The following is a 120,085-nucleotide window of genomic DNA, read 5'->3' on the forward strand; positions in this document are numbered from 1 at the left end:
CCATAAACTTTAAACTAATTCTTCTTAAATAATTGTTTAGAATTATTGTTTTGATTAAACTATACCAACATATTCTCCAATAATTACAATTTAAATTAAATATTTAATTAGATTCAATGATTATGCCCAAAAAACCATGTTGACAAATACCCATAAACTCTTTAAGAAAAAACTATATATATATATAAAGACACTATTAGAATTTGAAATTGGCTCATCTCGATAGACTTGCACCAAACATGATGCTTTTTGACACCTAACACTATCAAATACTATATATATGCGTATATATGTATAATTAGATATTCTTTTGGATTAATCTTAAATTACTCTCTCCTCCATATCTAACCCATTTCATTATCTAATAAAATTAATATTTTAGGACGAAGCTATTTTGTTTTTACTTGATTAAGAATTATAATATTTGGTGTTCATGTTGAAATGCCCTTTGAATTTTATCAATTTTTTTAATACCTAAAAAAGCTTATTTCATAATTCTTGATTATGCATCTAATTGAAGAACCAATTCTCAATTAAATTAAGGAAAAATTCTATTTTTAGGTACATATTGTGATATGGCTTGATTAAAATTCAAACATTTAAAATTTAATTTATAATAATTTAGTGTTCGATAATTTAATTTTTTTTTCCATTATATTTAAATCTAACTATTTCTTTTAAACAACTTGTGATTGTCTAAATACACGTAAAATATTTAAACCCAAACAAGTTAAAATTAAATATATATATATATATATATATATATATATATGATTTAATACTTCAACAATGAAGATTAGGATGGATGAGAGAGCATGAAAAGAAATTAATTAATTACATAGTGGTTGAAGTGGACGTAGTATGATGTTCCCCTTGAAACTATTTGAAAGCAATAAAATAAATAAATAAATAATTTAAATTGTTTTATTTTAATTATAAAAATATTTTTTGCAATTTTAATAATAATAATAAAATATTGCTAAACTAATATTTGGACATTAGAATTTATTCCTTTTCCAAAAAAAAAAAAAAAAAATTCAAATACGTTCTTTCATATTAATCAACTTGATGTATTTAAAACTTTGATTTCAAACTAAGATGAGAGCGCACCTTTTTTTATTATTATTTTTAATCTAAAGTGAACTAACTTAATTAGATTCTTCTGGATATGATAATATAATCCAATATGACTAATACACATATACATACATATATATATATATATCTCTATGGAATCCACTAAAGACTTGAAAGAATGATGATTACTTTACTTACACATTTGACTCTTCAAAAGAACTTTCTGTGAGATCCGTGATTTTGTTAGGACCACTTAGGTTAGCCTACTCGTCCGTACAGTCCACATGGCAGTGTTTGGCTGGCAAGAAAAAAGAAAAGAAAAGAAATATGTAGTTTGTCTGGTTGCTTGACAGTTGACATGCCTTTTCTATTTCTTAATAAAATTTTGAGTTCATGTAAATGACAGTACTTTTATATTTTATAATATAATATATTCTAATAATTGTATATTTTATATTAACTTAAAACTTATATATTCCTCAAATTTAATTACCATAATAACAATCCATGCACTCTTTATGGATCATAATCAGTAAAAAGATGTAAAAACAATGCTTACATTACTGAGGTATTTTGAGATAAAAATGCATGTCTTACAGATTCTTATTTGGATCCATCTACCTTCAAAAGCACATATTCTCTCTCCCACAATCAATTCAGTACACAACAGATATTGTACATAATTTATTATTAAGAAATTTTCAATCACCAAACAAGGACTAAACCCCCCCCCCCCCCTCTTGCAGTGAAAAGGTGCTGAAGAATGAAAGAACAGCCAGCATTAACTTACTCAGGCATCAGAAAATCCAGTTTAAGTTTTAACTGAAAATCAACATGCTATGTTTTCCAAATTCGTATCCCAACAAAATATCGGAAAAGTAAAGACCGTTTAGACATGTATCTAAATATTTCACCTCGCATATCAATCTGGATGTGCTCGGGTAGAATTCCCACTAGCATAGTTACCGGAAAGAAACTTCTTGATATCTGTCAAATGATGTACAAAAGAAATGTCATAAGCTAGCGTAACAGTTTTATTTGGGGTAAACGAAAAGGGAGATACATATATATGTATATACCATTTTTGTATTGGTAGATGTTGCGTACACTGTAGAATAACAAAAGGGGGAGAACAGCAGATGTGGCTCTAATAAAATCAGCCACCAAATTGTATCTTTATATTCCCTTTAAAAATGATTCTACCAACCAACTATGAAGGCATGTATTTCAGCCCAGCTTGAAGCTGTATAAAGAGTCCCAGAAAGGCCCTTCCAATTAGACCTCCCTTCAACATATTCTTTCTGTTGCTTAACCAAGCCAGTAAATAATGGGACAAAAGAGACACCAAACTGACTCCCCACTCTCCTTAGGCTTGAACTAGATCCAATCACAATTCCAATATCTGCCTCAAGCAAACAAAGCAGGTCACCCACCGAGTCTCCAATATAAACAGTCAAGTTCTTTCTGTCATTACTGCACTTCTTTAAAATGTCCTCGAAAGCATGAACCTTGTCAATGGGAGATTCCATCTTCTTTATGATTTCACCCGTGGACATAGATTCTTCAAACTTCAGCTCATTCGCATGTACATTGAAACCATCTAAACCTGTTTAAAACAAGTAAATAATTACTGAAAAATCTCTAATCACCATTCAAAACCAATAAACAAGGGTATTGAATTAAAAGGCCAATAAACCCTAACATTGAGAGAATTGGCAACGATGCTAAAATACACAGCACTGTTGCTTGAACTCTCAATTTTAGCTCCACATATCAGACATTGAAATTTTGGCAATACCACATGCCTTTAGCTATCAATTCTTAAGTAGGCAAGTGATCAGCAATGGAGTACCAACCTACTTTCATGACGAAAGAAAAAATATGTGTAAAACCATTCCTCAGAAATGTGGCAAGAAAGAGAGATTACTAATAAAATATAGAATGAAATATGAATAGATGAACAATATTACTTGAGCAAACAAAAAACGGATCTATGCTGTTTGAAAAGAACATTTATCAGTTAGAGTAATTTGGCCAATCATCTCGGTGTCAAACAGTACTTCTTTGAAACTTAAAACAATATAAGTAAAATTTTTAAATTCCACAAGATCTACTCATTCTGATTAATTTGATACATGCTCTCCTGCCTTATATAGGTTGAACTTAAACTCCTTTCTACCAAAAATTACGAGCAAAAACAATTAAATAGTACCATGCAAGCCTAGAAAATCAATGATTTTGATGACTCACAAGATCAACCACAAGTCTCATGTTGCATAATGGATCACATGCGAATGGCATGAACTAACAGCTATAATCCGTATGGCGAACTAGCATTGAGACAAAGAAACAACACCGAACATGAAATTAATATTTTTAAAAATAGGCATCAGGTTAAGTTTTACAAGTAATAATTGAGCCTGCAACATCCCACAGATGGCTCGATTATGCAACTATGTGCTGCTTTGTTTTAGCAAGTCAAGATAGCATCCATGTAACTTAACATACCCTACAAAGCGTACATAGTTGCAGAGGAGACATGCCATCCCAATGGAGGTCATGCATTTAGAGTCAATTGTTAATAGTTCCAAATTTTCCCGAATTTGGGTCTAGTTTGTATCATTTTGGCTAAATGACTGAGCAGCTGGCCAGGGAGCTGCAAAATGCTTTCCCCAGTTCAAATCTGCCTGATTAATAAAAAAACAGCCTATCAACACATTCTATCAACGACAGAAATGCAGGATAATAATACAGGCTTTCATATCCCAGGAAGAAAATTGCAAGTATACCTTTCTTTTCTATCACATAAAGAAACCTGATCTGAAATGGAAAAAAAAAACCACTCCTATTTTACAACTAGATGAATCTCAAATAACGCCCTATTTTCATAAACACAAGAACTAACTTTTGCCACGACTAATGAAATTATTTTACAACTAGACAAATCTCAAATAATGCCCTATTTTATAAACACAAGAACTAAATTTTGCCACAAATAATAAAAGGTCTGAGTTAGTAACCATAACTTTTCTCATTAAACGACGCGAATTACACACTGCTTTTTGTAAACCAAAAAAGACATATTTGATGAGTTTTTAGATGCATCCCGAGGCCGTCTGAGAGATCTATGACTGAGAAAAAGGGAGTCGGTGCCCTTGGGTAAATGAACAGTAGAAGAGATGCTCAAATTCCAGGCACTAACTTCAAAGACCAAAGTTTCTAGGACCCTATCATTTGCAAGATGGAGAAGAGGCTGGCAAGCTAGAAAAGAACTATCTTTCTGTGGTAGAAGGCTCACTCGCACCAAAAGTACCTATCAAATACCCTGATCTATTTTGTCCCTTCCCTTCATCCTTGGCAAAGTCGCAAAATGGTTGGTTTCTATTAATGTTGGTTCTTATGGAGCAGATACTGACCAAAAGAGCAACCACTTTGTTGACTTGGGCAATTATCAAGGACATCTTCCTCCTCAGAACTAGGTTAATAGTAGGGATGGCAATGTGAAGGATCCTCCTCCTCCCCCTCCGTCCGCTTCCCCCTTCCTCTGATTTTAGTTTTATATGCTTGAATCAATGTAAACTATTAGGTTTAAAAAATATCAGTATTCAGCTTGGCCTACCTCGCCTGGCATTTAAAATAAACCGCACTTGGCCTATCTCAAACTTTATAAGAATATAAAAATCTTAAATAAACAACAAATATATTATGTAAAAATACGTGTAATCAAAATATCTGATATGAAAACATCTATAAATAAATATATCTACTATATTGCTACTAATTTATAGTTTCATATATTCTCAAATAAATATATATACATATCAACTTTCAGTTTGGATCAGTTAAATAGTATCAACACCCAAGCATGACCCGATCAAAAATGTTCTAATACAAAGGCCTAACCAGAATGATTTTTAAGAAAAACATTGCATTCAAACCTGAACAGGGCAGTTCAAATGCCTGTGGTTCACAGGACTACTGCAATTCCTAGGCATTAGATCTTTTCTGGGCTAGATAGGCCTCCATATCAGTACTAAATTCATGTCTTAAGAGAATCTTTGGTGGGAGGTCACTGCTAAATATCAATTGCTAGAAGAAGTTGGAGGATGTGTAGAACTGGATGAGCTAATCACACTAGGTTATGGAGGTAGATTAGTAAGAGTTTGAGCCCTGTGGCAGATCTGATTCACTTTACAGTCTCTAACAGTTGTCTTCCAAGGTTATGGGAGAGTTTTTGGTATGGTGAAAAACACCTCAAAGACCATCTCTGGACATATTCAGCCTAACAAGAAAGGCCCGAATGAATCATTTGAGTGGTTTTAGAAATTCTAACTAAGAACATTCAACTCTACTGACATCCGAATGACTGGGAGGTGGATGATCTAGTATCGTTAGCTCAATAGTCTGCTCATTAGTTCCTTGCAAACGAGAGTCACTTCCTAATCTGATCCCCTTTGAAGAATGGTGTGTCCTCACGAACTACCAAAACCTTAGCCCATAATCATGTTGCTTTTAGACTCCCTTGGAAGTAGATTTAGAAAAGTAAAGCTTCTCGCTGAATGACTATCTTGGCCCAAAGGCTCACTTGAGGAAGGGTCCTAATCATTGACAACTTGGGGAGGAGAGGAAGAATTCAGGTCAATATCTGCCCCACATCTTCATGAGAATTATCCCCCAACCATGCCCTTCTTTGGTTTCCGGAGCCTAGTGAGTTGGGGGATTCTCCCATTACGTCTTCTGAACTTTTCTCAGATAAGCTAAGGCATAGTGGTGGTTCATATGATTTGGGGTAGGAATGCACTGCAATGTGGAAAGTTCTGGAAGAAGCTCCCTATTTCTTTGGCAACTCTTTGGATCATATAGGAAAGGGAAAGTAGGAATTTTTCGGCTATTAGCACTGCTTCTGATTCAATTAGGAATATCGGTTCTAAGCCTTATCTATTCTGTCTCAAGACCATCCTCTCCTTAATGGAGATATGAGAAACTAATCGATACTTGGCTTATGTTTAAATGCTTCCTTCACATGGGTAGCATCTCTTGGTGTCTTGTTTATAACATTTTTCTTTTTCCATATAAAAACCAAAAATTTCTTTCCATTAGAGAAGCAAAACTTCCAAGAACTATAGCATACAATGTAAAAGCCTTCTATTCACCTACATGAGTTCAAGTTTTAGAAAAAGAATAAAGCAAATACATTAAATGATATTGAACTGTGTTGAATGGAAGTGTATATTAACGTGGTAAAACTCAGTTCTTTTGTTTGCAATCTTTTGTATTGCATAAATGAAAATTCTAGAGACCAATTGGATGATGAAAATATTTTCAAATTTTTATTTTTTTGAACTTACAAGTATTTTATTCACAAAAATATAAATGTCAGTTAACAATGAAAAAATGATTATGGAAATGACAATAATGTTTGAAATTTCCAAGATATTATGTTTAGTATTTTCTTAAAAAGTATTTTATTTCGTGCTTAATTATTTTACAATCACACAACTCTTACATTCTTTCATTAGTAAAAACATGTATAACACATAAATTTCGAAAATGAAAATCAAAAAGTATTTTCATGTAGTAAATGAAACCTTATATATTCAAGCAATAAAAAAACAAATGGTTGGAAACACAAGCCAAGACCCTCCCTTCTCAGTTGCATGTCTGGTCACTGAGCCAAGACTTCATTGGTTTTATAGTATCTTATGACTTCTTTCTCTATAAATCCGATAAGAAAATAGCATACCTGAAGAAAAAGCTGCTCTGATGAGATCCCCGCACCAACAATATGAAAGTACATGGAAATTTGCATTTAGATTTTCTTTCTTTACAATCTTCTGAAAGAACTCAGCACAGCCATCGTGAAGAATCAAGCGTTCCCCAGTTCGTTTAATATCTTCAAGATTTAGACCCTTGAGCACCCCAGACTCAATCACTCTAGAATTTGCTCTTCTCTCAAAGTCTGAAAGTTGCTCAAGCGCTTTGTGTAGAGCCTCATAGTTGAATTCCTTGACTGCAAAACCCGAAAATAAAACCAAACAGAACAGATTATAATGTCATCCCCATCTTCCCTGAAACACTTCAAATAAGCTGAAACAAAGAGCAGAACTATTAAAACTGCAACAAGACCGTGCAGCAGTAGTAAATTACTTTACCTTTCTCAGAAGGCATAATACTTTTTATGCACTCTTCATACTCTTCAGTATACTGCTTAGAAAGGAGAGCCCATGTATTCCTCAGCTCAGCTGATGACATACGGGAAATTTGGTTTTCAGGTTGATTCTGATCAGATTTTGGAGCTGTTACTATGGCAATCTCTGCCAAAACGGCAGAGGAATCAACAACAGTACAAGTCAAATCAAAATCAGAAAATAGCATAAGCCTGTCTTCTGCAGGGTTATGCTCTTTAGTCAAAGGAACTACAGTAGGTTGAGCAAGTGGCTGAGCATAGAAGAATTCTATTTCAAGTTTCATAGCTTGGTGATAGAGATTTTCAATGATGTCTAGTTCCTCGCCTGTCAAGGAGACACTAAGTTTATCGACCAAGTCCTCAGTTTGCCGAGCTGATGCCTAAATTCAAACAATACAATAGTTGAGCTGTAGGACTTAGAAGACCATTCATTTTCATAATTGTATTTTCCTCCAAGTCTTACAATAAGCCAAGAACAATCAGATGGACCATTTTTTTTTTTTCAAAAGAAAAAATCCCAGCTGAAAAGATGTACCTGAAAGCCTTCAGAAGAGTAATTGTTAATCCACTTCTTGTAGGGGCTATTCTCTCCATTAGAATCTAGAAATGTCTCAAACTCCTTACCCAAAAAGGCATATAACCTCATGCAAGGTGTCATGGCAGCCAAAATGTAAGCTGCAACTTTAGTCTTCTCAAATGGAGTAGCAAGTTTGCCAGGAGCTTTTACTCCTTCAACCTTCCCAGAAGCTGTTGCTAACAAAAATTCAGTATACTTCACTGTTGCAGAGTTAATGTTGTATTCTTTAGAAAGGTCCAAACCCCATTCCTACACAATCCAGACACCCATACCATGAGAAGTTAGACAGCATCCAGGAGCTAGATTCTGATTTAGACAGCAAATTTTCTTTTACTATTTGATGAAGTAGTCAACCAACCATCTCATAGAAACAACATTGTAGACTATGGTTCTACGGCAGTTGGTCCTCACTGGGTGTGATAAGAAAACACTTGAACCATCTGCATTTTAAATATCCTACGAACTGTAGGAACCTCCAAAAGTTGTAAAATGAAAAGTCGCATTGTTTCTCAAACTAACTGGAGAAGATATATTCCTACCAATAGTCGCCTATTTGTTCTCATCCTCTCAAAGTATTTCATTCACAAAATAAGTAAAATTTAAATTCCAGAAGTTTTATTCGCTCTGATTAATTTGATAAATGCTCTACTGCCTAATAGGTCAAACTCAATCTATTTGTAAGCTCTTTTCTCACCCAATAATTTCTGATACTTCTTCACAGTCCCTTACAGCTTAAACTCCTTTTTGTCAAAAGATATGAACGAAAACAATCAGATAATACCACCCAAGCCTAGACAATTAATTAATTTGATGACTCATAAGATCAACTCCCAAGTCTTGCATGTTGCATAATGGAGCAATAAGTGGCACGAACTAACAGCTACAATCAATATAGCAAATAAAGTTGAGACAAAGAAGCAATACCAAACAACTAATCAATATTTTAAATTCTGCCTTCTTTCCGTATAGGATACAGTATGGCTTCGTCATTGAGAGTCACTACTGATACACGCCAGTGTTCCACGCCTAAACAGCTAAAAGCATGTGCAAGGTTATAAAATTTCACTGAAGACCTACACACCACTCCCATTCCCAATTCTTTTTCATGATTTGTTTTCAAAATTGGAACACAAATTCACATCAAGGTATAGTATTTCAGGTTCTCCATATACTCCTTGACATTATAGATGAAACAAGAATTCACAACAGTTAAGATGGGGTTGCCCTTAACCCCTGATGCAGCCTAACAAAGTTGATGATAAATGTCTGAATACAAGCTTAATGCAACAGTAAATTTTATAAGTACCACCATTTTCAATAGGCAGCTGCATCACATCGATCTTAAATTATAGTGTTAGTTTTCTGATGAGAAAGAAAACATCATCTACAAGCTTAAGATTAAATCAAGAAGGAAAATCAATCGTCAGAAAGGAAAATAGAAGAACAACGATAAAAGAGATGCATTTAAGACATTATAATTGCAGTCTCTAGATTCCCACTCTAAGATAACAGACCCCAGCGACTGTCAAGAGCTTTGACATGTACTCCAGCCATAGAACCAGCAAAAGAGAACAAGAAAGTAGAAGAGAATAGATAGAGGGGATAAGAGAATAGAGAGAAGAAGATAAATAGAGAGGAGAGAAGAATAAGGGGGAGAAATCCTGCAAACTCACAAAGAATTGCTGAATTAGGTTAGACTTGATTCTGGTACTATTGCCTTTCCTGAAGATCAGGCTAAAATTTTCTTTTATACTTACATCAGAAAAACTAAGACAAACCCTACTTGAATTGCAAGGAAGCAAACATAACAGAATGGGAATCTAAAGAAAAACCATTTTCTAAAGCTGGGAACCATTTATTTCATTCATCCTCTGTCAAATCTAAATCACTAGACACGTCACATTCCCTTGGCTCGACACTTGCTTGGATCCCCTACTATCATTCTCATCTTTTCCCTTGTATTCTCGGATTGTGACAGCAACCTCCAATAACCTGAGAATCTCAAAATTTTATTTCCTTTTATCCTAAAACCGAATTGATGACCATAAGCACACGATGTAAATATAAATTAGTCCCTCTTCTAGTGGTGAATTCCACATGACCAATCTGTGGCATCAAAAACTCTAAACTAGTGTAAAAACCATTACCATCAGTAACCTAAAATGGTTGAACGAAGTGCACCCCTAATCCCTGCGGGTAAGTTCACAGCAAAGCCAAGACCAACCAATGGAACACCCATCAGTATCAAACTTGATAGACTTCTCTAATGGTTATTTTGAAAAGCAAACAAAAAAAATCAAGAAAGCTCCCAAAGAACTATATATGCATATGTTATAATATTTGGTGACATAATAAAATCTTTAGATGGAAGCCCATCCAAGGAAAATCTACTGTAGCCATTTGATTGCGCGCAAGTTCATAGACTTACTAGGTAAAGCGTAAATATGATTCAAGCATTAACTTTTTCTTTCCTTCACCTCAAGTTTGACAAAATTTTAGACAATGTTTGAGGCATAGAAGAAAATAAGTCCTTCTGTAATACCTGTGCTAATGAATTGTGCATTCTTAACTCATCCAACACATTCTTTCTCAATTCAGTGATTGATAGCTTTGCATCATCATCATCAGCACAGTCTTCTGCCAATTCATACCTAATTAAACAGAAAAGAATGAAATTGTAAGTTTAGCCCCCTATTTTTACATAGACCTCTCCAGTAACTTCTTGTATTTTTTACTATGTTTCTAAAAGTATAACGGACCACCTCGTACATAGTACCCAATTTTCCCAAATAATCTACTCTAATCCTCATATTGGTATTCTTGGAAAGCTGGAAGAAATAATGGAAAGAAAATAAAATAAAAATATTCCAATAGCAAGTTTAATTTAATCTGACTCGTCTTTCTATAAAAAAACGAATTTGGCCGTCCCGATTGCAAGGAAAGAAAAACTAAAAATCTGACATTCTTGATTACCAAGACAATCTTGAGCATACTTTCTTCAGTTGTTAATTTCTCAAACAATCTAGAGATCACATCCAATCATCCGGAAGTACTTGAGACATGTACATGCATTATTAATTTCTTTCCAAATTAATTAAAAATTAAAATTAAAATCAAAATCATTGAAGTTTCTCCCTTAACCACTACTACCTTTGTTGAGATGAGATGATTATAAGATTCAATCTCGATTCACCAACACGAAGAGTCTCGTATGATCTAAACTACATGACTATTTGTTGGTCAACCTCTACTTCAATCAGCACCCAGACGTGTCCGAGAAACATGTCATTCAATATGAACTTATAATTTGAAATGGACGACCAAATTCCATAAATATAGACAGAAAACTCGGAAAAGCCCCCAAAATATCATCCGTTGAACAAAACAAAGAAAATTAAGAAATTCTAAGGTGCAACACTTGCTAAGGAACCAATTCGAAACTATAATTTCAAATATATAAAAACATATATAACTCCGGGACCTGATTCAGCACCTAATTTCTTTCCACCTTCCCAGCAAGCAAGAAAAAAAGAGGCAGAAGACAACACTAAAAAGAAAAAGAAAACAAGAAGAAGAGAGAAAAGAACATAAACTCACGCTTGAGCAAAGGCCTTAAGGAAATGAACATCTTGAGCGATATAATGCCGGAAAGTCTCGATTCTGAGAGTCCCGGAAGCCAAACAGAGAGAGAAAGGAGAGTACATGGCAAAAACAGACTCTCTTCTGAACTTGATCCATAATCTTCCCGCAGTCCCTTCCTCCGTACTGGCGGTGATGGAAGATGCCGACTTAGAGGTAATCCCCGCTGCCATTGGAATCGACGCCGTGCGAGGGGGTGACAACGAGTCGATACAGCGAGATCGAAGCGAGTCGAAGCGGAGAGCGTGAATGCGAGTAGGGAAGAAGAGTGCGGTTTTGATTGGGTTCGGAGCGAAGAAGAAAGAGAAAGGGAAACGCATCAATGGAATTACAGAGAGCGAAAGTTGAGAATTTTATTTGTTGTGTATCAAATGGGAGGGAATTTCCATCCAGTGAAGTATTATGCAGGTAGATTTGTCGTTTTGTGTTTTTTTATTTGAATAAATTAATTTAAAAAAAAAATATTATTTTTATTAAAATCCAATTTTTAAAATTTAAAAAAAAAAAAACTATTTTTCACCTAAATATTTTTTATTAAAATTTTTAACGAATATACTTTAATTTATTAAGTTAACATTTTTAAATAAAGTTATAATTATTGAACTAATTAAAATCAACAAAAATGGTTAAATATTTAATAATTAGGATAAAAATAAATATTTTGATAGTAAATAAATAGAAACCCTTACTATTATTTCTCTTATTATTCATCGTAAATGTATCATTTAAATACGAACAAATTTTGAAATAATACAACTCGGCATATGCCAAATGTGAATACTCTATAAAGCCACAAATATAGCACCTAATAAAAAGACTAAATTTTAAGTGAAAAAAATACCATAGCTTTTATTTTTTCAACAAAATCATCATGTAATTAATCAACAATGTATAAATTTATATTCTTTCTTCACTGGTAGAAAAATTCAATCTTTAGTAAAAAAGATATCATGATATCTATTTTTTTAAATAAAATCATCACGTAGTAAATCAATAAAGTATGAAGTTATATTTTTTCTATACTGACAGAAAGATCTAATCTTAAGTGAAAAGATATCATGACTTCTATTTTTTTTTTTACAACAAAATCATCACGTAGTAAATTAACGAAGTATAAAGTTATGTTCCTTCTCTTTTAAATTTATCTACTACAATCTCAACTTGAATATAATCTCGACTGGACAAAAATGAAGAGTTTGACTATTACACAAAGTCTATATTATGCGTAATACCCTACATAAATTTTAATATAATTAAAATTAATGTATAAATATAATTTTTTAGTTTTTAAATTTTTATTTAATATAAAAATGAAAAAAATTAAATAGATGATGAAATTGATAACAATTTTATGAAAAAGATGTAAAAATTTAGGTTTTATGAGTGTTTTTGAAAGAAAAATCAGACACTGGGGTCAAAACGTAATTTAAAAAAATTGTACCATGTAAGACCCCCAATCAGCAGCCCCGACGAACCGGAGCGCGCCACGTGGCAAGACACGCTGACACGGTGCCACACTGGAGGCCACGTTGGCGATCCACATGCCTGCGATCGGACGGTTCAGATTTGTTCCCGCAAGCATGGGCGATCCAGATCTGTTCCCTCCTCAGACGTGATCGGATGGTCACGATTAAACGCGATGAACGGTTCAGATCCACTTCTTATTTAAACACAATCGGACGGTTCAGATCAAATCGCGATGAACAGTTCAGATTCATTTTCTATTTAAACTCGATCGAACGGTTCAGATCAAACGCGATGGACGACCTAGATTAAAAGAAGGCGGATATAAATAACCATCTTCACACCAAACCCTAACCCTAGCCACCAGACCCCCCCTCCCTCCCCCTCAAAGAAGAAAGCCAGTCGTCGGGAAGGGAGTCGACCACCGCTTGCCATCGTGCTGGAGCAGCCTCCAACTGCCAGAAGAGGTAAAATTTTCTCTATTTGATCAAAATTCAATTTTGAATATCCCCATGGCTAAATCCAAGCAAAAGGACCGGCGGATGAGCCAAAAATCGCGGGTAAAGTCTGGCAGTGCTGCTGCGAAAAAAAAAATCGCCTCCGATGAGGCCCTTCTCGATTCCTGTTTCGGTTAATTTTTCCACCATTATAATCATCATCCCTTTTTCTACAAGTTGATCGAAGTAAAATACCCAACCACGAAGGTGAGCCAGCAGAGCCGCCGCAGCACTGGAAAATCCTGCCCTCGGTAAGCTTCGACTTTTCAACTTTTTTCGGTCAATCGAGACTTCTTAACGTGTTTTCTTCCAGGGATTGATACAAAAATGACCGAAAACAGCCAACCCAAGGCAAACCGCAGCCGCGGACGACAGTGCCGTCGCCAGAGCACGGCGGAGCCGCCGTGCTGGAATTCCAAAATTAGCCAAAAAGGATTTCTAACACTGATTTTGAATTTTTTAGGATATTTTTTGGTACTTGAAGTACATTTTAATCCCCGAAAAAAATTTTAGGGAACCTAAGGACCGCCAATAGGCGCAGTCAAAAACTTAGCGTTCGGACACCAATTCAAGTAAGAATCTCTTACCTTATTCCCTGTTATGAAATTGAAGTTTAATTTTAAATAATATGGTATTTTATAACTTAAAAAATATTCGTTATTAATTACATATTACTAATGGAGACAGAACTGGTTATTTATTACTGTTTATTATGTTTAACTGATTGTCTGATTTTATAGTTTTTGAATGCATGATAATACACTGAAATTGGTATGATGATGCGATTGTGTTTCTTTGATGTATGTATTACTTATTTTGTGATTACAGTTAAATTAGAAAACTAAAAAATTAAAGGTAAATAGAAAATTATTTGATTAAGTGGATGGATGAACGACAGTCTTACTGAATATTTTGGGAGATGGTAGACAGACCGGGTACATAGAAAACTCTACTGCAAACATTGTCTCATACCGGATGGGGTATCGAGGATTGATAATTTGGCGCTCATACCGAACAGGATATGGGGACGACCCGTTTCACCCTTATACCGGACGGGGTATTAAGGGATGGTATCTTTTGGCGCTCATACCAGACGAAGTATGGGGACGACCCGTTATTTGACAATATTGAATAAAGGTTCACGCATAGTGGGGATATTCTTATGGACCCCCATGGATACTAGTAAGCTGATAAAAGAGAAAATTATCGTTCTGACTGATTGAATATAAGATTTTGATATTGTTTATGTTATTGAATTTATAAGTTGGTTTTTTAGAAATCTCGCTACGGTAAGTATGCGGCAAATAATTTTATTTATAATAAACAAATTTACTTAAATTAAAAACTCCATTAGTTATTTTTATGATTTCTACCAACCTTCATTTCTGTATCGGTGAGTAGCGTGATATTCTTACTGAGCTAGTATAGTTCATTCTTTCATTAACTATTTCATATCAAAAGAACCAAGATCCAGAGCTCGATCCACAAGAGGGTTGCGAATAAGATGCCTAGTAGTTTATTTTTCATTTATTTCTTTGATTTTTTGTTATTTCATTTAAAATGATCATTCTCGTGGTCATATTCGGTTATCCGAATTATTATGTAAGGAATGTAAAATCTAACTATTTATTTCGCTTCCGCACTAAATTTATAATTTATCTCTTTTTGAGTTCACGGATCGTAACGTTATGATTATTCTATCTATCCATAACTACATGCATTGTGCGATTGATATGTACAAGTAAACCATTATCTCAGTTATAATGAACCAAGATAAAATTTGCAATAAATTCTCATATTAAATAGTTATGCACTCTAATGCCCTTAATTAATTTTAAAATGTTTAAAATTAGTGTGTAAATATAATTTTTGAATTTTTATTTAATTTATAGAATTTAATTTTTTAATTATTAATTAATACAAAAATGAAGAAAATTAAATGGAAGATGAAATTGAAAATAATTTTGAAAAAAATAGGTAAAAATTTAGGTTATGCGAGTATTTTTAAAAGAAAATTCGAAAACTGAATGTCAAAATATAATTTTAAAAAATTGTACCACACAAGATGCCCAATCAGCAACCCCGACAAACCAGAGCACGCTGCGTGACAAGGGACGCTGATGTGGTGCTACGTGGGAGGCCACGCGGGCGATCCGGGTACCCGTGATTGGACAGTCCAGATTTGTTTCCGCGCCCACGGACGATTCAGATCCGTTTCCTCCCCATATGTGATCAGACGATCAGATTTAAATGCAATGAATGGTTCAAATCCACTTTTAATTTAAACACGATCGGACAGTTCAGATTAAATCGCAATAAACGGTCCAGATTCACTCTTTATTTAATCGTGATCAGACGGTTCAGATCAAACGTGATGAATGGTCCAGATTAAAAGGATACGGATATAAATAACCCTCTTCACACTAAACCCTAACCCTAGCCGTCAGACCCCCACCCCTCCCCCTACCGGAGTAGGAGACCCAGCCGCCGAAAAGGAAACCGACCGCTGCCGCCGCTGCGCTGGAACCACTTCCGACCCCCAAAAGACGTAAAAATTTTTCCATTTACTCGAAATTCGATTTTAAACACTCATATAGCCAAATCGAAACAAAAGGACCGACAGATTGGCTGAAAATTGCGGGCAAAGACAGTCAGTGCCACAGCAGAAAATTACGAAAATCACCTCCGATGAGGCCCTTCCTGATTCCCGTTCTGTGTAATTCTTTCACCATTGTAATCACCGTTTCCTTCTCTACAGGTTGACCGAAGTAAAACACCCAACTGCAAAGGTGAGCCGGCGAAGCCGCCGTACCGGAGAACCCCACCGCTGGTGAGTTTCGATTTTTGGATTTTTTTGGGCCAACCATGGCCCCTTAATGTGTTTTATCATAGGGATTGATACAAAATTGGCCAAATTTGGCCAAAAATAGCCGATCCAAGGCAAATCACCGCCATAGGTGGTGGTGCCATCGCCAGAACACGGCGGAGTCGCTGTGCCGAAATTTCGAAATGGGCTATTCTAACATTGATTTTAAATTTTTTGAGATATTTTTAGGTACTTAAAGTGCGTTTTAATCCCCGAAGAAAAATTTAGGGAACCCAGAGACCACTAGTAGGTGCAGTCAACAAGTTTAGCATTTCGGGCATCAATTTGAGTAAGAATCCATCACTTCATTCTCTGTTATGGAATTGAAGTTTAATTATAAATAATGTGATATTTTGTATAATTTAGAAAATATCCATAATTAATTACATGTCACTAATGGAGGTAGAACCGAAAATTATTCATTGTTGATTCTGTTGAGTTATTTTACAGTTTGAATGTATGATAATACCTGATTAATTGATCTTATAGTTTGAATGCATGTATTACTTGCTTCATGTGATTATGGTTGAATTGAGAAACTGGAAATTAAAGGAAGTCGGAAAACTGTTTGATTAAGTGAATGGATAAAACAGCAGCCTTACTGGATATCCTGAGAGATGGTGGACGGACCGGTTACATAGGGAACCCTACCGTGAACATTGCCTCATACCGAACGGGGTATCAAGCTTGGGTAATTTGGTGCTCATACCGGACGGGATATGGGGACGATCCCTTTCACCCTCATACTGGACGGAGTGTCGAAGTTTTGTAATTTGACGTTCATACCGGACGAAGTATGGGGACGACCCGTTAATTGAAAATGTTAAAGAAAAAGGGTTCACGCGTTGTGGGGACATCCCTATTGACCCCCATGGATACTAGTAAACTGATAAAAGAGAAAATTGTTGTTCCAACCGATTGCATATAAAATTATAATAGGTGCTATATCACTGTCTTTATAGGTTATTTTTTGTAAATCTCACTACAATAAGTAGACGGTAAATGATTTTATTTATGCTAAATTAAGAGCTCTATTAGTTGTTTTTATAATTTTTACCAACCTTAATTTCTGTGTCGGTGAGTAATGTGATATTCTAATTGAGTTAGTGTAGCTCATTCTTTCGTTAACCATTTCAGATAAAGAGAACCAGGATCCAGAGCCCGATCCACAAGAGGATTACGAGTAGGACGTTCAGTCGTTTACTTTTAAATTATTTTCTTAATTATTAATTGTTCTTTTAGAATAGTTATTCCCGTAAGTCATATTTGGTACTTTCAGTTATTGTGTAAGGAATGTAGACCTTAACTATTTATTTCGCTTCCGCACTAAATTTATAATTTATTTTCTTTTAAATTTATGGGGTCGTTACATACACTATGATAAGAACTCCTAATTCTTTAGCAAATATAATCATTTTACTCATTTCTTCACAAGTACCTAAAGTAGCATTCAAATAATATACTTTGATTTCAATTATGACAACACCAAATTTGAATTAGAGAAAAAAGATTTTCAGTACCCTAAATTGCTCGGCCATATCACCAAAATGATACAAAGTAGATGAAAGTCTTCTCCCTCTATTTTTACTGAAAAGAAATAAAGATATTCAATCTCAAAAGTAAAAATTTAAGATTAATTGAAATCATTAAATATTGATTATACATTCATGATCGTAATTGTGTTTACCTGATAGTAGAAGAAAATTAAAAATAGATATATAGCATAACTAATCAGTATTTATTTTTTTAATTTTCAATAACAAATACAATTATGAGTGTATATAAATTCCAGAGTATAAGTTAGTATGTAATTGGTATTTTATTTATATAGTATAAGTAGGGAATTTTTAATTTATAAAACCATCAACATGCACTCATATGTAAACATATATATTATTAACATAGGTAGCTCTGAGTTTGATGAAGGACATTCAATAAATTTCATTTTTTCCCTGACTCTTTGTGCAAACAGCACTCAATGAAGCTACCGAACTCGTCTGAGCATCCCTTATACTAATTTCTTCAAGCCTTTGTTCAAGTGTGAGATTAATACACTTAAAACTGATTGTATTAATGAGCATATCAATGACTAGGATAATTGAGTACCTGTTCAATGTTTATGGAGACAAAAATCGGCAAGCAAATGGTCCATCTTTTTCCTGAATCTTTATGCAAACAACACTCTACGAAACTACAAAATTCGTTGAAGCAACCCTCCAAAAAGCTAGGCCTCTTGCTGAAACGAATGGCATACATCAATGTCAACCAAGTTTCTGACTCGGTTCTAAGAACGAAAACCCACCCACGTAAAGCTCCAATCAAGGGACCCCAAAACTCCATATATCTCCCACATAAAGATTGTTGTCTTGACCGTAGGTCTAAGGATCTTAACCTTGATGTTTGAATTCACCCATAGGTTGGCAAGTTTCATGTCTCTATGTACAATCTTGAGGCCATGCAAGTATTTTAGACTTTCAAGAACATATGCAGCAACGTAAACTAGCTGTTGTTAAGAGAAAGAACACTTTTCACATAGAACGACGTCGAGAGAGTTGGTGTCCGTGTACTCCAAAAGTACTTCGACTTCGCTGAAAGACTTATCGTAGATTCTCTATATATAATTGTAGAAATTAAATTACCTTTTTTTTTTTATTTTGTATAAAAAAGTTGATGAGTTTAAATGAGATTTATTATTTCTTTTTCATTTATATATGTTTGTTATAAATTATAATTTGAGTGTAATCTTTATTCCATCATTCATACTTGTTTTATACATTATACATAGAGTTGGGTAAAATTTCATGTGATTTAGTAAACAACACACAAATCCAATGCTTACTTTGTGGAATTATGTGCATATGATTCCATAAAGAATAAAAAATGAGATTTTTTAATAAATGAGAAATTTAAAAAAAAAAAAAAAAGCTCGGGAATGAAAATGAACGAATGTCTATAATATCTAAGTTGAATCATATACAATTCCAAGGATTTTGTAAGTTTTTAATAAAAAATTGACATAAGAACCTTTTAAATTTCAAAAATTAAAAATACATATTAAGAAAAATAAATTCAATTATTGATGGAAACATATCAATTGGTAGAAACATTCGTAAAAGAAAGATATATTATATATGAATTACTCACATATTCTTATATATATATATATATATCTCTATACATATATATATATATATATATCTGTAATATAGAGACAAAAAAAAAACTCACATTTCATAGTAACAAAATAAAATAAATTTGAGTCTTATCAAGAAGATTGTGGGTATATATATCTTCTCTTATATTAATTTAATTTAAATAACTACGGCGCTAACTAATTCGTACCAACATTCGAAAACATGGCGTCTGCATATAAACACAGCGGAGCCGTTACAGTCTCTTCAGACTAAAGATTTCCTCTCGTTCTCCGCAAACAAATCACAGAAACTGAGAAATTGAACCCTAACCATAATGCCCCAGGACTCTGCTCCACCACGTCCCAGATTCCGCCCCTTCTTCCCTCGAACTCGTCAAACTCCTTTCAACCGTCCTCCCCTTCCACCTCCCACCACCACCGCTCCCGCCATCTCCTACTCCGACCTCTGCAAGATTCAGGTTCTTGAACACAGAAATGGCGTCACAATACACAAAGTCCAGCAAATCTCCACCTCTAAGCTCTACGCGCTCAAGACCTTCCATGCCGCCAACAATCCCAATGTTCGCCAACGGCTTTTGCGGGAGATCGAAATTCTCCACCTCACCAACTCGATGCACGTTATTCGCTGCTACGTAATCTTCAAGAAGCCTTCCGGTGACGACGAACTACTGTTTGAGTACATGGACGCCGGCTCTCTCGAAACCCTTTTACGTAAAAATGGTTCTTTCGCCGAAAACCAGCTGATTTACTTTGGTCGACAGGTTATTGAAGGTTTGAAATACTTGCATGGCCTAAAGATCGTACATAGAAACATCAAGCCAGCCAACCTGCTCGTGAATTCAAATATGGTGATCAAGATTTCAGATTTCGGATTCAGCAAGATCATCCGCCCCACCGTTTTCTCCTCCAGCTCTTCGGACGGCACCGTTTACATGAATCCCCAGCGATTTAATCCTCAAACCTGCGGTGAAGAAGACAATCTTTACGCAGAAGATATCTGGAGTTTTGGGGTGACTTTACTGGAGCTTTACGTGGGTGGGTTTCCGTTCTTGGAACCGGGTCAGAAACCCGACTGGTCGACGGTGATGTACGCCGTTTGTTACGGCGTCCCCAGCCTTTATGATTGCTCCTCCCTGTTTCGCAACTTCATCGGGTGTTGTTTGCATAAAGATTTAGGGAAAAGATGGACGGCGTCGCAGCTGCTGGTTCACCCGTGTTTGTTTCCTCCGTTGTTTTCTCGTTAAACGGCGTCGCAGCAAGATTATCCTCCTTTTAAGTGTACTAATCTCTCTCGCGCTTAACAAAGGCATGAAGAAATTCATGTAATAGCTATAGGCATTAAACGGCGTCGTAGCAAGATTATATCTTGAACAAATTGCTATGCGCATTCGTGTAAAGAGAAAATAAAGAAGGCTTCTCTACAGTTCTTGAAACAGGAAAGCTTACCCTGTTTAATTCATATATATGAGACTATTTATATATATATATATATATAATTATCCTTGTATTTTAAATATTTAATTCATGTATATGAGATTTTCCCTAATGAATTAGATATTGATAAAAAAAGAAATGATATAGAGTCATGTAGTCTATATTACTACAATGTGTATGTTAGTTCTATCCTCGGCTACAGTTCCGAATCTACTAGAACATTCTATATATATATATATATATATCTACAATAAAGAGAAAAAAAAAAGCTCACATTTCATGTAACAAAATGAAAGGCACGAAGGAAAAATTAAGTCTTATCAAAATGCATTTGAAAATAAACAAAACAGCGCTAACTAATTCATATGCACATGACCACATATATACATATATATATATATATATATCTTCTCTTATATTAATTTAGTTTAAATAACTGCCGCGCTAACTAATTCGTACCCACATTCGAGAACATGGCGACTGTATATAAACACAGCAGAGCCGTTACAGTCTCTTCAGACTAAAGATTTTCTCTCGCTCTCCGCAAACAAATCACAGAAACAGAGAAATTGAACCCTAACCATAATGCCCGAGGACCCTGCTCCATCACGTCCCAGATTCCGCCTTTCCATCCCTCAAACTCCTGAAAATTCTTACAACCTCCCTCCCCTTCCACCTCCCACCACCACCACCACCACCACTCCCGCCATCTCCTACTACGACCTCCACAAGATTCAGGTTCTTGAACGCAGAAATGGCGCCACCATCCACAAAGTCCAACAAATCTCCACCTCTCAGCTCTACGCGCTCAAGACCTTCCACGCCGCCAACAATCCCGCTGTTCGCCAACAGCTTTTGCGGGAGATCGAAATTCTCCAACTCATCAACTCGCCGCACGTTATTCGCTGCTACGTAATCTTCGAGATGCCTTCCGGTGACGACGAGCTACTTTATGAGTACATGGACGCTGGCTCTCTCGAAACCCTTTTACGTAGAAATGGTTCTTTCTCCGAAAACCTACTGGTTCACATCGCTAGACAAGTTCTTGAAGGTTTGAACTACTTGCATGGCGTCAAGATCGTACACAGAGACATCAAGGCCGCCAACCTGCTGGTGAATTCAAATATGGAGATCAAGATTTCGGATTTCGGCTTAGGCAAGATCATCCGCCCCACCGTTTACTCCTTCAACTCTTCTGACGGCACCGTTTACATGAGTCCTCAGCCTCAAACCTATGCTCAAGACGACAATCTTTACGCGGAAGATATCTGGAGCCTTGGGGTGACTTTATTGGAGCTTTACGGGGGTGGGTTTCTGTTCTTGGAACCGGGTGAGAAACCCGACTGGGCGGTATTGACGTACGCCATTTGTTTCGGCGAGCCGAGTCTTTATGATTGCTCCGGATTGTTTCGCAGCTTCATCGAGTGTTGTTTGCATAAAGATTTAGGGTTAAGATGGACGGCGTCGCAGCTGCTGGCTCACCCGTTTTTGGCTCTGTAAACATTAAACGGCGTGGCAGCAAGGTAATCCTGGTTTTAAGTGTACTAATCTCACGCTTAACAAAGGCATGAAGAAATTAGTGAACATCTTGAACGATGTAATTACTCCTTAATTCAAATAGGTTTAGTCATTCATGTAAGGAAATCCACAAATAGCTGTAGGAGTTCATGTAAAGGAGTAAAAGAAAAAAGAAATTCATTCAAGAATAATAAAAGAAGGCTTCTTTAGAGGTCTTGAAACACGAAAGCGTACCCTGTTTAATTCATGTATATGAGACTACTTATATATATATATAACTGTATGTATATATATATATATTTATAACTCTGACCATATCCCAAATAACTGTTTATTCAGCTTCTAGCTGAGATTTTTTCTCTTCCTCTCCAAGAAAATCACAGAAGCAGAGAAGAATACCCTAATCATGGTGGCCGTCGTCTCTGCTCCACCACGTCCCAAACTCCGCCTCAAATTCATCAAACTCTACTCAACCTCCCTCTGCTTCCACCTCTAGCCACATCCGCCTCCATCGTCTCCTACTCCGACCTCCACAAGATTGTTGGAGCTGAAGCAGCTCTAATACTGTTGTAGGGACTCAACTGAAAACGTTAAACTGTTTTTGGGCCTAAACGTAGATTTTATAACTTCAGGGGCAATTCTGTAACTCAGGATAAAATGATATCTATTATGTAATTTTAGGAAAAGGGGGGTGTATTCGTAATTTAGAAAAGATCTTTTCTTCTTCGGGGATACAAAACAGAGAGAGTGGGACGCGACACATTTTCTGAAAGGCAAAACTTTCGCCGCTGTTGTCGACTTGCCATTTTCTTCTCTTCTTCTTCTTCTTCTTTCTTTGCGGGCATTCTGGAGCCTTCTTCTTTTCTTCCTCAACTGCCAATCTCGAGTCTTCTTTCTCTCTCTATCTGTCTCTCTACTCGCGGACCTCTGTTTCCAACTTCTCCAGGCGAGCCTCTGTTTCCGGCTTCCCCAGATCCTTCTCCATTTTTCTATTTTTTATTTTTATTTTTCTCCTTTCCACCGCCATGCTTCACTGCCAAAGAAAATGTATTAAAGACAACAAAGATTAAAGTTCTTGGACGCGGAAATGGCGGCACCGTCCACAAAGAATGAAATTCTCCGATTCACCGACTCGCCGCATCGCCTCGCCGTACGTTGTTCGCTGCCATGGAATCTACGAGAAGCCTTCCGGCGAAGTCAAAGTACTTTTGGAGTGCATGGACGCCGGCTATCTCGACGCCCTTGTACATGAACAAGAGCTGATTCACGTTGCTTGACAGGTTCTTGAAGGTCTAAAATACTTGCATGGTCTCAAGATTGTACACAGAGACATCAAGCTCGCCAACCTGCGGGTGAACTCAAACATCGAGATCAAGATCCTCAGACCTACGGTGAAGACAATCTTTACGCGGGAGATATCTGGAGTTTTGGGGTGACTTGATTGGAGCTTTACGTAAGTGGCTTTCCGTTCTTGGAACGGGTTCAGAAACCCGAATGTCCGGCGTTTTGATGTAAGGCATTTGTTTCGGCGAGAGGCCCAGTCTTTCGGAGGGTTGCTCCGACGAGTTTCGCAGCTTCATAGAGTGTTGTTTGCACAAAGATTCGTGCATTTTCTTATTTACAGTTGTGTAAATAGATGTCATATCACATACTACATTGCTCTGTTTGAAGATAAAGGATCATAACTGGAAATCTGAAATTTTCTGCAAAATAATTTTCTGAAGAACTATATTGCTACAAACTTAATTACAAATTAGTGAAGAAATAAACTACATTTAAATAAAGGATCATAACTGCAAGAAGCAAGCCACGATTTTCACATACTGGAAAATGAAAAACTGAATCCTAAGTCTAGAAACTGCTGTTGACTTAATAAAAGATAAATATGTAGGAGTGCAGTTTCTAAAGCACAAATAAATAACAGGGGACTTTAGAGCTTCTACTGGCCTTTTTAAAAGTACAGGGTTGACATATGACACCAAATTTTAATAATATAAGAGTCAAATAATTATTTTTGACATAAATCTTATTGGCTCACCAAGTCTGTACTTTGTTTAGCCTTGTTCCCTTCTACCAGATTAATCCACAATCTTTAATAACATCAACTCTGCTAAAAGCTGCACAAGAATCAGTGGAGTAGAAAGACATCAGGCTGAAGGCAATGGGAGAAAGCTAGGATAAAGGAGCTCGATTCTCATCTATGGAGAAGAAGAGGGTTTCTCAGTTCAAGGGGAGAGATTTTAGTGGAAATAAATTCCAAAAAACATGAGAGAAACTAAAGAAGGGAGAAGCTCATTTGGAGAAGACAAATAAGACACCCGAATCCAAAGAAGAAAATTTGATCAACACAGTCACATGTATAGATGAAATTGGGTGACCAGATGAGAGACTCTTCAAGAGAGATTGATTTTCCATAAACTCCAACATCCAATAACCAGAATGAAAATATGGCTAGACTTCACTAATCAATACCCACGATCATTTTAACAATATTCTAAAACATATTTACAATGGCACTTTGCTCCTGCACAAACCAATCATTTTCTATCTGCAATGGAACTCTACAATCAGTATAACCAGATGGGTTTCTAACCCTCCATTACATCACAAGGAAACATAGTCCATCTTCCTGCTTTAACTACAACAAGGAAATGTCTACAATGACTTTGTTTGTACCAAGTCAGTGTAACCTGCATTTTTTTTTACCGTTACCTTTATCTTTCTGTTCTATAATGACGGTAAAACAGTAAAGAACAGTATAAAATTATCTCAAGTTCATAATATTTACAGGCAAACATAATTATATTGCTAAATCGAAATGCAATGCAATCAACATTTTCGTGTAACCCTCAGAACCCAGAGACAGTACTCAAATCACAGCTTACATTTGGCGAGACTAGGATCTTTCATCTCCCAACCAGTTGTCCTTCTCTTTCGGTCCGGTTGGTCCCTCTTCTCCATAGAGCTCTGTTGGAAATAGATCAAAGATGTTCTCCACTGAGAACCGAACAAACAATGGGAGAAGATTGATAATCTTATCGAGTTCAGACCTTGAGTCATAAACAATGGTTGGACCCCATTCTCTCATATACTGCAACCAGCATGGCTCAGTAACAACTCCCTCTCCTAGATATTCTGCCGCAACAATCTGGTACTTGCTGCTAGAATCCACGAAAAAATTGCTTCGAGCAGTATCATTACGAACTCCTATTCCAAGCTTTGATGACCCTTGCAAGTAATTCCCGGGATGTGGGAAACTAGCATGACCACATTTCGATGAATACACAATTGGCTTATTCCCTTGAATGAACTCCAAGCCAGATGTGTCCACCCAAACACCACCACTGTGCTGTGAAAAGTATACTTGCCAGAGCTCTCCAGTAAAGTTGCTTATGCGGAGGGTGAAGTGCTCCCAATCACATACATGCTCTCCAATCCTTGTCATTGGTATGCTCATCAGTCCAATTTTAAGTGTAGCTGGTCCATTGAAGGGACAAAATACCCACATTGCAATATCAGTAAATGTTCCTCCTAGTGCTGGTTTTACATGAACATACAGCTCTGCACTCTCTAGGTTTCCCTTCTTCAGATAATTTCTTGCATCATCATCCTCGGGCAAATCTATCCAAAACTCACCATCATTAGCCCCTCCACTAGGCAAGTTTGAGCCTCTGTAATCAATGGGTTCACCTTTTCGTTTCCCATGGCAATACAAAAGTGCTCCATTTTTGAAAAACCATTGCACTGATGACGGCATGTACTCATCATCAGGATGAAAGAAAACAGTTGGCCCATAGTGTTTGATAAGAGCATGTAATTGGTCCAAATTTGGCATTGCTTGTAGAGTGCGATCCAGATTCTTTAGACAAGCTATCTCTACATCGCTTATAGAATTCAAGTAGGTACTGCAAAAGAACGTTCCAACAGAAACTCCTCTGCACAGCATTCCTCTTTTGCAGGGCCTCATCTTCCAAACCTGAAAAGAGTTCCTGGAAGAATTTGAATCTGTGCTAAATATCACATCACAGGTCTCACAAGTTGCAGTGAGATCTTCCCGGACACATCTAACTTCATCAAGTTCAGGCTTCTCTGACTCCTTAGTGACGACAATTCCCATGGCTTTGTATCCAACTGGAGGGTTAGGCAGCCAAAAGTAACCAGAACCATCATGCGAATCTGTGCCCCATATTAAAGAATAACCAAGGGGCTTTCTTAGAGCTGGATTAGGACTGTGATCAAATTCTTGTCTGTGACAGGTAGCATCACGAGCTACAAGTACATATCCTTTCAATGGCTGATTATTGGGCTGGCAATAGTAACCAAGGCAGAAGAAGCCTTCTGGGATCTTCACAGGTTTGTAAAATGTTGCCCCTTTTGATTTTCCATGCAATAAATTGCAGCTCCAAATTTTCTTAAATTTGGTAATCTGCATCACTTCTAGTTCTCCTAGGTTTATTTTTCCAGTAGCAAAACCTTGGCCTGAGAAGATAATGGTACATCATTGTTAGCAGTTATACAATGCATTTACAGGTTGAATATGCCAAGCTACATATTACGAATATGATAACCAGACAATTAGATAGAAGTATTCAAGAAACGCAATTACGTAGTGCACTACCAGAAACCTGATGCTTACTTCTCAGATTAGGAGAACATTAAACAAAATAAATAGGAAAAAACAAAACAATCCTATCAATAAAACAACCTATAATAGCAGAAAACAAAGAATCATCATTCAATATCTTTTAGCATATCTTTTACCTTGTACATAGTTCATCCTTATTCTTTATAAAAAAACAAAAAGGTATTAGGAAATGAGAACTTCAGATTTTAACTTCTGACTTTCTCCATTTTATGCACATCCTATTGGTTGAAGCAAATTCACAAAATATTTACATATACTGGTTATTTCTCTAAGTTATACATAATAAATGCTACCTAAAAAGGCTCAATTGCAGAATAATCACTGACTTTTAACTCCTTGAATTTGGTCCTTAACTTTTCAATTTTCGCAATTATGTATTTGACCTTTACTTTTTCTCGAAACCGATTGCTCAGCTAATTTATATCTTGTATAAACAGATGTTGGACTGATGGATTAAAATGACAGATCCAAGCGAAAATTAAATTGAGAAATTTACATAATATGGGTTGCGAGTCAAAGAGAGTAAAGTTAAACAATGCATTCAGCGGGCCAAGTTAGAAACTTTTAAAACTGAGTAGGATGCTAAGTACGGCATGTTATTACATCACATGTCTAGAAATGTAGTCATTTTAACAAATAAGTGAATTGAAGGACTAACTTGGAAAAAATATATAAAAAGCATGGATTTAACTACAGCAATTAGTAGATCAGGGATCAAACCAAATTGAAAAGAGTGAAAAATCAGGAACTGATTTTTGTAATTATACCTATTAAAAGATAAACTATTGCTATGTGCCCTATGCAAGGTAAGGATAAATACTACGTGCTGAAAACAATAAGTAGTAGTCTTAAATCCATAAACAGGCCTATGCATATTTAAATTTTCTGTCTTTCAATCAACAAAATTTGTCATCAAACAAAATACCACTGAATTTATTTTTGCATCTCAAAATAAGCAACATTTTATTTATTTATTTATTAAGAGATAGAGAGAGAGAGAGAGAGAGAGAGAGAGAGAGGTAAGTAGTATGTTTGAAGAAACAACAAATATCAAAGCCAGTACAAATATCAAAGCCAGTATCCTTTTTTTAATAAAACCAAAGCCATTATCCTTGAAAGAAATGAAGATCATTTACTTAATAAGGTTTTTCAATCAAGAATCCACCATGTATTCAGCTTTCTCTTTTATTTAAGCATTCAACATGATCCATTTGAATTACCAAAAAACAAAAAATAAGAACCACTAGGATTAACTAGAGGAAAAGAGAAGGGCCATGTGCTGATACACAAAGCATATATCTCACCGATAGCATACCATTAATTTCATGATCATCAACCAGCCGCATAATTCTCTGTTTCTATTTTTTAATTAGGTAGAGACCTAAATGAAAACTGAACTAAGAAAAGAAAATTCCAGGAAGGAAAAAATAAATCCAAACCCACAAATTATATACCAAAAACATTACTTCTTCAAATAGCTCTAGCCAATCAAGTAAGAAAACCCAGAAATTTTGCTTCTGAAAGTTTACCTTGAGGCTTCTAAAACAGGAAAGCTTACCTTGAGGCCATGGTGGAATGGGAGAGGACAGAGAGAAGGGCTGTGGCTCGGGCAAGTCCAACTCAGTGTTGACTCGGCTCCAGTAGAAGCACTCACAGCCAAACATCTTCCTCAACGGATTCAAAATCCCAACAAAACCCACAAAAAATTTTCAACAATACGAGCTTTGACCCTTTTCAATTTCTCACTTGTACAACAAACAGATAAGGAAAAGCAAACCCCTCTCTCTCTCTGCACAGCAAATCCAACCAGAGAGAGAGAGAGAGGTAAGGTTTCAGTACTTAGAAGACAAAGAAGATGTTCCTCTGTCTCAAAGCTCTCCCTTGCTCATCATATACTATTCAACGGAGAGAGAGAAGGGGAGGAATTTTGTAATCAAATAAATGAAAGAGAAGAGAAAGAGAAGGGTTTTACTTTTCAAGGAAGACCCTGTTAGAGATTTTACTTTTCAACACAGACCCTGTTCTTAATTGATCTCCTTGGACATATACACACAATACATATGGATAATGATGGAACGGTTACAGGTGGAGTGAGACTGAACTTTTTCTATTTGAAGTTTGAAGACGAGAGAGAGTGAGAGAAGGGAAATGTTAAAGTTGTGCTTGGAAGAAAGAGGTTGAGTGAGAAGAGAGGAATGTGACAGAGAAGGAAGATGTTGCCATTAATTACTCTTTTTAGCTCTCTGTTTTGGTTCTTTTCTGCTTTTTTTTTCAGGCAAAAATATATATATATCTATATATATATATTTCATTATTTTATTATTTAAAACTAATCTGTTGTTGGAGTTGGTTTGGTTCTGATGGCAGGAAAGCCACCTACACTTTGTTTATTTATTTATTTTTATTTATAACTAAATAATATTTTATAAATAATTAACAATAAAAATTTTATTTAAAATTAGATACAATATTCTAAATTTTATTAATTTTATATAAAATTTATAATTTTCTAATTAAATAAATATAAATTTTTTTATTAAATAAAAGTCTTTAGTTACATATTTATTCAAACATTAAACACTTCGAAGTGTATTTAGCCAAAAAAAAGTATATACTAATATTGTTGGTAGACTATATTTATATATTTAGAAATTTAATTAAAAATATTTTTGTGTTTACTTGAGAAGGTATTTTTTAAAATTCATTCTCAAACATTGAGATTTTCAAAATCTATTCAATCAATTTGATTCCAAATATGGTAAATTATCATTTTAATCCTCTAATTTTATATTATAATTTTATAATTTAATGTTAAACATATTTTTATTTTAAACTAATTCTGTAATGACTTCAAATTATCTAAAGAAATAAATTATAACTTAAGTACAGAAGCGAAATAAATAGTTAAGGTTTACATTCTTTACATATAAACTTAAAGTCTCAAATAGTGCTATAAGAATTAATCTTTTTAAGGAAATAAACAGAAAATAAATAAAACTAGTATCCTACTCGCAACCCTCTTGTGGATCGGGCTCTGAATCCTGCTTCTCTTGATCTCAAATGGTTAAATAAGGAATAAACTACACTGACTCAGTAAGAATATCACGCTACTCACTGACACATAAACGAATGTTAATAGAAAATCAAAACAATTAATGAAGCACTTAGTTAAACAAATACATTTCTTAATAATAAAACTATTTACCATCCACTTACCGCAACGAGATTTATAAAAGTAACCTACAGAGACAACAACATAGCACTTATCATGATTTTATATGCAATTGATAATATGTACACATTATAAATCTATATTCAATAAATCAAACAATAACCTTTCCTTTTATCGGCCTACTAGTATTCATGAGGGTTTATAGGGATGTTTCTGCTACACACGAACCCTTTCCTTCAACATTCTTAATTAAAAGGTCGTCCCCATACCCCGTCCGATATGAGCATCAAACCACTAAACCTCAGTACCCCATTTAGTATGAGGGTAAAACGGGCCGTCCTCATACTCCGTCCAGTATGAGTGTCAAATTACCAAGTCTTGATACCATATTCGATATGAGACAATGTTCACGGTAGGGTTCCCTATTGTATCATGTCCATCCACCATGTTTCAATATATCTAGTAAGGCTGTCGTTTTATCCATTCACTTAATCACACAATTTTCTCATTTTTCTTTAGTCTCCATTTTTAAAATCAACCTTAATTACATAAACAAACAAACATGCATCATAGAATGCAATCATATCTCAATTTTTCAATTTAACAGTAGTCACTTAAGGCAGCAATACATGCATTCAAATCATAAAATTAATAAATCAAATACTATCATGCATTTAAACTGTAAAATAAATCAATAAAAATCAACAAAGAACATTTTTTAGTTCTACCTCCATTAGTAACCCGTAATTAATTATAGATATTTTTTAAGTTTCACGAAATACCATATTATTTAAAATTAAACTTTAATTACATAACAGAGGATAAAATGAGGGATTCTTACTCAATTTGATGCCTGAAAGGCTAAATTGTTGATTGCGTTTACTGGCAGTCCCTGAGTTCCATGAATTTTTCTTCAAAAAATTCAAACGCGCTATAAGTACCTACAAATGTCCCAAAAAATCGAAACTCACGGTGGCAGGGCTCTTCGATGCGGCGGCTCCTCCGACTCACGTTGCGGTTTGGTGTTTTGCTTTGGTCAACCTGTAGAGAAGGAAACGGTGATCACAAAGGTGAAAAAATTACACTGAACAGGAATCAGAAAGAGCCTCATCAGAGGCATTTTGTGAAATTTTTTGACGCGGTGGCGCCAGGCTTTACACGCGATTTCGGCCAATCGGTCGGTCCTTTTGCTCTAATTTGGTCATGGGGGTGTTTAAAATTGAATTTCGAGCAAATGAAGAAATTTTTACCTTTTTTAGCGGTCGGAAGTAGCTCCTCGACGCGTCTGCGGGTGGCGCCGGCTCTCCTTCCCAGCGGCTGGATCTTCTTCTTCGGCAAAGGTGGCTGGCGGTTAGGGTTAGGGTTTAGTGTGAAGGGGATTATTTATATTTGTCTCCATTTAATTTGGGTTGTTCATCGCATTTGATTTAAACCGTCCGATCGCGATTAAATAGAGAGCGAATTTGGACCGTTTATCGCGATCTAATCTGAACCATCTGATCGCGTTTAAATCTTGTCGTCCGGTCGCGTTTGGGGAGGGAATGCATCTAGGTCGTCCGTGCGTGCAAGAACGGATCTGGGCTGTTTGATCGCAGGCACACGGATTGCCCACATGGCACCGCGTCAGCGTCCACGCGACGCGTCCTAGTTCGTCAGGGCTGCTGAGCGGGCATCCTACGTGTCAAAACTTTTCTAAATATCATTTTGAACTTCAGTTTTTTATTTTTCTTTCAAAATTACCCACAGAACCCAAATTTTCACCCATTTTCCTCAAAATTATTTTTAATTTCATTCTCCATCATATTTCCTTCATTTTTACACTAAATTAAAATTTAAAAAAATTTAAAAATTATATTTATGTCATTACAAATTCCCAAACTTTGATTTTTTTAAAAAAAATCAAATTTATTTGTTTTAAATTTTATTAACAATTTTAAATAAATTTCCCAAATAAAAAATATTTATTAAAAAATTTAACCTAAAAGTAGGGTTTTAAACAATTTATAGTTATCATTTTTCCAATTATTAGTTTACCATTTATATTTATAATTATCAAATTACTTTGTACTAAATATATTGGATATTAGATATGGTATTAATGATATCCAGTTAATCCACCTTTCTCTGTCTCCTCATAATGAATATATATATATGTGTGTGTGTGTGTGTGTGTGTGTGTGTGTGTGTGTGTGTGTGTGGTGACTACCACATGCATTTTAATTATTTCACATTTTAAATGTTATTTTCACATTTTAAATAATAATTTTTACTCTATTTAACAAATGAAAATACTATAGCCATGACTACCATATAAGATATAAAACTAGACTTTACTATTAAGTTTATCAAATAAAATTATTATTTTCATTACATTATTTATTTTTTAAATAATACCAAAGTTATTATTTGAAAATTATAGGGTAATATATTCACTATATATTAAGTTATATATATAGGCAAAAAAAAAAAAAGTAAGTTATGGTGGCTTTGACCTCTTGGAAGTACACGCAGTAGTTAACGAACGTTTTATAAGGTGAGATCAACCTCTAGATATTGACTTTTATACTATAATTATTTATACATTAACTCTTGGACTTTTATTTATTATTTTCTTAAAAATACCAAAGTTATAAACTATTGCATGTCCAACATGATTGGATGAATTATTTATATAACACCCGGACCTGAAAATTTGACTCGGAGTAATTTTTTTAATTAATAATAATATATATATATAATTAAATCTTATTTTACCTTAATTTTGTGAAATTTTTGAGAAAAATAAGATTATGGATGAAATTAAAAATAATTTTAAGAAAAGTGGTGAAACTGTGAATAAATAGAGTATTTTTGAAAGAAAATTTGAAAACATTGGTAAAATCATAAAAAAAATGACCATGTGGGACGGCTCCGTCAGCAGCCACGACGAGTCAGAACGCGTCGCGTGGCGGACACACTGACATCGGCTCCACGTGGGCAATCCGCGTGCCTGGACGATCCGACGACCCAAATCGCATCTCGCGTGCACGAACGGCGCAGATGCGTTTTCTCTTCAGACGCGATCAGGTGGACGAAATTGATCGTGATTGACGGTCCAGATTCGCACACGCAATCGACCTAAACTAGTAACGATCGAACGGTTCTCCTCTCTCCACGTCGGCGCATATGAACGGCCAGGATAAGAGAGAAGATGGGTATTTAAACCTCTCTTTAGTCGGCCCTAAAAACCCAAGCCGATAACTCTAACTGGAGAAGAAGAATGAGAGTGGCCGGAGGGAAGACCAACTGCTGAAGGGATGCCATCACCGTCGCACTAGAGGAACTGCTGATGCCGAAGATGGTAAAAATTTTTCCTTTCCACTCGGAATTGAATTCCGAGCCTCCCCCACCCATGTCAGAGCAAAAAGGACACCAAAAAACATGAACAGAGCTTGGCCGAGTTGCCGCAGTCGCAACCCGAAAACCATTTTGATAACCCCCTTCTCATTTTTTGTTTCTCTCAATTTTCTAACCATCGGGTTTTTTGTCCTTTTTCTGGTACAAGTTAGCCAAATAAGAACCCTGGCTGCGAAGGAGGAACGATAGAGCTGCTGCACTCAGATACCTTCTGCCGGTATAGTTTGGGTTTTTTGCCTTTTCTGGCCAACTGAGGCCTCCTAACATATTTCTTTTGTAGGTTTATGTGCAAAATCGGACAAAATTGATCGAAAATGGTTAGATCGATGAGAACTACTGTTGTGGCGGTGGAGCCGATGCCAAAGCACAATGGTGCCACCGTGTCGAAATCCTAAAATTGGCTGAAAAATTTTAAAATGCCTATTATAGCCTTTTAGGGTATTTTTGGATATGTGATGGGTATTTTTAATTTTCGCAGGAAAAATTCAGGAAACCCGAGGATTGCTAGGAAGTGCAGTGAAAAGTACAGTATTTCAAACACCGATCTAGGGTAAGAATTCTTCACCATTTTCTCGATTACAGTAAATTGAAACTTAATAATCAATAACGTTGTATTTTGTGAAAATTAAAAAATCTTAAAATTAATTACAGGTCATTAGTGGAATCAGAACTGGTCAGTGCATATTTACCCTAGTTTATTATTCATTTTTTCCTATACTGCCTAATATGTTTATTATTATATTGTGTACTTTGAAGTACTAGTTTTAGACTGCTTTCTTGGTTATTTAGTTTACTTAACTATATTGCCTCCATCTGTTGATTTGTTCCCAATAAATGTCATAATCAAGGTTTCTTGATTTATGTATCGCCTATTTGCATGACTTAATGTTGATTTGTGAATATGAGGTATTAGTATGTAATTGATATTGATTGATGACGTGAAATATATGTACGAAAGTTTTATTGGATACCCTAGGGAAGGGTGTACGAACTTGATGTATAGGAAAAACCCTACTATAGGTATTACCTCAGTCGAATAGGGTTGAGAAGCCTTATACCGGAAAGGGTTGGGAAGTATCATTCACCCTCATACCAGACGGGGTATTGAGGTAGTGGTATATTTTGGAGCCCATTATCGAACGGAGTATGGGGAGGGCTAACTAATCAATAACTTGGATATTGGGCCAACAGGTAGGGGGGACATTTATGGACCCCCAGAGGCTGTAATGCCCGGAAAGAGAGAGAAAAAAAAAATGTGCCACGTCAGCAGCCACGTCAGCAGACCCAGTCAGCAGTCCTGGCCAACCAGGACCTGCCACGTGGCAAAACTACGTCGACCGGGGACGGGCCACGTTGGCAATCCGCGTGCGCGCGATCGGACGGCCCAGATCAATCGCGCGCACGGACGGCCCAGATTTAATCGCACGGACGACCCAGATTTAATCGCACAGACGGCCCAGATTTAATCAAAAACGGACGGTCCATATTAAATTAAAATAGACGGTTAAGATCAAAAGGCAAAAGGGTATAAATAGAACCCCCACACCAGACCACAAACCCTATCCGCCTGCCCTCGCCGGAGAAGACGAACCAGAAGCCGGCCGCCGCCACCCGCCACCGCACCGGGGAGATTTTCGACCGCCGATCGAGGTAAATTTCATACCCCAGACTCGTTTTTCCACGCTAATTTCCCCTGTGGCCAAATCGGAGCCAAAATCCCGGCCAAACGGCTGGAAAACACGGTCGAAAGCCAGCAGCGCCGCCGCGTCCCTCCTTGGTTTTTGCCTCCGATGAGGCTCTTCCCGGCCTCCGTTTGATGCAATTTTTATATCACTGTGATCACCATTCTTTTCTCTACAGGTTGACCGGAGCCGAATCACCAAAAGACGAACCTCGCCGGAGAGCCGCCGCACCCGAGAGCACCACCGCCGGTAAGCTTCGGTTTTCCATAGTTTTCTGGCCCCCCGAGGGCCGTAGGTTGGTTTATTCACAGAAACCAATGCGAGTGCGGCCGAATTCGGCCGAAAACGGCCAACCCGAGGCGAATCGCCGCCGCATGCGGCGGCGCCATCGCCGGAGCACGGCGGAGCCACCGTGCTGGAGTTGCGATATTGGCCAAAAGGGGGCCCTGGAACTAATTTGGGATTTTTTGGAACACGTGCAGGTACCAGTAGTGCGTTTCAGTTCCCCGAGAAAAATTCAGAGAAAATTGGGGATAGCTTGTAGGCGCACTGTGAAGCCGTGTTCGGACCCCTAAACGAGTAAGGACTCCTCACCCTATTTCCTATCACGGTTTTAAAGTTCAATAAATGATAACGGTATTTCATGAATCAACGAATGTGTGAAATTACTTAGGGTCGCTAATGGAGCCCGAGTCTAGTGTGTTTGTCGGTTAACTGTTATTTGGCCTGTTTTACAGTTTTAAATGCAGTATGAGGTTTGATGTTTTCATTTTATAGTTTCGTGTGCATATTGTACTGTTTTATTGATTATGGATTGAATGACTGAGATATTGATGCTGTATGTTGTCTGTTTGGCATAAATTACTGTTTTGCTTGTTTGTATGTGGATTGATGATGCTGACTGAGGGAAAAAGAGAATGATAGATTATGTAAATGGGTAATTGTATAATGTGGTCAGCCTGACTAGATATCCTGGGAGATGGTGGACGGGCCGGGTCCGTAGGGAACCCTACCGGGATTGTGGTCTCCCATACCGGACGGGGTATGGAGATCTTATGTGCTTTGGCGCCCATACCAGACGGGGTATGGGGACGGCCCGTTTCACCCTCATACCGGACGGGGTAATGAGGTCTATAGTTTTGGCGCCCATACTGGACGGGGTATGGGGACGGCCCTGGAAAAATGATTTCAAGTGTTAAGGGTTAACGGGTAGCGGGACCCCTATGGATCCCCATGGATACTAGTGGGCTGGTAAATGAGGAAAATATGTTGTATAACGATTGAATTATGAAAGGTTTGATAAGTATTATGTTATACAATTTATATATGATTTCATGATGATGATGATGTTATTGCTTTCGTACACTGTTTTATGGATTCTATCGAGGTAAGTGAGTGGTAAAGGTTTTATTATTAATAAAGGGATTTGTTGTAAATTATGCCCTATTGGTCTTTTTTGTGTTTTCTACCCACCTTTACCTCCGTGACGGTGAGATATCGTGATGTCTTTACTGGGCTAGTGTAGCTCATTCCTTATTTAATCATTTCAGATCAAGAGGACATCGTTCCCGAGCCGGTTCCGCATGAGGACGACGAAGGGGACGCCTAAGGACTCCATAGTCATATTCGTAGCTTTTACTTTCAAGTTTCTCCTTTAGGTAGTTTGATCTTTTATATTTTGTGAGCATGTTTTATGGTTTTTAGTGTAAGGGATGTTATTCAAATTTTGACTTCGCTTCCGCATTTGATATTTTTAATATACATTTCATTTTAAATTTTCGGGGCCGTTACAGAGGCACTGATAAACGGGTAAAAAGGTAAGTTACTATTTTGCTCACTTGGATATGAAATCACAATGTTATTTGAGTTATTGTCTTCATATGTCGATTTTAGAAACTAATAACAGTAAATATAGAATAAACAATTTTATGTTAAATGAATTCATCTAAACTAATAGCTCCATTAATTATTTTATAATTTTTATCTACCTTCGATTTTTCTGTATTAGTAATTAGTATGATATTCTTACTGGACTAGTGTAGTCCATCCCCCTATTTAACTATTTTAGATCAAGAAAACTAATATCTGAATCTTTAACAGCAGGAGGGTTGTGAGTAAAGGTTGCCTTCTGAACCCCATTAAAGTTGCTAGTGGAGGTTACCCCATAGGATTTTTATTGATTTGGCTTTAATCATTTATTTCATTATCATGAACGCTATAAAAGAGACATTCTCGTAACCCTATTGAGTATCCTAATTTACTGTGTAAGGAATAAAAATTCTAAATTATTATTTGCTTTCGCCATTACAATATATATTATTTTTCTTAACATTTCGGACATTTATAATTTATTTAATTAACAGTTGGACTTATTAAAAGATATATTATTGTTTATTTACTAAATATTAGACTTTTCTCTTTGAATTTATCATCTTATTTAAATCATTAATATCCAATCAATACTTTTTATTTACGAGAATTCTATCCAGCAATGTTTACTTTAACTATAATCTAATTATATCCAATGATTGAACAATCAAAAATAATTTATTTATTATATTTAGTTGATATTCAACAAAAATATCTAATAAATTATGAAGTCAACACATCTTATTAAGTATGAAGATGAATATTCCTTTCTCATTATCAAAAATCAGATATTCACAAACTTCATGTGGGGCTAATACCTTTCATTTATCTCACTATAGGGATAGTTTAGCGATAAATTCTGTAGGAATCGAACTATCTATTTGGTCACTATAGAGATTGCCATATTGAAATTTTAGGCAACTAAGAAAGTAAACATAATACATCCAAAATTTGAAATAAGCTGTAATACCCGGACTTGAAAAGCGACATGGGATAATTTTTTCTTATTAAATTATTTTATTATATTTTATTTTATTAATTTTAAAAAAAAAATTAGGGACGAGATTGAAAATAATTTTAGAAAAAATGAGTAAAATTTTGAGCTCGGATGGTTTTTTTAAAAAAAATTAGAAACAGGGGGTTAAAATGCAAAAAGAAAGAATTCGACTACATGGGACGGCCTAGTCAGCAGCTCCGACAAACTGGAGCACACCGTGTGTCAAAACATGCTAATGTCGATGCCACACAGGCGATCCGTGTGCCAGCAATCCAACGACCTAGGTTTGATCCATTGTGCGTGAACGGCCCAGATTCGTTCTCCCCTTAGGCGCGATCGGACCTGCAAGATCAATCACAATGAAAGACCCAAATCGACGCGATATGAGTATAAATACTTCGCGTCATAGGAGAACCCAAACTTTAGCCATCAGCCCCAGCCAAAGAAAAAGAACAAGCCGCCGGAGAAGAAGGCCGACCACCAACTGCTGCCGCACCGGAGCCACCACCGACCTCCAAAAAAGGTAAAATTTCTCCCTACCCACTCAGAATTCGATTTCGAGCATCCTTGTGGCCAAATCAGAGCAAAAGGGATAGTGAGTGTGTAGAGACCCAAAATCCTGGGTAAAATACATTTGAATTAATGATGCGAAAGCGTATAATAATGTTATGGTTTACATTCCTTATACATAGACTAAAATACCTAATAAGACTACGGAAATGTCCTTTTCATAGCGGTTCATAAAAAAATAAAATAAACATATGAAAATAGTAAATAAATGTTGTAGGAATGTTAACCTCCACTAACTCTTGATGGGATCCGGGGGACACCTACTCACAGCCCTCCTGCTGATTAGGATTTGGATCTTGATATTCTTGATTTGAAATGCTTAATAGGGGTGAGTTATACTAGTCCAATAAAAATATCACACTACTCACTAATATAGAAACTGAATGTTGATAAAAAAATATAAACCGACTAATGGATTAATTTAAGTAAGTTTATTTATCATAAGAAAAATCATTTATTGTACTTACAATTATGAGATTTCCAAAATCAACTTATAAATACAATAACTCAAATAGCATTATAATTTCTTATACAAGTGAGACAGAACAACAACTTTCATTTTTATCTGCTTACTGGTACCTCTGAGGGTTCATAGTGATGTCCCCCTACGCATGAACCCAATATATAAACTTATCAATTAATCGGTCATCCCCATATCCCGTCTGGTATGAGCGTTAAAAATGTCATCCATCGATACCCCGTCCGATATGAGGGTGAACCAGACCGTCTCCATACCATGTCCGGCATGAGAGTCAAAAATACCATCCATCGATATCCCATCCAGTATGAGGTAACACTCACGGTAGGTTTCTCTATGTACCTAATCCGTCTACCATCTTTCAGGATATCCAGTAAGACAACCATTTATTAATTCATATCATCAAGCAATTTTTCATTTGTATATTAATTTCACGTTTCATAATCCACCGTAAATCACATAAAACAAGCGATATATGTAATAAGGAAACACAACTAAATCATTTAACTATTTCAATATATTATCATGTATTTAAAGCTGTACAAGTAAATAATCAGTTAAACAGGATAAATAAATAACTAATCAGTTCCGGCTCCATTAGTGACCTGTAATTATTCCCAAAAAATTTTAAATTTCACAAAATACTATATTATTGATTATTAAGCATCAATTTCATAATAGAGAATAGGGTGAGGAATTCTTATCCGAATCAGTGTCCGAAACACCGTACTTTCTATTACACCTCCTGGTGGTCCCTAGATTTTTTAAATTTTTCTGCATAGATTAAACACGCTTCACGTACCTAAAACAATACTCCAAAAATTCAAAATCGGTATTAAAAATCTCTTATGGCCAATTTTGGGATTCCAGCGATAGCACCCTCGTCTGCGACGGCGATTTGCCTCGGTCTTGCCCTTTTTGGCCAGTTTAGGCCGATTTTAGCCAACTTTACACGTATCTATGTGAAAAATACGTTAGGGAGCCTCAGTTGGTAAAAAAAAATCAGAAAACTAAAACTACCGTGTGTGGGGTTTCCAAGTACGGCAGCTCCACCGACTCTTCTTCGCAGCTGGGATTCCTCCTTCGGTCAACCTTCAGAAAAGAGAACGATAAAGACAACGGTGAAAAAATCGCACAAAATGAGAACCAGAAAGGGGCTCATCGGAGTAGGTTACAAGTTTTGGGCTGCGACGGCCCCATTGGGCTTTACCCGCAGTTTTCAGCTCATCCCCCGTTCATTTTGCTCTGATATGGCCACAGGGGTGCTCGGAATCGAATTCTGAGTAGGTATGAGAACTTTTACTTTTTTTTCAGTCGGAGGTGGCTCCGGTGGGCCGACGGTCGACGGTCGGCTTCCTTCTCCAGCGTTTGATCCTTTTTTTCTGACAAGGGGAGGGGGGAGGTGGGGCAGGGGACTGGCGACTCGGGTTCGAATTCTGTGTGATACGAAATATTTATATCCATCCCGCGTTAATCTGGATTGTCCATCACGATCGATCTCCTCTATCCAATCGCACCTAAATAAGAAACGAATATGAACCATTCATCGTGTTTAATCTGGACCGTTTGATTGTACCTAAGGAAGAAACGGATCCGAACCATCCATGCGTGTGGGATCGATCTTGAGTCGTCCAATCACAGGGCATATGGATTGTCAGCGTGGCCTCCCACATGGCACCGGTGTCAGTGTACTTTCTCACGCGATGTGCTCTAGTTCATCGAGATTGCTGACTGAGCGGTACTACATTGCCGAACTTTTCTAATTATACTTTGACCTCTCTGTTTCTAATTTTTCTTTCAAAAATACCATCAGAATCTAAATTTTCACCATTTTTTCTCAAAATTATTTTCAGTCTTCTTCCTAATTTATTTTTTTCTCAAATATAACAAAAATCAAAACAAAATAAAACTTTTTAATTATTATATATATTCCATAAACTATAAAATTATATCAGGCTAATTTTTGGATCCAGGTGTTACAGAGTAAGCTGAAAATCACAGACAAAGCCCGGCTGAGCTGCCATGGCCAAAACCTAAAATTTTCTTCGATGAGCCCCTTTCGGCTTCCCGTTTCATATAATTTTTTGATCATTGAGTTCACCGTCCTTTTCTATGCATATTAGCCAAAGAACGATTCTCAGCCATGAAGGAGGACCAGCGGAATCACCACACCTGGAGACCCTCCCCCTTCCCCGTTGATAGGTTCGACTTTTGTAATTTTTTGACCAACCGAGTTCTCCTAACGTATTTTTTTATAGCAATACGTATAAAACCGATCAAAATCGGTCAAAACTGACCAAAACCAGCCAGGCCGAGGCGAACGGCGCTGTGGGCACTGAAGCATTGTGGCGCCGCCGTACCGGAATCCCAAAATTGGCCGAAAAAAGTTTTGGACAGTAATTTTAGATTTTTTTTTTCGTTGTAAATTCGTACTGAGCAATTAATGAATTCCAGCAAAATAAAAGATCTACGTGACCAAATTTTCCTGTTCAAAAGAAGATCTCTCTTCTTCTCCATTCTCAACAGGAATGCATCAACAAAAGTGCCCTTCCATATAGATCGTCGTGGCATGAACTCAAAATTTCTTCGCTTTGATTCCGCCCTACTTCAATTAAAGCTAGCTCCTACTCCTCCTCCTTCTCCTCCTTTGTCGTTGGTCCTTTTGACATAACATTCTCAGTTGCTCCTAAGACTGACTCCTTCTCTTTATTTATACACAATATCTTTAAGTAGCAGAGTGACTACTGATTTTTGCTCGTAGTTCCTCTCTCGTTAATGTATTTTTAGATATGTGATGAGTATTTTGGATTCCGTATAAAAAATTCAGGAAACCTGGTACTTGTTAGGAGGTGTGGTAGCAGCACGTCGTTTCGAAATATCGATCCGAGCAAGGATCTCTCACCCTATTCTCTGTTACGATAAATTGACACTTGATGATGTATAATTTTATGCTTTGTGATTAGAAAATCCTAAAAATAATTATAGGTCACTAGTGGAGTCAGAACTGATTAGTTCATGATTGTCTTGATTTTTTATTTATTTTCCTATATTACCCTACTTGCTTATTATTATATAGTGTTTGTTCTTAATTTATAGTTTATATGATCTTATCAATTTATCTGGTTTATTCGGTTATTTGGTTACCCAATCCGTTGTTATGTCAAACTATATCATTTGCATAAATATCATCTAATTGATCGATAAATAAAATATGAGATATTGGTATGTATTTGTTGGTTGTTTTGTTGATCGAAATCTTTATGTAAAAGACTTACTGAATACCCAGGAAAAGGCTGACAGGACCAGTACATAGGGAACCCTACTGTGAACGTTACTTCAGTTAAACGGAGCTGGGAAGTCCCTTACTAGAAAGGTTTGAGAGATATAGTTCACCCTCATACCGGACGGGGTATTGAGGCGATGAAATATTTGACGCTCACTATCGAACAGAATATGGAGACAACCGGTTAATTTTTTAAAATTAGATATCGTGTTCACGAGTAGAGGGACATCCATATGGACCCCCAGACTTACCAGTAAGTAAGTAAGAAAAGAAAGTTGTCATCACTTATTCTCTTATGTGTGAAAATAAAAAGTGGTATGGATGTAGGTCTTTATAGGTTATGTTTTTGGAAAACTCATTACGGTGAGTATCAAATAAAAGTCTTTAAGTTAAATGTATTTAATTAAAGTAAGGGTTCCATTAGTTATTTTTATGATTTTTATCAATTTTCAATTTTTCATATATGTTATTAGTGTGATATTCTTACTGGGGTGGTGTAGCTCACCCTTTCATTAACCATTTCAGATCAAAAAGACCAAGATCCAGATCCCGATCAGCAAGAGAGTTATGAGTAGTTCACTATCCAGACTCCCTTCCTAGTGAAGGTTGTCCTATAGTGCTTATTTATTCGTTCTTTTTTTATTTCTTTAATTACCGTTTAACTTTTTAAAAATGATATTTCCGTAACCATATTAGGCATTCTAAATTATTGTGTAAGGAATGTAAACCCTAAATCTATTATTTATTTATACAATACCCAGACTCGGAATTTAGTCTGAGATTAATTTTAAAATTAAAAATTATATAAAAATATAATTTTAAAATTAATAAAACTTAATTTAATATGAAATTATGGAAAAAATAGGTTGAGGACGAAATTGAAAATAATTTTGGAAAAAAAGGGTGAAAATTTGGGTTCGGAATGTATTTTTGAAAGAAAAATTAGAAAACTTGGTGTCAGAATGCAATTAAAAAAAAATTGCACCACGTAGGACCGCCCAGTCAATAGCCTTGATGAATCGGAGCGCGCTACATGGCAAGACACGCTGACTCGGCGCCACGCGAGAGGCCACACTGGCGATCCACGTGCCCCGCGATTGAACTGTCTAGAACGTTCCCGCATTCGTGGACGATCCGGATTTGTTTCCTCCTCAGACATGATTGAACAATCGTGATTAAACGTAATGAATGGTCTAAATTCATTCTTTCTTTAAACGCGATCGTACGATCGAGATCAAATCGCGATGAATGGTCTATATTTATTTTTTTTTTTAAATGCAATCGGACGGTCGAGATCAATATGATAAACGGTCCAGATAAATGTTAGACAGATATAAATATCTCGCATCACGCCGAATCCAAATCCTAGCTGTCAGCCTTCCGTCGAATAAGAAGAACTAGTCTCCAAAAAAGGGAGCCGACCCCCCCCCCCCCCCCGTCGTCGCGCCGGAGCTACTTCGACCGCTAAAAAAGGTAAAAATTCTCTTATCCGTACGAAATTTGGTTCCAAGCACTCTCATGACCAAATCGGAGCAAAAGCAGCGGGTGAGCCAAAAACTGCTGACAAAGCCCAACGGCTCCACCTTGAGCAAAACCCGCAACTGCCTCCGATGAGCCCCTTCTCATTTTTTATTTCGTGCAATTTTTTCACCGTTGTATTTACTGTTATGTTTTCTACAAGGTGATCAAAGAATAAGGCCCAGCCACAAAGGTGAACCGGCGAAGCTGCCACACCAGAAAATCCTGTCACCGGTTGGTTTCTGTTTTTTTACTTTTTTGGCCTATCGATGCCCCCAACGTATTTTCTAGCAGGGATGGGTATAAAATTGGCTAAAACCGATCAAAACTAGTCGAAAATGGTTAGGCCAACAAGAGGATTATGAATAGTTCACCACCCGAACTCTCTTCAAAAGATAGTGAATGTAATCTTAAAATGCTCAGTATATATTACCTTTTGTTTATTTCCTTAAATTTTCGTTTGTTCTTTTAGAAGAGACATTCTCGTAGCCTTATTGGGCATTTTAAATTATTGTGTAAGAAATGTAAACCTTAAACTCTATTATTTTACTTCTGCACTTAATTCATGACTTTATTTCCTTTTAAGTTCCGGGCCTTTACAGGGGCTATCCTTGAATACTCAGTATATTATCTTTTGTTTATTTTCTTAAATTTTCATTTATTCTTTTAGAATAGATATTCTTGTAATCCTATTGGGCATTCTAAATTATTCTATAATGAATGTAAACCCTAAATTCTGTTAGTTCGCTTCCGCACTTAATTCATAACTTTATTTATTTTTGAGTTCCGGGCATTTATAGTTTCCACATTTAAATTATAAATTTATTTCTTTTAAGATTTCATACCTTTACGTAAGTACATATGTACAAGTGGTAAGATAGACAATTAACGTGTAGTACCATATATGCCAACAAGTGGTTAGGAGAACATGACAAGAAATCAATAGGTAAGATATTAAGGAGGCATAATTCTTCTTTCAATTTAATGTTAATACTCACTAGATTACTCTTCTTTATAACCATTTCATTCTCAATATTTATCATTCTACTGGAGTATTTATTAACCTTTGAATAGAAGTAATTCATTACGATAAAATTTTTAACTGGACTTTTTATCGTACTTACGGTTCCCTACAAGAATAAAGTAGTTGAAAAAACCTATAAATATCATGAGTCTATTTAAATATATGTTTCATCGTTCTCGAATATATATTTTAAATGAACAAATTATCAGAATCATTAAGTCTTTGAAATTCTTTATGATTATTCATTAATGAATTAGACAGTTGTCACATATCTATGTGATATCTTTTTTGTCACCTTATTGATATCATTAAATTCATTTATTTATATAACTATAATAAAAGTGTAGTTATTTTTTGAAGAAAATATTGAAAGTCTAATATTTATAACATAAGCTACCAAATGCAAAGTAAAATAAACAAAATTTGTGATTAATATAATAATACATTAAATTTGAATTATTGAACAAAAATAAATTATTAAATTACTATCTTGAAATTCTTTTGGGAGAATTATTATTTGAAATTATGTAAGAGTAATTCTTAAGGAATGATGATCTCCAATATTTATGGCTAATGATTTTGTAGATAAAAATTTCAAATGAAATGATAATTTCTTGAAGTAATATACAAAAAAAAAAAAAAATCTAAGTTAAATAGCTTTTATATGATGATGTCTTGCTGACCAAAGAAAAAATAATTGCTTTTTTAAAAAATTTATTTGTAATTAAAACATTTCATAATTATCTTAATTTAATCAAAAATTATTTAAAAATAAATATAAATTTTTAAAAAAGTACTTTAATATGATTACTTAATTTCACCGTTGGATTAATTGAATATAAAAATACTTATATGTACAAAATTTTAACATTAATTATGCATGTATAAGTTACTATATATATATATATATATAGAAAAGCTATATTAGAAGCTTCTCAAGGACAATAGTTTAGTGTTTCTTAATGTATATATATACATGTGTGTTGCATGAACAAGTAATTAGTTAAATAATTCATTTAAAATTTTAGTTTTCAATAATATTTAACTTAGATTATATAATATTTTTATTACCAAATTGAGAATTCCGAATCGAATCCAATATATTCTAATTAATCTCTTCTTTCTATTACCGATTGTTTTGTGGTAGACATATCAGGAATATATTTTGTTAGATTTTGAATTTCCTATGTGGATTTATATGTATAAATTATTATACATAAAAAACCTATCAAACTAATTGAGTATGATTAAAAGTGATCTAATACGATCAAAGATATATTGAGTTTTAATACATATAATTTGTGGGCATATTTTTATATCTACAAAACAGGTCAAATTATGAATAAAAAAAATTGACAGATAAATTTGTCTATAAATATGCAATTATGAACTCTAAATTATACAAAAAGTTTTATATTCTAATATTTCATTATTAGAAATAGATAGAGTGATAAAATTTCAAAAAGTTACGTACAAATTTAAAAGATTTACTGTAAAATTTGTAGTTTTTTTTTTATTATGAATTCAAGTATGTTTCTACTTTAATTATAAATTCTTTTAGTTTGATACGAAAATATTAATTTTTTTATTCAGATTCATTTTAAATATATTTTATTTATTATATGTTTATCTTCATAAATACCGTAGTAGCAAAAATATAATATATTTCTCTTATCTAAAATAAAAAGAAAAAAAAAATTATTCACCTACCGTACGTGTTATGGATAAAACTTTTCATTACAACTCCTCTCATTTATTCATTTTGAAAAAATTAATTAAAAATCTTTAATGTTATCAAAACAAATTATAATATAAAATAATATTTAATCTAATTTACTAATAATAATGTAAAATAAAATTATGGATATATAACATTAAGTATTTATTAATTAAATTTATTGAGATTTTAATAATCATATATATATAAGGGGCGACATGGGTACCAAATAAATGTTGCCACATAATATATATATATATATAGATATAATATTTAAATACAAGCCAGTAAAGTCTTGCCACATTATATATATATATATATATAATATGTATATATATCGGATATGGTTGCTTTGAATATTGAAAATGTATATATATAATATGTATATATATCGGATATGGTTGCATTGAATATTGAAAATGATTGATACTTTTATAGTTCGTTGGGTCTTTTGGTTGTCACATCCCATCAAATTGAAGTCATCAACCCGGTTGGTGTCCAATCTGAAAACTCCATTTTTCTTATAAATACATAAATTAATACTCAACCAACCCATCTAAGATGTCTTCTCAAATACTGTCCTTTTGTGAGGGGTTGACATATATATATATATATATATATATATATACATACATACATACATACATACATACATGTAACATTTTTGAATAAGATATACATATATACATATATATATATATATATATGAAGTTCAAAGAAAGCCGCCCATTAATTTATAAACTTTATTTTGCCTTTAAGTGAATACCAATTTTATTAAAAATATAAACATCATCACTCTCTAAACATTTTATAGACCAATAATAATTGATGTATAATATTTAATAATAAAGTTAATAAATTAATTTATATTATATTTATGGGTATTTTTTTCAAATAATATCGTTTATGAGGGGTTGACATATATACATATAACATTTTTAATAAGATATACATATGTATACATATTTATGAAATTTAAAGAAAGCCGCCCATTAATTTATAAACTTCAATATGATTAAGACATTTTTATTTTACTTTTAAGTGAATATCAATTTTATTAAAAATATAAAAATTATCACTTTATAAATATATTATAAATTAATAATAATTTACATATAATATTTAATTAAATAAAATTAATAATTAATAATAATTTATATATAATATTTAATTTAGTAAAATTAATAATTTAATTTATGTGGTATTTATGGGTACTGTCCTCAACTAGTCCATCTATGATGTCTTCTCAAATAGTGCCCTTTAAGTGGGGTTGACATATATATATATATATATATATATATATATATAAAGTTCAAAGAAAACCGCCCATTAATTTATAAATTCAATATAACTAACACCTTATGTTGTATTGGAAGTTTAGACTTCCAATCACATTCAAGATGTAAATATAACTATTTTTATAAATATAGTATAAATTGATAATGAATTATATATAATATTTAATTTAGTGAAATTAATAACTTAAATTATTAATATATTGATAAGATTGTAGTTATTAAGTTAAATTAAATTTTTGTAAGTTATTGTATTTTTAAATAAAAAAATATAATAATTCTTTTTATTATAAAAAAAAATTGAAATATGCCCATTAATTTATAGACTTCAATCCCAAAAAATAGAAAATAAATAAAAATTATGGTGGTTGGATTTGGTTTGTTTGGAAGGTGAGAAAGTTTTGATGGGTGACAGAAATAAAATGAAATTTTGATAAACTAGTAAGCAACAAGAGAAGATGAAAGGTAAAAGTGATAATTGTAACGGTCTCGAAAATTCAAAAGGAAATGCATATAATAATTTCAGTGCATAAGCAAAATAAAAGTTAAGGTTAACATCTCTTACACGATAACTTAAAAGTACTAAACAAACATCACGGAATAAATTCTCTGAAAGAAATACGATAAATTAAAAAAATAAAAGAAACTATAAAGTATCTAACATCTATTTGCAGCATTCTTGTGGATCGGGCTCGGGAGCTAGGTCCTCCTGATATGAAATTATTAAATAAGGGGTGAGCTACACTAACTCAGTAAGGATATCATACTATATCACCGGCACAGAAGCAAAGGTAGGTAGAAAATCAAAAACAACTAATGGAGCACTAAATTTAAACCAATACATTCATTAAAAGTAAAACCATTCACCATTTTACTTACCATTGGGGAATCTGTGAAAACAACATATAAAGATAATAACATCATGCAAATCATAACTTCATGCACAATCAGTAACATAGAACATATCATAAATTCATATTCATTAATAATAACTAATTATCATCGTTTCTCGTTTCACAAGTCTGTTAGTATCAATGGGGATTCATAAGGGTGTCCCCGCTACACATGAACCATTTTCCTTAATAATCTTAATTTCAGAGCCGTCTTCATACCCCGTCCGGTATGAGCACAAAGACATTAAACCTCGATATCTCGTCCAGTACTGGACGTGGTATGGAGAATAGGTCATTTGGCGCTCATACCGGACGTGGTATGGGAATGACCCGCTTTATGGTAGGATTCCCGATGAACTCAGTCCGTCCACCATCTCTCAGGATATCTAATGAGCCGTCTTCATACCCTGTCCGGTATGAGCACAAAGACATTAAACCTCGATATCTCGTCCGGTACTGGACGTGGTATGGAGAATAGGTCATTTAGCGCTCATACCGGACGTGGTATGGGAATGACCCGCTTTACGGTAGGATTCCCAATGAACTCAATCCGTCCACCATCTCTCAGGATATCTAATGAGGCTGTCACCTTATCTGTTTATTAGATCACATCCTTTTTATGTTTCTCCTTAATCTCCGTTACCAAATTAAACACAATCACATAAAAAATGAACATGCACCTAGTAATACAATCATATCTTAAATTCCAAAATCACACAGTGGTCAAGTAAGACAATAATACATGCATTTAAAATTCTAAACCAGATACCATCATGCCTTTAAACTGTAAAATAAATCAATAGGAATCAACAGAGAACAATGTCCGATTTTGGGCTCCATTAGCAATCTGTAATTGATTATGCATATTTATTTAACCTGTACAAAAGACCGTATTATTATTTATTCAAACTTCACATCTATGATAGGAAATAGGATTATGAGTCCTTACCTGATTCGACGCCGAAAATTAAATGGTTACTACGCCTACGGGCAGTCCCTGAGTTCCCTGAATTTTCCTACAAATGTCCCCATACCCCGTCCAGTAATGAACGCCAAAAACACCATCGCCTCGATATTCCGTCCGATATGAGAGTGAAATAAATATCCTAAAACCCATATGGTATGAGACGTTTCAGCCCCGTCCGACTGAGGTAATGTCTACGGTAGGATTCCCTATGTACCGAATCCGTCCACTCTTTTCCATGATGCCCAGTAAGCTTTTATTTATTTAGATTCTTCAAATAGCTACCAAAGCATACTAACGTCTTATGTCATATTCACTTATTAATTTAAATGATATTTAAGCAAATGATTTAATTTATCATAACCAAAAATCAAGTAACCAGATAACTAGATAAATCATGCAAGAAGAGACCAAATAAACCAGATAATCGAGAAAACTATAAAAACCATCAGTGTAAATATGCACAGTATAATAGTGAGCAATTTATGCATTACAGAAAAATAAAAAGGGAATCAGGACAAATGTATACTAATTGGTTTCGACTCTATTAATGATCTGTAATATGTTTAGAATTTTTTTAATTTTTCACAAAGCACACAATTATCGATTATTAATCCTCAATTTATCATAATCGAGAATAAGATGATGGATCCTTACCCATATCAGTGCTTTAAAACGGCGAATTGTCCATTACGCCTCCTAAATAGGTCCTGGGTTTCCTGAATTTTTCTTACGGGAACCCAAACTACTCGTCACATATAAAAAATACCCAAAAAATCCAAAACCGATGTTGAAAATCCTTTTCAACCAATTTTAGTATTTTGGCACAGCAGCACCGCCATGCTCCAGCGGTAGCTTCACCGTCAACAGCGGTGGTTCGCCTCAACCTGGTCGATTTTAGTTTGTTTTGACTGATTTTATATACATCCCTGCAAAAAAACACGTTAGGAAGCATCAGTTGGATAGAAAAATTAAAAAACTAAACCAAACGGCGGAGGGTCTTTGGGTGCGGTGACTCTTCCGGTTCTCCTTTGCAGTTAGGGATTCTTCTCTAGCTAACCTATATAGAAAGGAACGACAAACACAATGATCAAAGAATCACGTGAAATAGAAAATAGGAAGGGGCTCATCAAAGAAATTTTAAATTTTTGGCTACGGCGACTTCGCTAGGATTTGGCCGCAGTTTTCGGCTCACCTGTCGTCCCTCTTACTCCGATATGGCCATAGGAAAGTTTGGAATAAAATTTTGAGCGGGTATGAAAAATTTTTATATTTTTTGGCAATCGACGATGACTCCGATGCGGTAGCAGTCGATGGTTGGCTTTCTTCTGCAGTGTCTGGTTCTTCTTTTCCGGCAGAGGTTGGTGACTAGGGTTTGAGTTCCCCTGCAAATAAGAGTTTAAATACTCCTCTCCTATTCGATCCATGCTGTTTGTTTACGTTGACGTGGCGCGAGGAGAATCGTTTGACCGTCTCTCATTTAGGCTGATGGTGTGACCGAATCTCCGTCTGATCAAGCCTAAAGGGGGAATGTATTTGGGCTGTTCACGCGTGCAGAATCAATCCTGGGCCATCGGATCACTGGGCACGCAGATCCCCTGCATGGTCCCCCGTGTGGCGCCGACATCAGTGTGTTTTGCTATGTGGCGCGTCCTGATTCATCGTGGCTGCTGACTGCACTGTCCTACGTGACCGAATTTTTTCTATTTGTATTTTGAATTTAAAATTTCACATATTTTTTAAAAAATTATTTTCAATTTCATCCTTAATTTATTTTTTCTCAAAAATTCAAATAAACTAAATATAATAAAATAAATAATTATTTTATAAATAATTTAATAAAAAAATATTTCAGACTTAGGTATTACAAATAAAAATTTTATCATATATTATTTCAATACCATGTGAAATTCCATGTGAGAATAAATTTTATACAACTTTAATTAAATTCATATTAGTTTCTATTTAAAATTTCTTCATATTATAATTTTTTTTATAATCATCTAATTAAATTAAGTTTTGATCATAATTAAATTAAAAAAATTAATTTATTCCAGACATAATAAAAAATCACAGTCATAACTTATGTGCAATCAATCAAATTCTCATATCAAAATGACTTTTTTTTAACTCAAATTGTTACTTTGGTGTAATATATATATATATATATATATATTATATTCTCTATTAAAAAAAAATATTTCCTAATTTTTTATGTCACTTATAAAATCAATGGTCAATCAATATGATTAATTGTTTTATAATTGGCCCAAAAGTTGATTTCTATCATGGGCTTGAACACTTTGGCTATACTTACAATGCTTTCTTTCCTCAAGAAAATCCCTCCTTACATGTTCATATTATTCATAGATCATTCCTAGTGTGATTTTTTAATTTAAAAATCTATACATTTCATTAATTATGTGATACAAACACATCAATCATAACATTGATTTTTTAATAATAATATACGAGACACATATTTTGTTAGTTTGCGGTAAGAATTTTACCTTATTGAATATTGAACACTTTGTAGACACTAAGTAATTATTCAATTGTTTCCGGTAGGCGACGATTAAAGATCTCTTCACTTCCAATAGCTCCGAAGTTTGAAGGTCCAATGTTAGCTATTACGCACTATTTCTATAATTATAAATCAACTTATACATGAAAATAAAAATATATTCACAAAATAATATTAATATAACTATTCTAGATTTTAAAGTGAGATCTATATAAATAATCATATCAGTTGTATTTTAGTAGTATCATATATTAAGTGATAACCTAATATTACAGTTATATTATCTTAATTAAAATAGTTAAAATAATTTAAAAATAATTCGACTTAGCCATTTTTATATATAAAAAAATGATAATCTTATTTTAAAGAAACATATATAGAGCAAAGAATAAAATATATGACTTTTACATGACAAAAGAAATATTGATACGTAAACTCCAAAATAGAAGTTAGCATTATTTTCGGTATTACATAGCAAAAGCATCTCAATGGGGCTAAGTGCGATGACATGGGGGAAGGAAGGACTTCAAGGAGAAAAAAACGTCCCACCTTTTCTTTCATCGTTGACCGAGAAGAGACTAAAAAATATGGAGGAGAGAAAGGAGAGCCAAAGACGTGTAATTGACTGATTTAAACAATTATGACCGAGTTAGATGAGGCAACTTGAGAAAAAAGATAAAAAATGAGAGGAAACAACTACAAAACAGCTCGAGGAAGGTGAGTGAAAGGAAATAAGGAGAGAAGAGGAAATCAAGACTTATATATATGCAACTTTTTTAATATATAGATATTTTTAAATTAGTTTGTATTATTTTTTTAGTGTCACGTGATATCTGACGTGACATTCACTTATATAGTTACAAATCAAATAATGTCATATGTTCTTAAATTTGACATATGACACTATCTTTAATATTTTTAATAAAGAGACTAATTATAAGAATTAATTTAATCAAAAAATTGAGAAAAAGATTAATTTGAACAAAAAATTAAATAAAATGGGATCAATTTATTACTTTTGCCTCATAAAGTTATAAAACTAAAATTATAAAATATATTAATTTTACGGGATAAGGCGAACTATGAGAGTGAATAAATATTAGTTAGAAAAAAAAAAAAAACTCACCGAAGCTATCTCATGCTGAAAAGAAGAAATAAATTAATTTTAAGAATTAAATCGAACAATTGTAAGAAGATTTTTTTAAAAAATTTAGAGAAAAAAAGATTTTTTTGGTTAAAAAAAAAAAAAAAAAAAGCAAAGATAAATAAAAGGAGAATACAGTATTCACGTGCGTCTATATTGAAAAGATAATAATAAACACACAACTAACAATCCCCCACCATTATATTCACTTTGGGTTAGCTACATACATTTATATGCTCTAGGATCAGCTAAGAGTTTAAACGACGTCGTTTACTTATAGACACAGCTATTTCCATTATTATTACCCGCGGGGTTTGTCACACTCCAGTATTTGATAGGCTGTATCCGTCTACAGAGCTAAGATTGCATACTTTGTTTGACTTTGACTTTTTCTTCGGGCTCTTATGTCCGCCGCCGCACGTGATCGAAATCTCTAGCCCGAACACACTCCCAAAACACGAGAAAAGCCCTCGTCCGGTCTCCCTCTCCCGCCGCCGCCGCCTCCTCCTCTCTCTCTTTTCTTGTTTATGATCTTCCTTTCCTCTCGAAGACGACGCCGTTTTACCCCTACGTTTCTCCTGCTTCTCCGTCTTCACAACTACGTCGCTTTCTGATCCAGTACTAGCCTCCGCTGCCTTCTGCTTCAAATACATCGCCTTCGCGATCGCCTCCGCTACCACCGACGCTGAAGGTCCCAAGTCGGAGTTCACGATGCTCTCTCCGCCTTTTTCCACCGCCGATGGGATAACCGATACGGTAATCGCCGACGCGGTGATCGCCGACGTTGTCGTGTTTGTGTACGTGCAGCCGCTTACCTCGCTCGTTGTTAACTCCGTCTGATCGCTGTGCGAGCGGCGTAGTCTTCTCGGTACACTGTCTTCATTAATGGCGTGGTAATTATGAGCTATCTGATCCTTTATATGTTTAGGGTTTTGAATATTCTTCTCGCCTCGAAAGCTGCTTACCATTTGCTCCGTCGCCAACGGCATGCTACGCAGCGTGCTGTCGAGCAGAGCGACCCCCATTGTCACCATCCCTTGTGGCCGACCGGAGGGCCTCCACACCTGCAACTCCATAAATCTCATCGTTTTATTGTTATGATTAGGGGTGAACCGGGTTGATTTTGAAACGGCCAGGAGATCACCGACGAGGACTCGTACGGTTCCGATGAGAGCATCTCTGGTCCAAGCGGCGGCGTAAATCTCAACCTCCAAAGCAGAATCGGGAGCAGACAAGAACTTATCATCAACACGAAACACAAACTTATCATCCCAAATGGGATTCGCGTCGTTTAACTGATCAACCCGTGTGGTCATCTTTCGGAGCGGGTCGACCCAGACCACAGCATAAGTCTTCATAGATTTAGAGACGGTAGCAAGGTCCTGGGCGGAAACCAGCTTGACTTCCAGAATCCGAGCGTAGCCCTGGGCAGCCATGGCTCGCGGAAAGCAAGTGGGTCGACAATGGAGAGAAGGGCGGGGGAATGGTAGTTTAAGGAATGGTTGGTTGATGGGAAAATTAAGGAGGAATGAATGGTGTTAAATAAAAAGGGATGAAGATGGAAAAATGTTGACCGAGATGTTGGGGAAGAAGAAGAGGTTGTTGAAGAAATGTAAGGGATTATGGTTTTTGAACCATTCATTTTTTCTGTTTCTGGTTCGTGGTGTTCTCACCTATCTGCTAAAACAAAACTTTACTAGTTATGGACGGACACTTTTGATATGTGTTAATATGGAAAACAAAAAAAGTAATTTCTTTAAATATTTTTTTAAAAAAATTGTAATTTAAATATTTTTTAAAAAATATTTTAATATTATTACATCAAAAATAGCACTTTTTGGAAACTTCTTTTTTTTTTTTAAATTTTTTCGTTGTAAAATTATATTATTATTTTTTTAATTAATTTTGCCACATCTATTCATCATAGTATAATTAAATACATGAGTGAAAACATTTCAACAAATTACTCCAAAAATTTGATGCTTATTACAATTTAATATTTAATATTTTATGTTATAATGTGATTCATTATATTTCTATTTATTTCAAATTAAATATTTGAAATAAATAAAAGGGGTTGTAAAATTAAGTTGTAACAAAAATAATATTAAGTATGAAATTGTAACAGCAATTTTTCTTTATTTTATTATGTATATATAATTACTTTTTATGTATTAAATTAATATTAAGATTTAATAGAATATATATATATATATATATGATGGTACACTCGTTGACAATGTGTGGAGTAGCACATGTGCTTTTCAACACACACATACAGTCATTCATACATATACATATATATATACATATTGTTTTAATTAAAAACAAGTGTTGGATAGAGTTAGGTTAGAAAGGAGAGCAAAGCTCAAAGTCTTGATCTTAAACTCAATTAACACCACAACAAGTAATTCAAACTCTTCTCCAAACTCCAACTAAAACTCTCCCAAAACTTAATCTTCCTCCAAACCCACCAACAATTTAACCCTACCCACAAAAGAATTCTTATAGTTCATTCAAGTTCATCAATGAAAAATCCCATCTCTCCTCTTCCATCCCATCTACCACCCCTTCTAACCTGTTTTCTGATCTTCATTTCTTCCATCTCAAACACAGCAGCAATGCCAGATGATTCTGATCAGTACAGTAACTTACTCTACAAAACTTGCACAACCCAAACTTTCAGATCTTCTAACCATGCCCAAGCCCTTTCCTCCTTCTTTCAGGACCTCCTAGCCCAATCTTCCCAATCCAAATTCTTCAAAACCATAGCTGGAGACGAAAACGGTGCCGTTTCAGGCCTCTTCCAATGCAGAGGAGATCTCAGCAACAACGAGTGTCAAACCTGCATAACAACCCTCTCTCACCTTTCAAACTCCTTATGCCCAAAATCTGTCTCTGTTCGCTTTCATCTTCCGGGGTGCTATGTTCTCTACGAAGCTGAAGGTCTCACTGGGGTAAGTAATGGTGATGAGGACCGCCATGAAAATGTGCACAAAACTTGCAGGGGAGGAAAGGTGGTGGGAAGGGAGTTTGAGGAGATGAGAGATGGTGGGTTTGCAGCCATGGAAAGTGGGATGTGGAAGATGATGAGTAAGGATGGGTTTTACTCGGTGGATTATCAACTGGTCCGTGTCATGGCGCAGTGCCAAGGAGACTTGCTGAGACATGTCTGTGATTGCGGTGAATGTGTGAGCAGCGCGCTGGAGATTGTTAGTGAAGAATGTGGCGGATCAGTTTCAGGCCAAGTTTATTTGGACAAATGCTTTGCTGGATATACTTATTATCCTTATGGAATACCAGGCTAGTCATCATATATCTATACATATACATAGATATTTATATACAGATAGTTAAAAATAATTATTTGTAAATTATAAAGAATTCTTTGCCCTAGTAAAGAGTTAAAACATCTTTATCTTACAACACACACACACACACACACACATATATATATATATAATATACGTAAGTAATTTAAGGGATGCATTAGTTGATAATGGTGTATATATGAACAGATGAGAAGAAGAACGGAGATAATACAAGGAAGTCAGTTGCAATTGTTTTGGGAGGAGCAGCGGCTTTGATCTTCGGGTTTATTTTCTTCTTGGTCCTCAAGAACTTGGGGAAGAAGGATGATGGTAAGAATAAACCAAGTAATTTTATTCAAGGAAGAAATTTTAGAATTTAGTAAAATTTTATTTCAAATTCATTGCTTAATTTATATTATATACAAAATTTATTTCGAAATTAAGTAAACTTTAATTTTTATAAAAATATCAATTTATATTTAATACGAACATTCGTTAATAATCACAAAACTAAATCAGAATAGATCGATTCAGAATATATCAAACCGAACAATAAAAAAAATTACATACCGAAAATCTGAGTCCTTCTCAATTATTTCATGCAGTTTACATTAAAATAATTTTTTTACAGTCCTATTTGAAATATACTATTCTTTATTTTTAAAAAATATTCTTCTTTCAAGAATTAACAAATAACATAAATGTGTATGTATGTATATACACATATGTGTAACTTGGGTTTTTGTATATTGTATTTTTAAGTTTATTGTGTGTATATATATATATATATATACGAGCTGAATAATGCAGCTTCAATATAAATGATAATCATGTTTTGCTGCAGATTGTTGAGAGCAGTTGAGCGCCTGTTGATTTTCCTCTGAGGTAGGTGGGTCGACTGACAACTGCTGATGACTCACTTTCCCTCGCGGAGCAAAACGACGTCATGCCCCTGCGTTTCGATTGGTGAAATTAGGTGCTGGTAATTAGTAAATCCTCAAAATAAATATTCATTTATTATTTATCTTTTAATACCAAAATTTAAGTTTATATACTTTTTCAGTTTCTTATATGATTCAAAATTATATTTATCATCTTTACATTATTTAATAAATATATTTATCACGATTATAAATTTTTGGCTAGAATAATTTGTGATTTGAAATATAATTTTTATTAATTAATCACATAGATTTATTCTCCGATAACATAATAACAATCATACACATATTTGAAAATTTTTGCATTATGGAATCATGTATAAAATGTACATATTTCTAGTAATTATTAATATTAATTTTTAAATACATGTGATGCGAAATTCATGATCAACGGTGTAATTCAGAACTCACAAAATATTCATAAGACATCAAAATTTTAAATTCTAATAAATTCTCTCTACTTAACTCGCTATCAATAAAGTGATATAAACTAAGATAATCAGAAAAAAAATTACGAGTATATCTGGATAAGTTGATCCGATTCTTTACTTAATGAAAAAGTTAAAAATATCTTATAAGTTAGAAACAACTTTGTAAATTTATTATCTCAAATTTGAATGATTGCAATTATGAATTGAATACTTATTTATACTACAGTGCATTACAAAAAAATAAATCTTCTAAATTAATTGTAAAAAATTATATAGTAAATTAAATATAGAATTAAATGAGAAAAATAATAAGAGTTCAGAAGATTATAACCAAAATAAAGTAAATATCATCTTCTGACTCTTTATGGCCGCAAGGGGATGCTAAATCTCAAAGATTTCTTCTTAAATTGTGAGCTTTAGTTCTTTTAATGAAGAATTATTTGATTTTCTCTTTTATGAAAGATCTTGAGAGGTTTAAGAAAAAAATTAAAGAGATGGCTTATTCTTCCATAAAGAGATGAGATCGGTAGCCTTTTTTAAAGAGGTATGGGGAAAAGAATAGGAAAATCCTCCCTCTTAGGCCGGAAAGGATCCTCGTGGGTAGAAGGATTTTCTTCTCTTTTTCATGGCTCATTCTTTAATTTGGATGAGTATATGTTATGCCCTTGGCCGAATTGGCTTGTTTCCATGCCTTTATGGACTTCTTTCTCACTTATTTCTCACTTATTCATGCTTGAACATATAATTAAAAGGCTTGTTTAAGTCTTTTATCTCTTTTTCTTATAATGGGCCTATTTGGTATCATAATATTTCTCCCAAGTAATTCACTTCCATTCATATTGTTTGGACTTTGTCTTGAACCTTCTTGGCCGCATATCTCATTTCTTGAATGGTGGTTGGGACGGTTTATGTCATCCATATATAAGTTATTTTTGTAATGGTCCGTGTAATAACTCAAATATATAAATCATTCATAAAATATTTTCATTATAATTTTTAATATATATAATTAAGTATTTTTGTTATATTTTTTAATTAAAAAAACGTTACAAAATTTTAATTACGATTTTAATGAAAAAAAATATTACAAAATTGAATTGTTTATTAATTGCGCATAACATTTTTTTATATATAAATATAAGTAACATTTATTAGCCTTTAAGAATAAAAATCTCCTTCGATACATTATTCTATCAAATGAAGTTATTGAGTATTTAGAAGAATCCAACACAGAGAGGAAACAAAAACCAACTATTCAAACCAAACAATAGCAGGATGTATTTATGAATCTTTTGCTTGTGCTAATATTCATTTATTTTGTCATTTAAATATGTTAAAACGTTTAGTTGACTAAAACAAACCAGTTGTTCAAATCAAGTAATCATTCGAGATATTTATCGATCTTTTGTTTCTGTTAATATTCATATATTTTATCATGTAAATATATTAGAACGTTTAGATAATTAACACCATGCTTACATCAACATGACTTTATCGATCTTAATCTTATTTTATTTTAAATTTACTACGATTTTATAATCTATAAATTGTATCTTATATATTTAATATTAAAATCTTGAATATATTTTTATAATTAACAATACTTTACTTACATGGGAGGACATGTTTTAGATAGATATAAATATTAAAGTGATCAATATATTATTTTTAAATATTTATATTATTTATATTATTAACTCTTTACTCTTTTGGTTTTTTATTTTTATTTTTTATTACTATCCTTATTCCTTAAATATCATTAATACCAATAATGGATTTCGTATATCCCAATAAATTGAATTAAATTTCTGATTTAAATATGACGTGATAAAAAAATATTTTAAATTTTCTATTATTTTAATACAATAAAAAAACTAAAAAAAAAAAGCTTCTGGCTTCTAATCGAGATCGACATTCCTATCGGCAGTGAATGCTGGCGCCGGAGTAGTGGCCGCCTGAGAATCGGTGCCATCGCCGGCGTGCCGGGGATTTTGATGTAAGACCACTATGACCATCTTTTCGCCCGCGGCGCAGTTGCCGTCTGCTCCGCCGATGAAGTAATTGGGGGCTGGATTGGTCGAGCTGGATCTTGGCTTAGCCGTCGTCTAACTATACATACATATATATAAATATATAATAATTATGGAAAATAATTTGAATATTTAAAAGTGGTACATGCACCAATTTAATATTTATGTCATTTTAAATCTATAGTTATTAATATATATATATTGTATATGACATATTTAATTATAACATGTTTATTACTAATCAGAATAAATTATTTTTATTTATTTTTATTATTAATACATAAATTATATATGATATTTTTATTTATATATATTATTATTAATGTTATTTTAATTTATATAAAATCAATAATTTTTGTAATGATAACAATACAAAATTTAATTCTACCTCATATTTTGTTATTATTTTTTGTCAAACCCTTCATATTTAATCATATCTTATTTTTATTTATTTCTCATAATCAAGTAAGGTAAATAATTATTTATTTATAATTATTAATTTCTTAAATAATTTATTAGTATAAATTAAAATTTATTTTATTTTTCTAAAAACCTACTTCGTTTTATTCCCAAACACGGCTCTGACCCCGTGAACTTTCTCTATATATTGTGCCGTTTTCTTAGTGGAGGAGAAACCCTCAGGTCATGTGGATTCTTCGTTGCTTGTCGGCGCAAATACTATTCTAGGTACTCTTTCAACTTTACTAGTATTTCAACTTATTTCAAAGTATGTATGTGTATATATATAATTTTCTTTTCTTTTGAATTCCTAGTAATCAGCTAGATTTTCAAATTAATTTCAGTAGCAACCGGTTGAAGGAATTATCTGAAATTTGGGATCTAATGTTATTTTGAGGATTATATAGTTGTGAATTTTATCATATAAATAGTCAAGAGTATAGCTGTTAGATTCCGATTGAGATTGCGAATAAAATTCTTTTACTTTTTTGAATCGATAATCATGAACTGATTCGAATTAGGTTTTAGATCTAATACCATTAATCGCACTTGAAAGTAAGAAAGATTTAGATTTCGAATCTCTTTAATCAGTTATTGAAGTGAAATTCTAATTTTTTCAAATCGATAGCGATAAATCAAGAAATCAAATTTTTGGATTACATTATTTGTGATGTTTGTAGGAGGAAGAGGGATCTAGTATTGGGAATTGTATTCTATCCATACTGTTGTATCTTTGGATTGAGTCTTGAAGTATCGACCTTCAATTTGGGAATTCTTAACCTAATTTACTTTATAAGTCTATTACAGATTGATGGTGACCGATCTAATAATATTTGATTCATTGATATCGAAAACTTAGTTTACTAGTATATTAGTAAAGTTATACTAATTAAGTTCAAATTAGTAAAGAATTTGTTATGTTTTTTTTTAAAAGTTTTTAGAATGACTAAACTTTTTAAGTTAAAATAGTCAAAACGAGTTAAAATTCTATTCAAATTCTTTTATTAAAAAATTATGATTAAAATATTTTGAATTAAAATATGTTTCTATGTGTATTGCTATTTGTAAATTATTTTTATTGTATTATAATTGAAATATATATATATATATATATTTATCATCTTATTAGTGAATACACAATTAAATAAAAAATAATACTTAAAAAGATTATTTTAGTAATGAAACTAAAATAGTTATCTTTTGAACCAGAAACCAAAAGATGAATTGACAGAAACAAATCTTGATGTTACTAACTCGAACCAAAAAGATTATTTACATTTCAACCAAAACTACCCCAAACCAGAAGCTTCTTCCTCACGTTTCTCATTCCACACTAACAGCTTTATCACGTGACCCGTTTGAATTTCCGAGTCCGGTTGCTCGAGTTTCTTCACCGAAGCTCGCCTGGGAGCCGTACTTTCCTATTCTATTCACCGGCGATCACTCACTCTTACGGGGGGGGGGGGGGGGGGGGGAATACGGAAGAAGAACCAGGCCATTCCCACAGTCTCAAGCCGTGAAGAAGCCACATTCCGCGATACACTGGTTTGCTTCAGTTTCACCGGCTGGCGACTCTATAAGGTGAGGTAATTCTTGCTCATATTTTCCCCTTTGTTTTGTTTTTGTTTTTATTTGAGTAATGCTTGAATATGGAAGTTTAATTTGGAGTTACCATTTTGATGCTCAATCTTATTTTTGTTGTTTGCTTCCTTAATGTGTTATATATATATATTTCTACTTTGGAATCATGTCCTATGAAATAGAATGCGATAAATGTAAATGTTCACCAAAGTAATGCCGAACTCAGAATCAACAGTGTAATTCAGAACTCATACAATGCTTATAAATCATCAAAGACTTAAATCCCGATAAACCTTCTCTATTTAACCTACTATCAATAAAGTGATAGGAACTAAGGTAATTGGGAACTTAAAAGAATTGGAAAAACGCCACAAGTATACCTTAATAATATCAAAGAAGAGTTGCTAAGAAGAGACAGGGGATAGTGCTGTTAAAAGGAAAAAAGAAAGATACTGACGGTACTCCTAGAGAATTGAAAAGGCTGGAGTCATGGATTAATTATGAGAGAAGGAGGAGAGGAGAGGGGATGTTGGGAGGGGAAAAATTGCGGATTTAAGTGATTGGTAAGATAATACCATGGAATGTGAGAGGAATTAATTGGACTAAAAGGCTTATAATCAAAGGTTGCTTGTCAAAATGGAAGCCGGAAGTCGTGTGTCTGCAGGAATCTAAAATGGATTCATGCTGGGGCGAGATCATTAAGAGTATGTGGAGAACTAAAGAGGTGGGCTGGCATTACATTCTGGCGGTCAGCACTGCTGGAGGGATCATTGTTATGTGGAAGGAAGATTGTCAAGAATGTGTTGAGGTTGTTAAGGGAGAGACCACTTTGTCCTGTCTTTTCAAAAGCCGCAAGGGGAACATGACTTGGGCTTTCAGTGGTGTTTATTGCAGGGGCAACAGTCAGGAGAGGGAATTGCTCGGGAAAGAACTTGAAGTTTGTAGAAGGAAATGAGGGGAAAACTGGATTGGGTTGAGGGGGAAGGAAGGAGTGGCTGTAATGGGCTGATGCCGGATGCAACTGTTTTCAGAGAGATGGTGGATAATTTAGAACTTGTCGATCTGCATTTAGTAGGGGGCAATGGACTTGGATGAACATTCGAAACCAACCTGTTTGCTCCAGGATTGACAGATTTATGGTATTTCCTGCTTTTCTGTTGCAGCTCCCGGGCATCTACCAAAAAACTCTACAATGGTCCATTTCGGACAATGTCCCTATTTGTTTGCTTGCGGATGGCATCCAATGAGGACCAATACCTTTTAGACTTGATAATAAGTGGCTGGAGAACCAGAAATTTGGTAAGTTTGTTGAAGAAAAATGGAAAATGACTGTGATACAAGGTACTGCTAGCTTTAAACTGGCCAGGAAAATGAAAATTTTAAAGAATGAGATCAAGGAGTGGATTAAACATGAATTAAAGAGGGAGGGTGAAGACTTTGGTAGTATTATGAATGAGCTTCATGAGATCGATCAGATGGAAGGGATGGGGGAACTAAACGAGGAGGTACGGAATAAAAGAAAGAGGCTGAACGTGAATCTATCTAAAAAATGTAGGGATGATGAAATATCCTGGAAGCAAAAGTTCAGGGAGAGATAGGTAAAAGAGGGTGACAAAAATACAAAATATTTCCATGCAATGGCAAGTAGTAGGAGGAGAAATAATTTCAATGCAGAAATTTCCTTTGAAGGCAGAAAGATCAGTGATAACCGTGAGCTGAGAGTGGCTGCCAGTAAGTATTTTGCTGCTTTGTATGAAGAACATGAGAGAAGACCCACATTAGATGGTATTAGATTCGATATGCTGTCTGAGGATAACAGGAAAATGCTGGTTGAAGAATTCTCTGAGGAAGAAATTAAAGAGTGTCTGTTTATGTGTAATGGGGATAAAGCACTGGGGCCGGATAGTTTCAACATGAAATCTATGTAAAAATTTTGGTATGTAAAAGATGAGGTAGTGGATACGTTTAGAGAGCTTCGTAGAATGGGCAAATTTGTGAAAGCTATTAACACAACTTTTATTGTCCTCATTCTTGAAAAGAATGATGCCAAGTAGTTTGGAGATTTTCGACTGATAAGTTTGGTGGGGTGTATATATAAATTAATTGCCAAAGTCTTGACAAGAAAGCTAGCTTAGGGTTCTTGGGAGATGATTGGGGAAAGTCAACATACTTTTGTAGAAGGTCATCAAATCCTAGATGCTGTGATGACGGCAAATGAGATTGTGGATGATTTGTTAGTTGGAAAAAAGGAGGGACTAATTTGCAAATTCGATATGGAAAAGACTTATGACCATGTTAACTGGAATTTTGTATACTACATGCTTGGTAGATTGGGTTTAGGCTGAAGTAGAGACGTTGGATGCACACATGTATGACAACTACACCTTTTGCGATCCTAATCAATGGTGGACCATCGGATTTCTTTAGAGCATCTAGGGGTTTAAGACAAGTAGATCCTTTGTCCCCAATGCTGTTTATCTTAATCATGGAGGCCTTGGATGGTCTAATGAATAGGGCAAAAGAGCTGCAACTTCTCAAAGGAGTGAGTGTAGGTAGAGGCAATATGATTCAGGATGTTTCACACTTGCTGTTTGCAGATGACACACTCATTTTTTGCCATCCAGATGTGAGAAATCTTCTTCATTTAAGGTTGTTTTATTGTGTTTTCAAGGTGTTTCGGGTTTGAAGATAAATCTTCAAAAATCAGAATTAGTTAGATTGGGCGATGATGGGAATAGCAGAATGTTTGCGGAAGTGTTGGAGTGTAAAGAAGTATCTCTACCTATTAAATATCTAGGCCTACCATTGGGTGCCAAATGCAAAAATTGTGTAACTTGGGAACCAATGGTGGAAATGTTTGAGAGGAGATTAGCGAAATGGAAGAGGAATTTCTTGTCGAAAGGAGGGAGACTTACATTGATTAAAAGTACTATGACTAATTTACCGATCTCTTATTTGTTTACTCTTACAATCCGGTGAAGATTGTAAAGAAATTGAAAACTATTCAAAGTAAAATTCTTTGGGATGATGATGGAGAGACTCGTAGATTTCATTTGGTTAAGTGGGAGGAAATAAAAAAACCATTCAAATTTGGTGGTTGGGCATTCAGTCGATTGTTGAATAATAGAGCTTTGCAATACAAATGGCTTTGGAGATTTTTGCATGAAAATAATACCATGGAGGAAAATTGTTTGGTCCCGATGGGATGAACTGGATTGGGATATAAGTGGTGAATGGAGAGTTGGCAGGCAGCATGGGAGGAGTTTATGGAGGAAAATTATGATGCAGTGGCCACTCTTTCGGTGTAATCTGCAATTGAAACTTGGGAGGGGAAATAGCATAAGATTCTGGAAGGATGTATGGATCGACAATGAGTACTTAATGAGGAGATTCCCTAGAATATTTGCAATTTCACAGAATCAGAATATGTTGGTGCAGGATGCCTACAGAATCTGTAATGATGTTGCTGAGTGGTCTATCAATGTATCAAGAAATTTGCAGGATTGGGAAGTTGGAGAATTTGAGAGTTTGCTTCAGCTCTTGGCTACGCAGAAGAGACTATCAGGGGATGATCAGATGCTGTGGAAACTGGAAAAAAATGGCATTTTTTCCTTTTAAGTCTTTCTACAAGCAGCTATCACTGTGGAATAATGTTTTGTGGCCAAATTTCCCAATGAGACAGATTTGAAAAGCAAATGTTCCCCAAGAGTGGCGTTTTTTGCTTGGGAAGCATGCAGGGAGAGTATTCTGACAATAGACAAATTAAAAATCAGGGGCTGGCTATTCCTAACAGATGCTATTTGTGTAAGGAAGACAAAGAATCTTGTAACCATATTTAATTGTGGTGTTGTTGAATACCATATTTTATTATTTTATTAGTTAATTATTTAATTATTTAATATTATGTAATTAGGATTTTATGAAAATAATAATCTCATATTATTAAAATTTTATTAGAATAAAAATTTTCTTATTAGTAAGTTAGGAATTGCATAAATACTATAAATGTAACAACTTAAACAATGAGAAATAAAATTATATTTTTTCTCCAAATTTTACATGATATCAGAACAAAAATAAGGGTATTTTAGAATTTTTAATTTTAGGATTTCTTTTAAAACCCTGGAATATTCTCACCATTCAGCCAAACGGAGTCCTAACCTCACTAGCGGCCTGCCGCCTTGTTCCGGTGAACGTCTCCGGCCTACCCGATCTCTCTGCTCCGGCCGCACTCGGCTGTTCGCGCTGCTTCCTCGCGTACAGCCTCTGGTTTGCAGTATTTTCTTCTCTGGCTTCTTTGCATGCAGAAGCTGGTTCGCATACAACCTCTGATTTGACCTCTGCCTCTTCACACAGCTTCTGATCCACGATTTCCACGGTTTGCCGGCTTCAGCTTTCTGGTGCATCTGTGTCTGTGTCTGACCAGAAGATATTGGTTCTAGAGACTTCCTAGTTGCCAATTAGCTTGCTTCGGTTATGCCTTCGATCAGGTTGGGGAGAACAGAAGGTTTGATCCGATTGTTTTCCGGTTTCGCAAATTGGATCCAAATCTGCACGTCATTGATGCGCGACGCAGCGGAACAAGAACATTAGCACCGCAGCAAGTTAGTTCTGTCCGAAGAAGGAGCCGAGACCGAGCTGTTTTTTAGCCGACTTCAAGCCTTTTTTTGAGCCGTTTTGAGCCGATTTGAGTTGCTGCTTTGCCAGACAGATCTCCTTCTTTCGCGCGCAAGCGCTACGACCAACCTTCTATGGTCCTTTTTTGGCTCCTTTGCGCGCGGCCGCCTCTAATTTCGCGACTAGGTCTTCTTCGCGCACGAGCCGCTTTGACTAGGCTTTTTTGGTCCTTTTTCCATTTCTTCTACGTGCGCCCGCCTTTAATTTCACGATTCGGCAGAGATCCGCTTCTTTTACATGCAAGTCGCCTTGACCAGCCTTTTCTGGTCCTTTTTCGGCTCTTCCGCGCGTGTACGCCTTGGGTTTGCTACTTGATATGCAAGTTGAGCATGTATGATATCCTTGCACCAACTTGAGGGGGGTTGTTAAATACCATATTTTATTATTTAATTATTTAGTATTATGTAGTTAGGATTTTATGAGAATAATAATTTCATATTATTAGAATTCTATTAGAATAAAAATTTCTTTATTAGTAGATTAGAAATTGTATAAATACCCTAAGTGTAACAACCTAAAAAATAAGAAATAAAATTATATTTTTTCTTCAAATTCTACAGGTGTACGGTGGTTTTTGACATATGCAATCTTATTTACAGTATTGTTGGGATTAATTAGGTGGTGGTGGGGACCAATAGGGAGGAATTATGGGCTTGGGAGGGTTTGTACTCAGAAAATAGATCATTTAAAATTATTCTGTTAACCATTTTTTGGGTGCTTTGAAAATAAAAAATTGTAAAGCTTTTGAGGGTGAAGAGACAGATTTGTTTAATTTGTGAGATAGATGGATGCATTATTTTGAGTATATTTTATTAGAATATGATATGATTAGTGATATGGATTTTGGGATTGTCATAAATTCACTAACTTCATTGTGAAGTTTTTGTAAATGGGTGGTATCCCCGTTTCACAATACCATGTTAATACATATTCTTCCACTTTTATTTCGAAGAAAAAATATTTTGATAAGTTGATCAAATTCTTTTCTAAATGTGAAGGTTGAAGACACTTTTGTAATTTTATCATACCAAACTTTGAATAATTATAATTAGGAATTGAAGACTTATTTATGGAATAGAGCATGTGCAATACAAGAAAATAAATCTTCTAAATTAATTGAAAAAATTATAATAAAAATTAAAGATTGCCTTAAATGAGAAAATAATTAAGAATACTTTGATTAAATAATCTAGATAGGATCTTCCCTTGTGAAAATTTTTTAAATAGGAAAGACTTTAATTGATTGTAAAAGAATTAGGGGGGAGAATAAGTGGAAGTTCAGGGCTGGCCATTCAAGAAGCATTATGGCCACCCAAATCTTCTATTTTCCTGGGGGATTTGGTGCCTTAAAGGGATTTTCTCTTTTATCTAAGATTGCATGTGGTTTAGAGGAGGTTTCTCCCTTAGGCGGATTCTCCCTCTTAAAGGGGAAAATTTGTAACGGCCCCGGAAAATATTAAAAAAGAAATGAGTATTTAAATATATCGAATGCGGAAGCGAGATCAAAATTTCAGTTAACATCCCTTACACGAAAAAACCCAAAAAAAAAACGTACTTAAAATATAAAAGGTTAAACTAACTAAGAAAGAAAACTCGAAAATAAACTATGCGTATGACTACAGAGTCTCTAGGCATCCCCTTCGTCGTCCTCCTGCGGAACGGGCTCGGGAACCATGTCTTCCTGATCTGAAATGGTTAATTAAGGAGTGAGCTACACTAGCCCAGTAAGAACATCACGATATCTCACCGTCACGGAGATAAAGGTGGGTAGAAAACCACAAAAAGACTAATGGAGCATAATTTACAATAAACTCGTTTATTAACATGAAAACCTTTACCATCCACTTACCTCGGTGGAATTTATGAAAACAATATAAGAAAAATAATAACATTATCACAATCATGGAATAATATAAGCTGTAAAACATAGCACTTATCACGCCTTTTGTAATTCAATCATTATACAACATATCATTTTCTCATTTACCAGCCTACTAGTATCCATGGGGGTCCCTAGGGGTCCCGCTACCCGTTAACCTTTAACATTCATAATCAGTTTCCAGGGCCGTCCCCATACCCCGTCCGGTATGGGCGCCAAAACCATAAACCTCAATACCCCGTCCGGTATGAGGGTGAAACGGGCCGTCCCCATACCCCGTCCGGTATGGGCGCCAAAACCATAAACCTCAATACCCCGTCCGGTATGAGGGTGAAACGGGCCGTCCCCATACCCCGTCCGGTATGGGCGCCAAAACCATAAGATCTCCATGCCCCGTCCGGCATGTGAGACCACAATCCCGGTAGGGTTCCCTACGGACCCGGTCCGTCCACCATCTCCCAGGATATCTAGTCAGGCTGACTCCGTCATACAATTATCAGTCTATACAATGTTTCATTTCCCTTTTTCCTCAATAAGCATCATCAATTCACATTTAAACAAGCAAATCGTAATTCATGCCGAACAGACAACATACAGTATCAGTTCTTCAACCCATAATTAATAAAACAGTAATATATGCATTCGAAACTATAAAATGAACACATCAAACCCCATAATGCATTTAAAGCTGTAAAACAGTATAAAACATGCCAAATAACAGTAAATCATCAATCACACTAGACTCGGGCTCCATTAGCAACCTTAAGCAATTTCACACATGCGTTAATTCAAGAAATACCGTTTTATCATTTTGAACTTTAATACCGTGATAGGAAATAGGGTGAGGGGTCCTTACTTGTTTTCGGGATCCGAATACGATTCACAGTGCGCCTGCAGGCTGTCCCTAATTTTCCCTGAATTTTTCCCGGGGAACTGAAACACACTAACAGTACCTGCACGTGTTCCAAAAAAAATCCAAATTAGGCCCAGGGCCTCTTTCGGCCCAAATCGCAACTCCGGCACGGCGGCTCCGCCGTGCTCCGGCGACGGCACCGCCGCTGGCGGCGGCGAGTCGCCTCGGGTTGACTGTTTTCGGCCGTTTTTGGCCGAATTCGGCCACACTCGCATTGGTCCTTGTCAGAAAACAACCCTAGGGCCCTCGGGGGGCCAAAAAAATCACGGAAAAGCGGAGCTTACCGGCGGCGGCGCTCTCGGGTACGGCGACTCTCCGGCGAGGTTCGTGTTTTGGTGATTTGGCTTCGGTCAACCTGTAGAGAAAAGAATGGTGATCACGGTGATATAAAAATTGCATCGAACGGAGGCCAGGAAGGGCCTCGTCGGAGGCAAAAACCGAGAGGGGGCGCGGCGGCGCCGCTGGGCTTCGGCCGCGTATTCCGGCCGTTTGGCCGGGATTTCGGCTTCGATTTGGCCATAGGAGGAATCAGTGGGGAAAAACGAGTCGGGGGTATGAAATTTACCTCGATCGGCGGTCGGAAATTTCCCCGGTGCGGCGGCGAGTGGCGGCGGGTGGCGGCGGTCGGCCTCTGGTTCGTCTTCTCCGGCGAGCGGCTGGCGACTAGGGTTTGTGGTCTGGTGTGGGGGTTCTATTTATAACCCCTTGCCTTTTGATCACAGCCGTTCGTTTCGTTTTAATCTGGGCCGTTCGTTTTTGATTGAATCTGGGCCGTCCGTGCGTTTGAATCTGGACCGTCCGATCGCGCGATTGATCTGGGCCGTCGGATCGCACCCACGCGGATCGCCAACGTGGCTCCTTTTGGAGTGACGCGATCTTGCCACATGGCAGGCCCTGGTTGGCCGGGACTGCTGACCGGGCCTGCTGACGTGGCTGCTGACGTGGCCCCCCTTTTTTTTTTTTTTTTCCTCCTTTCCGGGTGCTACAAAATTTCCCTCAGGTTGGGTTTTCTTGGCTGCCATCTCCTTCAAGCTTCCTCTCCTGGTCACCAACTTTTTCATGCTTTTAGGCATGGTCATCCATCTTTTCATGATCCATGCTCACATCATTCCCTCCCTCTTAAAAAAATGATTCATCATCGAATCGGACATTTCTTATATAGAGGTTTTACCAATCATGTTTTCTTTGAGAAAATGTCCTGCAAAACAACGCCATTAAACAAATAAGATTTAAGGTGAGTTAATAATTTTTCTTTGAAAGAGGGCCTATTTAGCTTCTTCTTTTCCATTTAGTAACTTTCTCTCTTCATGTTGTTCAATCCTTTTTTACTTCCGAACTTTATGAAGTTTTTGAGCTACTATTGATTTTGAATACCTTATCAGGTGATAATGGTGCAAGTGTAAAATTTTGGCAGCTCATACTAAAGGATTACGATTCCTATAACTATCATAAGTTGCACGCTTATCATACTGTCAAGGTCTTCCTAGTAGGATGTGACTAACATGCATGGACACAATATCACAACGTACTTTGTCAGTGTATCACCCAATAGAGAAGGAAACTAACACCTGTTTAGTCACTTTCATCTCTCCATAATCAGTCAACTTCCGCAGTTTGTAATGGTGAGGATAGCGCATGCACGTAAACCCAAATTTATCAATTAGGGCAGTACTGATAATATTGGTACAACTACCCCCATCTATAATGAGGCTATATACATTCCCATTTACAAAGTAATGAGTGTGAAAAATATTCTCTCTTTGGTTACTTTCTTCTAAATTAGACATTTAAAATTCTCCTGATAAATAAAGCTTCACTTTGAGTTGAATATTCAACACTTTCCTCCACATCCTCTAATGGTACTGTTATTATCTTTGCTCTCACAGTCACTGACACTATCAATTCCACTATCATCACTCACTAGCATGATCTTCTTATTTAAGTATTAAGAGGCGATGTCTGATTTCAAGACATCTAAAGGATTTAATTGTATTATACTTTTGAGATGAGTTAGGCATTTACCTTTTGTATAAGGTGGTTTGGACATTTTCTTCTTCTCATCTGCTCCCTTCTTTTCTTCTTCTTGGGCCATTTCGAGCTGTAGATAGGGTCGGCATGTGACGTGCTCCTCCCTCTGTACTTGAGCGGTCTCTTCTCAATTTTTTATGACCATGTGTACTATGTCTTCTAACTCCATATAATGTTGCAACTTCACAATGTTGGCAATATCCTTATTAAGACTTTCAAGAATCTTGTTATGGTTGCTTCGGGATCTTCAATATTGGCCATAATCGTGACCGTTTTCATCTTGTTATGATAGTTTTCAACAAACATATATATGTACTATAAAGTAGGTCATGTACAATATAAGAAAATAAATCTCTTAAATTAATTGTAGAAATTATAAGGAAAGTTAAATCTTGTTTTAAATAAGAAAATAATAAAAATAAGAAAATTTTAACTGATAGAATATTCCTTTGTGGAAATTTTTTAAATGGGGAAGATTTTAATTAATTGTAGAAGAATTAGGGGGAGAACAAATGGAAGTTTATGGCTAACCATTAAAGGAGCATTGTGGCCACCAAAATCTTCCCTTTTCCAGCGAGATTGGTGCTTTAAAGGGATTTTCCCTTTTCTCTAAGATTGCATGCAGTTTAGATGAATTTTTCCCCTTGGGCTAGTTCTCCCTCTTAAAGAGAAGATTTTCTACGGGATTTGGAAAGAAAATCCCGCAGGAAATTTCTCTTTTCACGGTTTGGAGAATTTTTTCTTTATGGCTGAAATCCCTCCTCTTGGGTTGGGGTTTGCCGCGGGTTGGGTTTCTTTGGCCGCCATATATACATTCCCATTTACAAAGCAATGAATATGGAAGATATTCTCTTTCTGGTTATTTTCTTCTGATTTAGACATTTAGAACTCTCCTGATAACCAAAGCTTTACTTTGAGCTGGATATTCAATACTTTCTTCCACATCCTCTTGTGGTGCTGTCATTATTTTTGCTTTCACAGTCATTGACACTATCAATTCCGCTATCATCACTCACTAGCATGATCTTCTTATTTAAGCATTAATTGTATTACACTTTTGAGATGAGTTTGGTATTTACCTTTTGTATAAGGTGGTTTGGACTTTTCCTTCTTCTCATCTGCTCCCTTCTTTTCTTCTTCTTGGGCCATTTCGAGCTGTAGATAGGGTTGACATGTAATGTACTCCTCCCTTTGTACTTGAGCTGTCTCTCGATTTTTCATGACCATTTATACCATGTCCTCTAACCCCATATAGTGTTGCAACTTTACAATGTTAGTAATCTCCTTATTAAGATCTTTCAAGAATCTTGGCATGGTTGCTTCGAGATCTTCTTCAATATTTCCTTCCCCGCAGCCCACTTTTTCTTTGGATTTACTTTGAAGAGTCTGTTAATGGAATCTCACTAGTTCTATCCACAAGCTCCTTAAACGGATTACAAGCCTGCCCCCTCAAGGCCTTGAAAACTAACTCCCAAAAGTGCCACTTATCTTTTGGATATTTTCTAACATCTACACTGAATTCTCATCTAGGCTTGCAATTGCCTCCACTAGATTCTCAATCGCCACCCTCTCTCTTCCTCCAACAGGTCTCTTTTCTTGTTGAAACTCCATAACACCATTAGATACAGTGTATCACCTGCAGTATTTAAGTTAGTTCCTTTTCCCTTTCTTGTTCTTCCTCCTGAAATTCCTTTGTGCCACCTGTTTCGGCCTCTGGAACCACTTCCAGCTGCGCAAAAGAGATCGACTTCCTCTCATCTTTCTCCTCTCCTATTTTCATTTTTCCTCTTCCAGCCTCAGATAATATTCTCCCCTCCTTCCTTTCCCCCCTCTATTGAGAATTCCCCCACCCCATTGTCCCCAGATCAGTTTTAGAGGAGCTGTTGGAAGCCGTCTCATTGTCCTCCAGAATGACATTTTCTTCTATCACTAATCCCTTTGAAACCTTGACCCAACAGCTTCTTTCTTCCTCTACCTAGGCTTGGGTTTGGAAACCCGAACCCATTTAGCCTATCTTAGAAAGTAAATTTTTATATTTTCGGTTTGTGCGCCTGAACAGATCTGGGCTCAATAATTGAGCTCCCCTTACTATTAGGAGCCCGATTATTTTGAAATTTATGTCAACCCAACCTGCAGTTGAGTTGTATCTTACCCTCCCTGCCCGATCGAGACTCTCCCTTTCGCCACCCAGAGCCTCGAGGTATGATATCACCCCATTCAACTCCAGGTTGGCCTGAGTTACCACATTGCAATTAAGATAGGATATATTGCACATTGCAACTATCTTCTTTGCTGGTTCCCGGATCTCCACAAGCTTCACTATCATCCTCCTCGATTCTGCAGGAATCAGTTTGAATTCAATATGACAAGCTCTCCTACGTTCTTCAATAGAATCCACAACCCATTGGCTTGCCATCATTTCGGAAGGATAATGTTGCATCTTTTTCCTCATTTCTTCTCAGTGAACACCAGGTACTTCCCACCTGTGTTCTCACCTGTTGGCGCCCACAACACATGCTTCTCTCCCACCATACTACCCGGTATTCCTTCCCCCTCTCCCGTTAAAACTTCATTAAATATCTAATAAACCACTTTATTTCCTTTCCCATAAAGTTATCGAAGACCTGTAACCTTTGCCATTTTCGCTCAACTTGAGCCCTTCCACCTTTCTGCCCGTGAGCTCTAGATCAAGTGATTTTCCTTCAACAATCAGGAAGCTTCGCATTGGGGAGGATGGCACGGAGTACATCGGTGCAGAGCTCCAATTTATCAGATTTGGCAGTGTGCTGTCAGGTGTTCAAATCAGTGAGGTGTATGTGAGCAGTGGAGGTTGGATCGTGATAACTGCTTGGAGGTGATCTAAATAAGATGATGGTACATATGGAGGATATTTGGATGCAGGTGCCAACGAACGGGCAAATAATACAGGTAATGGCACACAATCCTTCTGCTAGAAGACTGGAATTTTTTTTATGCCTTCAGGGAAGTAGCAGTCAAGTAGTGGCGTGAGATGGAGGTCAAATGCAAGTGGCAGAGAGAGAGAAGCAGGACCAACAAAGCGTACTTGGTGGCTTCTTGCAGCGTTCCTGGGATGTATCTTCAAGCTAAGAATAAAAGATGTGTATTTGACCATCTTGAGTGAAGTATTGGAAATTCCATCAATCTTCGATTTTATTATTAGAAAATAAATCTTTTTAAAATTATGGGATACTAGTTAAAGAATCTTACTAGTTTGAAGATTTAATTTGAATTGATTTGTTGTTATTAGTTTCCTATTTTTCTTTATAAAAGTTACAATATTCATGTATATGCGCCTTCCAACTATAAAAAAAGGTTCAGCTGTATTTATTAAGGAATCAAAGTTCCTATTTATTAATTCCTGTCTCATACTTTTTCCTAATTATTAAACTAATTTTTATAAGTAAACTTGGGATTGTAATTATTTATGTTTGAATTAATCTTACTCGACTTGAGTTGTTTAGAGATGGATTATTTCTGTTGGAATTGAAACAAATAGGCTTTTGCAGTTTGAATAAATAGGCTGTTACAGTTTCTCATTGATTGATTAGGCAAGTACAATTTAATCTATCCAGAAATTGACTTCATGTAACACTAAAATTAGTTGGTAGTTCAGAACTTGAGTCCATTGACTTGTGTAATAGGTGATGGCCACTGGTGAGAGAGTTCGCAATGCCCTTCGTGTAACAAGGATGATAGGCATTCCAGATGAAGAGGCGAAACTTGTGCTCAAAAGATTGCTGAAAATGTTTGATAACAACTGGGAACCCATAGAAGCAGAAGAATATCGGGCACTACTGGATACATACTTTGAGATGAAGGATAATAAGGTACTTTCTGATGAATCATGTTATGCACTGTACTTCTTGTGTTTATAGGCCTGTTTGTGATGCAGAATAAGGTCCTGGTTGAATAAGTTTGATATTGTTTAAGTGGACGAAGGATTCCCCAGTAGTTTTCAAGCAGATGAAAAATTACTCATCACATCTTGGGAACAAATAAAAAAGTAATAAAATTAATTTGTAAATTTCCCACTTAGTTCTATTAGGAGATGGTATAAATTCATTATAAGATAAAAAAGTGTCTGTTTATAGAATTTTGTATGAAACTGTAACAATGCACTCTAAATTTCGTCATTAAGGTGGAATTGAACATATTGTCCTAATTTTATACAGTTCAATTTTGTATTTATTCCAGTTTGTAGATGTGAAATAAAATATTGTAATATTATTACATTTTATAGAGATAATTTATGTATTTGCAAAAATCTATATGTGGAAAAGTAAAATGTTGAATAGAAAACTTAGCTATATGTAATGTACATCTCGAGAGAAAATACATTCTATTCTAACACTCTCCTCAAGTTGGAGCATATAAACCATATGCACCAAGTTTTTACATACAAATGTCATGTAAATTCTCTTTAAGAATTTTGTGTATGCATCACGTTTTTACAAATGAATTTCATATAAGTTCTCTTTAAGAATTTTGTGTACACACCAAGTTTTTACAAACGAATCTTGGGAGGCTGATTACTTCAACTAGTTTCCGTGTTCTTCGAACGGATCTCTTAGTTGTTGAGAGAGTTGTCCAAAGGCAGTATGTAGGGTATACTCTGTAAAACTCACAAGTAACCTAGATATAAAGATTGCGCTAGTGTTGCTGTTTCCATTATTATATAATTTCAAAACCACAATGGATCTATGCTAAGATCGTTTATTTACAAAGGAATAGTATACAAAGTCAAACATATCTTAATAAATACACAATAAGATTTATGGTTACACAAACTGTTGAGAATATTTCTAGATTTGGACCAAGACGAACTGTTGTGAGGGATCTATTGAAACCATTGGATTCACAATATGGTAAAGTAACTCCTGGATGGGAAATGACTCATTTGATGGGTGTTGCAATGACTTTATTTGTAGTATTCTTATCCATTATTTTAGAGATTTATAATTCTTCTGTTTTACTTGACGGACACATAAGTTCTCTTTAAAATTTTGTAAATATATTAAGTAGTTAGTCTATTAAATTCACATGAGTAGTTTTAATAACCTTTTGTAGAAGTTTTTTTTTCCAAATAAAATGATAATCAACCTCTTATATTTGATCATCTTAGACAAAATGGATTTGAAGCCATGTGAATTTTATCTGGCTAATAGATAGCAACAAGGTGGATTATGATTGAGGAAAGTCAAGCAACTTACAAGTAACCAGCTCTATGAGTCATTATTGATTTTTAACTTGAACATACTCCGTGCTCTTTCCAACATGTGTTATGATTGAGGAAAACCAACCAACCCAGCATTTACAAGCAAACTCTGTGATCTTTCGAAGAGTCAGTGATTTATCTACTTTGCAACACTATTTTGTTGTGTATCATGACAATACTTTGTGGTACCATTATGTTTGCAAAAACTTTTTAACTCACTACTTTTGTACGTGACATCGTTGTTTTTTTCCTAAGATGCTTTTTGATGAAGGGTATTTGCTTGCTTGAAAGATGGAACATCCCACTCTCTTTTTGATTTTTCTTTCTAAAAGATCATATTAACAAGATATCAAGGGTGTGCTACCCATAGAGGTCAAGAATTACATGTTAATCAAAATGTCAACAAGATTTCCTAAATCCTCATAATAAACAAGAGGATTGCCCTCCAACAAAATAGCTAAGGAACCAATACTCTCTAGTCCTGCCAAAAGAAGATATTTCATTATTAAAAGCCCTATGTTCCTTTCCTTCCAAACCACTCACAAGGTTGTAAAGGGGATTAAAGAAATCATCTTCCTCACTATCTTGTCATTGCAAATACTTTTCCAAGACCGAAATTCATCCACCATTGAGCTCGATATTGCTCTACTTAGCCCTAAGAAACTAATAGCAATGAGCCATGGTCGATACAAAATCTGGCAGTGTAATAGAAGGTGATCGGGGTATTTTATAATCTTGCAAAAGTAACAAATTGTCAGCTGATATTTTCCCTTTTTGCTGAGGTTATCAATTTTGAGAATTCTATTCCTAGTTGCCTCTGAAGTAAAAAAAGGCAATCCTAGGTGGATCCTATGACTCCCAAATAGCCTTCCATGGAAAAATTAACTTGTTGAAATGAAGAGATAGGAAGAGAGGTGCTTGTAGAAAAGAATCATCAAATTCCAAAGAGGCACCCCATCTTATTAGGGTTAACACTTAACCTTGAAAAGGCAGTAAAGTAAGCTATTAAACTTCTCTACTTCCCAGTCATTAAGATTTGTACTGATTTTCACATCCAATACAAGCTATGGATAGACTAAGGGCCCATTTTGCTCCAGCTTCTAGAGTACCAAATCACTTTGTAGCCAAATGGGAAAAATTAGGTAGGAACTAGCAGTTAACTTTTATTTTTTTAAAACTCTTGTATATCTGGAGAAGTTGAAAAAAAAGGAGTTTCAGGAGGGGGAAAGAACAGTGTGATCATGATGTCTCTCTGTGTCTATGTTCTTGTGTTGTAATTTTTTTTCTCTTATCTGAGTCATTATGTTACCTAAGCTAGAAGAAGAATTAATTAGGAAAGTTTAGTACATAGTCATAGATCTTTTAGGAGGCTTCCAGGCAGCATTTCAAGTGGAAAATAAAATCTTTTGTGTTGAAGGTAAAAGAGAGAGGAAGGGTGATGTATTAGTGGAAGAAACTGTTGGCAACAGATCCTTCAGCATTGTTCTGGGCAATCCGGAGGCAGAATGATTCTATAACTATTGCGCGGTGATGTTGAGAAAAGGAGTTACATAACTCTAATTGTTAGAACCTCACATGGCTTCCTCATGTAGACACGAATCATAAACAGGGGAGGGGGATATCTTTCGGTCTTAAGGTATTTTGGGGTGTGAATAAAGGAAAGAGTGTGTTTTTCAGAAGGTATAGACAGAAAAGGCTGGAGGGATATGCGTACAGCTCTTTGAACGGTGATTACATATAATCTGAAAGGGTCACCCTAGTTGGAAAAGGAAAACAGAGCATCACTAATGATGTCAGCAGATATTATCTTGCCGTTGTCAAGATATTAAGGGTAAAGAAAGAAACTAATAGAAAGAGGGGCAAATTAGTATTTTTGGTGTATCATTTAGAGTTAGAGTTTGACCCCATGAAACCCTAACCAGAAAAGAGGCTGAGATCATTGCCTTTCTGCGGCCACTGTTACACATGTAATGGCCGCGGAATTCGAGGCTTAAGGCTGCTTGAATTATTTGTTTAAATTCAATAAAAGACTATTTTTGCCTATGTAGTCATCAGGAAAAAAAAAACAAAATTTATCTCCTATTATCTTCGACTTCGATCTTCTTCTCTTATTCTCCTTTTCTTCTTCTTCTTTTCTTCTTCAGATCAAATTCCATGTCTAAGATATCCGTCAAGGTGGTATCAGAGCAGTAGCTAGCCGAATCCTTTGCCCGAGTCGCATCCCTCACTCGGTTGAAGGGAAGGCCGCGATGGTGGCTGAACTAGAGAATCCTAAGATGCTCGAATTGACCGCGAAGGACGTTGATTAGAAACTTACCACCTTCATAGAAGAGGTATACAAAAAGCATGAAATCTGACAACAACTGGACACCATCGTGGACTAGCTTTGAGGTACACCCTCAGGAGACTGACCGAAGCCAATGGATGCCTGCGAGGAGGGAGGTTCGAGTATCCACCCGAGCGATGTGAACAGTTTAGATCCCAGATGTCCTCGTAAGATCGACCGAAGCCGCCTTCGGGTGTGTGCAAGGAAGGATTGCTTTTCCCTCGAGTGGCACAAATCTGCTACCCCTCCCGAGCTGTGCTACTAGTTTGGGGTTTAACCCTGTTTGAAGAACATTTGTATGAGAGAAACCGAGCCGGTTTTGTGGAAGAGGTTGACCGAATCGGTCCGAATCAACCCAATTTAGGCCAACCCCAACCGTCCCTGGTTCGAAACGGCCCGACTCAACCCAAACCGGTTTGACCTGAACCGGTCCAGATGCAGGCTGAACAGATTCATACAGAACCGGCCCAATGGATCTTATGCACCAAACCAGTTTCGCCTAGTGGAAATTCTACTTTTCGAAGGAGTGAACCCCCGCGGGTGGGTTCGAATGTGTGAAAAATATTTTATTATCCACAACATTTCTGACGAGTAAAAGCTGGTGATTGCATCATTATATTTTGGAAAAGTTGCCGATATATGGTACCGTGGATGACGAAGCAAAATTGATGTTATAGATTGGGAATACTTTGTGGAAGAGCTTTGCCGTAGATTTGGTGGACCATCACGAAAGGATTTCACAGAGGAATTCACTAGACTATCTCAAACAAGTATTATTTTCGATTATTTAAAATAATTTGAACACTTTCGCTTTCTCATGAATGCAGATAACCGAATATTTTCAAAGGATTTTTCATATCCACCTTAGGTCTCAGACTACAACTACAACTCATGCTAGGACTCCTCAAGCCATAAATGCTTAATCAAGCATTCAAACATGCCTTATTTTATGAACAATATGTTATAGAACTGTCCCAAAGTTTATATTCTACTGATAAGGTTGTTAAATTCGCATAAGTATCTGAAACCAGCAATCATGACCAACCACTCTGAAGGGATACGAAACCTAGAAGAGCAACAACTACTTGCTACAAGTATGGAGACCGGTACTTCCCAGGACACCGTTGCACAAATAAAATCGTAATGGCTATGGAGGAAATTGTTACGAAAGGGGCTCTTGAAGAAAAGTTTTTCCAAATCAACCATGAGGACAAGTTTGATGCTTAAGGGAGGGTATTGTCAGGATATTAAGGGTAATGAAGGAAAATAATAGAAAGATGGGCAAATTAGTCTTTTGGATGTATCATTTGAGGTTAGAGTTTAACCTCATTAAACCCTAATTAGAAGAGAGGCCGAGATCATTGCCTTTTCGCGACTGCCGCTGCACACGTAATGGTCGCAAAGTTCCGACCATTAAGGCTTCTTGAATTATTTGCTTAAATTCTATAAAAAGACTATTTTTGTATTCTGTAGTCATTGGGGAAGAAGAAATAAAATTTGTCTCTTATTCTCTTCGACTTCAATCTTCTTGTCATTTTCTTCTTTAGATCAGATTTCATGTCTAAAGTATCTGACAGTTGTTTAGGATGAAGTAGGAGATGGAAGATAGACAAACTATTTCAATTTTAAAAAATGTGAAAATATTGCCACATAATCAAATTTCAGTTATAAAATTGCCAAATATTAGGAGAGTGGGGAAGGAGATTTCATAGATAATGAGTAATGATTTATATTTCTTGTTAGTGATAATATATGACCTGAGAGGGAATAAAAAAATCAACTGAATTGATTCGAAAATTTAGGAGAGAAGTGGAAAAAATTTAAGAGGTGTGTGAGGGAGGTTGGATAAAATGAACAGTTCCTACAAAATAATGGGCCACCAAAATGTAACTTAAACGGTCCATAGGTGCTAATGAGGCAACCGAAGAAAAAGAGGCCTGATAGAAAGGTAAGGAAGATCTGGTAGCCCAAAGCCCACATGCCCAATTGACAACACCCTTAAATAGTTTGATGTGAGCATGGATGGCATAAACCTAAACACAATTCAAAAAAATTCAAATCAATGAAGGAAAGATATTTTAGTGGTCAAGAAGACTTTTTGGGCAGCCAAGAGAAGAAAGCATGCGGCAAGACCCACTCAAGAGAGGAGACATGTGGCCGAGGAAGAGCAAGCAAAGATCCAAGTAATTTGGATATACTTGGATCACTTGGAAAGAATATTATGATGCCAAGTGGGCCCATTACAAGAGGAAGAGGTAAAATACTCCAACAAGCTTTTCAACTCTTTATTCAAGGGTGGATAAACGAAGAAGAAGGGATTGGATCAAGCAAGAAAACCCATAGGAGGAAGGAAGCAAGCCCATTAGGCCAAAAGTATAGTGGTACAGGTATTTTAACTCAACTGGAAGAGGAAACCATGAGAAAAAGGGAAGGAAATCTTCCCATGTGGGAGGAGTCTTCCCAACCCGAGAAGGAATCCCTCCCAAATGAGAATTTTCTTTTCCCACATCTTCCTAAAACTACAATCAATCTGTCCATTCAAGGAAGGAATCGTCCAAGGAGGGGATTTCCTTCCTAAACCGCATGGGAATTTCAAGAGAAAGAGGAAAACAAATCCTATGATATGAGTTTAAATCTCATGAATTTTTAGGAGGATATGGGGCAATCAATCCATTCCTAAACCAGCCTTATTCTTTCTTAATTCTTCCCTTAGTCATCTTAATAATTAATTAATATCTTTCCTATTTAAAAGGTTTCCACATAGGGAGATCATATCTATCTTATTTTGGCTGTAATTTTCTTAGTTTTTATTGTTTTTTCATTTAAGTTTAGATTTAATTTCCTATGTAAGTATTACAATTAATTTAGGAGATTTCCTTTTTTATGTTTTACATGATCTACAACTATAAATAGGCTTTCAATTCATAATTATAAGCATTCAAGTTCAAAGTAATAAAATGCAAAGTTCTTTTAGCTTTCAACAATTGAGGTGTTCTTCATCCTTCTCGTTAAGCGAGAAATTGAGTCAATTTATTAAGGTAATCTTATGACATTTTTTCAATTCTTTAATTTTTTCGATTACCTTAGTTTTTATCACATATTGATAGCGGACTAAGTAGAAAGAGTTTATTTAGGAGTTAAGTTTTTTATGTTAATTGAAATTGTGTGAGTTTTAGATTGCATTATTGATTTTGAGTTCCTCATCATAGTTGCACCCTCACTTGCACACTGCAAAGGTTGAACAACAACAGTTGAATAGCGATGGCAGGCACGCCAATTAAAATCAATCATCATTGCACCTCCTTCCCATTCAGAGGACGTCAATCCCTGAGAGGATATGGCATCATAGGCAACTGTAACCAAGATTAATGATTTGAGGGAGGAAAAATGAGAGGATGGGTTCAAAAGAAAATTTAAGAGCTAAGGGAAATAGTAGGAAAAAAGAAACTTTACCTTAACACATGGATGAAGGGAGTCAGTTTGAAACCCTTTCAGAATATGGAAAGACCGATTTTCAGAATCTGCCTCTTTTTGACTCTTTTTCAATCTTGGATGAAGAAAACGAAGAGATAGAAAAAGAAACGACAACTCAAGAAAACATCCAGGAAATGTGGGAACGGCTGCAATTTAGGTTTGAAAAACAGAAGAAAATTGAGGCGGGTGCTCAAAGGGAGAACAAATTGAGATATTTTGATGCAATTGGGGCAATGAAGGGTGGCAGTTATGCTGAATTCTGAGACTTGGTGAAGGAAACAGAGACCTCCTAGAACACTAAGGACAAAAATAAAAAGCCTCATGATAACAGTATGTTCCCTCCTTTCTCACCTATCCATCTCTCTTTTGCTGTTGCAGGGACTAAGACACACAAGGGTTCAGGAGGTGAGGGTATTCTACCAAGACCAACGAGCAAAGTAGATGCTATTATTCCACTTGAGCCAAACAAAAGGGAGATTGTAAAGGGAAATGACCATTGCCATTAAGCCAATTCTGATAAACTTAAATCAAGGAAATCCTAATGACTTTATGACCGAGGTGGACCTAAACGTAGTGGGCGGAGAGAGGGTTAGAATGGTAGTAAATCTTAGAACATATAGTAGGAGTAGAAAAGGAGGAAGAGGTAGGGAAAAACACGAGAGGAGAGAAACCAATAGAGGTTGATGAGGATAGGGTAATCTTTGGTAAACAATGAAATTGGTGAGTTGGAATATTAATGGGATGGGGAACACTTTAAAAAGGAAACAAATCAAGGAGTCTTAGGAAGAATTAGCCCGGGTTTAATAGTGATTCAGGAAACCAAAAATGAAAACTTGCACCATGTTGATTCGAAGTATATGGAAAAGTAGATTTAAGGAATGCACATCCTTACCTTCAGCTGATGCATCAAGGCAGCTCCTCATAATTTGGGATACTAAGTTTACAGAAAAAGGTTGAAATAGTTCAGGGGAAATTTATATTGACAGCTTTATTAAAGGTTAAAGGGAAAGAGAAGTTTTGATTTTTAAATGTTTATAGACCCACTTGTTATAGACGCTGAGTAAAGTTTTGGGAGGAGTTATATTCTCTTTATAGTCTATGTGGGCAATCGTGGTTCTCGGGGGAAGATTTTAATGCTTGTAGATCTCCACAGAAAATACTGAACAGGATAAGAGCATCAACGACAATGCAGAGATTTAATGCCTTAACTGAGGAGTGTCAATTAAGAGACCTCCCTCTGTCTCATGGTAAATTCACTTAGTTAGTAAACCGTCAGGATGCAATTTCTTCCCGTTTGGATTTTTTCTGATCACAACATGCTGGGAGTATAGTTTCCTTGATTTGACACAAGAGTTACTTCCAGTCTTGTCTCGGATAATGCTTCCATCATACTTGAATCCCAGCATATCAAATGGGGGCCTACACCTTTCCAGTATGGAAACATGTGGCTGCAACACCCTACTTTTAAGGATACAGTGAGAGATAAATGATAGGAGAACGAGGACAGAGGGTGCGGAAAATATAAATTCATGAAAAAGCTGAAGCACCTGAGAGAAATTAAAAATGTGGAATAGAGAGTTGTTTAGGAATGTGAGAATTAGGAAAAATGGAATCTTGAAGGAAATAAGGGAATTAGATAGGCTCAACTATGAAAATATGATCTCCAACATAGAAAAAAATCACCTAATAGAAATGAAAAATGCACTAGAAGAGGTATTGATAAAAGAAGATAGGTGTTGGAGACAAAACGTGAAGATTAAATGTGCGAAAGATGGGGATGCAAATATCCGAGTATTTCATATGGTGGTGAATGGTTGGAGGAAGAGGAGTGTAATTAAGGAGATTGGGTTAAAAAACGGGAGTTATAGGAAATAGAAGGAAGGGCATAGATTGAAAGGTTCCTTATTTCTATAGAAAAGTAGATATAGAAAAAGAGGCTTATAGACCATTTTTAGAAATAATTAATTGGTGTTCTATCAAGAGAGAAAAGATAATAGTGTTAGAGAGACCATCTGAAGAGGATGGGATTAGACAAGCAATTTTGGGAATTAAGGAGCGACAAATCTCTCGGATTTACTATAGAATTCTCTAAAGAATGTTGAAAGATTATCAAGAAGAATACCACGAAGGTGTCCGAGAAATTTCATTTGAATTGGTTAATATGCAAGAGCATAAACTCTATGTTTATCACTTTGATCCCCAAGAAGTCCACAAAGGTCTCTAACTATTGCCCTATAAGCTTAGTGACTTGTGTCTATAAAATCATCAGGAAGGTCCTATCTACAAGACTTGGTGGGGTGTTGATGACACTATCTTCCTGAACCAGAATGCCTTTATGGGAGGTAAACAAATCATTGATGCATCTTTGATAACGAATGAGGTTGTTGGAAACATTAGAAGATCTAAAAGAAAAGCTTGGTGCTCAAATTAGACTTTGAGAAGGCATATGACGGTGCAAATTGGGGATTCCTGAAAAAAAGTGATGGAGGCGAAGGGTTTTGGCGAAAGATGGCGAAAGTTGATATGGAGTAGAACCATTTTGAAGAAAAGTGACATAAAAAGGACCTAAAATCAGTAAGCAATTACTAAAAGACAGTTCCAACTTTCTGTAAAATGGAAGTGGAAGTCCAAATGAAAAACCACAGTACACAGGCCTCAAGCTTGAAATAAGTGAAGACATCTCTGCAGAAACCAGAAAAGTTCTTTGGGCGAACTTAGACCTTGCTGAAATTGTGTGTCAGCGATTAGTGCTAGTTGTATGTTAGCCTCATGCATCGATTACTCGTGGCATGGGATGTTGGGAGGACTGTTGGCAAAGAGGTCATCTAATGCTAACAATAGACCTTGGATGGACCATGGAAAAGTTCCCTCACAAGTGCAGCTTATTTTCTCTTTCCTAGTGTTTGCTACCAAACAATATATCTTATTGGACTATTTTTTGCAGCTTATTCTCTTTCTTAGTGTTTGCTACCAAACAATTTATTTTATTGGACTATTTTTTTCACTAACCTTGCTCTAATACTAAGTTGGAAATTGTAACTGTATTATATGTTTGAAAGAAATATACACGGGTATTTATAGCTTTCCCTATGCTAAAAAACAAAAAACTATCATAAGAAACCCAACCATATAGGAAAAATCTATACAGGAAACTGGCTACATGGACAATATAATGCCGTGTCATGTACTTCTATCTAACGGCAAGTAATAGCAAATGCATGATTTTAGATTATGTTTCTCTTACTTTTTGTGGAAAATGTTTTCTCTGTTTAACTTGGATCTAGTTCTTTGAACCATTCTTGATAGGTTAAAGACAAAGAAGTTCGTGCCATTGAGCTTGATGGATCTGGAAGACCATCTAAGAAAATGAATGTTGAAGAGAAGAGAGATCGAGTTTCCTGTACTATGGACAGAGCAAGCCATATCTTATCTTCCCGAGATCGTCAACAGGAAGATATAGAGCTATCACGACCAATTGGAAGGGAGAGAACAATCAAATCTGAATTGTTATTGCCTCATAATCAGTCCAATGACAAAGGGAAGAATCCAACATCATCTTATGTCGGCCCCAGAGATGGACAGCCAGTTAATAAGACTTCATCTTGTTCAACAGAAATTAAACAGCCACCCAATAGATCTGGCTTTTCTTGTGACCAGGGGAAAACCACTCCCTATTCTAATAAGAAGACAGCATCTGCTAAACCAAAAACTGAGCTGTCCGCTGATGATTCAGCACGTAAATCCATTTACAGAGATAAATTATCAAACTATTCTGGGAGTTCAAATATTTCTGATCAAGTAGCACCTTGTAATCTACAAATAGGTCATGCTCAGAAGAAGAAAGTTGGACGCATTGTTGACATAACAAAAGGTACTGAAAGTGTCGAAATTTCGCTGGTGGATGAAACTAACAAAGAGGACCTGCCAAAATTTACTTATATTCCACAAAATATAGTTTATCAAAATGCCTATGTTCATGTCTCACTGGCCCGCATTGCTGATGAGGATTGCTGTTCAAGCTGCAAGGGAGATTGTCTTTCATCACCATTGCCATGTGCATGTGCTCGTGAAACTGGTGGAGAGTTTGCTTACACAAAAGAAGGTCTACTGCGAGAAGAATTTCTAGATGCTTGTATCTCTATGAAGACGGAGCCTGACAACCACCCTTTTGTTTATTGTCAAGACTGCCCATTGGAAAGGTCAAATAATGACGTTATGCCTGAAAAATGCAAGGGTCATTTAGTCAGGAAGTTCATCAAAGAATGCTGGAGAAAATGTGGATGCGATATGCGGTGTGGAAACCGGATGGTACAACGGGGGATTACTTGTAAATTGCAGGTGATATTCTCCTTCTGACTTGTTGCAGCATTTTTGCTAGAAACTTTATTTTCCTTGTTTTCTTGTTCTGGAAGCTTTAAGATGACCTCAAATTAACCATCAGCTGCTTTGTATCTATTGGTATCACCGAAAGTGAATGATTTTGGTACATTCCCTTTTAAGGTTTTGGTTATTGGTCCAACAGGGCCTTTTTGATAAATGATAGCTTATAGTTTATTGTCATTCATTATAATGCTTTTTCGAAAATCCAGTGGTATCTTGTGCACTAAGACTACTTATCAAAGGCTTCTTGTAATTTTTTTTGTTGGCAATAGAGCAGTATTTGGACTCTTTTATGTTCCACTTGGTTCAAGTCTATTAATTCAATTACTAGATCTTAATTATATTAGTATTACCTAGAATTTAGTTCTAATTTGCATTTTGATGTATTGCTTACTTTAATCATATCTTTAGTTCTACAAAAATGAATTTTTATTATCACTTGTCATGGGAGGGGTCACAAAAATGCCTACCTTTAATATGGTGTGGAATCATTTGGAATTATCATGTTATTTTCATTCAAGAATTATTCTATCTATATTGTAAATTTCTATCCAACATAATGAAATTTGAACCAAATACAACCTTATAGTTTCCTATGACCTTGTATGTAGCTAGTTTATTTCAATATTTCAGGTCTTCTTAACTCATGAAGATAAAGGCTGGGGTGTTAGAGCACTGCAGGACTTGCCAAAAGGAACCTTTATCTGTGAATATGTTGGGGAAGTACTGACCAACTTGGAGTTATATGAGCGAAATCTGTATAGCAGTGGTAATGAGAGACATACATATCCAGTAACGTTAGATGCAGACTGGGGATCAGAGAAAAGTCTAAAGGATGAAGAAGCACTTTGTCTTGATGCAACTCTATGTGGAAATGTTGCAAGATTTATCAACCACAGGTAATATTATATTCTTTGGTTTTATCCACTGCTTGTAGTGGGTAGTTTTCATTTAGCAGGTTACTGCCCCTAGTTTCAAGTTTTGGTTGCCAAGTTTCATCTTCTTGTTTTATTTTCTTTTGCAAACACTGAGATTTTATAACAGAATAATGAATTTTCAGTTCTTACAATTAAAGTTCTTTTTCTTCATTCATTTGAAGTCGTTAATCTTCAATTACTAATTTGTGGAATCCCAATATCTATTTTCCCCAAAATTGATTCTTTTCAAATTCTCATACTATCATTTCTTTGACACCAGAAAATGTTGACAATATATGCATATGTATGTTAAATTGTTTTGATCTGGAGTATTGCATAAACACATATTTGATCTTCTATAATTGGAATGGTTTGTTGGTCATGGGAACCAAAGAGAATGATGATTTTGGATTGTAGAAAAATTTTCAGTTATCCCTTAATGGCATAGCAACTTCTTTATATGGAAGGAGTTGATCGGCCAAGTACAATTTCTGTAGACTCAGCTTATGTAGCTTTTCATTGTTTCAAGTTGGAGCTATTTTTTGAACTCTAGCATAACTTATTGGTGCTTTTGCTTAGATACCAAAGGTTTGTAAGCATAAAATGTAAAATAATTTTAGGAAAAATTGTCAATTTGGTAATTGGAGTATGAACTATTTTACAATTTAGTCTTAAAACCTTTTTTTGACACAGTTTAGTTTCTAAACATAACTTTAAACTTTTTTTTTCTAAAAAAATGTAAATTTTTAATGAAATTATTTATAAAAATAATAAAGATTCTTTCTTTCTGTTGCTTTTGAAAAAAAATATATATAAATTTTATTTTTTCACCTTTATATTGTTACATCTAAGGTATTTATAGAATTTTTAAATTATAGACGAAAAAATTCGTATTTTAGTAGAATTATAATTATATCATCTCAACTAATTAAATAATAAAATAATAAAATAATAAAATATTCGAGTCAACACCCTATCTCAAATTGGTGCAAAGATATCGCGCATGTCCAATTTGTAAATCAAGTTATAAAGAGATTTGTTGTAAGTTTTTAGTAAAGATATCTGTCACCTACAGTCTACCAGTGCCAATCTTCTTTCCTGTTCGAAAATCCTGATTTTACTATATTTGATACACCGATTGTCGATGAAGAGTTAAGTTGAGATATAAGACATTTCAGGTTTTAAATCTTCTCGTTTGAAAAGACTTTAACTGTTGGTGTAACAGTTGTTTCACTTGGCTTAACCAAATTTTCTTGAGCTCTCGTAGATCCATCTTTCCTTTTTCCACGACCTCTAGTTGGTTGTCAATGCAATTTCCAGTAAGTTTCCTTAGTGTGTCTCGTCTTGCCACTATAGTTACAATTTCATAGGTCATTGGATTGGTCAAATTGAGCAACTAATCCAGTTTTCTCAACTAGTACTATATGAAATATGACATTTTTTCTACTTTTTTTTATTGGATATAAGAATAAGTTTTTTTGTAATGAGAGGAAAATGATCCTTACCAAGCACATAAACTCGTAACTGATCATATTTGGTATTCTGATCTGCTTAGAAATCATAAATCCGCTTATTCTCTATCAACTTTTGAAATTTGACTACATATTCAGAGCAATTTAGATGAAAATCTTGATAGTAATCTACCTCCTCTCATAGTCCACTGAGTTCAGAAAAATATTGAGAAATAATTATATTTTTTTGTTTTGTGCTATGAAATTTATTTCAGAGTTAATGAATTTGGGTATCATCACTCACTTGTGAATGTGTAAGATATGCTCTATTTAATATTTTTAGTGCTGTGCCGAGCAACAGATATGTTCAGACATTGAGTCTTTTTAGTTCCAGATAATAGAATTTGCTCTTTGGATCCCTATAATTTGTTTCATTGCAAGTCTCCTTTTTTCAAAGGCTAAAGTTCCCTTTAAGGTTAAGATTTTTATTTAGATGGTTGCTTTAAATAGACTAACTACTGATTGTTTGTTATAGATCCATAAACCTAAAAAAGTCCTTTCTCTGAGTGCTTGCATGATGTGCTTTTAGGCAGCAATATCTCATAATAACCTCTTTTTGCATTGTCATGTGGCTTGGAGATTGTTTTTAAAAGAGAAAAAATATAGTATTAACTAGCACCAAGAAAACACTACCCTTATGCAAAAACATTTTAAAATCTGATAAAATATCAATCAGATTCCATAATTTCTCATAGGTATAAAGAGGATGACTCTTAATAATAATAATAAAAAAAAAACTAGAGTGTGGAATGAAGTATCTTAATTATGTAAAAGAAAACTCTATACTTTCTAAAGCTTTTTATTTCTTTCCTTCCGTATGACTCATAAAGAGTTAAAGGGATAAAACTAAATATTTATTGTAGTGTTTATCCTCATGGATGTCTCTCCAAACTCATTTTTCTCTTTGGTTGAGCCTGCTACAACTCACTTCATCGTAAGAGACTATAAGCCTAAGACCAAATTTGATAGAAAAAGGATGCCATAGGAGGAGATAGTTGATTGTTTCAGAAACTCTCTTGCATAGATAGCATTCATTCACAATGAACTTCCCCATTTTGACCAGATTTTCAATAATTAACATGCAATAGCTTCACCATCTTCTAAGTAAAAAAAGGCTACTCTTGGTGATGCGTTGATCTTCTAAATCAGATTACATGGGAAGCCTTCACTAGTTCTCCATGTCCTTGTCAAATGGGAATAATATGATTCTACTGAAAAATCCTTTTCAATTAAGCTTCCAAAGTAGCTCATCCAAGGCTACAAGTTACAGAAGTTTGCCCACTTTGTGGTATATACCAAACTAAGTTTACATATTCATTTACCTCCCCGCCACTGAGATTGCTTAGCAGGTCCACTACCCATGCTCCATATTACTTTTGGAGTTAGAAAAAAAAAATTCTGTGTTACCTCTTTGTTATGATCCGAAGAAAAAATTATAGGAAAATATTACTTAAGTGTTCCACCATCCAACTACTCGTCTAACCAAACTCTCACCTTTTGACATGATCCAACCCTCTAAGCAATGTGTTATTGGAACTGCTCTTTTTTTCTTGCCAATTCTCATCCATAAGATGCAAACTGAAACTCAACTTGTTCTTATAAATAGAAAACTTAAACTTATCTCGGTTCTAGTATGTACTCAACATATTTGTGTTATTTTCGCGTTGGCTAAGTTTTTCGACAGAGAAGGGAATAAATATTATTGAAAGAAAATGATATTATATATACATTGATTCTTAACGTAAAAAAAGAAACTTTAATATTAATTGCACACAGATATTTTATTATTATACATTTACACATTAATTTACATATATTCTACTTCTAAAACTTCCCTTCAAGTTGGTGAATAAACATTATATATTCCGAACTTGGTTATTATCGACTGAAAGACTAGATTAACTAGACTTCAATGAGCACGTCTGTGAGTTGTGAGCTAATAGGTATGTAGAGTGTGTAAATTAAATCACTGTCTAATTTTTCTTGATGAAATATCTATAAACCTCAATATGCTTTATTTAGTCATGTTGTACTAGATTATGGATGATACTGATAGCTAACTTGTTGTTGCAATACCGCCTCATTGGCTCATCCCACTTAATCCTTGGATCCTCCAAAATCAACTTCATTCACAACAGTTTGCATACCTCTTAGGCCATCGCTTGAAACTCCAGCTTAGCCCTAGATCATGCCACCACATTCTATTTCTTACTCCTCCATGTGACCAAATTCCCTCGAAGAAATGTACAAGAACCTGTAGTGGATCTCTATCCACCATAATCTAGTGAAGTCTTCATCGGTATAACCTCCATTAATATTATGATATTCTTTCTTAATAAGATATCATTTTTCGATATTCTCTTCAAATATTGTAGTATTAGACACGACTAACTATAAGAGTATTTTTTTTATCATTATGTACAAACTAACTTATCACACTTATGGCATATGCAGTGTTTGGTCTAGTGTGCGACAAATAGATTAGTTTTCTCATTAGCCTCTGCTATATTTCTTTCTTGATGGCAATTTCTTCCCTTGTTAGTCCCAACTTTTCGTCAAGATTAATCAACGTGCTAGCAGTTGACATGCCAGCTTACCTGTATCTTTCAAGAGCTTACTGATATACTTTCACGAAGAAATAAAAATTTCTTGTTTTGAGTGATTCATTTCAATACTGACAAAATATTTTAACTTTTCTCGTTCTTTATTTTTGGTCAGTATTTGTAGTATATTGGTAGTATTATCATGGAGAGATCAAGTGGGTTAATTGTTGAATTGTTATCAATTTGTATGCTTATATGATATTAATCAACTTAAATGCATATCAGAAGTTCACAAGGATGCCTATTTATAGAGTAATTATAAACTATTTTTTCATTATATTTAATTAATTTTTCTTAGTTTGTTCTCACTATTATTTTTGGCACTAGTTTTATCTATTTTAGTTTTATATGTATTATGTTTTCTAATAGATCGTATTATGTAATTTATGTCTTTTCTTATCTTCTTATTTAAGTTTTATTACTATTCGTGAAGATACCATTTGAGGTGGCTTTTAAATGTTCTCCAGAGATTATTAGTTTTATAATGGTTGATGCTGTTTATATTTCTTTCTTTCTTTCTTCTGACTTTCTCGTTTTTTTTTTGTTCTTAAAAGAAAAAAATATTCCATTTTCCCATGTTCTTAATCAAGACAATTTCCTTTTCTTCTCCAAATATTGCAGATGTTTTGATGCAAACGTAATTGATATTCCAGTTGAAGTGGAGACACCAGATCGCCATTATTATCATGTATGTACCCGGTGCTTGATCTGCTAATGGTTTAATTCCTCTCTGATGCTCTATATCCCCACATGCATAATGGTTAGTGATGCTTTTTTCTTTTTGGTCTTATCAGTTGATTAGAGATCAACAACTGGCATTTTTGCCAAAAAAAAAGAATCTAACAGCCAAGTTCACAGTAATATTAATAAACATATGATAACTGTCTTTAGAATATAATAAACAAAATATTAGTGTTTTTATAAATATTTCAAGATTGAGTTTATAAAAATATTATTATTTAGTTAGGGAAGAATTATCTTATACATATATATTTTAATAAAGTCAAATGAATGACTGAATTTTTCTGATCACTTCAGATTTTCTTTCAATAAGAATAGAAGTGTATAACATGTCTGCTAAATGCAGATTGCACAAAATAATCTAAAGTGGTGTTAAAAATGTTTGGAGTTGGATGTGTTAATTTTGGTACGTGTGATTTTTGCTTTTAAGGGGTCAGAATGTGTGGAGTTTTGTGTGTTTTGAGAGGCTAGAATTATTAGAAATTTGTAGCTTGTGAGGGCAATTTTGTTTTAACAAAGGGAGCTTGTGAGTTCTCACATTTCATAACGGTGATATTTTGAGAAAATGTAATGATATATATGGATAGACTATAGTAGGATTTTTCAAGTTTTGATTTAATTATATATGAAGATTTATAGAAGGGTTTTATTCAAGTTTGTATATATTACAATTGAATTTATTATTTTAAAAATTAATAGTTTGTTTTTTTTTTGTTATTTATTATTGTAGAAAATTTGAACAGGTTTCTCAAAAAATTTGGAAAGACAATTAATTTTCTTTTTTTATTATACATTTCTGTATGCATTTTTCAATTCTTATTTACACTTCCACCATAGTTCTCTTCGTACTATTTGTATTGTAATATTATTTCTTTTCTCCATATGTACTTTCAATTAGAGTTGTTTATTTTTCTTCAGGATTGCTTGTTATATATACACATTTTAGCTATATAATGTAATTGTGATGCTACATCAATTCAATTTAGTTTAAATTGTACTAATGAACTAGTTTGATCCAATTTAATCCAGTTTTAAACTGCTAAACCCCCATATTCTTAATTTTTCTAACCAGAAAAATCTATTCTCACTTTAAAATATAAATTGAATTTCTATCTGCTATAGTAATTCAAAAAGAATAAATTATTTCTACTAAAACTAATATTAAAGTAGAAGTATGCATTACTTAGAATTTTAATAGGAATTAAACTAAAGGAAATCTAATAGCATCTTTGAATAATGGACATATGGTGTTATATTCTCTCTTATCTTTAAGGCATTGTAATCGCTAACTATATCAGGATATGTAGGGAAGAGGGGGAGAGGATGGAATGAAATGAAAAATTTAGGGTGGAAACTAAATGCATGGCATTTTCATCCATTTGCTCTCAAAATCCAAATTATTCTCCCCCAAATTGTGGGAAGTTGGAAGGAATATAGATGGACTTAAAATTTAATTTGATGATTGATTAAGTTAAACTCATTTTTTATAATGTTTAAAGATGGATTATTATTATCCCAGTAAAATATTTTATGGCTAATTTTGTTGCTATCTAATTCAAACAATGTAGAATTCTTTTCATTCTACCATATTAATTAGCCTTTTCTCCCTCGATGCCAAATGAAGCCTTAAAAAAGAAAGCGAAAAGATTTTAATATTTCCCTGCTTTGTAGCTTGCTATTCTTTACATGATTTGCTCTATTGCATTAGGGGAAGAAGCTACTTTTTATGAGAACTGTTGGTACGCATAGTTTCATTATGAGGGAATAGTAACAGCCTGTTTGGATTTCCTTTGTGCAGCTTGCCTTTTTCACCTCAAGGAATGTGAGAGCTTTCGAAGAGCTAACATGGGTAGGTGGCCTTTACAAATATATGTGTGTATATATATATATATTCCTGATGGAAGTTACGATCATGTTAGGCTATTCTTCATTTTAATGCAAATTTCATATGGGACAGAACAAGTTGATTTAACATCTATCAAATTGAATTTGACTTGATGAATTTGGAAATGAATTCAGGAGTTTGAAGAAAGCTAAAGCAAGCTGAATCTGCAAATTCTGCTACATTCTTATTCTTATGATATAAAATTATTAGAACTTTTGGATGAGGGATATATATTATTAATATGGTTAGAAGTTTATCAATTCTGAGAAAAGTATTGGTTCTTTTTGTTTTTGAATAGAAAACTACGATAATATTCAAGAGCACCAAGGGAATAGAAACCTAAATACAAGAATATTTACAGTTCCACCAAAATATCAAGTAAATACCAAATCTGATGAACATACAAGCACCACAGAAGAATGTAATTGCCAGATTCTATATTTCTCAGCGATCCTTTCTGGAGAATTAGATGGTCTTTTTAAACAGGTCTTTTACTTAGTAGGTAGCATCAATGTAGAGATAACACCTGTTCACTAGAATATTTCCCCGCTTAATTAATTTATCCGGTATAAGAATACTTTCCCTCACAGCTCCACAAGTGTAGGTCACCCTAGGAGTTGCTCTAACCTTCCTGATTAGGGTGGCCGAAAAGTTGTCATTTGTTTCTCGTCCTCTTGTTCAAATGCCAATGAAACAATTTCACCAAAAAGATATTCATTGCATTCAACTTCCATACTGGTTCAACTCTATGATATTGGACACTTATCTTGTGAGGCACCCCATTGATCTCAATACTCATGGATCTTCCAGCCATTTAGATTTTTTACCAATACAACCGACCACTTCATATTTCCCCCAAGTCTATCAGGGACTCTTTGGTAATGGCTTCCGTCAAATGAGGCAAAGCAAAAGTATTAGGAAATCGATGGATTGAAGCCTCTCCCTTTAGCCACTCATATCTCCAAAAGCTTAGTCTGTCACACAACCCTAGTCTCCATTTAATACAATCCTGAAAGTCTCTTTTCAAAAAATTTTCTTCCAGAAAAGCTAACCTCATGAAGAACTCGAGGAAGTGTGTAAACCAACCTCCCCCCCCCCCTCCATCCTTACCATATTTAGCAGTTAACTCTTTTCCTCCAAAAACTTTCATCATCTCTCAAAAAATCTCCATAATTTCTCTGAAACACTTTGTTAAAACCCACCAGCAATCTCAAGCTCAAACCTCTATATTGTACTGGTCATATAACCTTATTTTCCAAGCCACAAGATGATACTTTTTCCTCTCTTTTGAGCCACCCCACAAAAATCTATATTGGATCCTCTCCAGTCTCTTAGCTAAATTAAAAGGGAGTAGCCAGACACAAAATACATGAGAATGTTGGTCAAGGTGCCTTTGATGAGAGTCAGCCTGCCCACTTTTGACAGTAAACACCTCTTCCAACCAGCTAATCGAGATTCAAAACTGTTGAGAGTAAAGTATTGTATCATTAGAAGTTTTGTCTATAAACATGGGATAAGAACCTCATATGCATCAATATAATTCTTAGTTGAAATAATATTTGGATAAGATTACCCTCACCCTATATGTCTACTGGCGAATGATTGACAATTTCGACAGACGGTACCAATGATGTGCTTAGAGTTTTATTCAGACTAAGTGAAATAACGTTCTGTGAGTATTTTGTCTCTAAGAGTGATTTACTTAGAAAAAGTTGTAGTATCTCTTTATAGATGAGGAGATAGACTCAATTGTAATGTGAAATAGAAAATAAACTCTGGCACCAACAATTATATATATTGTAGAATTTTGTGTAGCCTTTTTCCTTACGTCAAGGCCCTGAATTTGAAATGATTTGACTGAATTAAATGCAGGATTATGGAATAGACTTCAGTGACCATGATCATCCTATTAAAGCATTTAAATGCCGTTGTGGGAGCAGATTTTGCCGAGACAAAACCACTAAGAAAAGGTTAGCATGCATGTCTCATCCCTCGCCATGAATTTTTTTCCAGTTACTCCCAACACATTACTTGAACCAAATAACGTAAAAGTCCAGAAGTTTGCACATATGCTAGAACCAAAAAATCTTCTATATAAATCATTCTGATAAACGATACTTTTATCTTTCTCCAGGTCCAGGAAGTACCTCAAATGACAAGGAGCTGAGACTTCACCTGGTGGGATAGTGTGATTCTCAGTGGTTAGTGGTGTGAAATTATGGCGACCAGAAGTATGTTAGTAAATTGTTGTGCTTACTTTTGCAAGCATGTCCTAGTCACTGCAAGTTCAGTGATTCAGAAATTGGAGAATGATATTCTTCTAGGCTATGTTTGGAGTAATGTTAAAAATTTTGTTGAATTTTTTTACAAATTCAGTATTAGTTTAAGGAGGAAGTATCGAAACCGTTTACTAGTTTTTTTCAAAGAAAAAAAAAAAAAGATTGACCTCATATGAAAATTCATGTAGAATTTGAAATGCATCATTTACAAGTATTTTTCAAAAATAAAAAGTTCGACTCGTATGAAAATTCATGTAGAATTTGAAATGTATTTTTCTAGTTTCATAAAAAAACTTTATATAAAGTTAAAAATATTTATAGTTTTACAAATGATTTTACAAAATTTTTAAACTTATTACAAACATAGCCTGAAGACTTTGAGATAGAATGTGAATGGGAGAGCTCTTCATCAGCTTTTTTGAGGCCAGACGGCTTGATCAGTTCAGACTTTCTTTGGACATTGTTTTCTCTCATAAGCTCAAATTTATAGTTTCAGATGAGCAGCAGTAGATTTTTCTTGGGTTATAGGAGAATGGATATGGTGTAAACTGTTTATGATATGGTTCCTATGATTTACTCATCCTTCTGAAAACCATGAAACTTACAGTTTTAGGAGAACCATGAAATTTCTTTTTTTCACTTTTTTGGACTTACAGGATGAGACATGAAAAGTCTTTTTCCTTTTATCATTTAACTTTTTCAGGCTATGTAATATTGAATTTAACAGTTTGTTTGTAAAATAAATTCAATAATTAAGTTTAGTCATTTAAATGCTTGCAGTATGTGTTTTAAAAATCTTTACTTATATGTAAATTTTTGAAAATTGAAAGTTATTTTGCTTGCTAATCGTATATAATATATGTATGTAATATGTATGAATATTACGATAAATAAGAGTCAAAATATAATTTTTTTTATTATAAACTAGAATTAGAATAATAGTTTGTTTAATTAAAGTATTTAATTTAATTATATATAAATATGTATATATAAATTACTTTTTTGTTGTTTTTTTAATTTAAAACATATCATATTTTATTATTTATTTACTATTTTGGATCAAATATATATTATTTTATTATATATCTTGAAAAATATAATAAAATATATTTAGTGGTTAAAAATATATTTTTATTAAATCCCATTTCTTTTAATCACTCAATTTTTCTCCATCTCTCTCATACAAAGCCTTGGTGGACATACAAACTATTTTTTTTTTTTAATTCCATCTGAATATAGCAAAATTAAGAATTTTATTTTTATATTTTTTTTAAAAATGAAATATATATATATATATATATAATATTATAAAAATATCAATTTACACCCTTTAAAATATTGTTTTAAGATTTTATAAATTCATGTTAGGCGGAAAAACTAACCGAACCAAACATGCCCTTAATGAAATTCAAATTTATCTGAATAATATAATTAAGCATTAACTTGAAAATCAAGCCTCCTTAACCCAAAACCACTTGTAATAAGTGGCCAATAACCGGGCCGGGTTGAGTGGATCCAAACCCAAACCCAAACCCAAACCCATATTTTCTACTCGCAAACCCTAGCCACAGTTCTCTCTCTCTCTCTCTCTCGCTTTTCCGCTATATAAAGTCCATTAAAACATGATGCAGTCTCCTTCAGTTCTCTGGTCGACAGATTCCAGCCGCCATGTCGAAGCGAGGTACTCTCTCTCGGACCGCCATTTAGTTGTTTTTTATATGTTTATGTTCTGATGTTCTGCGGGTGTATATGCATGGACTGTGTTGTTTTTTGCTGCATGTTTTTGTTGGCTTGTTTGCCGAGAAATGCGAAGAAACCGTAGGAGAATTAGATCTTTGCTAATGTCTTAATGATGCTTCATTTCTTTTGAAGTGTTGAATTGCCACTGCCTAATCGTGCTAATTGCTAAGCTGCCTGGATTTGCGTAAGTTTGGTTCAGGAGAAGTTTTGTTTTACTAGGTTCTAGAGAGAGAGTTTCTTTTTTATTTCTCTATTCTTGGCTTTTGAACGATTTTGTTTGATTTATTTACGTTATATTTGTTTTCTTCAACTTGTCCGATAAGATCGTTTCTTTTGATTCTTTGAGTAATTGAAATAAATTGTCCCTAGCTAATTATCCTTGTGTAGAATCCTGTTATTGTGATTTGCGACTTATTACTATTGTTTTGGAAAATTTAAGAAACATAATTCAGCTAAGCATCATTTATGAATTAGATAACTGGAATTATTGGATTCTTCCTCCGTTCTTTTTTTAATCTCTGGATATGTTTGCCTGTGTTAGGGATCAGAGAGAGTAGTCTTTTTTTAATTCTATTTTCATGATCTTGTACAGGACGCGGAGGAACTGCTGGAAACAAGTTCCGGATGTCACTGGGTCTTCCAGTGGCAGCAACAGTGAACTGTGCTGACAATACCGGGGCCAAGAATCTCTACATTATTTCCGTGAAGGGTATCAAGGGTCGGCTCAACCGTTTGCCCTCAGCTTGTGTTGGTGATATGGTTATGGCTACTGTGAAGAAAGGGAAGCCTGATCTCCGGAAGAAGGTCTTGCCTGCTGTCATTGTGAGGCAGCGCAAGCCATGGCGCAGAAAGGATGGAGTCTACATGTACTTTGAAGGTAGGTATTGATTGTATATATACCATCTGCGTAGATGTAATTTTGGAGTACCATTTGAGTGTCTTCTGTTTGTTGTGTGAGGTTTGAGTTGAAGTTACAAGTTGCCAAAATAAATGTAATTTATATCTTTATATGTGCCTATGTGCTTCCTTCACTCACAGTCAGTTGTTGGGCATATGAGTTAGAGTACAATATTCTTTGAATAGAAATTCTAATGGCTATACAGTACCCTCATGTTGAATTATTTTATGGGAGAGAGCATTTTCTGATCCTTAATTTCCTAGGTGATTGGCATTGTCATACTCATAATATCTAACAAGTTCCTGATCTGTACAGATAACGCTGGTGTTATTGTCAATCCCAAGGGTGAAATGAAAGGTAACGGGATCTTTTTAGTGCATTGCCTTTATCTCTGATCATACACAATAGTTGCAAGATGATATTGGATTTGAATACCAAGATTTGCAAATCTATTGATGGGTTTATGTTTACATGTTTGTATGTTAAGGGTGACAATAACCTAGGAGGATGTTGTTGGATGCCTGATGGGTGCATGGTTTCATCAAATAGTCCATGATAGGGAGAATTCATACTGGATTTTTCTTCCTTGGACATGCTTCAAATTTGATAGAGCTTGTACTTAATTTTCAGTTAACTAAAATGCAATTTTGAACTGGTGTAAATTGGTATTTAGCTTAATATAAGAATGCATTAGTTGATATTGGAGTGATGTTGCTGCAATCCAAACAAATGAGAATAGCAAAGCATCATGATGTTCTATGACTTAGCTATACCCATTGATAACCTTTTGCTCCTGTGGATGGCAAGGAAATAGATGAAGGGCATTCTCCCTTATCACCATCAAGTAATATTCTCTCTCTTAGCTTATAGAGACAAGACTAGTGCACACCTCTTTTGTTACTCTCACTGTAGTTATTCATTCTAAGTGTTAGGTTTCATGTGCTGCAGCAGACATATTTAGAATTGTTCAATAAATTGTTCAACCTGTCTGTAACAAATTTGATTTTACTTTTATTATTTGTTTCTGCTTTGAATTGTCCCAGTAATTGATGAATCTTTTTATGCATGTCTATTCTATGTCGCGACAACAGGATCTGCTATTACTGGGCCAATCGGGAAAGAGTGTGCTGACTTGTGGCCAAGGATTGCTAGTGCGGCAAATGCAATTGTTTGAGTTGTTTTACATTTCTGTTCTGCTTATATTGCTGTTTTGGTATGTTTTTTCTTTTTTGACTTGGTTAGATAATTAGTTTAATTATCAAAAGAGGGTTAAATTTTCTCCAGCAAGACATTAGCAGTCTCCTTGACTATAATATGTATGCGACTTACATCTTCTTTTATTTCATTTCAAAACTTTATTTTGTCTACTGTTGAAATCTTGAAATTGCAACTGTTACAGAATAAAACATGGCCTTTATCTTAAGGTGTAAATTATGAGGAATGAAATTGTAATTTGCTTCTAATCTCAAGGGAGATGTCTGAGTGGTAAATTATTGGTTTGATATTTTTTAGTTGTAAAGTGGAATGGTTACATGGCCAGAGAGATGCTCTTAGTGTGGTTCACTGGGATGTGTGTTGGCTTAAGTTTGAGTCAGTTTTATAATTTGATACTTCAACCCAACTTAACTTGCACATGTATGTATGTATATAAGCTAAAATATTAAATTGAGTTATAATATAACTATTTTAAAATATTAAAATTGGTTTGTTTATTATTATTATTTTTTAATTTAGTTTTTGTATTTTGAAAAAAAAAAAAAATTGATTTGATTTTTGGTTATTAAATGTACTACACTAATATCATTAATGGAAGTTTATGGGGGAGATAGAATAGATATTCTGATTGAGTTATAGTCTACAATTAACTGCTGAGTGTTTGATGATGAACATCTAATATGAACATTTAATTGATGACTTGGTTTATTAAAATATAAAAAATATATGATATGATGAGTTTTAAAATCTGAAAATGCACTAATTGACTCTTTTATTAAAATCTAAAAATCCACTAATTGATTTGGTTTGATCAAAAAATATATATATACATCAGTTTGAACCCTAAGCTCCCAAAATTAAACCATTTCTCTCTCACTCTCTCTCTCTCTCTCCAACTTCCATTGACATGAACTAGTTGCACTTAAGACACTCCATGTAGCTGGAGAGAAGAATAAAAGGTAATTAATTAACTTAGTTCATGAATACTATCTAGCAATTATGTTATATTTGTTGCTCTAAACTCACCAACAACACCCTTTTCTCTTCTTAACTTAATTACTTTGCCCTAATTTCTGAAAAAACTCTCCTTTACTCTCTTTTCTAAACCCAAAAGAAGAAAGTTCCAAAAGAATGAATCATCTCCCTTAAACTCTCCGTTTCTCCTTCTCTCTCTCTGATTTCTAAAAGAAACTTCGTGACTTACACTCTAATTTTTTCATAAAAAGGAACTTTTTTTCTTCCTCCTCGAGTTTTCTTTATTATCTTTAATCTCTCTCTCTTTTTCAACAACATTAACTTTTATTTTTTTAAAAAAAAATTCTTTTAAAAAAATTTTAATAGAGCCTACTGTTATTCGTTTCATCCTTTTCTAAATATTCTCTTACCTTTAGTATTTGTAGCAGCTTCCTCATCCTTTCTCATGACCACCTATCACTCTTTAATAATAGTCCCATCTAAATACATGTTATCTGATGAAGTTAACAATGGTGAATTATACAAATAGAAGGCCAATTAGAATTAAAATAATATGTTAAAACTAGTTTTTTTTCTATAAAATTAGATTTGTTTATGGGTTCTTAGATTTTGACACTTGATAAATCATATATCATGTTATCGGACACTGATATCTAAAATGGACATTAACTCAATTAGAATGTGACATCTATTCAATATTAGTTCACATATTATTAATGGTGTTAATGTGCATTAACATTCATGTATTAACTCAATTTTTTTCTAAAAGTATAAATATCAAAATGATAACAAAAAAAAAGTATGAAAATTAATTTAAATATTTTTAAATATTAAATGACTAATTTAGTATTGTGACATATATATATATATACACAATAATAAAATATTAAACATACTATTAGATATATTTATTTTTGTGTAATATATAATCAGAATAATTTTTTTTTCATTACTTATAATTTATACGTATTAATTTAGGATCAATTAAGTTGAATTGAATATTTTAAATACTCATTTCGAGTCAAATCATATGTGATCTTTCTTTTTTTCTTTTAAATTACATAAGATATTCGAACGAAATTAAATAATCATAATATATTTAGATCGCGTATTATCTCTATAAATGATAAGAAAGATAACAAATAATATATAAATAAACTGTATTGATTTGATATCGATTTGTTTAATACTTTTAACCTTATCTTAACTAATTAATTTATTTTTTATATTATTCATTAACGACCTAAATGATTTACATCATATTTTAGTCTAAACGAAAAAAATTTAAAATAAATTATTAAATTAACTTTTAAAAATTGACATTTCTTATAATTTTATTTTTATAAAGGAAAAAAAAATTAAAAGTGGAGAGATTAAAGGGGACAATTTTCATTGCTTTTATTATTTTGGATTTTATTATTGAATGTTATTGGAAAGTACAATGAGACATAATGCTGACATTTTGGTCATACCCCATGGAATCTCTTGGTACCATCAACTTTTTTCATGATCACATCCTTTCCCACATATATATATATATATATATCCACACACACACACGTGTATATATATATATATATATATATAGTCTTAATAGTAACTTATTTAATTTTATTGTATAAAATAACTGTTTGACCAAAATTAATTTACCCAAAAAATTTATTTTAAAAAGTGAGGAAAAAAAAAGCCAGTAAAATGTACATCCTAAACTCAGTGGACCTTTTTTTTTTTTTTTTTTTTTTTTTTTGTAAATCACAAAGTAAGAATGGCAATATGTGGGTCCCACTTGCCACTTCCTTTCTACAGCAGCCTCTCATTACTCAATCACGACCGTCCATTTCCCACCTACATTCCCCATCAGTCAGAAATCAACGGTGGAGAATAACGATGGACATCCATTATGTGCAGCCTGGCATTTCCTTAGCAGAAGAGACCAAATTCATTTTCTCCTCAGGAAATGCATTGTTGAAATCAAGAAGACAGAACAGAAGGCCGGTTATCAAGAGAATGTTTCCTTCTTGAGATGGCTTGACTGCCTTCATGGCTCCTAAACCACGATTGTATTATCCGGACTCGAGCTCCTTGTGATTCAGTCTCGGTTTTCACGTATCTACCAGTAAGATTTCTCGATACCCATCTGGAAATTTTGAGCTTTAGTTTCTTCTATTTGCAAGAATAATCTATTGGTTTTCCTTGATTCCAGCTTAAAATCTGCATTACCATGTTCGAGATTTTCTATACTTTGATGTATTTTAATGCGATTTTAGTTTGTTTTTGGGTAATCATGAACAGGGTTGTATCCTTTTTTTTTTTTTTTTGGTCATAAATGAATTATAGAGTTGATTTTTACTTTTGGGGGAGTTTAGATAGCGATAGGCATATGTACGAGTATCCGCTAACTCGGATAAAAACCCATAATTAAAGACTTACAGGACAGATGTGGCCCATGTGTAGGTATTGTCGTGGGTGTATGTCTTTGTGTGGTTTTGGGTTTGGGTGTGGTAGAAAGTTACAAACTTGAAAGAAGCATGATGAGCTAACTGGCCTGAAGATAAGTAATTGATGAGTTACAAGACAAGTATAGATAGAAGTTAAGAATTCGAAATGGATATGGTCTGGTATGAATTAAATGCTAATATTTGCCTCATGAGGCGTATCTTTATAATGTTATTTTATATTTATTATTGAGTAGAATATATTTGAATATTATTTTTAATTATATTTTATCGTGATTAATACTTAATTTTTTTTTACTTAAGTTCTAATTACTTATTTTCATATTTTAGAGAGTCTTTTAGGGTTCAAAAATAGGTAAATGAGAAGGGTGGCGGTTGAAAAACGTTCTAATCGCTTTTAGATATAGGACGGATATAGATTTATATTTTCATTAGCGGGGCGGACATGAGAGTGGGCATACCTGCTCCATGCCCATCCCTAGTTATATATAATGAATGTAATCGTTTTTTCCAATTCTTTTTAAGATTGAATTGAGTTCTTCTGATTTGGAGTTATTTTGGGACTGTAGACATAAGCTCTGTCTATGGAACATGATGGTTTCCTGCTGAATAGCCCATTTTTTAATGGTTTCCACTTTCTAGTCTGTGCTCTATCTTTTTGGATTTTTTTGGTGCTAGATATAAAATTCAGATTTTGTGGATGATACTGTAAACAACAACCACTAGCTAGAGCTCTTCGTTATTTTCTCTTTCTGGGGTGTTGGCTTGTATAATCTGCTATATGATGTTGGATTTGCCATGATAGTTGAGTTGGATTATGAATTTTAGGGACCTTATTCTAGCCATATTACTTTTTGTTGATCCTGTTGCATTCTTCATTCTTCTGGCTTGTGAAAAGCCATATGCCTTTAACAAAGTGGGTACATTTGATTCCCTTTTGCACTGATTCCATATTCCATTATGGCCTGTCTGCTTCTATTTTTTGATGCTTCAGCTTCTTGTTCAAGATATTGTGTGGTCCTCGCTCTAAAAGGCTGTTTGTTCTTGATTATGATATTACTGAAATACAAGGACCCAGTTATATGCAGCATCTAGTGTTTTCCTTTTGATCTTCTTTTTGTTTGTGGATAATTAATAAATCTCTATTGAAGCATCACGAGAAAGTAACCCATACATAGAAGAAGTTAAGAAAAGAGTTCAATTCCTAAAGGAAACTTAGATATTCATAATGTAGCATACAAACAGAGAAAACCACTAAAGGAAGTAGATAAAAGGTAAAGCATAATCTTGAAAACTAGTTTCTAAGCTTATTATTTTTTTTTTTGAGGTATTGAGAGAGCTTTTATTTTATTAACACCTATAAATAGACTACAGCATGAGGTGCTTTGTTTTGTTTTTTCTTTTTCCCTCATACAGGTATCAGATTCATTCTCTTTTGTGGTAGCAAATTTTTGGATCTGAAACAATGAGCTTTTAAAAATTCTAGTCAACAAATAGTGTCTGCAAGAAGGGTAAGTTTTTACGAAGTGTCTGGCTTAGATTAAAACAGTTTGTGCTTTCATTACATAACAGTAGCGAGTAAATTCTGGGTTTCTGCAGCTATGCCTTCATCCTTGCCGGTTTTTCCTACCCATCTTTAGGAGAAATATTTCAAATTTTCTGATCCTTTCCAAGTTTCATCAGTAAAGGAACCGATGACAAACCCTATGTCCTCTCAGGCACCTCCACTAGTTCCTGATAGTCAGACTGTCGGGCACTTGTTTTCATCATCTAGAGGGCTACCTCATAGTATGACTCTAGCTTCAGTTTCATCACGTGAAAGGAATTATGGAAAATTTCCACTGATTTCTCAGTCATCAAGTGGTGGGGACTCTTTTCCTCAATTGTTAAGGAGTGGATCATCTCTGCCAACAAATCGTGCTTCCCGAACAGAAATGCAGTCTAGAGCATTAATTAATCGCCCTGAGGAAGGCAAGGATATATCCTGGAGTATTGACTCACTTCAGGATTTTCTGGATCTCCCTGAAAATATTCCCGTTCAGACTGTTCAAATGGAGAGCAGTAAAGGTGCTGTGGCATCCGAGGACCATTCTAAGAGAACTGATTGGCAAGAGTGGGCAGATCAATTGATTTCTGCTGATGATACACTGGAACAAAATTGGAGTGAACTTCTTTGCGAGTTCAATGCCCAAGAACCAAAACCAAAGGTTTGTTTTGTCAAGCTATTAATTTTAGCAACATAAACCTCGATTTTCTTTTATCTTTCCTTTTAAATTTATTAAGTCTGACTTAGAAGGGCTTCTATGTGCTTTTCTTAAATGTCTGCTGACATGGGTACTTCTCTTGCTTGATATGGTCTGTGCAAAACTTTAGATTTCATTTTTTTAATGAAAATTTATTATGTACTAATAAATTAAAGACCAGGATTTATAAGTTAGTAACAACTGTGTGGTCATTTGATCAGGTATTTGTCCATTTAATGCATGATTTAATCCCAATTTTATGAAGATCTAAAAACTTATCTAAGTAATATGCTAGAAAATATATTTTGAATTAAATGTTTCCTGACTTCTGATATATTGTAATTCTTCATCTAATATGCTAGATAATGGTTGATACCATTAACTATAACATGAAAAAGATTTTCAAAATAGAACCTGAGGGACCTAAATAAAGAATTGTAACTCTCTTCCTCTCTCTCTCTCAATTGTTTTCTCTATAAAGAAAGATAACAGTAGCAGTTAATGGTATATCAGATGCCACCTTCGTGCTCTTTGAGTCATCAAGCTGAAGTTCATAAACATCAGACTGTTTCATCTGGAGAATTTTCAGCCATTGCGAACCCATTGTCCAATGCACCGTCAAATAAGCAACGAATGCGTTGGACCCCAGAGCTTCATGAATCATTTGTGGAAGCTGTCAACCAGCTTGGTGGTAGTGAGCGTAAGTGAGCCCTTTAGTTATAATTTCTTTAGGGCCTTATAAATCGTTAACAATGGATTTCCTTGCAATTTCAACTTACAGGAGCTACTCCAAAAGGTGTCCTGAAGCTTATGAATGTTGAAGGTTTGACTATCTATCATGTGAAAAGCCATTTACAGGTTTATGTATTTGCATATTTTTATTTGCCTTCCTTCAGACAAGCTAGCTGTTAGTTTCACTTAGTTATCCTGTATTCATTTTTCTTTTCTTTTATTTTTGCCCCACAAAATTCAGAAATATAGAACTGCCAGATTTAAACCGGAGTCATCAGAAGGTACTAGCTATTGCTTTCTTTAGTTTCTGTTTTTAATGATGTGGAAAGGCATCCTGCTCTTGTTGGAAGTTTCTTCCATGCTAAATTAAACATATAAATATATGAATTGCCAAGCTACTTTAATAAAATGCATTTTCTTTGTCGTGTTTCTTGAGAATATATAAGTAGAAGGAGTTGGCTTAAATCATGTTTGCAACTGAAATTATTTTCTTCTTATGCAGGATCTTCCGAGAAAAAATCAATTCCTTTGGACGACGTGAAATCTCTCGACTTGAAAACGTAAGCAAGCTTCATATGGAATTCAAAATGCTAGTTTTATCTTTATCTTCATCCTTTATTGTCAATTCTGGTTTCTTCTTTTTGTTCTTTTCTTTTGTTTTTTTTTCTTTGGGTTGAGGGGTGTGGTGGGAGAGGGCAAGGTTGCAATTATACCTGTATCAGAAATCTTTTGGGTATATTAATGGCTTGTCTTGCCTCATTACCTCGAAGCAGAAAGTCAAACTCTTTAAGCCTGGAATTTATAACTTCTACTGCTGATTCCAATTACAGGAGCATGTCAATTACTGAAGCACTGCGATTGCAGATGGAAGTCCAGAAGCAACTACATGAACAGCTAGAGGTATGTGTTGCTTTCCTAGCTATCGATGTCTATTTCAGTTATGTATAAGAATTGAGTATTTAATGAAATATGGGTGCAGGAATCCATTTTAACATGCTTATATTTGTTGTTGTTAAAATTCTTATCTTTAGAGCTTTTACTTAATTGTTCCTGTTATCCTAGTAACGGTCCATGAGATTTATCTATCTTCTGTGTAAACCATGCTATATTCACCGAGAGTTATTTATTTGTCATTTCTAACTCAATGAAATGATACTTCAAGCTTTTGCAGCTCCATGTTCAAGTTTCTTTTTCTCAACCTTTCCCATAGTTCATTTCTTTTGATGTTAGGGGAAAATGCTAAACCAGTTCAGGTTGACTCAATGAAACTTATTGAACCAACAATTACAAATTATTTTCCTCATATTCCTCTATAATTATCCAACTTAAATTTTGATAACAAGATTTTGGGCATCTAGATTTCCTTTGTTATACCTTTTTCTCTTTTCATCCTTCTACTTGGAACTTAATAGAATAGCATGCAGGAATTTGAACTCCTTTTGCTTCCTAGAAAAGGTTTAGTGGGACTACTATAGTATAAAGATAAATAGTTCAACCGTTGACACTGATTTGATCCACTTGCCTTATGTCCTGATGCTTGTGGTGTAATTTATGTTGTAGTTAATTTCTGTCGTGATGAACCAGATTTCGTCAACCTTAACTTCAGCGTTGTTTTCTTATTATTGTATCTTCAAACTGTATTCTTGGAGATGCAATGATATTAACTCTCCTCCGGCTGAACACAGTGTTAGGAAATTCCTTGCTTGTGTTTTCAGTAATTTGAACCTTTATTATCCATCTGCTTACCTTTGTTTACAGCTCTAATACCTGTTCCCTTTTCTACCTCCTCAACTTCTTTGTTAAACTCTTCATTTCTTGCGTCTTCTTCCTTTAGTTTCCCCTTAGATGGTATAGCAAGCAAAACTCCACAGGTTTACTTCAGGGCTTTGAAGGTTTCCATGGAAAAATTAAAGTAAGATTGGCCTAACTTAACAAGGATTGTTTCTCGACAAATAAAAATAATTTACGAAGGAACAAAATATGATGTTTTCAGTAGAAGGAAAAATCATAATTGCAAGGTTGTTCATTTCTAACTGAAGTTGGTCAGAAGAGAGATAAGAGATCCTTAAAGGTCCCAGAGATGAAGGCAATGATTTTTGTGATTTTATTGGAGTTCAGTGAAGCAGGGTGAGGCTGGTTTTAAGGTCAGAAATTTAGTTCTAACTTTCTGCATAGCTTTTTGTTTTGCAAAAGCATTTTTTGTGTATAAGATCTGCTAACTGTGCTGGGAAAGAGGAAGAGAAGAGAGGGCTGGGAGTAAGGAGAGGAGGGAGGAGGAAGAGAGAGAAAGAGGAATTTAATGTTAGACATGTTCTTATGCTGTTGCTATGTTCTGATTGTCACGCAGATCCAAAGAAATTTGCAGTTGAGAATTGAAGAACAAGGTAGGTATCTTCAAATGATGTTTGAGAAGCAACGAAAGATGGAAGATGACAAACCCGGTGCCTCTTCATCCACCACCCTTGATGATTCTTCTGCACCATCCCCAAATGTATTGCATACTTCCCCTGCAAGTGACAAACCAGAAGCCTTGGGCAAGGATCACGGCAAAGCAGGAATGAATGCAAGCAACACCGACAACATTGATGCAGAAGCTTGCTTGAATAAAAATCTAAAAAGATCCGGAATCAAGTGGAGTGAGGATCCTGAACCAGAACCAGATAATTTTGAGTCTGGCGTCCCATCCAGAAAACGAGCTAGAGGAGATGAAACAGCAACATGACTGACACCTAACTGATTACTTATCAGTGATCATGAATTATGAGATGGGTAAGTCTGAAAATGCTGGACATTTGAGAATTTTTAGAACTCAAAGTTGTCATGTTCCTGCTAGTGTATCTATGGACTATAATTAAGCCAACATGCCAAGGCTTCAATTTTGATTGAGACATTCTTGTCCTGATTTTTCGTCATTCCGGTGGATTTAAGAGTCTTTTAGAACTCAGAATTCGGAATGATGGATTTTTTGTATAGACACCTAGAGGAACTTTTCATGTAATACTGCAAGCTGTTGTAGCTCATAAAATTGAAGTCTTGATCACTCACATGTTCTTGACCGAATCGGGTTACTTGCATAGTTCACCATTGATCTATAACATATTAATCGCATCCAATAGCATTGATAATTTCTTTATTATTTTACAAGCTCTCAAAAATTAAATGTATGTTATGATAAAAGACAATAATAAGGATTGAAATCTTATGGTTTCATTTGATTTAATATTTTTTTGAAACTACAACGAAACACGTACTATACGAGAATTTTTTAAGAGGTCATTTATTTTAATATTAATTTCGTCTAAACACGTTTAATTGCGTAGTTTTAATGAAATTTGGTGTAGTAATGATAATACGATTATTTAAATTAAATGATTTAGAATTTAAAAATATTATAATTTATTGTGAATTTTAAACAAAAATCAAAAGTTCATTGAAAATTGCATGATTCAGTTCATTTTTTTTTAAAATTTAATTGAATCAATTAAAATTAGTTAATCGAATATTTAAATTATCTAATTTTATTTGGTTATAAGATTGAACACTTACATAATTTAATTTAAAGAATAATTTAATTTAAAGACAAATATTTCTTAAGTTTTCTCTAATTTTAATTCTAATTTCTTATGTTATTTTAACTTTTTGATGTTTTTGATGTTGGGCCCTTCCTGTAAAAAGCTTCAGCTTATTCGGGTTCGGGTTCGGGTTGGGGCACGGGCAATTTCACGTCAATTCTCAGCCCAATTAACACAACTTGCTATGGCATATAAAAGCTTAAACCCTGAACATTTTATTTTTCCTCAAACCCTAGTTTTACGTCACCTAAACTTTTTTCTGAAACCCTGGTATACATCACTTCCTTGCTTATTGACGCCCACAAGACGGGGGAAGGAAGGTTGGTTGTATACGTTGGTTTGTTTCGATGGCCTTATATCTTCTCTATGAGTCGTCCTCTGGCTACGGTCTCTTCCATGCCAATGGACTCGACGAAATCGGGCAGAACACAGAGGGTGTCCGGAACTCCGTTTTGGACCTGAACCGGTTTGGAAGGGTAGTCCAGCTAAGTGCTTTTCAACCATTTGAGTCTGCTCTTGATGCTCTCAATCAGTGTAACTCTGTTTCTGAAGGTGACAATTGCTAAGCTTACCCCTTTAATGGAATTTTTTTTGTTTATGAGTTTTCTCCTAAATTGCTTTTGACTGTTCCATGACCAATGTTGTGTTAGTTTATGCTTTCGAATATATTTCTTTGTTTTAGGGGTTACACGTTCATGTTTTTGAGGTTTTTCCCTTATTTACTGAGTCAATATATGGAAGTGAAGGAAGAATTGACTGGCGAGTAATCTAGTATATAACAAAGTTTTTCCCTTTGTATTGCATGAACAGTTTAGATGAGCAAAGTGGGTATTTTTGGGCAGTTGGCTTGGTATAATAAATGACTGAAAGTTATTCTAAATTCATTCGAACTCTGTCACATTTTGTAAAATAAATTATCCAAGACAACGTATAATGTAGGGAAGCAAGTTACATGGAGTATAATAAAGTAGAAATAGGAAGTTTAATGTTATTCTCCCCCTTTTTTAAGTAAAAAAGACTGTAATGGAGTATGACATTAATAATATGGGATATGAGGGAATTTTGTTGCTTAGTCCTTACCAATTGAATTTTCATGTGAAATGATATTAAAGAATGTTCCGTGTTCTCTGTAGATCTAAGTTTTTAATTTGCAGGGATTATGACTGATGAGCTGAGGAACTTTTTGGAGTTGAGCTTACCAAAGGTCAAGGAAGGTAAGAAGCCAAAATTTAGTCTAGGAGTTGCAGAGCCTAAAATTGGGTCACATATCTTGGAGAGTACGAAAATTCCATGCCAGAGCAATGAGTTTGTCCTTGAGCTTCTTCGTGGTGTTAGGCTGCATTTTGACAGGTTTATCAAGGACCTCAAGGTTTGCATTTTGTGTGGCTCAAAGTTTTTCATTAGTCCATTAGAGAAGCTAGTAAAACTCTTATTCATCAGTTACTCCTAATTTCGTTTCCTCTCCCGCTTTTATAAGTAGCCTGGGGACTTGGAAAAGGCTCAGCTAGGTCTTGGACACAGTTACAGCAGAGCAAAGGTCAAGTTCAATGTCAATCGGGTTGACAATATGATCATCCAAGCAATTTTCCTTCTTGATACTCTTGACAAGGACATCAATTCATTCTCCATGAGAGTTAGGTTTGTTATTGCATTTTCTAACAGCTTGTGAAGAAAAGAAACGAAAATTTGTTTCTTCTTGGCATATGTAAGATTTTCTGTCAAACAATTACTTCTTAATCACCTGCTGCAGAGAATGGTACTCTTGGCATTTCCCTGAACTAGTGAAGATAGTCAACGACAATTATCTGTATGCCAAAGTTGCTAAACTCATAGAAGACAAATCAAAGTTGTCTGATGAGCACATTCCAGCGCTAACAGATGTACTTGGAGATGAAGATAAGGCAAAGGAGGTCGTAGAAGCTGGCAAAGCATCAATGGGTAGAGTTCTATCCCCCACAAATGCGGTTAATACTGTATTTAAGGCTTCATCTAGTTTAAAATATTAACTACATGAAACAAAAATAGGAATAAAAGAGAAACAAGATAAATGTTATAGTATGAACAAATTTTAATCTCGTGTATAATTCAAATTAGGTGATTGCTTCATTCATATCTAGTCAAGTAGAATATAACTCCATCTCCATTGAATTTAAGATAGGTGCAAAGTTAGTCCAATTGTGAATCAGATTCAAGTAATGATCAAGTAATAGGATGGGAATGGAGCAGAAATCGAACCAAATGGGCCCTTAATCTTGTGTCTTCTCCATGCAGGGCAGGATTTATCAGTCATTGATTTGATTAATGTCCAACAATTTGCTCAACGGGTTATGGACCTCTCGGAATATAGAAAGAAACTTTATGAGTACCTGGTTACCAAAATGACTGATATTGCACCCAATTTGACCTCCTTGATTGGTGAGGTTGTTGCGGCTCGGCTCATCTCACATGCTGGTAGCCTTACAAATCTGGCCAAGTGCCCTTCCTCAACACTGCAAATTCTTGGTGCAGAGAAGGCGCTTTTTAGGTTTTCATCAAGCTCAATTGTTTTGCTTAAGTTTCCCTAGAGAGGCTGTTTTGTTGACTGTGATCAAATCCTTTGTTGCTTCCTTCAGGGCACTGAAGACTCGAGGAAACACACCAAAGTATGGTCTGATTTTCCACTCAAGTTATATTGGCCGAGCATCTACTCGGAACAAGGGACGAATAGCTCGCTACCTTGCAAACAAGTGTTCCATTGCATCTCGTATTGACTGTTTTGCAGGTAAGTTCTCGGGTGTTTTCATAGACTATCATTTCCTAATTTGTTCTCATGTAATACAAATCACCAATTTATTTTCTGTTTGTTATACTATTTTGCAGAAAGGAATACTACAGTTTTCGGTGAGAAGCTCCGTGAGCAAGTTGAGGAGCGACTTGACTTCTATGACAAGGGAGTTGCACCACGTAAAAACATTGATGTCATGAAAGCTGCAATTGAAAGTACACAAAACAAAGGTTTGCACATCCTGAAACTTTTAGGAGGGATCTTGTCTTATCTTGTTTGAACTGACTGTAGTAGTTCAAACATTTGGTGCTTTATTGGAATAAGAAGTTTCTGATTAGGTCAAACTTCTAATGCAGTTCCAGTTTAACGTGCTTGTGTGTAACTTTTACATTTGGAAATGCTTTTGCAGATGTAGATATGGAGGAAGCTGAGCCTACTGAAACTCCAGTTAAGAAAAGCAAGAAGAAATCAAAATCTGAACCAGTCGAAGATGGTGTTGCAAATGGAGAAGCCACTGAAGATACGAAATCGGAAAAGAAGAAAAAGAAGGAAAAGCGAAAATTGGAGGAAGAAGATGAGAAACCGAACAGTGAGGAAAAAACGAAGAAAAAGAAGAACAAAGATGGAGATGAGATGAAAAAGAAGAAGAAGAAATCAGAGAATTGAAATGGTAAAAATTTTGATGTATGGGTAGTAGAAATTTAGTTACTGTTTTATTTACTTACTGGGTTTCTAAGAAAAGAACCTCTCTTAAGTTAAAAATTTAAGCTGTAATATGAATTTTGAACCTGGTTGAAATTCTATCTAGTGTTTGATGTTTTTAACCCATTAATTTGGCATTTTAATGGGTTTTGAGAAAGAATGCAGTCCAGGATTCCAGATGAATAATGTAATCATCTGACCAAACCATAGTTTAGATTGGCTAATTACACTTATAGGCATCATTCATTGATAATTATGCATTAATCATAGCATAATGAAAATAACTTTGAACAAAATTGAAATAATTATATCATAATTAAAATTTAAAATAGCTAAGAAATTACTCCATGAAAATATTGTTCCATCTGTATCACCAATAAATAATTATCAAAAGCAGAACAGAGTATTCTGCACCCTCAAGAATCCGAAACGTTTTGCAAACTCGAGATACAAACTTTACCTAATCGCCTCTCATGACTGGATCGGACCAGATATTTTTTTACCTAGTTACAGAGAATCACCCTTGTCAATCCAAGAACCAGACAAGACACACTGAAGAAGAAGAAAGTGACGTAATCCCTCGCACTCCATTTCTTCACCGCCTTAATTTCCCCTCGCAGACTCTTCGCTCTCCTCAACGCATCAACCTCCTTCATCAAATCAAACTCCAAACCCTTCTTCTTCAACTCCTCCACGCACTTCCCCAACAGATTCGCGTCCTCTTTCTCCCGATCCAGCAACTTTTGCAAGTGATTCTCCACCTCCGATTTGTACCGGACGGCCCAGATTATCCCCAGAGAACAGAGGACCGAACAGACCGATGGGACCCACGATCTGTGGCAGGCTCCACCCCGCGGATCTCTTGAGGAGGCGTTGAAGAGGAGAAGCAAGGAAATGGAGTGGAAGAGAAAGAAAAATATGTAGAGGTGTGTGATTTCCTTGCGTACCGAGTCGATTTGGGTTTCTTTAAGAGCGATTCGGTTGAGGATTAGCTCTTCTTCTTTCAACCATTGCTTGAGGAGTAACTTGTGCGTTGGGGTTTCTGCAATTTGGTGCAGAGGATGTGGTGGCTTGGACTCCATGATAGACGAGTTTGTGCTTTGATCGGCCATCAATATATTCAGAGAGAGAGAGAGAGAGAGAGGTTCCTGTCTAGCAATGAAGAGCAGAGTGAGTGAAGATTTCAACGGTTCCTCTTTTTGAATTGGTGTAACGGTCGAAATTTTCGAGAGGCTTAATTAAATAACAAGGTGAATTACCTAAAATACCCATGGCCGGAGCATTAATTAACAGATTTTACCGGCTCTTTGGCATTATTAAAAAATGTGAAATTTTATTTCGAAAATAAATATTTATATCTTCATATCATGAGTATGCTACGATTTACATTATTATATCCGTAATTTATTTATTTTTTTAAAAATTACAAAAATAATTATAGAAAAAACTATAATATTTGAGAAAATTTTAAGAAGATATTTTTCTAAAGAAGAAAATATATTACTAAATGTATCGAAAAACATAATTGAGTTTATCCTAAAAAAATAAGCAGAAGATATAAAAATACTTTGAATCTTCATTACATAAATTTGATAAAATCCAACATATTTATCATGAAATAAACAAGTAACAAAATCCAGTTCATGTTGCAGACGGAAGTGATCTGCAGTTTTTGTAATTGGTTGATGATCTCTTCGCCATTAAGCTTTACATGCATTTATACAATACGTTAATTGTTAATTATTTGTGTTTGTGTGTATAAAGTAGAAAATAATATCCAGTCAGTAATAATTTCTTACATTGTAATCATTTTCCACCCGCGTTTTCTTGGGAAACAAACAAACTCTCAGTAGACGCTCTTGTGGCTGATCCCCAACTCAACTGTTATTACTATATATATATATATATATACTGTAAGTATATCCTGATTTATTACTATATTTTGATGGTGGGTTTTGTATTGGATTGTTGTTGATTGACTGGTTGAGTCGTTTTAAATGTATAGTTTCTGGGTTCTGAATTGTTTGCGTGTTATATAATTATATATATATATATATATTGATCGGTTTTTTTGATTTGGTTTGTGGGTTTCTTTGCCCAGAATTCTTTTTGGGTTTTATTGAACTTAAATCACATATTGTTGAATTTGGTTTTGTATTTCAAACGAGATTCTTGGGGTTTTCGCATTTTTTGGGTGTTTATTTTGCCGTTTGATTGAATTAAAACTCTATTGAATGCTAAGAATTTTCATGATTATACTGTTCTCTGCAGAATTTAAGGAAGTGGGCAAGCATTTCATTTTGGGTTTTTGGCTGAAATCAAGTTAAGAATTTCCAATTTGGGACCCTCTTAGTATTCAATCAGCTTATTATTCTCATCAGGGGTTTCAAGGCAGAGAAGAAGAGCTTGTACAGGTTTGATCGTCGCTCTTCATGTACTTTCTTGTTTGCCAAACAGGCATTTTCCTAATCACTTTCCGATCATCGATCATCGATCATCGATCAATCATTCTTACCACTAGCACAAACCATATTGATAGAAAAACAATATCATAAGCAAGCAACAATTTGTAGATATTTAGTATTCAAGTAAACTGGAAGTTTGTTGATTATGTTGTGGGATTAGTTTCAGCGAAAATGGTGACCAGAATGGTTGATCTCCGATCTGACACGGTTACAAAACCAACAGAGGCAATGCGTGCTACCATGGCAACTGCTGAGGTTGATGATGATGTATTGGCTCATGATCCAACTGCATTCCTCTTAGAATCAGAGATAGCAAAGATCATGGGAAAAGAAGCTGCTCTCTTTGTTCCATCAGGAACTATGGGTAACCTCATTAGTGTGTTAGTACACTGTGATACCAGAGCAAGTGAAGTTATCCTTGGAGACAATTCCCACATCCATATCTATGAAAATGGAGGAATTGCCACCATTGGAGGTGTTCATCCAAGGACAGTTAAGAACAACGAAGATGGAACCATGGACATTCATTTGATTAAAGCTGCTATTAGGGAACCTACAGGGGAGCTTTTCTACCCAACTACAAGGCTTATCTGCTTGGAAAATACACATGCCAAGTAAATTTTATTATCTCTATGGCACTGTAATTTGGCTTCTTTAAACTTAACGTCAGCTCAAACAAAGGGTACCTTTTGTCATGCTTTCGATGATAATTGTATGCTTAGTTTATAGTTATTTAATTATAATTGTTGGAACTAAATGAGATAGTAAATTTCTTCATAATATACTTAATTCCTTACAAATTAGGTTCGACACTTATCGTTATTCTAAATGACAGATATATCATTATGTACATATGAGATGTTATAAAATCATATTGACTATCTTAAGTTGCTTCATAATATAAACTTCATGCTATATGGTATCGTTGAATGATTAAACTAAGCTGTCTTACATGTCCACAACTACGAATATCGATTCAGTTCTTGATTTCGAATTTACAGTTGATTCAAACCTCACTCAGTACTTACTTTTTCCATAGCATATTCTCACAAGATGTTTTTTAACCATTGCAGCTCTGGTGGTAGATGCCTTTCTGCAGAATATACAGACAGAGTTGGAGAAGTTGCCAAGAAACACGGCTTGAAGCTTCATATTGATGGTGCCCGAATTTTCAATGCTTCAGTTGTAAGTAAAAAACTAGCTCAAAATTAAAATTTGAATAATCTGATTCAGCATTTCTCGTTTTAGCTTACTGTCAGACTACGAAGATGACAAGACTCAACATTGGTTGAGAATCTAAATCCCTAGTTTTTATTTCACAGGCACTCGATGTTCCTGTTCATATGCTTGTCCAAGCTGCAGATTCTGTTTTGGTAGAATCACTTAGCTCTTAACATTGTTAACTTCTTCATTTTAATAACATTACTAGTTTTATATCAGTTCAATTCTCATTCATATTCAATGTTGATTCAATTATAGTTTTCGGGTCAAAAACCAAACCCACTTTTGACTAAATTCATGAATCAGGTATGTCTGTCAAAAGGGCTTGGCGCTCCTGTTGGATCTGTTATTCTTGGTTCGAAAACTTTTATTACTAAGGTAATTAAAGGGAAAATTCTGCTCTAAAAAGTATTGTTCTCTCACTTTATGGTAAAAAGAAACTTGTTTATTGTTTGTTTTTAGGCAAGAAGGCTTAGGAAAATATTAGGTGGTGGAATGAGACAGGTTGGCATAATTTGTGCTGCTGCAGTTGTTGCTCTCCGGGAAAATCTTGGCAAACTTGAAGGTGATCACAAGAAAGCTAAGATGTTAGCGGGTAAACAATTGATTTTTCTCCCGTCTGATCTAATTCGTTTTCCACAATGTTATGTGATTCCAACTATCGAAAAAAATTTATGTACTTCTATTTACCAGATGGATTGAATCGAATTAATGGTCTGAGAGTGGATGCTGCTAAAGTGGAGACAAATATTGTGAGTGATGATATATGTAGTTTTGCTTAATTGAATTTAGCCTTCTGCATCAATACCATGTTTCTAAATGTCTAAATTCTTTTACCAGATATTTTTCGACGTAATGGAGGACTCGAGGAAGACTGCAGAGAGACTGTGCAAATACCTCAAAGATCACGGGATACTCGTGTTTTACGTGGGCAAATCCAGGTCTGTTTTAAATCTATTGGAGCTCAACTACATCTTGCTGCTGCATTTTCTGATCTTGAATCCATTTTTTTATTTCCTTCATAATTGGTTCCTGAAGTTGTGAGTTTTGAATTTGGGTTGAAGGGCCTTATTACCTCATTTGGTGCTTTACATTAATAGACTAACATTTGTTGCTAGTAACGTTGGTTTTCTATATATATAGATGCTAGTAATGTTCATTATATATATATATATGTCAATTTATATTTACACATCTTCTGCTGTTTCAGGATTAGAATTGTTCTTCACCACCAAATTTCAGCAGGTGATGTGCAGTACACTCTGTCATGCTTTCAGGTAACAAAATCTGCACACATGAATATACGTATGTGTGTGTGTGTATATATATATATATATATATATATATATATATGTAAAACTATGTAGTTTAAGAAATTTTTGTTTGGTTGAAAATTGCAGCAAGCTTTAACTGGGGAATATGATGAAAATGGCAACAACTAGTGGGGGAGCAAAGAAATTCCTCATGGAGATCTCTTAAGAGGGCTTACTCACATGTAAAATAAGTTCATATATATATATATGTGTGTGTGTGTGTGTGTACATAAGATATTCTTACATACACACCTGGATATTATATGATATACAAACACACACACACACACACATATATATATATATGTAAATTAAATATTAGGTATTTTGGCTGTATGAATTAAATATTTAGTTTGTAATAATAAAATTTGAATATTTTAATTTTATTATTAGAAATTGGAACAAAATCAATTCAATAATTTAAACTATGGTTCAATCCATCAATCAAATGGTTTCCTTTTCAAAAGAAAATTCAAATGTTGGGCTTGGGCTGGTGGTGGGTTATACATATGGAAGACAGCTGTATCTATATATTTACAATTAATTATTTACTTCCCAAAAAAATTATATACAATTAATTTCATGGGTTTTTTTTTTTGAAAA

At 34.8% G+C, this 120,085-nt stretch overlaps 10 protein-coding genes and 3 pseudogenes across 19 annotated transcripts; 9 read left to right on the plus strand and 4 right to left on the minus strand.

Annotated features, from left to right (window-relative positions):
• Positions 1-1,152: 1,152 nt before the first annotated feature.
• LOC110814959 (bifunctional TH2 protein, mitochondrial) lies at positions 1,153-11,859 on the minus strand. 2 transcript variants are annotated; one of them, XM_088222757.1, is made up of 8 exons: positions 11,439-11,859; positions 10,384-10,492; positions 7,800-8,090; positions 7,230-7,644; positions 6,821-7,087; positions 2,157-2,683; positions 1,992-2,064; positions 1,153-1,375 (listed from the first exon to the last, which is right to left on the minus strand). In XM_088222757.1, exons 1-6 carry the CDS (start codon positions 11,798-11,800, stop codon positions 2,277-2,279), a joined length of 1,851 nt encoding a protein of 616 aa, XP_088078883.1. In that variant the 5' UTR covers positions 11,801-11,859; the 3' UTR covers positions 1,153-1,375; positions 1,992-2,064; positions 2,157-2,276. The 2 variants fall into 2 exon arrangements, with proteins under 2 accessions (XP_088078883.1, XP_021898250.2); XM_022042558.2 differs by lacking the exon at positions 1,153-1,375 and having other exon boundaries at positions 1,611-2,064.
• A 7,916-nt stretch (positions 11,860-19,775) lies between these two features.
• LOC110812781 (mitogen-activated protein kinase kinase 9 pseudogene) lies at positions 19,776-20,705 on the plus strand (annotated as a pseudogene).
• Positions 20,706-21,329: 624 nt separating this feature from the next.
• LOC110812771 (mitogen-activated protein kinase kinase 9 pseudogene) lies at positions 21,330-22,935 on the plus strand (annotated as a pseudogene).
• Positions 22,936-23,198: 263 nt separating this feature from the next.
• Positions 23,199-24,050, plus strand: LOC148253589 (mitogen-activated protein kinase kinase 9 pseudogene; annotated as a pseudogene).
• Positions 24,051-24,980: 930 nt separating this feature from the next.
• Positions 24,981-29,307, minus strand: LOC110812792 (vacuolar sorting-associated protein (DUF946)). Its single transcript, XM_022039639.2, has 2 exons — positions 28,617-29,307; positions 24,981-26,892 (listed from the first exon to the last, which is right to left on the minus strand). Exons 1-2 carry the CDS (start codon positions 28,720-28,722, stop codon positions 25,310-25,312), a joined length of 1,689 nt encoding a protein of 562 aa, XP_021895331.2. The 5' UTR covers positions 28,723-29,307; the 3' UTR covers positions 24,981-25,309.
• A 24,410-nt stretch (positions 29,308-53,717) lies between these two features.
• LOC110817787 (Calcium-dependent lipid-binding (CaLB domain) family protein) lies at positions 53,718-55,237 on the minus strand. Its single transcript, XM_022046475.2, has one exon. It carries the CDS (start codon positions 55,018-55,020, stop codon positions 53,902-53,904), a length of 1,119 nt encoding a protein of 372 aa, XP_021902167.2. The 5' UTR covers positions 55,021-55,237; the 3' UTR covers positions 53,718-53,901.
• Positions 55,238-55,928: 691 nt separating this feature from the next.
• On the plus strand, positions 55,929-57,965 carry LOC110817781 (plasmodesmata-located protein 2-like). Its single transcript, XM_088222750.1, has 3 exons — positions 55,929-56,887; positions 57,103-57,225; positions 57,740-57,965. The coding sequence occupies exons 1-3, from the start codon at positions 56,113-56,115 to the stop codon at positions 57,745-57,747; spliced, it is 906 nt and encodes a 301-aa protein (XP_088078876.1). The 5' UTR covers positions 55,929-56,112; the 3' UTR covers positions 57,748-57,965.
• Positions 57,966-61,968: 4,003 nt separating this feature from the next.
• LOC110814969 (histone-lysine N-methyltransferase SUVR4) lies at positions 61,969-97,951 on the plus strand. 3 transcript variants are annotated; one of them, XM_088222748.1, is made up of 8 exons: positions 61,969-62,342; positions 75,497-75,682; positions 86,177-87,208; positions 87,884-88,149; positions 92,903-92,969; positions 94,821-94,871; positions 96,780-96,877; positions 97,042-97,951. In XM_088222748.1, the coding sequence occupies exons 2-8, from the start codon at positions 75,500-75,502 to the stop codon at positions 97,061-97,063; spliced, it is 1,719 nt and encodes a 572-aa protein (XP_088078874.1). In that variant the 5' UTR covers positions 61,969-62,342; positions 75,497-75,499; the 3' UTR covers positions 97,064-97,951. The 3 variants fall into 3 exon arrangements, with proteins under 3 accessions (XP_088078874.1, XP_088078873.1, XP_088078875.1); XM_088222747.1 differs by having other exon boundaries at positions 61,970-62,337; XM_088222749.1 differs by lacking the exon at positions 61,969-62,342 and having other exon boundaries at positions 75,559-75,682; positions 86,155-87,208.
• Positions 97,952-98,710: 759 nt separating this feature from the next.
• Positions 98,711-101,191, plus strand: LOC110825233 (large ribosomal subunit protein uL14x/uL14z/uL14y). The gene is made up of 4 exons (XM_022055688.2): positions 98,711-98,867; positions 99,519-99,803; positions 100,140-100,181; positions 100,916-101,191. The coding sequence occupies exons 1-4, from the start codon at positions 98,855-98,857 to the stop codon at positions 100,996-100,998; spliced, it is 423 nt and encodes a 140-aa protein (XP_021911380.1). The 5' UTR covers positions 98,711-98,854; the 3' UTR covers positions 100,999-101,191.
• A 2,740-nt stretch (positions 101,192-103,931) lies between these two features.
• On the plus strand, positions 103,932-110,491 carry LOC110808188 (Homeodomain-like superfamily protein). 5 transcript variants are annotated; one of them, XM_088222417.1, is made up of 9 exons: positions 103,932-104,130; positions 105,887-105,981; positions 106,070-106,677; positions 107,227-107,413; positions 107,495-107,571; positions 107,687-107,726; positions 107,948-108,005; positions 108,276-108,345; positions 109,793-110,491. In XM_088222417.1, exons 3-9 carry the CDS (start codon positions 106,165-106,167, stop codon positions 110,165-110,167), a joined length of 1,320 nt encoding a protein of 439 aa, XP_088078543.1. In that variant the 5' UTR covers positions 103,932-104,130; positions 105,887-105,981; positions 106,070-106,164; the 3' UTR covers positions 110,168-110,491. The 5 variants fall into 5 exon arrangements, with proteins under 5 accessions (XP_088078543.1, XP_088078546.1, XP_088078545.1 ...); XM_088222420.1 differs by having other exon boundaries at positions 106,189-106,677; XM_088222418.1 differs by lacking the exon at positions 103,932-104,130 and adding an exon at positions 104,307-105,744.
• A 736-nt stretch (positions 110,492-111,227) lies between these two features.
• LOC110808208 (nucleolar protein 56-like) lies at positions 111,228-114,613 on the plus strand. Its single transcript, XM_088222770.1, has 8 exons — positions 111,228-111,569; positions 112,172-112,386; positions 112,498-112,655; positions 112,768-112,955; positions 113,289-113,541; positions 113,630-113,778; positions 113,877-114,011; positions 114,191-114,613. Exons 1-8 carry the CDS (start codon positions 111,365-111,367, stop codon positions 114,445-114,447), a joined length of 1,560 nt encoding a protein of 519 aa, XP_088078896.1. The 5' UTR covers positions 111,228-111,364; the 3' UTR covers positions 114,448-114,613.
• A 166-nt stretch (positions 114,614-114,779) lies between these two features.
• Positions 114,780-115,688, minus strand: LOC110825578 (uncharacterized). The gene has a single exon (XM_022056045.2). The coding sequence runs from the start codon at positions 115,593-115,595 to the stop codon at positions 114,987-114,989; it is 609 nt and encodes a 202-aa protein (XP_021911737.1). The 5' UTR covers positions 115,596-115,688; the 3' UTR covers positions 114,780-114,986.
• A 573-nt stretch (positions 115,689-116,261) lies between these two features.
• On the plus strand, positions 116,262-119,868 carry LOC110825577 (low-specificity L-threonine aldolase 1-like). Of its 3 annotated transcripts, none has more exons than XM_088222913.1 (11): positions 116,262-116,396; positions 116,755-116,897; positions 117,109-117,562; positions 118,022-118,133; positions 118,271-118,321; positions 118,476-118,547; positions 118,632-118,764; positions 118,863-118,921; positions 119,010-119,110; positions 119,380-119,446; positions 119,570-119,868. In XM_088222913.1, the coding sequence occupies exons 3-11, from the start codon at positions 117,120-117,122 to the stop codon at positions 119,609-119,611; spliced, it is 1,080 nt and encodes a 359-aa protein (XP_088079039.1). In that variant the 5' UTR covers positions 116,262-116,396; positions 116,755-116,897; positions 117,109-117,119; the 3' UTR covers positions 119,612-119,868. The 3 variants fall into 3 exon arrangements, with proteins under 3 accessions (XP_088079039.1, XP_088079038.1, XP_088079041.1); XM_088222912.1 differs by lacking the exon at positions 116,262-116,396 and adding an exon at positions 116,420-116,482; XM_088222915.1 differs by lacking the exon at positions 116,262-116,396 and adding an exon at positions 116,420-116,482 and having other exon boundaries at positions 117,115-117,562.
• The last annotated feature ends 217 nt before the right edge of the window (positions 119,869-120,085 follow it).

The sequence above is a fragment of the Carica papaya genome, chromosome 6, assembly GCF_054855325.1.
Source record: "Carica papaya isolate Zhongbai chromosome 6, ASM5485532v1, whole genome shotgun sequence".
In the NCBI taxonomy this organism is placed as follows: domain Eukaryota; kingdom Viridiplantae; phylum Streptophyta; class Magnoliopsida; order Brassicales; family Caricaceae; genus Carica; species Carica papaya.

What these genes read in the sequence shown, in the direction of transcription:
- LOC110814959 (XM_088222757.1), bottom strand. Translation starts at nt 11,800, where the DNA reads ATGCGTTTCCCTTTCTCTTTCTTCTTCGCTCCGAACCCAATCAAAACC. An exon ending in CTTAAGGCCTTTGCTCAAGC is followed by an intron (nt 10,493 to 11,438) that starts GTGAGTTTATGT and finishes CTGTTTAATTAG; the next exon opens with GTATGAATTGGCAGAAGACT. An exon ending in TATTATGCCTTCTGAGAAAG is followed by an intron (nt 7,088 to 7,229) that starts GTAAAGTAATTT and finishes CGGGTTTTGCAG; the next exon opens with TCAAGGAATTCAACTATGAG.
- LOC110812792 (XM_022039639.2), bottom strand. Translation starts at nt 28,722, where the DNA reads ATGTTTGGCTGTGAGTGCTTCTACTGGAGCCGAGTCAACACTGAGTTG. An exon ending in CATTCCACCATGGCCTCAAG is followed by an intron (nt 26,893 to 28,616) that starts GTAAGCTTTCCT and finishes TTATCTTCTCAG; the next exon opens with GCCAAGGTTTTGCTACTGGA.
- LOC110817787 (XM_022046475.2), bottom strand. Translation starts at nt 55,020, where the DNA reads ATGGCTGCCCAGGGCTACGCTCGGATTCTGGAAGTCAAGCTGGTTTCC.
- LOC110817781 (XM_088222750.1), top strand. Translation starts at nt 56,113, where the DNA reads ATGAAAAATCCCATCTCTCCTCTTCCATCCCATCTACCACCCCTTCTA. An exon ending in TTATCCTTATGGAATACCAG is followed by an intron (nt 56,888 to 57,102) that starts GCTAGTCATCAT and finishes ATATATGAACAG; the next exon opens with ATGAGAAGAAGAACGGAGAT.
- LOC110814969 (XM_088222748.1), top strand. Translation starts at nt 75,500, where the DNA reads ATGGCCACTGGTGAGAGAGTTCGCAATGCCCTTCGTGTAACAAGGATG. An exon ending in TTGAGATGAAGGATAATAAG is followed by an intron (nt 75,683 to 86,176) that starts GTACTTTCTGAT and finishes CATTCTTGATAG; the next exon opens with GTTAAAGACAAAGAAGTTCG. An exon ending in GGATTACTTGTAAATTGCAG is followed by an intron (nt 87,209 to 87,883) that starts GTGATATTCTCC and finishes TCAATATTTCAG; the next exon opens with GTCTTCTTAACTCATGAAGA.
- LOC110825233 (XM_022055688.2), top strand. An exon ending in AGTCTACATGTACTTTGAAG is followed by an intron (nt 99,804 to 100,139) that starts GTAGGTATTGAT and finishes TGATCTGTACAG; the next exon opens with ATAACGCTGGTGTTATTGTC. An exon ending in TCCCAAGGGTGAAATGAAAG is followed by an intron (nt 100,182 to 100,915) that starts GTAACGGGATCT and finishes TCGCGACAACAG; the next exon opens with GATCTGCTATTACTGGGCCA.
- LOC110808188 (XM_088222417.1), top strand. Translation starts at nt 106,165, where the DNA reads ATGACAAACCCTATGTCCTCTCAGGCACCTCCACTAGTTCCTGATAGT. An exon ending in TAAACCGGAGTCATCAGAAG is followed by an intron (nt 107,727 to 107,947) that starts GTACTAGCTATT and finishes CTTCTTATGCAG; the next exon opens with GATCTTCCGAGAAAAAATCA. An exon ending in AAATCTCTCGACTTGAAAAC is followed by an intron (nt 108,006 to 108,275) that starts GTAAGCAAGCTT and finishes TTCCAATTACAG; the next exon opens with GAGCATGTCAATTACTGAAG.
- LOC110808208 (XM_088222770.1), top strand. Translation starts at nt 111,365, where the DNA reads ATGGCCTTATATCTTCTCTATGAGTCGTCCTCTGGCTACGGTCTCTTC. An exon ending in GGTTTATCAAGGACCTCAAG is followed by an intron (nt 112,387 to 112,497) that starts GTTTGCATTTTG and finishes TTTTATAAGTAG; the next exon opens with CCTGGGGACTTGGAAAAGGC. An exon ending in AGCTGGCAAAGCATCAATGG is followed by an intron (nt 112,956 to 113,288) that starts GTAGAGTTCTAT and finishes TTCTCCATGCAG; the next exon opens with GGCAGGATTTATCAGTCATT.
- LOC110825578 (XM_022056045.2), bottom strand. Translation starts at nt 115,595, where the DNA reads ATGGCCGATCAAAGCACAAACTCGTCTATCATGGAGTCCAAGCCACCA.
- LOC110825577 (XM_088222913.1), top strand. Translation starts at nt 117,120, where the DNA reads ATGGTGACCAGAATGGTTGATCTCCGATCTGACACGGTTACAAAACCA. An exon ending in GAAAGCTAAGATGTTAGCGG is followed by an intron (nt 118,765 to 118,862) that starts GTAAACAATTGA and finishes TCTATTTACCAG; the next exon opens with ATGGATTGAATCGAATTAAT. An exon ending in TTTTACGTGGGCAAATCCAG is followed by an intron (nt 119,111 to 119,379) that starts GTCTGTTTTAAA and finishes CTGCTGTTTCAG; the next exon opens with GATTAGAATTGTTCTTCACC.